The sequence below is a fragment of the Pelodiscus sinensis genome, chromosome 22, assembly GCF_049634645.1.
Source record: "Pelodiscus sinensis isolate JC-2024 chromosome 22, ASM4963464v1, whole genome shotgun sequence".
NCBI classification, from domain to species: Eukaryota; Metazoa; Chordata; order Testudines; family Trionychidae; genus Pelodiscus; species Pelodiscus sinensis.
In genome coordinates, this window is record NC_134732.1 from 19912513 (window position 1) to 20053889 (window position 141377).

Sequence of the window (141377 nt, forward strand, 5' to 3'; positions counted from 1 at the left end):
GCTGGAGGAGGGCAAAGGATTCTGGGTGCAGCTGGATTCTGGAGACAGTGGGCATGTCTAGACTATCGCTGCCGACAGAGGCATGTAAATTAGACATACCGACATCGTCAATGAAGTGGGGATTTAAATATCCCCCACTTCATTAAAATAAAAATGGCCGTAGCGCTGTGCCGGCTCAGCTGATTGTCGGCTCAACGCAACAGTCAAGATGCGGATCGGTCGACAAGGAAAGCTGTTGTCGACTGATCCTGTAAACCGGGATCGGTCGACAACGGCTTTCCTTGTTGACCGATCCGCGTCTTGACTGCCGCGCTGTGCTGACCATCAGCTGAGCCGGCCCAGAGCTACGGCCATTTTTATTTTAATGAAGCGGGGGATATTTAAATCCCCGCTTCATTGACTATGTCGGTAGGTCTAATTTACATGCCTCTGTCGGCATGTAAATTAGACATACCCAGTCTGTGGGCACTAGATGGGCTCTTGAAGACAAATTTGTCTTTCTGTAACCCATCCACCCGCTGGGTGTGGGGCACTGGCCCAGCTAGGGGCACTGAGGTCGCTTACAGAGTGTGAGCATGAGGCCAGCTGGCTTTTAGCTCCAGAGGTAGAGAGGCTCCTGCACTAAGCTCCAGAGGTCTGGGGGTTTGATTCTGCCTGTGGGCATTACACCAAATAGTCCAGTAGCACCTTAAAGACTAACGACATGTGAGCTTTCATGGGCACAATCCACTGTGTCAGATGACCGAAGAAGTGGGTTGTGCCCACAAAAGCTCACGATACCATCTACGTGTTTCTCAGGGAGGTGAAATCCCACCGAGTTCCCATAAACTAGGAAGTGATGTGATTTAAACATTTACCCAAACATTTACTCTCTGCAGCGGTGGGGTAGCCGTGTGGGTCCCAGGACATGAGAAATGCGAGGTGGGTGGGGGAATCTGTTGTTGGACCAACTTTTGATCATGAGAGAGACACGCTTCTGAGCTGACACAGAGCTCTGATTCAGGCCTGGGAAATGCACTCCGCGTGGCCCAGCTCAATATGAGGTGGACCAGACGGTTAAGCAGGAAGAGTTGATAACACATGTCGCGAGAGACCATTCGAAGTGAAGGGGGCATCAAATGTCTCAGCAGACAGGACACGGGAAGGTCCGTGGGTCCCAGATGGCTGTCAGAAGCCATACATCCAAGGTCTTTACCATCGTTTTTGGTGTCTAGCACAGATAGGGATGTCAGCTGCCACGCTTGTCTTTGGAGCAGGCTTCGAGGCGGGGGGAGGACAATGGGGTTGAAGCAGTGAGTTCTCGTTCTGTTTGCTTTTCTGACTGCCCACTGGGAAGATGGTTTCAGACGAGGCAGCGTCGGTCTCAGCTGGGCCGGAGCCCTGATCTCACGTGGTGTGGTGCCCTGCTCTGCCTCCGCCCAAGCCCCAGAGGAGCTGAGGGAGGCCCCTGAGAGGCAGCAATTCCTGGCCCTGCGTAAGGCCGTGAATTGCGTCTCCACCAGCAGGTTCCCAGCTCAGTTAATTGGGCGCAGCCTGAGCTGCTCGCTTGGCTCTGACGCCAGGAGTTAAAGGCAAAAAGGTGGAGAGCGGGGGCCAGAAGAGGCTGCCATTGAGAACAGCCAGCCAGGCGGTTCTGAAAGGGGAGCTGCCTTCATTGGGATTTCTGTCATGTGCCAACTGCAGGCTTTGCCCAGCTGAGGATGCGAGAGCAGGGGGAAGGGAAGGGGCTGCGGAAGGAGCCACTGTGGGAAGAGAAGATAGCTGTTTGGTCGCTAGTTAGCGAGATAAACTTCACTAGTGCTGCTGGAAGATTCTGGCTGTGCAGAGCAACGACCGTGGGAAGTTTTCTTTGCTTCTCCCCCATCTCTCACCTCCTCTCCCCCCCCGCCACCCCACAGCACCATCCCGCCCTCAGCTCTTCAGACAAAGCCTGGGTCCTCTCCAGAGCAAGCGCCCTGGGCCACAGCCAGCCTGGCTCTCCCGGGAGCATTACTGGCACGCATCTCTCCCAGGTCGCCTGCTCAGGAGTCAGGCTCAGACAATGAGATCCCTCCCCGGGCAGCCAGGGCAATGGATGCAGGAGACAAAGTTTTACTCACAATAACACAGATCACACATCGAACTACTGAACGCGCGTGCACACACACACACGGCCAATACCCACAGAGCTATTGCGCATGCTCACACACACATACACAGAGCCAATACTTGCAGAACTATTGTGCGTGCATACACACACACACACTCACACAGCACCAATACTTGCAGAACTATTGTGCGTGCATACACACACACACACTCACACAGCGCCAATACTTGCAGAACTATTGTGCGTGCATACACACACACACACTCACACAGCGCCAATACTTGCAGAACTATTGTGCGTGCATACACACACACACACTCACACAGCGCCAATACTTGCAGAACTATTGTGCGTGCATACACACACACACACTCACACAGCGCCCATACTTGCAGAACTATTGTGCGTGCATACACACACACACACTCACACAGCGCCAATACTTGCAGAGCTATTGTGCGGGCATACACACACGCATACACACATACACTCACACAGCGCCAATATCTGCAGAGCTATGGTGTGTGCATACACACACACACCCACACACAGAGCCAGTACCCCCAGAGCTATTGTGTGCATACACACACACACCCACACACAGAGCCAGTACCCCCAGAGCTATTGTGTGCATACACACACACACACACACACACACACACACACACACACACATAAAACCAATACCCACAGAGCTATTATGTGCGCGCGCACACACACAGAGCCAATACTTGCAGAGCTATTGTATGTGCATACACATATACACACTCACACACAGCCAATACCCGCAGAGCTATTGCCCGGGCATACACAAACGCATCGTGCCCTCCCGACCACCCGCCAGATCTGTGTGTGCACCCACATGACAGGGACACGCTACCCTCACAGCACCCACAGCCTGGAGGAAACTGAGGCCCCCGCCACGAGGTGACCCATTTGCCGCCGCTTCTCTTTCCCTGGGTCTGGGGTGGTTTTCCTTCATGCACATTCTGAATACAGTTCTGCCATTGGCGGTGCTGGGGAGAGAAGGGGGTTAATCCATTGGCTTTGCACCTCCGGAGACCTGGGCTCAAACCCTGGTTCAGGTGACGATGGGTGTTGAGTTGCCTGGCACAAGCCTCTCCCAGTCCCGGCAGCATCAAGATGCTTGGACACGGTCTGGCTTTATCCCGGCGTCTCCGAGCTCTGCGGGGTTAGCACCGCCCAGAGGCAGCCTGGGGAGTCGTGCAGGAGAGCGGAACTGCCGCCAGTCCGGGACAAGGTAACGTCCCTCAAGGCCCATCCGTGGAGCCTTCCCCCACCCAGGAAATCCCATGAGTGCAGAACCCCTCTGGCTCGCTAACTATTCCTTGCCCACGCTGTGCAGCACCCCCGCTAACACGATACATCCGCCTTCGTGGCGGCTCCTGTCCCCCCGGGCTGACTGGGCTCAGCTTCGTGCTCTGCGCAGGGCGTCCGCCGGGATCACCCCCCTGCTCGGGTGGGCCCCGGCAGCTGGGCCGCTCACTCAACTATGGCCTGGCTGGAGCCCCGTCATGGTGCTGGGGAGCCAGCCCTAGTCACTGCGGCGGCAGGGCGAGAGCGGGGTGACCTCTGCAAATCCCCCAGAGCCTCTGGCCTGTCCTCCTGGCCTCCTGCACAGCCCTTTCCCGTATTCCGGGCTGAGACGCCTCTGCTCAGCGCCCTCCTGTATTTCGAAATTAGCGCTGTGTAGAGAGTGCCAAATTTCGAAATAAGCTAATAATCGCATAGCTTATTTGGAGATATGAGATATGCACGACTGTGTAGATGTACCTTAAGGGACAGACAACAAGCATCTCAGAAAGTCCAGTCCTTTCTCCCACCTCGCAGGGTGGGCAGGGGGTGGGGGAGAGGAGAAATTAACTAGCTGTTTGCAGGTACTTCCTGCTGGGCCTGGGCCTTACCAGCCACTGGGGAGGTGTTTCCTCAGTGCAGGCCCTGAAAGCCATTCCCTTAGGCCTCAGCGACACTCTGCTATCCCGGCTAGCTGCTAGTCAAACAATTAGCTACAAGTGGAGAGACAGCTGCTGTGTTCCCTCCCTGCTCTGTGGCCACTGCTGTGCAGAGTTTATACACTGCATCACGATGGCCCTGGTCCAAAAGCCTCTAAGCACCTTATGAATGATCCTCAGTAAAGATTCTTAGTGCCATATCTCTCCAAGTGCTTCCCAAAGGAAGGCAAATATCCTGTTGGGAAAAGAGGTGATGGGACATGGCCAAGGCCACACAGCAGGTCAGTGGCAGAGTCAGGAAGTTGTTGGGTTCTCCCAACAGTCATGTCAGCAAAACCCCCCTGTTCACCAAGAGCTCTATAAAAGCAGCCTGGATGTGGTTGGCACAACCAGCCTCTGGAGAGGTGAGCAAGTGTTCACAAGCTCTGGTCTCCCTGTATTCACCAGCCCATCTTAGTAGCAGCCCACAGGTTGGGCTGACGATGCCGGTCTGACGAGGTTTGCCACATGTTAAATTCTTCCTTTGTCACTTGCAGACAGGCCCCCGTAATCACAACTCCCAGCGGAGAAGACGAGGTGGCCCTAGAGCCTTAGGCACAGTGCCTCAGTCAGCCAGGGTGTCGCTGCGGAACCGGGCGACGTTTATCCTCCATTCTGTGCTCACTAGATCGCGCCGAATCTTGGCCAATCGGGCTGTGTTTCCACTCTTCTGCGGTAGCAACACTGGCCTAGCTATGCTGGCGTGACTCCATCGTGTAACACAGCCTGCAGCAGCAGAAGTGGCTTTGCGTCAGCGGAGGAACGCCGCCTCCCCAAAGGAAGTTAGGTGGTGTCTGCAGTTAAAATAGCCGTAGCCCAGCAGTGTAGATGCTCATTACAGAAGTTTTCCCATTGCTGCAGGGTTGAACCTCTCTAGTCCAGAACTCGCTGGTCGGGAACCATCCGTGGTCCGGTATGATGTTAGTTAGCTGGATGTCCACTCTTCATGGGCGTGGCCGAGTTTCCCCGCAATCCCATAAAGTTTGTTTCCAGACCCCAGTCCTGGCTCTCCATGTTCTATGCTGTTATTTAGCTCTCATCGACTCCTACATGTTTTCTCAGAGCCCAGCAAGCAGTGGAATTGTGGGTAAAGCTGCTAGACAATATTGACTCCCGTGGTCCAGAAAATTCTCTGGTTCATAATCGGTCAGGTCCTGAGAGTGCCGGACGACAGAGGTTCACGCTGTAGTTAATCCACCTCCCTCAAGAGGCAGTAGCTCGCTGGATGGAAGAATCCTTTCATCGACGTAGCATTGTCTACACCGGAGCATATGGCGGCATAGCTCTGTCTCCGGGTTGTGGATTTTTTGAAGTAGACTCACCCTAAGCTACATTGCTGAAAGCATTCTGCTACTGACATAGCTACATCTGTGCTAGAGATAGGCCGGGGAGGAGGGTGTTTTTTTTTTTAATAGCCTGCACCATGATAGCTATTTCAACCAACTTTCAAGCAGATCCCAGACCTCGATGTGCAGAATTTTATTCTGTGTCTTCCCCTCCCCTTCTTACAGAGGACGGTCCCCAGGACCCGAAAACAGGAGTCTGAATTTTGGGACAGTTTAGACCCAGGATCTAAATGTCACGACTTGCATGATGGGCAGAATCAAATCTCGACCCTCTTGGGATCGAGGTAAGTTTGGATCTGCATCCGGCTCTCCAAAACTCTCACCTCAAATCTTAACTCCAAACACCTCTGGTCAAAACCTGTATCCGTGGCCGACTTTAACCGGCGAAGGAAGAAAATTGACTCTGATATCAGTGAAAAGGTCTTGCCAGTGACTGGGAAGTCTCTGGGGAGGAATAGTTGAAATTTGCCGTAACTAATTGAATTTCTCCGGTGCGGCAGCTCAGGGTCCACAATCCATAGGAGACCGGTTCCAAGCTTTTAGAGACTAATGAGAGTTTGACCCTATCTGTACTGAAGATTTTCCAATGCAGTCGCTTGGCTTAAAAGGCCTCCGTTTTGTTTATATAGACGATCAATCGGGAGAGTTATAATCTAGTCTCTGTGCAAGATTTGAAGCTTTTCTTTGTTCTCCAGCGGGCTGGGGGAAGGAGGGGAGGGAGAGGTCAGGATGAAACATTGATTGGGCACATTGTGGTTTTTCTCCCTGAGATGATTTTTGAAGAGACACCCCTTCCTCCTCCCCCCTCCATACACACACGCAGGAGGTCTTTCCTCTGTGTTTTGTGCCAATGCCTCTCCATTGATCACACCTCCCCGGCTACAGCCACAAGCTTTTGTAGCTGGAGTCATCCGAAGGAATCAATCCATTCGGGGGTGGGGAGCCATTTGTGGGCCGGGGGCCACTGACCCACAGGGAAATCAGTCGGGGACCGCAGGTGGAAAGCAAAACAACAACAACAACTTGTCGGATGTGGGTGTGACGTAGTGGGGGTACCTGGCTGGTTTCTATGCTGCTGGCTCTGGGGTAACCCCCACTGGCTGCTGTGGGTACCACGACCCAGCAAAACAGGATGAGTCACTATGCAAACCAGTGGCCAGACACCCCCCATGGAGAGGAACAAAGGAAGGGGGAATGCTGCCCTGGCTGGGGGGCAGGGCTGGAAGAGGGTTAGTTAGTGGCTGTCTGGGAGCATGGAGGAGACAGCCTAGGGAAAGGGGCTGGAGTTTAGGGGCCAGTCTCCCCCCATCTCAAGGGGGCCTGAGGCATCCTAGCCCAGCTCTGTGACCAGATTACATCTGTGCTGTGCTGTATCCTGGAGAGGCAATAAACTTCCTCTATTCCACCGGCTGGTGCAGTCTGTTTGTGCCATTTCGGGGTGCAGGAGACGGGGGACCCCCAACTCGCCGTCACAGTGGGCCCCCACATTCCCCTCACACACCAGAGCCTAGTGGGACCCGGGCTAATAGATGTGGGGGATGGAGGGGAAAGCCACCAGGCAGCGCTTTACTGAGCCAGCCAGGGGGAGGGGAGCGGGAGTGTGTGGAGACAATTCCCCCTTCTCCCTTCCCGGGCACAGCCTGTGGGTCAGATCCGGCTCTGGCTTGCCTGACTCCGGCCCACGGGGCTTGGAGTTCCTCCCCCCACAGTGGGATGCCAGCACTGGTGCTCCAGCCTCATGGGGGAAGGGAGGGAGGGAGCGGGAGGGGATTGTGGGGCTGAAGAGCCAATGCTGGTGGGATCCCCAAGCCTCGGGGCCTGGCCACTGGGGCACTGTCTCCTAGTTCCACCTTGCTCCCCTGAAGAACTCACCCGGGTCGGTGTGGCAGAAAGGGGCATGTCGTAGCGTAAACTTCTGGGTAGACGTATGTAGGGCCCAGCTCCCAAGTGCTTGGCACTCACCCTGGAACCATGTTTCCGAAAAAAGGAGGGAAAATCTGGTCCCTCGTAACTGAAGTCTAGGTTCATTCTGTGTAAATCCCGAGTCCCTTCACTCAAATACAGGACTTGACTCTAGATTTGGAGCAGTGCAGACATGGCCCTAAACCAGCCCTGCACCAAATTCCCATCTTGCAGGGCTCCTGCGTCCTTTCCTCCGCTAGAGTGAGGTCCTGTGGATGAAGAGTGACTAAGTTTGGGAAGGAAACATGGTTTGGATGTGAAATGCCAATGACGGCTCTGAATCTCCCCTCGCAAAACTCATCTTGGGAGTTACCCAACAAAACACCTTGGAGGATCTGGGCAGTTCTATCTAATCCACAGAAACCCGCAGGGGAACATTTTAATCTGCCTGGTCACTCAATTGGAAATTTAAAAGTAGCCAGGTGGCTCTAAAGGAATTTCACTGACCAACTACAGAGACAGTCTGCAGAACTGGAATTCAGCTACAGATTTGACACCGTTATCCTGGACTTGAACAAAGACATCAACTGGCTGGAGCGTTACAAAGCCAATTTCTCCCACCTTTCACATCTGCATTTCCATATCGAAAGGTATGGATGGGACACACCCAGACCACTCAATTAGCCTCATTAACACTGATTCCACAATTGACAGGTACTTCTGCTATTATATAGGGATGGCAGGAGACAAATCGCTTGATCATTGTCTTCGGTCCACCCTCTCTGGGGCACCTGGTGCTGGCCACTGTCAGTAGACAGGCTACTAGGCTAGATGGACCTTTGGTCTGACCCAGTACGGCCGTTCGTATGTTCTTATGTTCTCTATATATAATCTCGGTCACTGTTAGTTCCACTCCGACTCATCTGAGGAAGTGGGTTTTACCCATGAAAGCTCGTGATTCTGGGCATTTTGCTTCGTCTCGAAGGTGCTCCCGGACCACACGTTGTTTTTAAAGCTGCAGGCTAACACGGTGACCCCTCTGAGAGGCTCTCAGCCACGTTAGCCTTACCCAGGCAGGGGGTTGTTCTTGGCACTTGCCTTCGGGGCCACAGTGCTTGGAACGTGCGTGTCTCTTCCCCAAAGCGTCCTGCAGCCTTGGTGAACAGCTAGAGGGCAGCCTGGCTTAGCTTAGCAACTCTTGACTCCCGGCTGCCAGCACCCTGAGGATACACAACCCGTCAGGAGGCTGGAAGGTGCAGCTGAAACCCGGTTTGGAGACTCTGCTTCAAAAGGAAGGGCAGGAGGGCAGGCTGGGTAACTTGTGCGGCCGTGATGCAAACACAGGGCCATTTTCAAAACCTCCCAACCCTGCTCAGCAGCAGCTGCAGGATCCTTAGCGTCTTCAAACTTCCACGGAAGGATCTCGCCTGGTTCGAGCCTATCTTAAAGGAGGCAAAGCCGGTTGCGAGGAAAACACTTGTGCAGTTCCACCAGTGGGCCTGCAAGGTGGGCAAGGCACGTGCCTTGTAACTGGACAGTGCCAGGGTTAGATGGCACAGTCCTTCACAAACACCCAGGTCTATGCGCAGTGCAGCTCCTACAGGACAAGAAGCAATGGGCTGACATTGCAACAAGGGAGCTTTAGGTTGGACACGAGGAAAAACTTCCCGCCTGTCAGAGTGGTTCAACGCTGGAATAATTTGCCTAGGGAGGTTTTGGAATTGCTTAGGGGGATTGTGGAATCTGCATCACTGGAGATATTGAAGAGCAGGTTAGACAGACACCTGTCAGGGATGGTCTAGACGGTGCTTGGTCCTGCCGTGAGGGCAGGGGCTGGATTTGATGATCTCTTGAGGTCCCTTCCAGTTCTAGTGTTCTATGGTTCTACGTAGGCGTGCGCAGCACATTTCATTAGGGTGTGCACCCAGGGAATTTCATTTATTTATTTTTTTTAAAGGCAAACATGTATTGAATACTCAGTCATAAGGGACATTATTTTTAATCATCAAACAAACTAAAGAAACTAAAACTTAACTAAACGTATTTTTTTAAATTAACTAAACTTTACTTAAAAAATACAAACTTCTGTTTCACCCCAGAATCCCCTGGCATCTGCACCTTCCCTTACCCCTGCACCCTCCTGGTGCCTCCCCCTTCCCTCACTGCCCCTGCCCCCTTTGCCCTGTTTTTCCTGGATGCCCACCCCCTCACCACTGTCTGCCCCCATTCCCCTCATGCCCCTGTGCTCTCACCCATACCGTGCTCCATCTCCACCTTCCTCATGCCCACCCCTTCTTTCAAGCCTTCTCCCAGCACCTCCCCCACCTCCCTCAACCCCCAATGCCCTTACCCTCTCCTCTCCCAGCATCACCCTGTTCCCCCTCCCACTGACACCTCCCCTCCTGCCCTTTTCCTCATTGTCTCCTCTTGGCCCCCTGGCATTTGTCTCTCTCCTCCACCCTATCCCTTGGTGCCTTCCCCTTTCTTCTCCTGCCCTGCCCTGCTTCCTTCAGCACAAGCCCCTTCCTCTCCCACCTCTTCCTCCTATTTTTACCCCCTCCCTTTCTTTCCCCTCCCCTACCTTACCTTCGGCTCCTGCCTTCCAGTTTGCGGGGCTGGAGTCTGTGGTCGGGCCCCAGAAGTGCCCACAGCCCTGGCCCCAACTGTTTCCGGGGCTCCAGACCACGTGCCGGGCTGGAGCTGGGCCGCACGGTGCAATGCTGGGCTGCGCAGTTTTAAAGTCCCAGGCCGTGACATCATGCCACGCCCGGGCGTCTCCCCTCTCACCTGTTGCGTGGTGTTTGAGCATGCCACGCATGTGCTCCCTCGGCCCCACAGTGCCCTGTAGATGGCCGGCGCATGGCGCCAGGGGATTTAAAGTGTGGGGCTGCGGCGACCGGTAACAAATCCCCCTTTTCCTCCAGCAGCCGCCAGCCGGCCCTTTGAGACATTAGGGTGTGCCTGGGCACACCTGGCACACCCTGTGCACACACCTATGTGGTTCTATGGTTTGCCATTGAGACTCCCAGGCACAGCGGTAGGTAGCACAGACAGGATAGCTTTGAGCCCCTCATGCCCTGCAGAATAGCATTTGTTTTATGGCACAGCCAGATCCTGCATGGTGCAGGGGCAGGGAGCATGCAAACAAGGAGCTGGCCCAAAGAGACAAGGAACCCCATCCTGTTTTAATGTCAGTGCTAGTGGACACATGTCACTGTCTTCCTGGCTAGCAGCAGATCATTAGCATCATGCACGCTAAGCCTGAGTCTCCACCCGCCCTCCTACCATGTCCTGTTCTTTTGCAAGGAAGCATGACTCAGAGCTTTTCTACTTGGTACTTGGTAACTCAGTACAGGCAGTCCCCGGGTTACATGGATCCGACTTACATCAGATCCCTACTTACAAACGGGGTGAGGCAACCCCGCACTAGCTGCTTCCCCCCAGCAGACCAGGGAGACGTGGAGCAGCTTTTCTCAGCAGACACCTCAGCTTGAGAATAAAGGACTGAGGGAAGTGAGGTGTGGGAGAATAAAACTGAGCTCTGGAGAAATGTTTGGCTAGAGTTTCCCCTACAATATGTACCAGTTCCGACTTACATACAAATTCAACTTAAGAACAAACCTACAGTCCCTATCTTGTACGTAACCCGGGGACTGTCTGTACTGCCAATCTCAAGTGCTCAAAAGCCACAGGTCAGGTCCCCAAGCCTGGAGGTTGGCTTTAAAATCATTAGTGATTCTAATAACAATCAACAGCAGGTTCAGTTTCTTTGTCTTCTGGTTTCTGAGCCCGTGCGTTATGTCTCCAGGCTTGTCCCGTCCATCACAAGGACAAACGAGATGGAGAGGGATTAATGAAAACGGAGACTCTCGGGTCCTCTCTTGATTCCAGCAGCTGGAGAGAACAAAAAAAATCCCACAAATGCCACGAGGCTCGCACTAAATGTCACGAGGCTCACACTAAATGTCACGAGGCTCGCACTAAATGTCACAAGGCTCGCACTAAAATTTCAAGTGCTGATTGCACCGCTAACCTTACTTGTTCCCACGTGTGACCTCTGCTCACTGCTGAGCTGGAGTGAAAGGAGGCCACGCTCCATGCACGATGATAGATGGCAGGAAATGATTAGTCCATCCCAGGAAAATCTTTGAGATACCAACAAAAAATTTTAAAAATCCATCCTGAAGTGGGACAGAGAGTCAAAATTTCTCGCATGCTCGATGTCATTGTCAACCATGCCACTGATTTTGGGAGTCCCAAATTTTGGAAAGCCCAGCGTGAGCCACCTCTTATTTGGGAGTTTTAGGCAGAGGTAGTAACTCCCTCTGGGTATGCCTACATCCCATGGATTTCTACAGTTAAAGACGGCCTTCAATGCGTTCCTGAACTAGAACCAAAGTGCTCAGTGCCGTGCAGGATCGAACCCACAAGAAGAAGTCACGCCCCTGACTCAGCGGAGTCGCTCACCAGTGAAGCAAGAGGAAAATCAGGCCTTTCTCGGCACTGCAAATAGACACACTGCCCACAGCAGGGATGATTCTCCTCATCTTACATTAACAATGATCGGCTGTGTCTAGACTGTGCTTTTGCGGAAAAACTTGCCAGCTGTCTACACTGGCCGCTTGAATTTCCGCAAGAACACTGACGATCTCATGTAAGAAATCAGTGCTTCTTGCGGAAATACTATGCTGCTCCCGTTTTGCACAAAAGCTTTTGCGCAAAAGGGCCAGTGTAGACAGCTCAGATTTGTTTCGCGCAAAAAAGCCCCGATGGCTAAAATGGCGATCGGGGCTTTCTTGCGCAAAACCGCGTCTAGACTGGCCATGGATGCTTTTCTGCAAAAAGTGCTTTTGCGGAAAAGCGTCCATGCCAATCTAGATGCTCTTTTCCGCAAATGCTTTTAACGGAAAACTTTTCCGTTAAAAGCATTTGTGGAAAATCATGCCAGTCTAGACACAGCCATCTAGTATTATTATTCCCAGATCGTTGGTCCATCGAGGTGAGATGCCGTTCAAACCAATGACGCCAGGGCACGACTGTTACATGCCCAACAGAAACAAAGGAGCAGAGCGGGAAAGTGGGAGTGGTTGGATGACGGCACAAGCAGCAGGATCCGGACTGAGCTGTTTTGCTTCCCTTTGATCTGTATCACACCGCTCACTTAAATCTCCCAACCCCCCAATCAGCACGGCACATGCAGCCCATGGCACAGTGGTAATTACAGCCGCTGTCATGGGAAACAAGTTCCTTGGCTTTCCTGTAATTACAGCAGCGAGTCCGCCGTGAAAAGATCAAGACAGGGCGGGGGACGTGTTAATTATAAACCGGTGACCGCAGCCCTTGGGAGTGCAGTGGGAAGAGCCGTGCGCTCGCCACACACGTGTGTTCACCAGCACGCACGCCCACATTCCTCTGGGTGCACCACTGCGGTCGCGCCCTCTCTGAATTTAATTTCAGGCACAAAAGGGCACCAATTCTCCACGGCCACCTCGCTCCTTGGTTCCCCTCACCTGCGCTCCCCAAAGCCGTCTCAAGGATGCTGTGCACGAGTCACAGCCCAGGGTTTGAGCCAATGGTGGGCAACCTGCAGCCTCCTGGCTGCACGTGGCCTATGGGGGCTCCACCTGTGGCCTGTGAACCCCCGACTGCCTCCCCTCCCCCGCACGTCTCATGCACTGGGGCACCGCAGCCCCCCACTTCCCGCCTCTCTCCCTCCCTCCCAGAGGAGCCACGAATTGTTCCCGGAGTTCCAGAGGTGGGTGGAGCAGGGGACGGAGCGCGAACCAAGCGACTGGCGCGCTCTGAAAGCAAGGGGAGAGAGCGGGGGAGGCACAGGAAGCGCAGGGCTCAGGTGCCACAGGGCATGAGCAGCCTGTGGTGGAGGGGGACAGACAAGGGAGCCGTGAGGCCGCAGGTGGAATCCCAATGGGCCGCGGGCTGCTGAGGCCCACTGAGGTGGAGGAGAGCCCCTCGTGCGGCCTGCCCACTATTTGTGGTCGCCCATCCCTGCTCTAAGGCCTGAGCGAGGGGCAGGTTTTGTGCCCGTGGCGATGTGCCGGGTTCTGAAAAGTCTGTACCGCTTTATCTGTGCCAGTCATAGATGGGTGCAGACAAAGCCTAAGAAGCATTAGGGTCTGATCTAGGGTTGCCAGGTGTCCGGTTTTCACCTGGACAGACCTGTAATTGCATCTTCTTTCTGGTAAAAAACCCCCAGAAAATACCAGACATGTACAATTTCCGGTATTTTCTGTTTCTCTCAGAGGGAAGGCTGGCAGGGACCTTTTTCCTCTGCCACGTCCAGTGGGGAAGGGGGAAGCGGGGGAAATTTAAAGGTGCAGCGACCTTCTTGTTTTTTTTTTTTACTCAACCAATTTTTCCTCGCCATGTTCGGGATCTTTTTGTGAAGGCGACCCGAGTCTGATCTTGCAAGAGGCTGAGCACCCTTCAGCTCCCCCTTGGGCACTGAGGTATTAGGGCGACGGGAGGACCACGGAAGAAACTGCTCCACCGGTAGAGCGTCTCTGACATCCTGCCAAGCTAAGCCGTTTGGCCTCTATCATTCCTGGAGAGGTTGGAATGGCCCAGGATTTAATAACCCCCCCTCTGAACCACCCACAAGGCCGAGCTGTCCACGACGTGCGTGCGTGCGTGTGCTGCCATCGTGAAGTCGCGCCGCTGGTCCCTTCCTGCCCCTTTCATTTTGAATGGCACGAAACCGGTTGCTGCTTTTCAGCCCTCTCCTGTTGTGAGGAGTTGAAGGGAAGCAGGCGGTTGGGTTCGAGCCGTCAGCGCCGCTGCAGGGAGTCACGGGCAGACGCTCAGTGAGGCGGCGCATAACCGGGTTCTGTAAATAGAAACGACAGCAGCCCTTGATCCACTAAGTCTGAGATTTACAGCGCGGACTCCTGCGAGGCTGTTCTCTGGCAGGAAAGCCTTCACACTCCATCTGCCTGGCTCCGCGGTACGCAGGGCTCTGTAAAATGACAGACTGCATCTCTCCTGTATCTGCACCTCTCTGCAACCGTTCTCCCTGGTTTCTCCCAAGCTCGCCTCATCCCCTCTGACTGCCATGAATGTGTATGCAAGAGAAAGAGACCTTTCTTTCGTGAAATCGACTCTTTTAAAAGTGCTTGCTTCATTCCAGGGGCTGTTTTCGTGGCAGGCAGTTCATTAAAACAAAGAAAAGCTGAATAACAAAGTCTGGGTTCTGCTCCAGCCACCTGTGTGGATTGGCTTGCGCTGAAGTCAATGGCAAGTCCCTTGGTTTATATCACAGGTGGGAACCACTGGCTCGGGGGCTGGATGCAGCCTTCAGCTTGCCTGGATCCGGTCCCCAAGATTCAGCCCCGCCCCCAGCATCGGGGAGCCCGTGTTGATGCTCTATCCCCCAGGCTATCCCTACCCCCACCCCGGGGGGCTGGAGCACACAAAGTCTACTAGCTGGCCCCCCTTAGGTTCAGCTGTGCAAGGGCAACGTGGGGAGTGTCTTTCTCCTTCTCCAGCGGGGCCACAGTGAAGGGTTTTTTCCTGCTTCTCACTTGTGTGCGGCCCCTGACTGATTTTCTGTGGGTCAGTGACTGGTTTCTATCATCCTTTTTGTGCCTACTCATACATAACTGTCGCTTCTCCAATGCCTCCGCTGTGGCATTCATTTACAGGCTGTCGTTATCAGTCATGAAAGGGACAGGTTTGACTCTCAACAACAATACAAATGCTAAAAAAAATCTCTAGGAAGGGACATTTAAAAAAATCTATGATGTCTTTGAGATTTTGTTTTAAACCCCAGTCTTGCAAACTGCAAAGCCGGTCTCTAGAGCGGTACTGAAGTCAGTAGGGACTGCTCAGATGAAGCACCGTGAGTTGTTATATTTGGACGGTGGTAGCATCTAGAGACACCACATGAAGTTCAGGGCTCCACTCTACTAGGTGCTGTATATAGAATAAAAGGCCAGGTCCCCACCCCTACAAGCTTATAAGCTATTCAGGGTCACTGATATTTTGGTTTTGTTGGACATGTGCATTTTTTTACAGCAACCCAGTGGCACATTTGATATACATCTAAATAATGAAATCAGGACTTTACATATGCAAAAGGAACTGCACAATGGAGTAGGTTTTATTACAAATACATAATTGTTCTGTTAAACCTTGCTGGGGAAGAGACGCTCTCCCTGTGCTTTTAGCATTGGATAGAGTAGCAGTGTTCCCGTGGGTTTTCACTTACTTTAATTCCTGCCCAGAGCTGGCTGCATTTTGGTGCCTGTTAAGTGATCCTTGTCGCATTCACTTGTCATTCTGTAAAGTGCTTGGAGGCTTGTGTGTGCAACTATATAAATCAGTAAGTTATAATAACATTACTGCATGAGCAGTTATAATCCAGTGAGAGTTGCATAACCATCTTCTTTATGCAACAACTCAGTGTAATCCCTCCACTTCTGAACATACAGATCCATGCCTGATTTTCTAATGTGGTATCAGAAATTACTCCCTTTCTTTCACTTAGCAGCTACAGCCCTCTATTAAGTGTTTCATTTACATTGCTCGAGTAAATCCATTAGCAGCCTTCAAGGCGGGAGGCTCACAGCTGAAACAGACATCAACACTTTATTAGAGACAGTAATAGAGAGGTAGCTGTGTTAGTCTGGAAGTGGGTCTGGCCTGTGTCAGCTCATCACCTATTAAACCATCTTGTTAGTCTTTAAAGTGCTACATAGTTTTTCCTTTTGTTTTATTAGAGACAGGCAGGGGAAATAAAACTGATCACACAACAATCCCTTCTGTATTGCATGTGCTACAATCGCTTCATGAAATTTAAATTTCATTTTTTTCTAATGGTGCCCGTCGTTTTCAAACAGGGATGCATAAGATAATAGAACCCAAAGGGACTGCGAGTGACTTTCTTAATAAGTTTACAAAAGTATGCATCATAAGTCAATGCAAAAGTGCTCCAGCCCTGAACAGAACTCAACGATATCCCCAAACACATGGGCTACATCTACACTGGCATGATTTTCCGGAAATGCTTTTAACGGAAAGGTTTTCTGTTAAAAGCATTATCGGAAAAATCGCGTCTAGATTTGCAGGACGCTTTTCCGCAAAAGCATTTTTTGCAGAAAAGTGTCCGTGGCCAATCTAGACGCAGTTTTCCGCAAAAAAGCCCTGATCGCCATTTTCGCCATCGGAGCTTTTTTGCGGAAAACAGTACTGTGCTGTTTACACTGGCTCTTTCGCACAAAAGTCTTTCGGAAAAAGACTTTTGCCCAAACGGGAGCAGCATAGTATTTCCGGAAAAGCACTAATGATTTTACAGAAGATCGTCAGTGCTTTTCCGGAAATTCAAGCGGCCAGTCTAGACACAGCCATGCTGTGTGGAGCAAAGTCCTGATAAGGATCACAGAAAAACCTTCCACGGGACAGCCCACACTGAGGATATGTCTACACTACAGAGTTTTTTTCGGAAAAAAACCCCAACTTCATTTACATCCACACTGCAGTTGCGTCCTTTCTAAAGTAAATCAAAAGAACAGAGGGGTTTTCCCGACATTGTTAAATCTCTTTCTATGAGGAAGAAGCCTTTTTCTGAAAGAGCCCTTTCGGAAAAAGGCGGGTGCTGATGGGGAAGAGGGAGTTCTTTCGCAAGAAGAGGAGAGAGGAAAAAGCACAGGTGCTCTGGTGGCCACTCCGTCCATAATAATCACAGCTTAAATGCGAGATAGCACCCATTCAGTGTGGACACTCTCTTTCGAAAAAGCAGATCACTTTTTAGACGTGCTTTGGCAGTGTGGATGCGCTCTTTCAGAAGAAGTTTTTTCAGAAGATCTCTTATGGAAAAACTTTTTCTGAAAGAAGCCTGCAGTTTAGACATCGCCTACAGCTGTGGTCACCAACCAGTAGATTGCGAGCTACCGGTAAATCTCAGGGGCTCTCAGAGTAGCTCTTGAGCCCTCTCTGAACTGCGCGCCTGTGCAGTACATTTACATTAGATTTCCTCATTTGAGGAGCAGCTACTCACCGAGCAACAACACAGGTGAGTAGCTGCGAGGAAAGGTGGGAGCTGGGAGGCCGGAAGGGCTGAAACACTCCAGTCAGCTGACTGTGGCTTTCAGCTGAAAGAGGCTGCCCCGTGCTCCAGCTGATCGGCGGCTTCTCCTCTGCGCCTGCCCACGTGGAGTTTGGTGCACCCTGGCTGAGTGCCATGGCCAGCTGGCCGGGCAGCCACTTCTCTTCTCTCCAGCCCGGCTGCCCTGCGCTCAGCCCAGGGAGGCTGCGTCTAGCTCCAGCTGTGCTAGAGCAAGCTTCCCGGGCTGAGTGCAGGGCAGCCGGGCGGGAGCGAAGAGAAGTGGCTTTCCAGCCAGCTGGCCATGGTGCTCAGCCAGGGTGCACCAAGCTCCACGTGGGCAGGCGCAGAGGGGAAGACGCCCGATCAGCTGGAGTGTGGTTCAGCCTTCTCCAGGCTAAAGGCCACAGCCAGCTGGCCAGCCAGCTTCTCCTCTGCACCAGCTTGGTGCACCCTGGCTGAGTGCCATGGCCAGCTGGCCGGGCAGCCACTTCTCTTCTCTCCAGCCCGGCTGCCCTGCGCTCAGCCCAGGGAGGCTGTGTCTAGCTCCAGCTGTGCTAGAGCAAGCTTCCCGGGCTGAGTGCAGGGCAGCCGGGCGGGAGCAAAGAGAAGCGGCTTCCCAGCCAGCTGGCCATGGTGCTCAGCCAGGGTGCACCAAGCTCCACGTGGGCAGGCGCAGAGGGGAAGACGCCCGATCAGCTGGAGTGTGGTTCAGCCTCCTCCAGGCTGAAGGCCACAGCCAGCTGGCCAGCCAGCTTCTCCTCTGCACCAGCTTGGTGCACCCTGGCTGAGCACCATGGCCAGCTGGCTGGGAAGCCGCTTCTCTTTGCTCCCGCCCGGCTGCCCTGCACTCAGCCTGGGAAGCTTGCTGTTAGTGTAAGTATCCCAACACTGTCCAGCCTGGAGCCCCCTCCCTGACTCAGTGTCCCCTTCTCCACCTCCTCCTGCATCCAGATTTCCTCCCAGAGCTTGCACCTCTCACCCCTTCCCACACCCAAATCCCTCATTCCCACCCCACAGACTACACATCCTGTCTCAACACAGCAAGGGTCCAGCTAGACTGCAGGAGTTTTTCAGGATTCTGGAGATTTCCCAGAAAAACTCTTCTGCATCCAGGGTTACGTTTGTTCTTCCGCTTTTTTAGTGGAAGAGCAAACAGGCTCTTTTGGTCACCCCTATATTCCTCTTTCCACAAGGAATAAGGTGGCTTCCAAAAGAAGGGGTTTTTTTCCTGACAATTGGTCCAGTCTAGAATGTTGGAAAATGTTGGAAAAACCTCTTCCTAGAGAATTTTTTTTTAAAGCAGCAGTATAAGGATTGGGGATAGCAAGTGATGGAGAGGAGGAGAATAGAGAGGGCGGGGCTTCAAGGAAGGGGCGGGGCTTCAAGGAAGGGGTGGGGCAGTAGATCTTGGCTTGGTCTGTCATTTAAAAAGTGATCTTGGGTGTAAAAACGTTGGAGACCACTGTCCTACAGTGTCTAGATGCTAATAATGTTTCTTTGTGGCATTAGTGAGAATCGAGAGCCCAGATGTGAGATGTCCCTAGGTGATGCTCTTTTGCCCCGCTTGCATAACACTGGGGCAGGCAAGTTTAGGGACTGCAAGCCTTGAGCTATAGAAATAAGAGACAGAACAGCTGTACTTGTCTCTCTTTTAAAGTATTAAAGCAGCTTAGGTTTATCAGATCCTCTCTAAGAGGAACAGTAAAAATAGCAAAACCAGGGTCTGCCTGTGTGTAAGTGCTCACAAGGGAAGGTTTGTACCCCTGTTATAGAATACAGGGATCATAATGAAAGGACAAGAGGCTGTAAAAGGCAGATTTAACTAAAATGGTACAAATTATCCATGATCTGTCCTTTGTGACTTTTCGATCTTGATGTACAGAAGTCAAGAGGAGCTTTGCACCACCCCTACTAATATTTATTGCCAGTCTTCAGGGGAAATCCTGCGCCACTGACGTTAATCGGCTTTCCCGTTGACTGTCCTGGGGCTAGAATGTCCAAAATCGAGTGTATTGCAAACTTCTCTGAAGCCAATGGAAATGATTCCATAGATTTCATTGAACTTTGGATCAGGCCGGTAGCGCTTGCCACCATGAACTGATCCAGTGAAGTCCCGGGGCCTGATTTTGATATCACCAGTGTGTAAATCAGGAGTAAGTCCACTGAAAGCAATAGATTTAGACCAGTGTCAAGTGAAAGCGGTACGGTTCAGTGGTTCCCTCGCAAGCATCGGCGCTTCGCCTGATGTTAAACGCTTGCAAGTCTGAGCCCTTCGTGGATTACTTCATTTCTTGCTGTTTCTGCTGCACAGGGGTTTGTAAATTGCTAAATTGTAGTGTCCTGTCATCTCCAACAATGTATGAACCCCGGGAGAGAATGGTGAGAATTGAGAACATCTTTGAATCTCTGTTTTGTAGAAATTTCAGATCTCCCCGAGCAGTGTTATCAAGCTGAAAAGGAACGTAGCGGTGATGCAAAATGTCAGAGAGTGGTCAAAAATCAGAGCTGCGTTAGAATTTTAAAAACCGTAGCCCTTTGGAAAACATTTCTATGTCTCTATTGAGAGATTATGCAGTGGAATGAGTACCTGTTCAAAAAAGCAAAGTGCTTACTGTGTGTTACAGGGACATGCTCAACGTCTACCAAATTCTGATTTTGTACAAACAAGCATTTAGAAAATCTAAGTCCAGTAGACATGTTCTTAGGAATTAGGGGTAAAATAAAACTCCAAAGAAACTATAAAAGCAAGCCCATTTTCAGCCAGGTGGCTCCTTGACTACCCATGTATGAGAGCCATGACATTTTCTTACAAGGTGTCCCAAGGACACGAGGTGTCAGAAGTGCTGAGTTGACTTGTACAAAAATGCCGGATTTCCCCAGGGCTCAGCACAGGCAACTTGCATGGAGTCAGTTGCAGAAATGAAGCGTAAGCCTATATTTGTTTTACTCGCTTGATCTTATTTTTTCCTGAAGCCAGTTAGGTGCCAGTCCTGCAAACAGGCCTACACAGGCAGAGTTCTGCATCCATACAGAACCCTACTGCAACTTCATTAAGACGCTGTGCGGGTGTAGACCCTCTTGAAACTAGAAAGGCCTGGCATAGCTGTCCCAATATAGACAGTAGAAGCAGCTTATGAGGCAAAAGAGTCAGTTCTACCAATAAAATAAGCTATGCCGGCAACTTTTATAACTGTGTCAACGCTAGGGCCTATGCGAGTATAAAAGTGGGGTAAAAATTACATCTTGTCTGAGTGACGTTCCAATTGCGGCAAAAGTTTCTTGTTTAGACCACTCTGTAGGGAATTCCTTGAACCTTTTTCTCCTTTCCTGATTACATACCCCGAAATCTTGGTGGGTGTGTGTTTGACTGTGTTTACTTCTGTTCCTGCAACCCTTGCACCATAGCTACATGACAGACGTCCCCGAGACAGTTACATCAGTCCGTGTGTGAAGAGGTATGATCCTTGACTAACACACCCATCTCTAGGGTAAAATCGGGCCAGCAAACCTGAGCTAGTCACAGGACAGCTTGTGTGGCTTGGGGCGGCAGGAATACGCTTGGGGCAGCTGTTTTCAAACGTGTTTTTTTCACGACCCAGTTGAAGAAAATTGTTGTCGCGTGCGACCTAACATCATTTGACTGGAGTGGGGGCTCTGGGGTGGGGCTGAGACCTTTGGGGTGTACGAGGGGATTCTGGCTGGGGGGGGCGGTCAGCGGTGCAGCGGGGGCGGGGGCTAAGGCAGCTTCCTGCCTCCTCTGGCACCGCAGACCCTGCTGCGCCCCAGAAGCAGCCGGCAGCAGGTTCCCAGCCAATGGGAGTTGTGCTCGGGGCAGAGGCGGTGCGCAGAATCCTGTGCGCTCTCCCACCCCGCACCCAGGAGCCAGGCCTGCTGCACAGTCTGCAGCGCCACGCCAAGCAGGGAGCTCTTTAGCACCCCCACTGCTCACCTGATCCCCCTACAGCAAGGAGACCCCGCACCTGACATCCCTCCCGCTCCCCCCAGGCCTGGGTCGCAACCCGCCGTTGGAAAACCGCTGAGCTAAAGTGATAACAGCCCTGCTTTGCCTGCAAGAACTGCAGCCACATTAGGAGTGCTTTACCCGTAAAACCTACTACTAGAAAGCGCTCCCAGCCGGCATGTGGCCTTTACTCACTTGAGTAGACTCCTGCGGCCGAGCAGGGTTCACCCCGCAGCTCAGCTGGGTTTTCAGTGGCGTAACTCCCTTGCCTTCCAGGGACTTGCTCCAATCGATGCCAGCGTGAGAGCAGTCACGCCCACCAGGGTCACTCGCATGAGTAAGGGTTACTCATGCTTCGCAGGAGCGGCTCTGTAACGGGGAAGGCATCTGCACTGTGGGAAGAGCTGGTTTCTTTCCATGACACGCGTTTGGCGACGCTTGCTGACTTCTCAAGTCTTTTCACTTTGGACTGTGACGACTACCCTGTGTCACCTCGATTGAGCAATCCTCCCAGAACCGGATAAGGTCCCCTCCCTTCAGCCAATGCAGCAAATTTCTCAACACTGCAAAGCACTAGAGAATAACCCAGTGGCTGAAAATGAAAACACCAGCGTTCCTATGCCTCATCCGTCCCTACTCCCCAGTGAGCACAAACCAGAGAGAGCAAGTGGCAGGCCCAAAACAGAGTCTAAACTCAGAGAGAGTGGTGCCTACCCCCGGGGAGCAAGGAGAGAGACCCAGGACAGCACCACGCTGCACTGCAACCTGCCACAGCAGTATTTTTGTCTGGGAACAAGTATCAGAGAGGAAGCCGTGTTAGTCTGAATCTGCAAAAGTGACGAGGAGTGGCACAGAGTCATAGAACACTAGGACTGGAAGGGACCTCGAGAGGTCATCGAGTCCAGTCCCCTGCCCCCATGGCAGGACCAAATACTGTCTAGACCATCCCTGATAGACATTTATCTAACCTGCTCTTAAATATCTCCAGAGATGGGGATTCCACAACCTCCCTGGGCAATTTATTCCAGTGTTATAGACTCACAGATTTACTGGAGCATGAACATTTGTGGGTAAAGTCCCTTGACCAAGGGCGGCCTGTGACTACAGGCGGACTCAGCCGCCGCCCGGGGTGCCCGATGATGACGTCAGTCCATTGACGGCCCTGCAGGTGGGGGCGCCGATCACACGTTCCGTCTGGGGTGCCAACTGCAGCAGCCGGCCTCGGGCCGCTCCTGCCCTTGACTATATGCATCTGACAAAGTGGGTCTTTGCCCACAAAAGCTTATGCTCCAGTAAATCTGTTAAGGTGCCACAGGGCTCCTCGTCGCTTTGGCTGGGAAGCGTCTGTGGGTGCACAAGTGGCAGGAGGAGAAAAAGTACGCAGGTGGGGAGGGGGTTCGAAAGGGCGAGTGTCTAAGAGAGGGAGAAGGAGCAGGCGTGTCGGGGCTGAGAAGGAACAAACAAGCATGTCAGGTGAGCAGGGGGAAGCAGCAGTGAGGGTGCCAGGGGGGCGGCGCAGGGAACAGGCAGTGAGGGTGCCAGGGGGGCGGCGCAGGGAACAGGCAGTGAGGGTGCCAGGGGGGCGGCGCAGGGGACAGGCAGTGAGGGTGCCAGGGGGCGGCGCAGGGGACAGGCAGTGAGGGTGCCAGGGGGCGGCGCAGGGAACAGGCAGTGAGGGTACCAGGGGGCGGCGCAGGGGGACAGGCAGTGAGGGTGCCAGGGGGCGGCGCAGGGAACAGGCAGTGAGGGTGCCGGGGGGCGGTGCAGGGGGACAGGCAGTGAGGGTGCCGGGGGGCGGCGCAGGGAACAGGCAGTGAGGGTGCCAGGGGGCGGCGCAGGGGGACAGGCAGTGAGGGTGCCAGGGGGCGGCGCAGGGGGACGGGCAGTGAGGGTGCCAGGGGGCGGCGCAGGGGGACAGGCAGTGAGGGTGCCAGGGGGCGGCGCAGGGAACAGGCAGTGAGGGTGCCAGGGGGGCGGCGCAGGGACCAGGCAGTGAGGGTGCTAGGGGGGCGGCGCAGGGAACAGGCAGTGAGGGTGCCAGGGGGGCGGCGCAGGGAACAGGCAGTGAGGGTGCCAGGGGGCGGCGCAGGGGGACAGGCAGTGAGGGTGCCAGGGGGGCGGCGCAGGGAACAGGCAGTGAGGGTGCCAGGGGGGCGGCGCAGGGAACAGGCAGTGAGGGTGCCAGGGGGCGGCGCAGGGGGACAGGCAGTGAGGGTGCCAGGGGGCGGCGCAGGGGGACGGGCAGTGAGGGTGCCGGGGGGAGGTGCAGGGGACAGGCAGTGAGGGTGCCGGGGGGCGGCGCAGGGGGACAGGCAGTGAGGGTGCCAGGGGGGCGGCGCAGGGGACAGGCAGTGAGGGTGCCAGGGGGGCGGCGCAGGGAACAGGCAGTGAGGGTGCCAGGGGGGCGGCGCAGGGAACAGGCAGTGAGGGTGCCAGGGGGCGGCGCAGGGGGACAGGCAGTGAGGGTGCCAGGGGGGCGGCGCAGGGAACAGGCAGTGAGGGTGCCAGGGGGCGGCGCAGGGGGACAGGCAGTGAGGGTACCAGGGGGGCGGCGCAGGGAACAGGCAGTGAGGGTGCCAGGGGGCGGCGCAGGGGGACAGGCAGTGAGGGTGCCAGGGGGGCGGCGCAGGGGGACAGGCAGTGAGGGTGCCAGGGGGGCGGCGCAGGGAACAGGCAGTGAGGGTGCCAGGGGGCGGCGCAGGGAACAGGCAGTGAGGGTGCCAGGGGGCGGCGCAGGGAACAGGCAGTGAGGGTGCCAGGGGGGCGGCGCAGGGGACAGGCAGTGAGGGTGCCAGGGGGCGGCGCAGGGGAACAGGCAGTGAGGGTGCCAGGGGGCGGCGCAGGGGACAGGCAGTGAGGGTACCAGGAGGGCGGCGCAGGGGGACAGGCAGTGAGGGTGCCAGGGGGGCGGCGCAGGGGGACAGGCAGTGAGGGTGCCAGGGGGGCGGCGCAGGGAACAGGCAGTGAGGGTGCCAGGGGGGCGGCGAAGGGGGACAGGCAGTGAGGGTGCCAGGGGGGCGGCGCAGGGACCAGGCAGTGAGGGTGCCAGGGGGGCGGCGCAGGGGGACAGGCAGTGAGGGTGCCAGGGGGCGGCGCAGGGAACAGGCAGTGAGGGTGCCAGGGGGGCGGCGCAGGGAACAGGCAGTGAGGGTGCCAGGGGGGCGGCGCAGGGAACAGGCAGTGAGGGTGCCAGGGGGCGGCGCAGGGGGACAGGCAGTGAGGGTGCCAGGGGGCGGCGCAGGGAACAGGCAGTGAGGGTGCCAGGGGGCGGCGCAGGGAACAGGCAGTGAGGGTGCCAGGGGGGCGGCGCAGGGAACAGGCAGTGAGGGTGCCAGGGGGCGGCGCAGGGGGACAGGCAGTGAGGGTGCCAGGGGGGCGGCGCAGGGAACAGGCAGTGAGGGTGCCAGGGGGGCGGCGCAGGGAACAGGCAGTGAGGGTGCCAGGGGGCGGCGCAGGGGGACAGGCAGTGAGGGTGCCAGGGGGGCGGCGCAGGGAACAGGCAGTGAGGGTGCCAGGGGGGCGGCGCAGGGAACAGGCAGTGAGGGTGCCAGGGGGCGGCGCAGGGGGACAGGCAGTGAGGGTGCCAGGGGGGCGGCGCAGGGAACAGGCAGTGAGGGTGCCAGGGGGGCGGCGCAGGGAACAGGCAGTGAGGGTGCCAGGGGGCGGCGCAGGGGGACAGGCAGTGAGGGTGCCAGGGGGCGGCGCAGGGGGACGGGCAGTGAGGGTGCCGGGGGGAGGTGCAGGGGACAGGCAGTGAGGGTGCCGGGGGGCGGCGCAGGGGGACAGGCAGTGAGGGTGCCAGGGGGGCGGCGCAGGGGACAGGCAGTGAGGGTGCCAGGGGGGCGGCGCAGGGAACAGGCAGTGAGGGTGCCAGGGGGGCGGCGCAGGGAACAGGCAGTGAGGGTGCCAGGGGGCGGCGCAGGGGGACAGGCAGTGAGGGTGCCAGGGGGGCGGCGCAGGGAACAGGCAGTGAGGGTGCCAGGGGGCGGCGCAGGGGGACAGGCAGTGAGGGTGCCAGGGGGGCGGCGCAGGGAACAGGCAGTGAGGGTGCCAGGGGGCGGCGCAGGGGGACAGGCAGTGAGGGTGCCAGGGGGGCGGCGCAGGGGGACAGGCAGTGAGGGTGCCAGGGGGGCGGCGCAGGGAACAGGCAGTGAGGGTGCCAGGGGGCGGCGCAGGGAACAGGCAGTGAGGGTGCCAGGGGGCGGCGCAGGGAACAGGCAGTGAGGGTGCCAGGGGGGCGGCGCAGGGGACAGGCAGTGAGGGTGCCAGGGGGCGGCGCAGGGGAACAGGCAGTGAGGGTGCCAGGGGGCGGCGCAGGGGACAGGCAGTGAGGGTACCAGGAGGGCGGCGCAGGGAACAGGCAGTGAGGGTGCCAGGGGGGCGGCGCAGGGGGACAGGCAGTGAGGGTGCCAGGGGGGCGGCGCAGGGGGACAGGCAGTGAGGGTGCCAGGGGGGCGGCGAAGGGGGACAGGCAGTGAGGGTGCCAGGGGGGCGGCGCAGGGACCAGGCAGTGAGGGTGCCAGGGGGGCGGCGCAGGGGGACAGGCAGTGAGGGTGCCAGGGGGCGGCGCAGGGAACAGGCAGTGAGGGTGCCAGGGGGCGGCGCAGCGGGACAGGCAGTGAGGGTGCCAGGGGGGCGGCGCAGGGGGACAGGCAGTGAGGGTGCCAGGGGGCGGCGCAGGGGGACAGGCAGTGAGGGTGCCAGGGGGCGGCGCAGGGAACAGGCAGTGAGGGTGCCAGGGGGGCGGCGCAGGGAACAGGCAGTGAGGGTGCCAGGGGGGCGGCGCAGGGAACAGGCAGTGAGGGTGCCAGGGGGCGGCGCAGGGGGACAGGCAGTGAGGGTGCCAGGGGGCGGCGCAGGGGGACGGGCAGTGAGGGTGCCGGGGGGAGGCGCAGGGAACAGGCAGTGAGGGTGCCAGGGGGGCGGCGCAGGGAACAGGCAGTGAGGGTGCCAGGGGGCGGCGCAGGGAACAGGCAGTGAGGGTGCCGGGGGGCGGCGCAGGGAACAGGCAGTGAGGGTGCCAGGGGGCGGCGCAGGGAACAGGCAGTGAGGGTGCCAGGGGGGCGGCGCAGGGAACAGGCAGTGAGGGTGCCAGGGGGGCGGCGCAGGGAACAGGCAGTGAGGGTGCCAGGGGGCGGCGCAGGGGGACAGGCAGTGAGGGTGCCAGGGGGCGGCGCAGGGGGACAGGCAGTGAGGGTACCAGGGGGGCGGCGCAGGGAACAGGCAGTGAGGGTGCCAGGGGGGCGGCGCAGGGAACAGGCAGTGAGGGTGCCAGGGGGCGGCGCAGGGAACAGGCAGTGAGGGTGCCAGGGGGCGGCGCAGGGAACAGGCAGTGAGGGTGCCAGGGGGCGGCGCAGGGGGACAGGCAGTGAGGGTACCAGGGGGGCGGCGCAGGGAACAGGCAGTGAGGGTGCCAGGGGGCGGCGCAGGGGGACAGGCAGTGAGGGTGCCAGGGGGGCGGCGCAGGGAACAGGCAGTGAGGGTGCCAGGGGGCGGCGCAGGGGACAGGCAGTGAGGGTGCCAGGGGGGCGGCGCAGGGGACAGGCAGTGAGGGTGCCAGGGGGGCGGCGCAGGGGACAGGCAGTGAGGGTGCCAGGGGGCGGCGCAGGGGACAGGCAGTGAGGGTGCCGGGGGGAGGCGCAGGGGACAGGCAGTGAGGGTGCCGGGGGGAGGCGCAGGGGACAGGCAGTGAGGGTGCCGGGGGGCGGTGCAGGGGGACAGGCAGTGAGGGTGCCAGGGGGGCGGCGCAGGGGACAGGCAGTGAGGGTGCCAGGGGGGCGGCGCAGGGGACAGGCAGTGAGGGTGCCAGGGGGGCGGCGCAGGGAACAGGCAGTGAGGGTGCCAGGGGGCGGCGCAGGGAACAGGCAGTGAGGGTGCCAGGGGGGCGGCGCAGGGAACAGGCAGTGAGGGTGCCAGGGGGGCGGCGCAGGGAACAGGCAGTGAGGGTGCCAGGGGGCGGCGCAGGGGACAGGCAGTGAGGGTGCCAGGGGGCGGCGCAGGGGACAGGCAGTGAGGGTGCCAGGGGGCGGTGCAGGGGGACAGGGGGGCAGTGAGGGTGCCAGGGGGGCAGTGCAGGGGGACAGGCAGTGAGGGTGCCGGGGGGCGGCGCAGGGAACAGGCAGTGAGGGTGCCAGGGGGGCAGTGCAGGGGGACAGGCAGTGAGGGTGCCAGGGGGGCAGTGCAGGGGGACAGGCAGTGAGGGTGCCAGGGGGCGGCGCAGGGAACAGGCAGTGAGGGTGCCAGGGGGCGGCACAGGGGACAGGCAGTGAGGGTGCCAGGGGGGCGGCGCAGGGGGACGGGCAGTGAGGGTGCCAGGGGGGCGGCGCAGGGAACAGGCAGTGAGGGTGCCAGGGGGCGGCGCAGGGGACAGGCAGTGAGGGTGCCAGGGGGCGGCGCAGGGAACAGACAGTGAGGGTGCCAGGGGGCGGCGCAGGGAACAGGCAGTGAGGGTGCCAGGGGGCGGCGCAGGGAACAGGCAGTGAGGGTGCCAGGGGGCGGCGCAGGGGGACAGGCAGTGAGGGTGCCAGGGGGGCGGCGCAGGGAATAGGCAGTGAGGGTGCCAGGGGGCGGCGCAGGGAACAGGCAGTGAGGGTGCCAGGGGGCGGCGCAGGGGGACAGGCAGTGAGGGTGCCAGGGGGGCGGCGCAGGGAACAGGCAGTGAGGGTGCCAGGGGGCGGCGCAGGGGGACAGGCAGTGAGGGTGCCAGGGGGCGGCGCAGGGGACAGGCAGTGAGGGTGCCAGGGGGCGGCGCAGGGGACAGGCAGTGAGGGTGCCAGGGGGCGGCGCAGGGGACAGGCAGTGAGGGTGCCGGGGGGAGGCGCAGGGGACAGGCAGTGAGGGTGCCGGGGGGAGGCGCAGGGGACAGGCAGTGAGGGTGCCGGGGGGCGGTGCAGGGGGACAGGCAGTGAGGGTGCCAGGGGGGCGGCGCAGGGGACAGGCAGTGAGGGTGCCAGGGGGGCGGCGCAGGGGACAGGCAGTGAGGGTGCCAGGGGGCGGCGCAGGGGACAGGCAGTGAGGGTGCCAGGGGGGCGGCGCAGGGAACAGGCAGTGAGGGTGCCAGGGGGCGGCGCAGGGAACAGGCAGTGAGGGTGCCAGGGGGGCGGCGCAGGGAACAGGCAGTGAGGGTGCCAGGGGGGCGGCGCAGGGAACAGGCAGTGAGGGTGCCAGGGGGCGGCGCAGGGGACAGGCAGTGAGGGTGCCAGGGGGCGGTGCAGGGGGACAGGGGGGCAGTGAGGGTGCCAGGGGGGCAGTGCAGGGGGACAGGCAGTGAGGGTGCCGGGGGGCGGCGCAGGGAACAGGCAGTGAGGGTGCCAGGGGGGCAGTGCAGGGGGACAGGCAGTGAGGGTGCCAGGGGGGCAGTGCAGGGGGACAGGCAGTGAGGGTGCCAGGGGGGCAGTGCAGGGGGACAGGCAGTGAGGGTGCCAGGGGGCGGCGCAGGGAACAGGCAGTGAGGGTGCCAGGGGGCGGCACAGGGGACAGGCAGTGAGGGTGCCAGGGGGGCGGCGCAGGGGGACGGGCAGTGAGGGTGCCAGGGGGGCGGCGCAGGGAACAGGCAGTGAGGGTGCCAGGGGGCGGCGCAGGGGACAGGCAGTGAGGGTGCCAGGGGGCGGCGCAGGGAACAGACAGTGAGGGTGCCAGGGGGCGGCGCAGGGAACAGGCAGTGAGGGTGCCAGGGGGCGGCGCAGGGAACAGGCAGTGAGGGTGCCAGGGGGCGGCGCAGGGGGACAGGCAGTGAGGGTGCCAGGGGGGCGGCGCAGGGAACAGGCAGTGAGGGTGCCAGGGGGCGGCGCAGGGAACAGGCAGTGAGGGTGCCAGGGGGCGGCGCAGGGGGACAGGCAGTGAGGGTGCCAGGGGGCGGCGCAGGGGGACAGGGGGGCAGTGAGGGTGCCAGGGGGGCAGTGCAGGGGGACAGGCAGTGAGGGTGCCAGGGGGCGGCGCAGGGAACAGGCAGTGAGGGTGCCAGGGGGGCGGCGCAGGGAACAGGCAGTGAGGGTGCCAGGGGGGCGGCGCAGGGAACAGGCAGTGAGGGTGCCAGGGGGCGGCGCAGGGGACAGGCAGTGAGGGTGCCAGGGGGCGGTGCAGGGGGACAGGGGGGCAGTGAGGGTGCCAGGGGGGCAGTGCAGGGGGACAGGCAGTGAGGGTGCCGGGGGGCGGCGCAGGGAACAGGCAGTGAGGGTGCCAGGGGGGCAGTGCAGGGGGACAGGCAGTGAGGGTGCCAGGGGGGCAGTGCAGGGGGACAGGCAGTGAGGGTGCCAGGGGGCGGCGCAGGGAACAGGCAGTGAGGGTGCCAGGGGGGCAGTGCAGGGGGACAGGCAGTGAGGGTGCCAGGGGGGCAGTGCAGGGGGACAGGCAGTGAGGGTGCCAGGGGGCGGCGCAGGGGACAGGCAGTGAGGGTGCCAGGGGGCGGCGCAGGGGACAGGCAGTGAGGGTGCCAGGGGGGCAGTGAGGGTGCCAGAGGGCGGCGCAGGGGACAGGCAGTGAGGGTGCCAGGGGGCGGCGCAGGGGGACAGGCAGTGAGGGTGCCAGGGGGGCGGCGCAGGGAACAGGCAGTGAGGGTGCCAGGGGGCGGCGCAGGGAACAGGCAGTGAGGGTGCCAGGGGGCGGCGCAGGGGGACAGGCAGTGAGGGTGCCAGGGGGGCGGCGCAGGGAACAGGCAGTGAGGGTGCCAGGGGGCGGCGCAGGGAACAGGCAGTGAGGGTGCCAGGGGGCGGCGCAGGGAACAGGCAGTGAGGGTGCCAGGGGGGCGGCGCAGGGGACAGGCAGTGAGGGTGCCAGGGGGCGGTGCAGGGGGACAGGGGGGCAGTGAGGGTGCCAGGGGGGCAGTGAGGGTGCCAGGGGGCGGTGCAGGGGACAGGCAGTGAGGGTGCCAGGGGGGCAGTGAGGGTGCCAGGGGGGCAGTGAGGGTGGCAGGGGGCGGCGCAGGGGGACAGGCAGTGAGGGTGCCAGGGGGGCAGTGAGGGTGGCAGGGGGCGGTGCAGGGGACAGGCAGTGAGGGTGCCAGGGGGGCAGTGAGGGTGCCAGGGGGGCAGTGAGGGTGGCAGGGGGCGGTGCAGGGGGACAGGCAGTGAGGGTGCCAGGGGGGCAGTGAGGGTGGCAGGGGGCGGCGCAGGGGGACAGGCAGTGAGGGTGCCAGGGGGGCAGTGAGGGTGCCGGGGGGCGGCGCAGGGGACAGGCAGTGAGGGTGCCAGGGGGCGGCGCAGGGGACAGGCAGTGAGGGTGCCAGGGGGCGGCGCAGGGAACAGGCAGTGAGGGTGCCAGGGGGGCAGTGAGGGTGCCAGAGGGCGGCGCAGGGGACAGGCAGTGAGGGTGCCAGGGGGGCGGTGCAGGGGGACAGGGGGGCAGTGAGGGTGCCAGGGGGGCAGTGAGGGTGCCAGGGGGGCAGTGCAGGGGGACAGGCAGTGAGGGTGCCAGGGGGGCAGTGCAGGGGGACAGGCAGTGAGGGTGCCAGGGGGCGGCGCAGGGGACAGGCAGTGAGGGTGCCAGGGGGGCAGTGAGGGTGCCAGAGGGCGGCGCAGGGGACAGGCAGTGAGGGTGCCAGGGGGGCGGTGCAGGGGGACAGGGGGGCAGTGAGGGTGCCAGGGGGGCAGTGAGGGTGCCGGGGGGCGGCGCAGGGGACAGGCAGTGAGGGTGCCAGGGGGGCAGTGAGGGTGGCAGGGGGCGGCGCAGGGGACAGGCAGTGAGGGTGCCAGGGGGGCGGTGCAGGGGGACAGGGGGGCAGTGAGGGTGCCAGGGGGGCAGTGAGGGTGGCAGGGGGCGGCGCTGGGGACAGGCAGTGAGGGTGCCGGGGGGCGGCGCAGGGGACAGGCAGTGAGGGTGCCAGAGGGCGGCGCAGGGGGAGTGTCCGGGCCGGGGCGCACGGGAGGGAGGCAGGACGCGCCGGGTGCGCCCGACGGGAGGGCAGGAGGCTGCGGCCGGCGGCGCTGGGCGTGCCCGGCTCGGGCCCTCCCCCGGCGGAGGGCGGGGTGCGCGCACCGCCCCTTAAGGGCGGCAGAGGCCGCGCCCGGCCCGGCTGGTCTGTCGGGGCTGAGCTCGCCGCGTGTCCCGGGCCCATGGAGCCGAGCTGGCTGCTGGCGGGCGCCGCGCTGCTGCTGCTGCTCCTGCTCCCCGCGCTCAGCCCCGCCGCGCTCTTCCAGCTCAAGATCGCCGGCTACTGCGCGCTCTGCCTGGCGGCCTCGGCGCTGGCCGCCCCGCTCTGCCTGCTGCGGCACGGCGGCCGCACCGTGCGCAACATGAGGCGAGTGCCCGGCCGGGGGGGGGGAGGAAAGTCCCGAGCCCGGCTCCCCTCCACGCGCCTTGGTGCGCCCCCCCCCGACGGCTGAATTGGGGGGGCTGCGCCCCCGGGGAGGGGTGGGAGCCTGCGGCGTGTCGGGGCCCGCACGTGTGCAACGCGCCCCCCCAAAGCAGCCTTGCGCTGTGACAGCGGCTCTGCCCTGCGGCTCGACGGGGCGGTCCCGGCTCTTCTCCGCGCAGCCCTGGGAGCTCCGAGCAGCAGCTGGTCGCGGCGCTGGGCAGGATTTGGGCAGCGGGCTGGAAAGCTGGCAGTGGCGGGTCCCAAGCGGCTAGAGCCGGGAGCAAGCGGAGCTAGGCTGGTAGCGTGGCTGTCTGCCCCCAAACGCACTTCCTGAGCGGCTTGCAACCAAAACAGTGACGGCCTTTAGCTCTGGTGGCTGGCTACTGACCTGCGGTGGTTTGCCAAGGGCTGGCAGGGCTAGGAGCGAGCTAAAAATACCCTCCAGACTTTCCTAGCTTTTGGTTTCAGAGTTGGAGCCGCCTTAGTCTGTAACAGGAAAAACTTAAAACCACCCCCAATAGTCTGGTAGCCCTGGAAAGACTAACAGGACATGTAGATGGTGTCATGAGTTCTGAAGAAGTGGGCTGTGCCCATGAAAGCTCATGATACCAGCGACATGTTTTTAGATTTTCACGTGCTACCAGACTGTTGGGGGTGGTTTAAGTTTTTCCTAACTTTGTTTGCACCCGATACCAGTTACTATGCAGGGTAGGGACAGCCTGTGTGGGTATGCAGGAGGGGTCTGCATGCCCTCTCTGTTAAGATGTGATATGGCCTGAACACATACTTGGGGCTTTTTATTCCAAGAGGTAGGAGGAGATCCTGGTGAACTGTAGCTGTTGTGTTGTGAAGTGGGCGTGTGGATTTGCGTGTTTCATGCAGCTGGTTGGACAGCATGGGTTAGTGGGAAGGAGGGCTTTTAAGACAAATATTCTGTCACTCAAGCAGTTTTAATCTCAAATTGTTTTTTTTTTTTAATCCATCCCATTGCCTAAAATAAAACACCGCAGGCTTAGAGGGGAGACTTGTTTGTCTCTTTCTTGTTCAATAATGCACCTGGTTGCTGAATGCCCCACAAGAAGGTATCTGAGGGGTTGCAGTGTTAGTCTGTAACTTGTTAAAGAACAAGTTAGTCTTCAAGGTGCCACCGGACTACAAGTGTATGTATCATGAGCTTTCATGGGCAAAACACACTTTCTCAGAGGGTATGAAAGCTGGCAAACCACAGAATGTGGTTTATTCCAGTCTCTGAAGCTAGTGAGCTGTATTTAGACCTAGGTAGCCTGTGCCAGTTGGAGCCCTGACTTATTTTGCCTCTGCTGCTTAACTATCTGTCCTACCTGGCACTTAGCTTATGCTCTGCTGCTGTCCCCAGACCTGAAGCAGAGACTGTGTAGCTCTAAGGCTTGTAATTTTTTGGCCCGGTTTCTATTGGTGGAAAAGATGAAACCTCTTTCTGTATTGCCGTACTAGTGCGGGGCTTACCGGTTACACTGCTCTGATTCGAATGCCATTCAGTCCAGGCTAGGGTGAGGGTCTGTGGGAAATCGAGGCTACCCCCAGGGATGGACACACAATCCCACCACTTCCAGCAGTGCCAACGTGATGCAAAAGTCCCATCTCGACTGTGTTGGCTCAAGCACTGCTGAAAGTGGTGGTGTAGCTCAGTGGTTATCGAACAGTGGGTCACGCCCCAGTGCTGGGTGGTGGAGTGTCCAGCACTGTATCGCATTGCTGCAGGGGGATCAGGTGAGCAGTGGCAGGGCTAAGGCAGCGACCTGCCTGTCCTGGCACCGTAGACTGCCAAGCAGCTGGCAGAGGCCCGGCTCCTGAGGGGAAGAGCGCACCGGGCTCCATGGACTCTCCAATTCCCGAGCTCTCATTGGCTGGGGATCTGCTGCTGTCTGCTTCTGGGGCACAGCATGGTCTGCGGTGCTAGGAGAGGCAGGAAGCTGCCGTAGTGCCCTGCTGCACCACTGACTGGGGGCCGCTCTGCGTAAGCCCCTCCTGCCTTAGCTCTGCCCCAAAACTGGAGGCCCTTCCAGCACTCCGAAGTGCTCATCCTCAGCCCTATCCCGGAGCCCACACTCTAGTTAAGTTACGTTGGGTCCTGGGCACCAGCGATCTTCTTCAGCTGGATCCTGAAGAAAAAAAAGTTTGAAAACTGGTGGTGCATAGTGTCCAGGCAAGCTGAAGACGGCAGAATTTCCTATCCCGGTCTGGTCTGAGGTTGTTTACGATTTGCCAAATAGCCACATGTTAAGAGACGCTTAGTCGATAAGCATCTCCATAGGAGTCGACTCGAGCCGGGATTGAGCAGTCCTGGCTTGTGCCGCAGCTCCAGAGCCACCTGTACTGCAGCTTTGCATTTTAAATGGAGGAAGAGCCACTAGGCTCTTCCTACGTTTAAAATGCAGAGGCGCGGCGATCCGCATGAGCCGCCTGCTCGGTCCCGGCTCGTGCTGAGACCTGCAGCCCCTGTTCGCGGCGGACAGTCCTGTCTGCCACCCACAAGTTGGTGCCGGAGCAGCCCCTGTGTTGTGGTTCTGAGTCCTGTCAGCCCCGTCCATGGCCAGACTCCAGAGACCGTAGTAAGAACAAGTAGAAAATATTTTGGGGTCTGTCCTGATTTGGTGCCGGTCTGCTTATTGATGATCCCTGGTTTAGAGTTGTTTGAATGAATGAATGAATGAAGACCGTATGTTTCCCGGATTATTGGTTTGACTTAAAGGAGAACTGGGGTAGGGAGAAACAAGCAAGAAGGGGAGAAAATGGCTCAAGACGAGCCATTTCTCAGCAAACCCTTAAGAATTTGGAGATGATGCCGGGACAGGAAAGAGTCAGGGAAAACTACACTGGGATGCAGGTGCCTGTAGCAGTTAGGTTTGTGGAGGTGCCCATTGGAGATCTATAGGTAAGATGGATGTGCTGGTAAAATGTTACCATCTGAATGCTTTGTTCCTCCTGCAGTATCAACCGTACCTGGTTTCAAGAAGGCTGTTTTGTCACTGTAGACTCTGGGTCAGACACCATCAGAGTCCAACCAAACACAGTCCCATCTGCAGAGTAAGAATGGCTGAAAGGCCAATGGGCAGTGTTCTGTAAGCTGGGCGCTGGTGCAGCCACTTGGAGAGAGTCCAACACTGCCCAGCTGATTAGCAGAGCACCCACAGCTAGGTTTTGTTTCTACTGGTGGTGCACGTTCACGTGTTGTGGTGCGCATAAATTATTCTGCACGTGGATGGAAAAGATGAGGGAACATTGTCCAGGGTGAAAGTGGGAGAATTGTGGTGGTCCACCTTAGGAGAGGGAAAGGCATGAGGTTTAAGATGTGAGAGGTGCACTTAGAAACCAGCAAATGTTCAGAGGTGCAGCAAGTTCTGTAACAGGCTGGAGCGGGACAGTAAGCCTCTTCTACAACCAGGAAATACAGGTTGAACCTCTCTAATCCGGCACCCTTGACTGGTGCCAAGCCAGAGAATGTGCCGAATCGTGGGAGGTCAGTATTATCTAGCAGCATGACCAACCCTTCCACTGCTTAAAAGACACTTAGGGGTAAATTAGAGCTAAATATGAGCAGACAACATTAGTCACCAGTCCTGGCTCTCAAGTAAACTTTACAGGACTGTGGGAAACTTAGCCGCACCCCTGAGTAGACACCCAGCTAACTAAAATCATGCTGAACCACAGATGTTGCTGGACTAGAGAGATTCAAACTACTGTGGTGGAAATTTCCTTGCTGTTGCTAATGCCACTTAACTGTATTGGGAAGCCCAGCTGTCAAAAGGCTGCTGGTTGTTCAAGCCATCCTGGGATTCCCCCCTCCCCCCCCCCCACACACACACTGCCCCTCCCCCAGAGTGGGGTTGGCCATATCTTGAACACGGATGTTTATAGCGACAGCTGTTTCTGAAAGCCGTGTGTCCTTTGCTCTTGTCTGTCTGTTGGTGCATAGTCACAAGATTCGTCTTCTGTTCTCTGTGCACACGTGACAGTTTCATTTTTATCAGCTGCCTGAGAGCCATCTTTCCCCGTGCCTTCCAACCTCTCCCAGGCTTGTCTAATTGGCAGCTGCTGCTGTTTCGGTTCATTGTGAGGGCGTTTCCGCATTAGGGTCATATGACCCTAATTATACTCCTGCCAGCAGCCAAAGGGCTTTTCAAAGAGCATCCGGCTAGATCAGTGTTTGCTAAAAACACTCCTCTTTTTTTGGTCTGTTAACTCTAAGGTGTGTGGCTGGAGGTGCTTTCTTCTGAACCAGATGTGAAGCGCAGGGTTGCTCTCTGAGGGTCCTTGCCAAATTCGGTTAGGGGTTTTTCAGTTTTCCTTAGATGTCTGCCCACGGAACCCATCCTTACTCATGTCCCATCTTGAACTGGAGCTGCGTGCTGTTACGCAGCTGTTGTGTATCACCCTGGAGGTAGAGATGTTTTAGTGGTGGGTGGTATGAGATGCTCCTGGATCTTAGGGGTGTGTGTGTGTGGGGGGCGGGCGCCCGCCCGCGCTCCCCTTCTCCCCCCGCATTGCTGGCTCCCCATGAGCACTGGCTCTCACCTGCCCCATTCTCCCCTCCACTCCAATCATGCTGCTGCCTCTGTATCCGAGGCAGCAGCATGGAGGGAAGGGAGGCGGCTCAGCAGGAGCTGGTATGTGTGGGGAGGCAGCCGTATGGGTAAGATGGGGCAGTGTATAATGGTACACATTAACCAATGAGCCCAGGTGTATCGGTTAACCATGTACATGGTTATCTCATTTCCATACTGGATAGTAAATACAGATGATCTGAGTCCAGTGACATTCTGTTCTCACTCCAGTGCTGCAGGAATACAGTTGAGTAGCTAGAGTGACTTTTATAGGTATGTGGTATAATCTAGGGCGCAGGAACAAGCTACCCCACGTTGAGCCTGCGTATGTACAAAACGAATTGATTCAGAACAGGTATGTGGAATCCTTGTTAACCATTCGCATCCCTGATTCACAATGACTATTTCTTGGTATGTTTCAGATCTCTGTCTTTAAATGGAAGGGTGTAGCTATCAAACCAATGTCCCCGTTTTTGTTGTCGCTTTTGACAGCTGTGGCCTGTTGCAGTCAGATCAGAAGAGCCCCTCTAGTGTTCCCTTGAGCTACATCCCTGTATCTTTGAGCCTCTTTAAGCCATTCCTAATGTACATCAACTGGTATTGGTCCTACAAAACCCAAGACGTGCGCTGCATGTTATCTACTAGCACTGTACCAATCTGCTGGCTATTTGCATATACAGCTGCTGCTTACAGAAAATTATTCTGATAGGCACTAACTAGTGGTGGCTTTTTTAAACTAAAGAATATTTCTGCAAAGCATGCACAGAGTGATTGGGCAACAAAATGTCAAATGAAATTTAATGTGGGTAAGTGTAAAGTAATGCATGTTGGAGGGGAGAAAAAACCCCAACTATACGTACAGTATGATGGGGGGGCTAATTTGACTACGACAAATCAGGAAAGATCTTGGCGTTATCGTGGGTAGCTCTCTGAAAACGTCCACTCAGTGTGCAGCGGCGGTCAAAAAGGCAAACAGGATGTTAGGAATTATTAAGAAAGGGATAGAAAATAAGACACAGAATATCTTACTGCCCCTGTATAAAACTGTGGTACGCCCACATCTTGAATATTGTGTACAGATGTGGTCTCTTCACCTCAAAAAAGATATTTTGGCCTTAGAAAAGGTTCAGGAAAGGGCAACTAAAATGATTAGGGGTTTGGAACGGGTCACATATGAGGAGAGGTTAACGCAACTGGGGCTTTTCAGTTTAGAAAAGAGGAGATTAAGGGGGGCTATGATAGAGGTCTATAAAATCATGAGTGGTGTGGAGAGGGTGAATAAAGAAAAGTTATTTATTAGTTCCCATAATAGAAGAACTAGAGGACACCAAATGAAGTTAATGGGTAGCAGGTTTAACACTAATAAAAGAAAGTTCTTCTTCACACAGCGTGTAGTCAACCTGTGGAACTCCTTGCCAGAGGAGGCTGTGAAGACTAGGACTAGAACAGAGTTTCAAGAGACGCTAGATAATTTCATGGAGGTTAGGTCCATAAAAGGCTATTATCCAGGAGATAGAAATGGTGTCCCTGGCCTCTGTTTGTCAGAGGCTGGAGAAGGATGGCAGGAGACAAATCGCTTGATCATTGTCTTCGGTCCACCCTCTCTGGGGTACCTGGTGCTGGCCACTGTTGGCAGACAGGATACTGGGCTAGATGGACCTTTGGTCTGACCCAGTACGGCCGTTCTTATGTTCTTATGAATACTTCAGCTGAGGGGACAGACTTGTAGGAACCACCATGAAACTGAAAGACTCCTCAATCTGAGAACCTACAGCTGTACTGTCAAACCAGGCTGAGGGCTTGATAAAAAAAATTCTATAAAAGCAAAAATACTTCTCCTGTGCTCTTGCTGTTAATCTTGCTACTGTGACCTCTCTTTAGATCTGGAGGAAGGAAGGGAAAAAAAAATCGACTTGTACTTCATTTGACCTCCGAGGTACTGTTCTCGTGTTGTCAAAGCAACCGCTGTAGTTGAAGGGCAAGTCAAGCTACAGTTAGATGTTTAAACGTTTTCCTTGGGTCATTGACTGAGTGTGCTGAAACTTTCACTGCTTTCCCATGTGTGTTTCTTGGGATCCTGGCCGCCTGCATGGCACATCGAGTCCTTCTGTGACCTTGATAAACAGCCAAAAGGGTTCTATGGCCATGGATAAATAGCCTTGGGAAAATTTGTCACTTATGGTACAGGTTGGACCTCCCTGGTTTGGCACACAGGACCTGAGTGGTCTCGGATGAGGGATTTTTACTGGACCGGGGAGGTCACTTCTGGCCCTCTGCTGCCCCCGGCTTTCCCCAGCCAATGAGAGCTCGGGAATTGGAGAGTCCATGGAGCCCGGTGCGCTCTTCCCCTCTGCATTGTACCAGGTTCTCAGCCCCCCTTCCATAATGCACCTGAACTCTCTAATCTTAACATCCATGGTCCTGCCGGATCATAGGTGTTGCTGGACCAGAGAGTCCTGGTTTATAGAGGTGCAACATTTTGGTCTGAAGACTCCCTTCAGAAGAGGAATATTACTCAAGGTCTTTCCTGTCTCTAACATGGAAAGTGGACTACCTTGTCCTTGTTTATTGGTCTGTCTGTGTTTTAAGCTAGTCTTCCATATGCCATCACTTAAACATCTCCCCTACTTTGATCTCCTTTCCCTTGCCTACTTGTATGAGGGGCAGGGAAGTAAAACTATAGTAGATGTTAGGAGCCTGGACTTTTTCCAGTCATTGGTGTGATGGGCTCGGGCCCTATCTGGGTGGGGAGGAAGGATTTTTTTTTTTCTTCGCCCTGGTGGGTGAGGAGCTGAGAGAAGCAAGAATAAAGACTTGTGTAAAGGAGAGTGAGTGAAGGACAGAAGTAGCAAATCGGAGAAGGGGTGGGGACTGAAGACAAGATGTTACGACTGGGCAAGCAAAGTGTTGTACTTCCTTGAAATGTGTTTCCACGTGGGCAACAGTGGTCCGGTGCGTGTAAATGTATACAAATTAGCTGTCTGCTTCCAGTGAGATTAGCTGCATGGTTTTGCATGCTGCGAAGGTTGTTCACCGCACACCAAGCACGGTTCAGTGGTTACAACAGCTCCTGGGAAACGTTCCAGATAGAACGGTCTTTCCTGGATTCTTCCATTAAGACTCAGAGGGTTGTGGAACTCTCTGTGCTAAACGGCACAACCGGGGCCCCTTCAACTCTAATTGTGGGCTACACTTGTAGCATGCTGGTGCAAGCAACAGCAGCGTTAGCTGCCTAGCGAGGCCTGTGTTCTGTGCCTGGCAGGTGCTTGCTGGCTTGCTTTGCAGTCTAGGCACTTGGAATGTGTGTGCCATGTTAGCAGGGTAGTTCCTCTGAACTAGGCCCATACTCTGGCCCTCTTATGTGCATGATGGTAGCTTTCATAATTGGACAGAAGGCCGTTAAGTACCAAGTACTGTAAAATCTCGAGTACAATGCTCACCGATTGTATAATGAGCACCCTGACTTTGAAGTCTTTTCACAATGGAAAAATCTAGACGCCTATATATAATGCGCACCTATGAAACGAACCTGTAAGTAGCTCCCGGGCCGGGGAACTCCCCCTCTCCTCCTCACAAGGCGAGGAGCCGGCGGTGCTGCCAGGCTGCAGCACCCTGGTTTGCTGCCTGCCTGGTGCTCCTTCAGGCTGTGCCCGGTGGCCCCCGTGGCAGGTGCGGGCTTGGCACAGTGCGGGGCAGCTGTCCGGGGGGGGAGGGACGGGAAGGGCAGGTTTTAAACTCCGCCACTGGCTCCCTGGGTTGCACGCGCGTTTCCCGGGCGAGCCTGCAGGTGGGAGTGACGCATCCCTTCCTCTCGCTCACCTGCAGCCCGGTGCCGGCTCCTGGAAGCGGGCGAGGCTGGGCTTGGTGCTGGCGGCGCCGCCGGCTCCTCGCCTTGTCCGGCTCTCTTTGCAGAAGTGGCTTTTCCGATAAAAAGGCTGTTTGTCAGAACACCTCCCTCCCCTCGCAAGACCCCTTATTCCTCAAAAATTGAGGTTGACAGTCTTGCGAAAGTCCCCCCCCCCCCCCCCCCCCGACATGGCCTTGTCTACACAAGGCTTTTTATTGGGGGGGGAAACTTCTTCTGCAAAAAGAATCGGAAGAAGATCTGTACATGTAAGCGTGATTTGCATATCCTCTTCCGCAAAAAAAGCAATGTAGCCGTAGCCTTAGATCCCAGGGAAATCTTGGATTTTAAGAGCTGAGAAAAGTTTAAAAAAAAAAAATCAGTATTTTGCAGAGACTTGATGAGGACTTCAGTCTGCTGCTGTTTGTTGCTTTTAACCAGGGTGGATTTGATCAATTCAAATGATTAGTCAGGAAGATGCAATTTAATCCTGGTTTTCTACACAAGTGCATTCTTGTTGGTGGTTGTAACCTTGAACTATGTTCTTCACAACTCAGTGATAGATGTCGATTTCATTTTTAGAAGGCCTGTGTTTTTAAACAGTGACTGACTTTGAAAACTTTTCAGATTAATTTGACAGCTGTATCAGAAAGTGACGGATTAGGTATTTCATTTACCAAAGGTAATTGAAGCAGATAGTACACCTCCCAATGGCTTCACAAATATCTCTACTTTAACAGTTAATCATTAATATTTGGAGAACTTTCGTGCCATGCTGTATTAGGAGAACATCACCAGACAGATATTTTAAATTGCTTTATTTAACTAAAACAAGACCATATGTTAAAAGTTTGCCCTTTGGGGGGGGAGGGGGAGGGAAGTGTTTTAACAAACCAAGCATTGAAATTCAAACATTCAAATTTTTTAAAATCAAGGTTTTTTGGTTAATTGGTTTTTAACTAAAATAGTTTAAATGAGAAAATTTTTTTTTAAAACAAATTAAAGTGACTGTCAGCCAGGTCAAGGTGAGAAACAAAATATTAGCTTCAATTCATTTTTTTAAAACTTTTTGCACTTTTAGAGAGGTGAGGGATTGACTGTGTGTACACATTTGCAGAGGGACAATAGGGTTAGTTTCTCACCTCTACAACTTGTTTAAAAACATTTTTGCTTTTAACAAGCGTGTTGGCTCTGGAGACCCACATCCACAGTTCGAGAACTGCAAAATCAAGCATCTCTGATAGTATCTTCTAGACTTGAGCACGGAGTCCCATTGTGGCGATAGAAAGATTAATTTAAATAATCTATACAGAAGTCTCTGGAACTCCATAAAACCAGGTCCCTAATCCATGAATTATTGGAACTCCTTTACAAAACTCTTCTTAAACATTACGGCTACGTCTACACTGGCATGATTTTCTGGAAATGCTTAAAATGGAACAGTTTTCCATTATAAGTATTCCTCGAAAAAGCTCGTCTACATTGGCAGGATGCTTTTCCGGAAAAATACTGCCAATGTAGACACGCTTTTCCGCAAAAAAGCCCCGATCGCCGTTTTCGCGATCGGGGCTTTTTTGCGGAAAAGAAATCTGTGCTGTCTACACTGGCCTTTCTCCAGAACAGTTTTCCGGAAAAGGACTTTTGCCCAAATGGGAGCAGCATAGTTTTTCTGGAAAAGCCCTGATGATTTTACAGTAGATCGTCCGTGCTTTTCCGGAAATTCAAGGTGCCAGTGTAGACAGCTGGCAAGCGATTCTGGAAAAGCGGCTGATTTTTCGGAATAAGTGGCCAGTGTAGACACAGCCCAAATGAATTAGAATTGATGATCCCTATTCCATGATGAGCGATCTTTGAGCTTTGATGCATCTTAATTAAAACGATCTTTGCATAACTTAGTGTTTTATTTAAACTCCAATTTAAATTTTGTAATCCATCCTGCTTTTTACACTGGATCACTTTGTACTGTTCTGGAGTTTGTTCATTCAGGGCAACAGATGGCCCCCTCCCTTGGCCAGGTAGTACTGGGCCAGCCTCAAGGCAAACTACCTACTGAGAGCTGTTTGGGTGAGGGTGAGGGGGTGTGTAGGGGGGAGGCACTTCTGGCTTCAACTTGTTCTGGTTAGAACAAAGGTCAGGTTTATTTTAAAAGCTCTGCTCCACTGAGGCAGGATTGCACATGCTGAAGGCTAGGCTTGCTGGCATGGCAGCTCTGTGGCTCGAATGTGAGCCAAGTCTCCTGTCGGGGGGGGGGGAGTATTCATGTTGTGTCTTCCGTTGGGTACAGAACATTCCAATGCCGGAACTCGGTCTAGGCTGATGTTGCCATAAAAAAACGGTCCTCTCTGCTGTAAAACCTGGCCCGGAGTGTTTTTTGGGGCTGGTGTTTCGAGCACGGCTGAGCTGCCAGGGACTCCATGTGTGTTCCTGAAATAGTGCTGTGCCCTGGGGTATCTGTAAGCAGCTAGCCGCCTAATCAGCTCAGAGGAACTGACGTGAGAGCTGTGCGCACCTGCAGAAGCTCTGGCTTCAAACGCTGGGTGATCGGACCTGATGGCTTGCCGGGTTCACTTGGTTCTCTGTGCCACTGCTTGCCTGCTGCTGTAGCTAGATAGCATGGCTGAAATCAGTGTGGTTTCTTTTCAGTCCGTCAGCAAAGCTGGTAGGGGGGGGTGTGTGTGTTTGGGGAGGGGGGTATACATCACAGTTGGTAGGAGTGTGTATGTGGGGAGGGGGGTGTACACGTCAGGGTATGTAGCTTTTGGCTTTTAATCCTTAGCACCAGTCTCCTGGCTCCAATCTCTAGTCTCTTTCCCCTTGACTAGTGGATTGAGGTTTAACCGGCACTGATGCAAGCTGCCTAAATAAGTGAATGACGTACACAGCTTAGATAGCAGTGGCAGACTTTGTCTCTGCCGCTGATTCAGCTCCTGGCTCCATAATGCCAAGCCCAGTGTGAGTGGGAAGAGGTCACTATAGACCAGCAGTAGGCTCAAAGGTTGCTTGTGCCACCCACATCCGATGGTAAAATCTCCTTAAGCTGCCAACGTGTAGCCTGCCTCATGAGAACTGTATAAGCACAAGGTACATCCTGCATGCACAGTGTCATTAACTATTGACGGGCGTGTGTGCACGGCAGATAGGAACCTGCAGCTGACGCAGGCTGATGGCCCCACAACCTGCGCCCTATTTTAATTGTGATGTGCAAGGTCTACACTAGAAGTCTAGCTAGGTCTGTGGCCTAGGACCCTCCCACCTTGGAGGATTGTAGAACCCAAGTGCCAGTGTCGATGCTGAAATTAGACACCCCGCAAGCCAAGCTCTGAGATTGTCAGCAGACGAAGGCCAGATGTGGATTCTTTTAATTACAGTGTAGACCTGTGCTTGCAAATACTCCTGGCCAACCAATATGTTATCAGAGGCCTAATTAAACTCCACATTAGATTGCGAAACTAAAAGGTTATTTGTGGAGGCTTGTGCAATCCAGTCGGGTGGTCAGGAGGTTTGGGTGCCCGTGACTTGTACAGAGGGGAAGTGTCTACGTGTCAGGGATCAAGCCGAGTGTTGGAGAGAACCATGCAAACGGGGAGTGAGCGCAGCTGTTCCAGTGCAGTTTGCACAGCTATCAGAGGCCCTGCATCTGCATCTAGGATCTGACCAAGCTGCAGCAGGTTGGCTGTTTCTCCCCCTCTGGGCAGCCATGAAAATGGACACTTAGCTTCAGGAGCAAACAACTGACTTAAGAACAGCAACAGAGTCAGGGACTGGAGGAAGACAGAGCCTGGCCAATATGACTAGTCCCCCTCTTCTCCCCACCCCTCCTCTGTCCCTTGGAGTAACCAGGGAGATAAAGGAACCCATTTCCTCCTGTCCCCTGCAGGCATCTTAGTAACAGGAGACTCCTGGCTGTTGTAGTGCTGTCAGGTGTACCGAAGGAGGAAATCCCAGCCGTAATGCCCTCTTGCCCAGTTACTGTAGCTGAATGAGTCAGCCCCTGTGCGCTCTGGCTTTGCCCCGCTTGTGCATGAGCAGTCTTGAGGCACCTCTGCCAAATTGTGCAACATGGACCTTCCTCTCTCTGGCGAGAGCGAGGGAGTGGCTTGCTGTGGCATATGCCCTTGGGTAACTTGCAACCGGCTCCTCCTGCTGCTTTCTGCCCAGCAGCCTGATTTCCAAAGCAGTGACCTCTCCTCTGGTTTGGAGGCGGGGTTGCAATGTGGGTCATTCTCTTGGCTGGGATATTTCGCAGTCCTTATGCTGACTGTCACACCCCTTTGCCCGTGTGTCTGGAGGGGGACAAATGGTCTGCAACAGGAGTGGAATCCCATTGTAGAAGTTTCCCCATTCAGGAGGACAGTAAAACCTGCTAGTCCAGTAGTCTGGTCACTTACAGGACTAGCTGCACCTCTGAACACTTGCTGGTCTGAGTGCATCTCTCATGCCTCATGCCTTGGGCCTACAAAGTAGGGATGTGAAAGTTTAACCAGTGGGGGCCGGAGCAGCCCCTGCCTACTGCGTGTGGGGGAGGGCGGGGGGAGGCGTTCTTGCCTAGCTGGGCTGGAGCAGCCGCCCAACGTTCTCTTGAATCTGTTTAACTGGTTAAACAATATGTTTAACCAATTAAACAGGATTTTACATCCCTACAGCAAAGACTTAGTCGCTGTGTTAGAAAAATCTTGGGCATGCTAGGTGTGAGCGATTGCCTCTTGTTGGTTACTCTTGGTAGTAAAACGAGCTGTGCAGATACAGACTCGAATGCAGCCTGGATTGGAAATCACTGGGAGTTGCCACTTAGTGCATGGAGCACTGGTTCGTTCAGACACCCTGAGAACCAGGAAAAAAAGAAACGTACTTTATTTGTAGCTTACCGGGCAGGAGTTGTTAGCTTCTCTTTGGAGGCTTGTTGGGCTCCTGGGGGCCAGTCTACAAGGGGGTGACGGATTAAAATCGACTCAATCACTTTCTCTGTGGGAAAGTGTCCTTGGTGCAAACCACTCCTGCCGTTGACAGGAAGTAGAGCGTTTGTTCTCCCAGGTCTTGGCACAGACTGTGCCGGGTAGGCCGCAGGAGTTAGGACTGATTTGCTGTGCAGAGAACATAAGAACAGCCGCACTGGGTCAGACCAAAGGTCCATCTAGCCCAGTATCCTGTCTGCTGACAGTGGCCAGCACCAGGTACCCCAGAGAGAGTGGGCCGAAGACAATGATCAAGCGATTTGTCTCCTGCCATCCTTCTGCCATCCTTCTCCAGCCTCTGACAAACAGAGGCCAGGGACACCATTTCTCTCTCCTGGATAATAGCCTTTTACGGACCTAAACTCCATGAAATTATCTAGCTTCTCTTGAAACTCTGTTGTTGTCCTAGCCTTCACAGCCTCCTCTGGCAAGGAGTTCCACAGGTTGACTACGCGATGTGTGAAGAAGAACTTTCTTTTATTAGTTTTAAACATGCTACCCATTAATTTCATTTGGTGTCCTCTAGTTCTTCTATTATGGGAACTAATAAATAACTTTTCTTCATCCGCCCTCTCCACACCACTCATTTTATAGACCTCTATCATATCCCCCCTCAGTCTCATCTTTTCTAAACTGAAAGTCCCAGTCGTTTTAACTTCTCTTCATATGGGACCCGTTCCAAACCCCTAATCATTTTTGTTGCCCTTTTCTGAACCCTTTCCAAGGCCAAAATATCTTTTTTGAGGCGAGGAGACCACATCTGTACACAGTACACAGAGGGGCTCGCATTGCTGTTCTGGAGGTAGAGGACTAGGGTTTTCCAGCACTTTCCTTGTCGGTGTCAAACCACATCTGGTACTCCGTGGATGTGACCAGCTTGAGGAGTATGTGCTGGCCTGTCAGGAGCCTAGATGTCTTGCTAACCACCTTACAGCAATAAGATTTAGTACTGATCCGGGAGGGAAAGTTGTCCTCGCCTGTCCTTGCTGCTTTCTAAGGAAACAAGCAGCAGCAGAGTAGGACTAAATCAGACGCATCTATCCGTACTGTTAACTTCTGACACAATGAGACTCTGCAGAAAGCTTCTGCTTCTCCTACTCTCCTTTTGCAATCGGAAACAGCATTACCAGAGCGTGGTGGTTTCCACAGTTGGACTCTTTCTGGGAGGGAACTTGAACATGTAGCAAGACTGTCAATTTTTGCCTGCTTTCTGTGGAGGGAGAACCTGTCCTGACCAGCTTTACACCTGACACGCTGCCCTCTGGACCCTCCCTGAGGCGTGGGTGTTGGCTGCTTCCAGCCTCCCACTCAGCTGGCTGTAAAAAGCCTCAGTCTGTTCAGTCCAAACTGTAATTACTTGTGGCATTATCTCGAACCTAGCTGGGGTTTGACTGAGAGAGTTCTTCCTGGTCTCCTCCCAGCAGCCATGCTGTCATGAAGAAAATCCTGAGGCAGAAATGTATGGAGGGGTGTCCTGGTGGGTTAAGGACTAAGTGAGCTGGGTTCTGTTGCTGGCTTTGCCCCGGCTCCACTGGGCCTGTGTCTCATTACCCTTATTTTACCCAGACTGGGGAAAAACGCTGGCTTCCTGTAGAAAGTGTTCTGAGCTCTGTAGATGAAAAGTGCCATAGAAGAGCTAACTGGGGGTGATGGACAGGCGAGAAAACCCTAACGTGTAGCATAAACAGTGGTGCTTGGATCAACAGCCGGCGTGACGGACTCTAAACGTGGCTTGTGTCCGCGTGGCTTGCGGTAAAACTCTTCTGGTAACCGTGGCAACTCACCATGTCTGCACCCTACCAGAGGCCTAGCTTGAAACATGGGCCTGTGGGGTGGTTCCTATGGTGTGTTGGAATCTCTAACCATGTTCATAGGCTGCTTTAACCAGCCAAGCTGGGAGGAAAAGCAGCCTGCGGCTCTGTGCGGATGCCCGGGGCATGCTGGCGCCGTGACCTAAATGCATTGAGTCCAGGTGATGGGTGTGGCTGTACAGACAGTCATGCTGCCAGAAGCTGTTGTGTGGGCACAAGCGGAACAGCAACCTTTGTCCTACCTCGCTGCAGAATTGCTACTCCATGCCAGTGGGGGCAAGTCTGGGTAGAGGGGGAAGGGGCAGCCAGCAGGTGCTTCGGAAATTGCCGACCCCTTTGCTCGGGTGTGTATTAGGGCGGGAAGGCACCCATCCCATCCCATTCATGCCTGAGACTTTAGTCTTGGTGACGGGGCTGTGCCTGGCGTGTTCATGTGGCAAGGTGGGACGGTTTGGTTAGGGTGTGTTAGCATCTTCTACTCCAAGACGAGAGCCAGTCTAAAAGACCTGCCTCCCTCTCTTCCTTCCCCTGCCAGCAGTATGGGAGTATGAAGCGCATTCATATTCCTTGTTAACCTTCAGTGCTGTCACATGTTCATCTTCTGGAGAAATGGTCTGAAGCAAATAAGATGCAGCTTAATAAGGACAAAGGCAAAGTACTTCACTTGGGAAGGAACAATCCCTTTCACATGTACAGAAGAATGGGAAGTGACTGTCTAGGAAGGAGTACTGCAGAAAGGGATCTAGGGGTCGTAGTGGACCACAAGTTAAATATGAGTCAGCAGTGTCACCCTGCAAAAGAAGCAAACTTCATTCTAGGATGTATTAAGAGGAGTGTTGTGAGCAAGTCACGAGAAGTCATTCTTCCCCTCTACTCTGTGCTGATTGGGCCTCAATTGGAGTATTGTGTCCAGTTCTGGGCACTGCATTTCAGGAAAGATGTGGAGAAGGTCCAGAGAAGAACAAAAATTAACGGTCTAGAAAACATGACCTATGAGGGAAGACTGAAAGAACTGGGTTTGTTTAGTTTGGAAGAGAAGACTGGGAGGGTGTCTACATAGAAAAGATATTTTGGAATAATGGCCTTTATTCTGAAATAACTATGCGAGGATCTACACTGCAATTCTGTTTCAAAATTATTTCAAAATAACGGATGGCTTATTCTGACTTCTGTAAACCCCATTCTACGAAGAATGCCTATTTCGAAATAAGGCATGTGTAGATGCTTCACTTCCGCTGTTTTGAAATAGCCCCTCACCAAACCATTCTAAGTTATTCCTCCTGGGGAATCTAAATCGAGATAGCATGTCTACATTTGGAAAGCCTGCCTCAGACTAATTTTGAGGCTTCCTTGCAGTGTAGAAGTGCTATTTCAGAGTAACTATTCTGGAATAGTTTATTTTGAAATAACTGTGCAGTGTAGACTTAGCCGATGTGATAGTAGCTTTCAGGTACTTAAAATAGGTGTTAGGAGAAGGGAAAACCATTATTTTCCTTAATGTCTGATAGGACAAGAAGCAATGGGCTTAAATTGCAGCAAGGGAGGTTTAGGTTGGACATCTGAAAAAAACTTTCTACCTGTTTGGGTGGTTAAGCACTGAAATAAATTGCCCAGGGAGGCTGTGGAATCTGCATCACTGGAGATACCTTGGAGCAGGCTAGAGAGAACAAATGATAGTTTGACACCAGTGTCCTGTGAAGTAGGGATGTGAATGGCTAAGTGGTATGTATTACCCTTAACAAGGAAAAGTGACACTCTTTGCTCCTCAGGCCTCTTTCTCTGGCTTAATAGTTTCTTTCTCCTGCCCTAGTGCGTCTTCCATGCTGTCACGTAGACCCTTCTTGACTCAGAGGCCTGCTGGCTCCTGACTTTCTTCTCTCGTCTATGCAGAATCATTGCCAATATCGTCAAGACCTTCAAGTATATTTATGGCCTGAGGTTTGAGGTGCAAGGTCTGGAGAACTTCGAGGTGGAGGGGCCATGTGTCATCGTGTCAAACCATCAGAGCATCCTGGACATGATGGGTGAGTTGCTTGGGTGGGGAAAGTTGTGGTCTCTTGTTCAAAAGGGAACAGGTGTGTGTGGGGGGAGACACGACACCTAGTTTTGCTGTTGGGGAAGCTCTGTGCTTCTCCGTGAGTGGGAGAGTATCCAAGCTGTGTGGTGGAAGAGGCAGTAGGAGCCCTGTTTGGGTGTCACAAAGTGCATTGGCCAGTTCCATCAGCAGAAACTGCCCCACAGGTGTCCAAAGCCCCAGCAGTGTATTAAGGAAAGTGATGCACTGTATATTCGGGGGGCAAAAGGGGGGAGTGCCTATGGTCTGGCTCTCTAACCATAGCATGTGGGAAGTACTGAGCTCTGTAGCCTGGTATGTAGCAGCCTAGGTATTGCCAGGCTGGATCAGCCCCCCAGGTCTGTCTGGTTCAGTGTCCTCCATGATGGTGACGGCTGCCACCGGATGCTTTGAAGGCAGATGTAAGAACAGTTGTGGGATAATCCAGCACAGTCACAAGAGGGAATCAATAGTGTGAGTTCTAGTCTGAACTGTCCCTGACCAGCACTGTGCCCCCTCCTGGGGAGAAGAATGTGGCTCTCCTCCTCTTCTTCCCCCCACTTTCACTTCTGTCCGTGCTTTCTAGTGATCCTATGCTGGATATTTGTTACTATAGCTACCTAAGGGCACACATACGCTTCTGCAAAGATAGATGCTCTGGATGTTGAGCTTCTGGCATTTGATTTAGCAGGTCTGGTAAGGACCTGCTAAATCAAACACTCAGGGCGCCCCCTGTTGACCCCAGAACGCCTCTCGGTTATGAGGAGAAAGAGGAGTCGATGGAATTTTTCCTGTTGCCCACTCGCCGTGCGGCCCTCCCAGAAAAATCAGTGCAAGGTACATCGACTCCAGCTATGAGAACTGCGTTTATCTTGCATCAGTATTTCTCCGCCAGTGTAGACCTGAGGCTCTGAACAGATATAGCGGGGCCTCCCTGATTACTGACCGATGGTAAGCATGAGTCAAGTCTAGGCCTTTATTTCAGGGCAAGCACAGAAGAACCTTTCCATGAAACTGCAGGTTAAGGTCTGCCGGTGGCCTAGGGCCAGGTGCTCCTTTCAGAATTGACTGGCTGCCCTATCAGAGGGCTGCAAAGCAACCTTCCTCCCCCGCAAAGCTCTAAAAGGCAAGCCAGGCAATGAGGGATGTGGAGGGGCACCCACAGGCCGTGCTCCCACTTTCTCCAGGTTGGGACACTGGTCCTGGGGGGGATGGGGGGGGGGGCAGTGCGTCAGCTGGAATGCCTCTTGGCTTGCTTGGGTACGTCCCGAGGGCTTGTTCCTCTTGACAGATGTGAACATGGCAGGGGTAGTGAAAGGCTTTAAACCAGCTTGGCTAAGCAGGTGGGCAAACGGAGCCCTTTGAAGGAGGGAGGAGATGGTGGCACAGCCCCGCAACTCCACAATTGAGACTGCACTGTTAGTGTCCTTCGATATGGAGAGACACCTTAGGGTCTCGGCTGTGGAGCAGGAACCCGCTGTGCTCGGTGCTGTACAAATGCCACTTGAGTCCAGGAAGGATCAGGCGATCTGAAGATGGTGGTGGAGTCTGACTCCACCTTATAGACATGGGAGCAAGCAGGGGGTCTAACGCTGAGGTAAAGTGAGCGATGGCCAAGCTGGAATAAAACCCAGGTTCCCCCCCCTTGCTTGCAGCCCTTGGCTTTTCAGGATGGCAGCAGGTGCCTGTATTTTAAATTACCTTTCTGGGCTGCAGCCCCTATTCAGGAAGCCACGGTCATAGCATGCCCAAATATATTTGCTGCTGCTCCTCTGCTATAGAACAAAGGAGGCCTCTGAAGCAGACCTCCTAAAACAGCTGCATGTTCCCCAGGTTTCCTTCCCCCTCCTGCCCGCATGCCGTGCCCTGGTCTCATTCCATCCTCCTATGACCAACTCTCTTTGGTGTCTAATACCTGAAATACCCTCTGTGCTTTGAGCACCAGCTGTGCCGGTGAACCGCCACCCTGCCTGAACACACAGGCTGTTGCGCCCCTTAGCTCCGGACATTTGCTGTCAAGCCTGGCTCAAGTTCATCTGCTGCCGCTCTGGTTTGCAGGTGAAAGAAGGGTGTTCCAGCTTGGCTTACTGTGGGTGGGTGTCTCTCTCTCCCTCTCTCTGCTCCTGGCTTAGGGTTGATGGAAATCCTCCCCGATGACTGTGTTCAGATCGGCAAGAAGGAGCTGCTGTACACAGGGCCGGTGGGCCTGATCATGTACCTGGGCGGTGTCATCTTCATCAACAGGAAGAGCACAAGCAATGCCAAGACGGTGATGTCTGGAGTGGCTCAGACCATGCTGGATGAGAACGTGAGTATGGTACATGGCCAATAGAGACCAGCAGTGCCTAGCACGCTCACAGTTTTAGAGTAGAGTGATGCACATTATGGGACATAGATGTCCAGTGGATTAAGTAGAGGAGGATACTTGAAGAACTAATGTGGACTTCAGATGTCCATCCTGACTGTACCTACAACCCACAGCATCATCTTGGCTACGTCTAGACTGGCATGATTTTCCGCAAATGCTTTTAACGGAAAAGTTTTTCCATTAATAGCATTTGCTGAAAAGAGCGTCTAGATTGGCAGGACGCTTTTCCACAAAAGCACTTTTTGCGGAAAAGCGTCCGTGCCAATCTAGATGCAGTTTTGCGCAAGAAAGCCCCGATCGCCATTTTCGCCATCGGTGCTTTTTTGCACAAAACAATACCGCGTTGTCTACACTGGCCCTCTTGCACAAAAGCATTTGCGCAAGAGGGCTTTTGCCTGAAAAAGGAGCAGCGTAGCATTTCTGCAAGAACACTGACAATCTTACATGAGATCGTCAGTGTTCTTGCGGAAATTCAAGCGGCCAGTGTAGACAGCTGGCAAGCTTTTTCGGAAAAACTTGCCAGTCTAGACTCAGCCCTTCTGTTCCAAGCAACTCAGAACAGGTATACAGTCTAGAGAGATTGTGTTTGGTCAGATTATGTGGGTTAATTCTACAGCAGTAAATTCCATTTGTTCAGCTGATCTCCCTGTCTTGCAGGTGAAGGTTTGGGTGTACCCAGAAGGCACGAGGAACGGGAATGGGGACTTGTTACCGTTCAAGAAAGGCGCTTTCCATCTCGCGGTACAGGCGCAGGTAAAGCTTGCTGACCTCTCAGGGCTGCCGACGACCTAAACAGGCCTTCCACCAAAAGGACTGCCACTGGCCACGTGGGAATTCTTGAATGTCACTTAGCATGCTCACGTGTATGGACCAGAGTGCCCAAGACAGTAAATGGCAGAGGGGCAGCTTTCTCACCAGGCACCCTGAAATATGAATCTCCTTGGAAGACTGCTCCTGAAACTTTTTTTGAGGCTCTTGTTCCTGTCTTGTTTGTGGAGGGCTGATCCGGCCAGCAGTAAACCTTTCTCCCTGCTGCACTATGAGCAGAACACGTTTTAGCAGCTGTACCCCTTCTGGGCTGAACACGAGGCCTCTGCAGTTTTGCACACAGCAACATGGGCACGGATGTGCTCTGAGACTTGCTGGGCTCTGGGCTTTGATTTCTCCTCTCCCAAAGCAGACTCCTTCACGCTGATGGGTGGCACCAGCCTATTGGCTCCCCACTCCTCTGATCTTCAGTCTCTGGGATGATTTGTGGGTGAAAAGCTGCGCAACAGCCCAGGGAAAGCCTCCTTCCCCATCTCTCATGGGTACAGCACAAGCAGCAGCAGGGCCAACCTAGAGCAGCCCGGGAGAGATTTCTCCCCATAGCCCACTCAAAAGTCCCTCAAAGAGGGGCAGTGCAGCTTGAGAACCAGAGCACTCCATGGGGCTTCACATGCTAGTCGCAGCCCTTCCTTCTGAAATAGCTGCTGCTAAGCAGTGGAGAGCCCTGTGTCTGGCATGCTTGCGTGTTCCCAAACCCCAGTGACATACAGGAAGGAGCAGGTGATCCCACTTGGCCATTCCTGAGGTCTTGTCTGGCTGACTGCTTTAGCTAAATTAATGGAGATTTGCCTATCTCCTAGAACTGGAAGGGACCTTGAAAGGTCATAGTCCAGTCCCCTGCCTTCACAGCAGGACCAAGCACCATCCCTGATGAATTTTTGCCCCATATCCCTAAATGGCCTCCGCAAGGATTGAACTCCCAACCCTGGGTTTAGCAGGCCAATGCACAAACCACTGAGCTACCCCCTCCCTAGGCTAGCCCACTGCCATCTAGACTCAGTGAGCTGACGGAAGGCATTGTTTGCTGGTGTCTTGTAGCCCCTGTCTTCCCCATGGATGGCGGGTGAAGGCCCAGCTGGGGAAGGTGAGCACCAGACCTGCCTCTTCCACCTGAAGCCCCGCCCACCCCAGCCCAATCCTTCCCGGCCACCTGGAGAACCAGGGCTGTCATGCAGTGGCTCCAGCCCTCCCTGGTGGCTGGGGAAGCCGTGCTGCTGCACTGCAGCTGGGGCGTGTAGGCAGTTTTGGGACGGCAGTGCCCATGCCCTTCCCAAACAACGTTAGCTGTGCTGATAGTAGGGTGTTTTTTTTTTGTTTTTTTTTTTTGATTGACACTGCTGGGTGTACACGCCAGAGTTTTGCCACTTTTCAGCCTTCCCCAGGCTGCCCGCTGCGAAGCAACTTTGTGTTCTAGCAGCTAAAATCTAAGGTGTAATAAGCTCTTCCTATATAACGTTGGCACAGGGTGTGTGACTTGTATGCTCTTTGCCTGGGGGCCGCTTAATGATTTTTGGTATGTGGTCACAGGCTGGCTCCATTCCCCCACCCCGGAAGGAGTAGGAGCGGGGCTGGGGACTAGCCTCTCCCCAGAGTTGTCCGGGACCAGAAGCTTTGAATTAAAAACCCAGCAAAGGGCTCCCGGCTCTGGCCCCTGCTGGGGTAGAGCTACAACTGAGAGCCCTTTAAATCACTGTAGCAACCCCAGGCGACTGCCAGGCAACACAGTAGTGACCGGCCCGGGAGCCGCAAGCCCTTTAAATAGCAATTTAAATGGCTCCCAGCCTCTTCACTACCACGTTGCCCGTCAGTTGCCCTGGGTTGCTGCAGCTATTTAAAAGGCTCGTGGCTCTGGCCCCTGCTTGGATAATACCACGGCCATGAGCCATGGCCATTTAAATAGACTCCTGCTGCCTGAACCGCTGCCTGGAAATTCTGCGGCAGGCTATAAATAGGAAGTGGCCAGATGTAGTCTGGGGGCCAGATCAGTGTTAGCTGGGCTGGATCCGGCCCCCCGGACTGCATCTTGCCTGGGCCTGCCCTAGCCATTATAGCCAAGCTATTCTAGTGCTATAGAATGCTATTATAGCATTCTATTATGCTATTATAACCATGCTCCCAAGACTTTGGGCATTTTGCTTCAAATACATTTAGTCAAGTCCCAGACAGCTGTCTCCCGGCTTAGGAAGTCCTACCGGCTTTGAAAGCCAAAGACCGAACTCTGTGATCTCTCATATCTGTTCTGTGTTTGCGGAAGGCATGATGGTGGTGTGTAAACAAACTTTCAAGGGACCATAATGGACTAAGGATGTTAAATAACCCTTGACCATGAACTCGGTAGTTCCCGGCCATCAGGAGCAGCCCTAGACTAGCTGTTGGTAACTGGTGCCCTAGGTGAAACGTGTGACTGGTGCCTCCGCCTCCAAAGCCCTCTATGGCTGTTTTTCTTGGTGTCCATGGCGACCGCCTAGGTCGCCTGTATTGACTGGCCGCCACTGCCAGCCATGTCAGGCCTCCACAGCTGCTGTGGGGCTGGGCGGCAGGCCTGACCTTAAAATGACTAAAGGTTCATGTTTAACCAGCTAGGCATTTTAACATCCTGATCAGGGACAGTGAAGAAGAAAATCCTGAGATTGTAGCTGTTAACCTATTTCCAGTATATTTGCCTCCGCCTCCTTCCTATCTAATGGGCAGCTCAAACCCAGTATGACTTACCAAGCTAATTCCAGCGAACTACCACAAATAAGTCACCCGGTGACAAGTCAGTCACGATGGATTGGTGGTGACTGGCTCCATTGGCCAAGGATCCTCCATAACGTGCCAGATGTCCAAATTGCTACCTCCTCTCCATTGTTCTGTCAGGCTCCTCGGAAGTGACTGGAAACAGCGATTCCTGTTCTGAAATGTCGAACCAGTCCCAGCTGGCCTGCTCCTCGCGTGGGCTTAGAAGCCTTTACAGGGCATGTTAGAGCTGCTTCTCCACCAAGGGGGGCTGAAGGATTAAACGTGGCTCAGCAGGACCGTGGCTTTAGGCTTGGACTAGTCAGCAAGTGGGATACTGGGTATAGAGTGCTGGCCTGAAACCTCAGGTCTGTTCCCAGGGCTCCTCGTGATCGTAGGAAAGGCATTTGGGGCCCCACTCAAAGGGATGGGGTTGCCTAATTTCCACTGATCTCAATGGGCGTGAAGGGCCTGATACCTCACTGAACACCTGAGCCTTAATCTTGGACTCCATTTTACATACAGGCGCGGAGGGAGTAACTTTCTCCTACCCTGTGTTCTTGGCCTTGGATGGCAGGTTCATCAGGATTAAGGCTCTGCTCTGTATCTATAGAGTACCTCGTACAGTGGGGCCTCGGTGTTGGCTGGTGCCATGCTATTGTAATACAAAAATCCCTTTCTGTACTCTTTCCCCGCCTAGGTTCCAGTTATTCCTGTGGTGTATTCCTCATTCACTTCGTTCTACAATCCAGCCAAGAAGCTCTTTATATCAGGTACTGTCTAGCTTAGTCCTTTGAAACCCAGGTTGCTGCTCTGGCTGTACCTAGCGACCCCTTGTTTACGGGTGATCTGTCTCTGCTCTCCCAGCAGAAGAAAAGCCGGGCACAGGTGCTGTGACGTGTTTATCTTGTGGTGGTTGCCTGCTTACAAAGCTGTTTGTTCAGTTTCTTTGCGTCTCCCAGAGCCAGACTTTTTTTTTTTTTTCCCCCTCCAGCAGAGCTCCTCTCAAATCCCTCAGTTGAATTTTCTTGACCATCTGGGCTGTAGGTGCCCCCAAAAGGAAGCCGAGTCCCCTTCACATACACTCTTGCACTGTGCCCCCTGCCCCCCATCCGGTACTCAGGGCAGCATTTAGGCTACAAGGAGCACTTGGTGTTGGGGCAGGACTGTGTCTGTTGACTGGCTGCTCTTTAAATGTACCCTACTGTGCATCTTTGAGGTCTTCGGATGGAGACCAGAGATCTAATTCTAGCAATTTTTGGACACGTGTAGCCTTTCAGCTCCCAAAGTGTTTTTATTAAAAAAAAGAGTAGGTCAAAATCATCTCCATTTTACATATGGGGAAACTGAGGCACAGAGCAGAAAAGTGACTTGCCTGAGCTCACCCACTAGGCCACGGGCAGAGCCACGCAGTGGCTGTTCTTATGGCAGGCGTTGTGACAGTGTGTCGAACACGGGGCTTGGGAGATCTCGGTTCTGTGCGCCTGGTACTGCCACTAGCCTGCTGGGGTGATTTCAAGCAAGTCACTGTCCTGCTCTCTGCCTCAGTTTCCCCATCTGTATGATTGGGGTGATTTTGACCTTCATTTGTTAAAGCACTTTGAGGTCTTGGCTGGAAAGTGCTAGGTAAGAGCTAGGCTAGGGTGGTGGTGGTGTTCCCAGCCCAGAGCCACTCTTCAGGGGTCTCCCCACTTGTGGGGGCACAAGGAGAGATGTAAACACCCTGCTGCACTAGCGAATGGGCTGAGATGTGGTCCAGGATGCGCTCGCTGGCAGTGGATGCTGATGGGCCCAAGAGGAACAGATGAGCAAAGCAGCTTCCTGCTGGGCATGACCCAGTACTGTCACTGTCCTGTTTTGTCGTCCTCCGCAGCTGCTCCCTCTGCAGGTGCAGGCTAGGTCCCTGGTTGGCTCTTTTTGGCTGACGTGCGCTCTCCAGGGTATCCGCATGCACCTGGCCCTGTAAGACAGAGCGCCTGACGGGCTCCGGCCTCACCTTGCAGGAGTGTTTACCAAGGCAGGAGTTTCTTTATCTGCTCAGTCAGGAGCTTTTGCCATCAAAGGAGCGACTCCGCGCTCTCCCTGAAGGGCTTCCGGAGTGGGTTTGGCAGCACCTGCCGGCTGTACCCAGCCTCTGACAGTCAAGGGCACCCTGGACTCTGAAGTGGTGATTGTGACTTTCCTGGAGTGGGTGCATGGCTGCCCTCTTGGGGCCCTCTCTGCCGTTGCGTGCCACAGCCGTTCTGCAGAAAAGCCGCCGGGTATACGACCTGATGTAACAGCAGGATCTGTTAATTCTGCGCCTCCTCCCTCCCCCCCCCCCAAAAAAAATCTTGCTCTGCACAGCAAAAGCCACCCCAGAGAACTGCACCTCCAGGCAGCCATGTGGAGGGTGGCTGGTACTTTGCTTCAGAGCCCAGGCACTCCTTAGTCATGTGTCTCTTCTTCTTCTTCCCCCCCTCCCCCCAAAAGGAGTAATGAGTTTGAGGTAAACATGCAGTTCCAAGGAGTGCTGACTTCTCTGAGAGCCAAGTGGCTTGGCCTCTAGTGAAGTACCTGGGCTTGATTGTGGCTTTAGTGACTGGCCTGGGCAGATCAGGTAGGCGAAAGGGTGCGTAGCGCAAGGAGCGTATGCCTAGAAACAGAGCTTTGCCGATCACATGGAAGGCTCTTGTTTCGGACGGTGCTCTTGCTGTGTGTAAGCTCATCCCATGATCCTACCTAATACCTTCCAAGGACCGACAGATTCCAAGAGTGAGATCTTGTTCCAGTTGGCTCAGTTCATTCCTAAGGGGGAGGCCGAAGATGCAGGCTTGGGCATTGAGTGTAAAAATACACAGCCCTGAGTTTCATGTACTTGTATGTTGCATAGCGTTGACGACTTGACGTGACACATGCCCAAGGAAATCTGCTTCATGGGATGCTAATCTCTACTTGCTTGGCTATGCGAGGGGGTTGTGCTATCCCAATCCTCTGTAGATAAGGCTTGATTAGTAACAGCTATGACAATATTACCCTGCTTTCTAAAAATGCCAGGGCCTCTAATTAGAGACTCATACAGACTCTGCCACTAGCCTCGTGGGAGCGGGGAAAGGATATTCCATTGTCTGCCCTGTGTTGCGGTTTGCAGGCATTTCCTGAAGTAGGAAGTCACAGGAGTGGGTCTTGATGCCTGCTGCCAGGAGCTGCTTATACGCAGCCTTGTGTCATAGCGGGAAAAGATCTATCCTCGGGAATAGCTGCCACAGCTTACGGGATAGTTTGCTTAGACTGGGCTGTCGGCTCTGACCCGCTCTGCTAGGCTCAGGTGCACAGGTGTCGGAGGAGGGGTTTCTGACTGGTATTGAAGCCGTAGGATTGGTGGAGAATGGCCATCTAATGTGGACTCTCCACGGGAGATCGCACGAACAGGTTAGACACGCCTGTTGGGGATGGTCTGGCTAAGACTTAGCCCTGCTGCGAGGGCAGGGCTCTGGACTAGAAGACTTCTCGAGGCCCCATGAAAATGCAGAGTGACATTGCATCTCCTGTTCTTAGGTAAAATCCGGGTTGAGGTGCTCCAGCCAATTGAGACCAAGGGCCTGACAGCCGAGGACGTCGCTGACCTCACGGAGAGATGCTACTGCACCATGAGAGAGACCTTTTTCAGACTGTCCGGCACAGCCAGGGAGGTGAACGGCTCAGCCCCCACCTCTCAACAATAGTCTCCCCAAAGAGCAAGGACTGAGAGGATCGGTTCCCGTTGCCAAAATATCCAAGGGACTTCTCCCCTTCCTTTGCAGCCGGCTCGGGTGAAGCTGAACTTGCTGCTTAGGGAGCCCTTAGTTGACAAACGCCCTTTGTTGGCCCAGTTCTACTGTTGAGTGAATCGTTTGTGGGTTCTTTATCGCCCATCGGGAAGAGCGTCCACCACGCGGAGTTTGACACCTTGCCGGTGTTAGTGAAGGGTGCCTGTCTAGACGCCCAGTGCAGTGATCTCTCAGCTCTTGTGGGAGCTGCTGGGCTGGTTGGGGTTGCAGAAGACCGTGTTAAGGTCCTAGCCTCGACCCCAGTAAGCCTGTGCCAAACCACTGGATGCCAAAGACCCTATTGAGTACTACATCTCAGCCTCCAGGTAACTGAAACCCACACTCACCTTGTCCCTAGCTGCTGCCTGAAGCAGTGAGGGTCGGAGCAGGTGTCCAGGTGATGCTCTGTTAGTACATTCTCAACACTTAATGCAGGGGTCTCAGACATGGGCCAGCTGGAGCGATGGGGCAGTCACTCCAGCCGGGCGCTGGAGAGCCTTGATTGAATGCCTAAGGCAGTAGTCCCTGCCAGTAAGTCTGGCTCAAGGCTGAAATTCCGCTTCCCAGAGCTGCCCTGCACTCCGTGTTCACAGAAGCGTCTTTCTTCCCAGCCTCTCGCCTCCCGACACAATGGGCTCCTGCCAGATCCGCTTGTTTCGGTGCGTGGGCGTGTCTTTGCGCATGCAGCATCTGGGATGTGGCTCAAAGACCAGCCGCTCACTCCTCTCCGATGCTCTTCTGATGTAATGGCCAAGTCACACGACACAGCCCAGGGTGTTCTGACCAGAGTTCTGAGGCAGGTTGCACAGATACCAGGCCCTACCTGCTCTCCAGAGTGAACTCCCCCCTCCTACCTTCCCCCCTTCCCCGGTACTTTTAGCACTCTGCAGCCTAAGGCTTGCTATGGGCAGGTTTCTACGCTCACTGCCTTCAGGTTCAGGTGGGCTTTCTGGGGCTTGTTGTTTTAGACACTGCCCCTTCATGAAGTCAAGTTTCCATGTCCACTGAGTGGACAAGCTCCATGTGGGGTCATTTAGGGATGGGTGGTGGGGAAACCTGATACGGCATTAGGGTAAAACCAATCAAGACACTTAACATGATGGCTGCCGCAATGCACTTTGTGGGGACGTTATCTCAAAACCAAATCTTTTTTTTGTGTGTGTGGGGGAGGGGGGGGGGGGAAATACACTTATGCCAAGAGCGGCGCTAAATTACAAGGATGAGACACCCACAAAGATGGGGACCCATCTCTTTTCATTCCCAGTTTTGCATTACTGCCTGTACCCCTGACTTGTGCTTCACCCGATGGCCGGCTTTTAGCCTGGTGCCAGGTATGGCAGGCTGAGGACCAGGTAGATGAGGCATATCCTTGGTATTTGTTGCAACATTTTCAGTGCTCCCACATGCTGGTTAAAATACTTTAATCTGGGCTTTATACCTAGACTCGCTCTTGCTTCCTAAGGGTTTTATTGGGCTGTTTGAAACGCTGCACTTCTGAAGCATTGACCAAAAGACCATACCTGCCATGCAAATCTGTCCTGGAACGTTAGCCTTACTAGGACAGCGCGTATCCATTGTGAAGGCCGTGGTGTTGGAGATGTAAAATGGGCTACGTGGGGGTGGTGACCCTGAATCAAGGTTTCCATCCGTTTGAATTGGCCAGCTGAGAAACAGCACCTAGAGGGATTCCCACTGAATCGCTGACAGATGGATGTGAAGGGCTCCTGGTAACGGAGTTCTAGACTCTCCTCACCTAGCCGTAGAACTGTAGCACCCCTATCTCTGCTGTTACTCCAGTTGAGGTTTGTTCCCTGGGGGAGCACGTGTTGGCCATCGGAACTCCCACAGACTTGCGTAGAGGCCTTGTGGGAATGCTCCTTCAAGCTCCAAAGGCAGAATGTCTCTTCTTGTAATGTGCAGGGCGTCTTCCCCCAGCCCCCTCCTCAGCGAGTGGCAGTGGAGACGTTCCTGTCTCAATTGCTGAATGGCCTGTGTTTCCATAAAAGAACACCCACGTCTAATGCATAAAGCACTAATGCAGAACAGGGAGGACCCAGATAGAGGGTGTTGGGGGTAGGCAGCGCCACTTGGCCGGGGGTAGTGCTGGGATGACCAATGAATAGTTGAGTATCTGTCTTGTACAGTCCAGACCTCAGTTCTGAAAGCAAGCCACCCTTCTGCTTTTCCTTGCTGGTCTGATGGCTGTTCAGAATGGTGCTTTGTCTTCCCTTCTTAGGGAAGGAAAAAAATGGCTGTATAATTAAGGCCAAGTTCTTGTGGCGTTTGCCTGAGTCCTGCCCAGAGAGTCCTGTCTAGGGTGAGCAGCTGGGCTGGGAAGGTGACTGCACGGGGTGGATAATCTTTCTTCAGCCAAAGATGACTCTGTATCAGATGTATCAAGTGTAATTCTGCTATGAACACGGTGGGAAAAGGGGATGAGTGTACACAAAGGCCGTTGTCCATTCAGTTTTTTAAAACCATGTATAGTTGATCAGATGTACACTTTTATAAAGCAGTTATTTAAATAAAAAGCCTTGTGTGAGGTGGTTTTGTTTTTGTTTTTTTTTAAACCAGGTTGAGTTGATTTTATTACCTGAGCCCCAGTCTACGCCAGGGAGTTCTTTCAGACCGAGTGTCCACACTACCAAGCCAGTTTCAAAATAATGGGCTGGTCATTTCAAAATCTGCACTCTGGTGTGGTGTGTTTTTTTTTTTTTTTTTTTTTTTAAACAAGGAATATGCTAATTTTGAAACAGTGTTAGTGTGGACGGGCCCGTTTTGAAATAACTATATGTTAAAACATGGTACTCTGGGGCAGAACCCGCAGGTTACGCAAAGTTTTGCAACCCCCCCCCCCACACACACACACAGGCTAGTGTGTGTGTGTGTGTATGTGTGTTGCAGCTGTCACGGGAAGGGACCAAGCAGGCAGAGCAGAGGCGGATGAGAATTCAGGGAAGAGGTAATCAACTGTGGGGAGGGAGAGGAGATTCCCCTGCTGTAGAAATACCCAGCGACCTTTCTTCCCTCTGTTGCATCTGTCTGAATGTGGCTGGCTTTCCGTGACGTGGCTTTAAGGACACGGCTTTAAGGACACAGCTCCTTTGCTCAGCTTTGGCTGCCTGGGGCAGACAGCTCACCCCAGGGGAGTGCACAGCGCAGGCAGAAGGCAGCTGGGGAAGGTTGGAGAAGGTGTGAGGGGTAAGCCCAGTCACCTTCCCTTCCCATGCAGTGTGGGGCAGACGGCTCACCCCGGGGGAGCCAGCCTGTCTGCCCTGTCAGGCTGTGGCCGTCTACTCTGTGCTTTGGCAGTTGAGCATTTGGGAGCTCAAATGCTTCTGAGCAAAAAGCTCAGACCCTGAGGCCAGAGTTAATTACCTTCATTATCTTTAACAGTACCTGCGGTTCACCTCCTGCGGCCTATACACATGCGCTGGGTATGTAAGATGTTTTTTACTCAATCAGGAAAAACCATGGGTACTACTTGCACCTGTGTAATACTTGTGTGGGTTATATACGCTAATTTATGATAATTACTCCCCAGTGCTTCCTGGGGCTCTAAGTGGAGGTAGTGCATCTGCAATAACAGGGCCTGCCTTGGACTACTTTTAAGGCTCCTGTGTAGCGGGGAGAAATTTCAATTTTATTTTGAGTTTTCAAATTTTAGTTCTTTTGAAATTTCCTAGTGTAGACATGCTCTCAGGAGGTGCTTACTTTGAAGGGGGAGTGTGCCCAATACTGTCCAATTAGCCTTCGGTATTTACGAATCTGCCCCTAGTTACATTTTTGCCCCTGCAAGCAGGGTGAGGTAATGGGGGAAGAGCCATGTGTACCAAAGCTGTGTTCTGTCCCTTCCCTTCTCTTATAGGGATGGCTATTTGACACTTACTAGCTGGAGACAGGTGTGTGAGTACTAGAGTGCATGACTGTGAGGATCACTGCAGAAGATTCTGCTCTGATCAGCGATTTCCCACAAAATCGTTAGTCTTCCCCAGTGAAGCACTTGACCGTTTGTGTGAGGCTACCCAAGTGACATGCCCCTGTTGAGACACAGGACTGAATGACTCATGCTAGGGAAGTAAAACGTGTTACAAACATCTGCAGCGAGGGATCATCTGTGTAGTGTGTGGAGTCCTCCATGGACACAATCTATTCACATCTGAGTTGTAACTAGGGTCCAGGGCGCTCCATGGAGTTGGGGGGGGCTCTGAGGAGGCTGTACACTCACATGCTGGCAGGCTGAGTACTGCTTGGCCTACAATGCTTTCTGATCCAAGCATGGCTGGAGCCCTGAGGACAGCAGGGGCTTCCTTCTCCTGAGCCCTAAGGAACCCTGTGCTCCCTATTTAGCACCAGGAGCGACAAACAGAAAAGATCTGCTGACCTTGTATAGCTTCCTTTACCAGCCCCTCCCCTCTACTACTGTTTCCCAAGAGCAGCAGGCTGGTGTAGACGGTAGCTGGCAGCGTGCTCTCCTTCGGCTCTGGGGTTTCCATGCTGCTGGAGATGTGTGGAGGGGTGGTTATGTTTCCCAGACAGCTGTATACACCCCCCCCCTCCAGCTTCCTGCTAAGCCACACTGCCCCTTCAGGCCTACCATGGCTTTATTTCACTTGTGCCTGTCTCTCCCCTACTCCTGCCTACGCCATCTTCACCTGCTTCTTCCTACTGCGGGGTTTGGCTTTGCATTTCAATCAAGCTGCAGTAACCCACAGCTGCTAGGCTCTCCATCAACTTCAGCTGTGCCTGAGGCAGGGAAGGGGAGGCTCCCCTGAGAAGTGCTGACAGAGGGTAGAATAACATCCCTACCCCATGGGACTGCATGGGGCTTCCTCCATGGCTCAGTGTATTGGCTCGGTTCAGCCCGGCCCTGCCTGTGTTAACACTGATAACCAGCCGAGCCGCACAGCACGTAACTTTAATGCAGAAACAGCACCACCCTACAGAGTGCTTGGCTGATAGAAGGTGCATGACTTTCCTACTTGCGAACAGCTGGAGCCAGCAGGCCTAAGTCTTACGGGGTGGGCTCTGGCCGGCCCCTGTGGCAGGGAGCAGGGCCAATGAAAGCAGCTGGCTGCTCCCTGTGGCTTTTTGCACGGCACCCTTAGTTCCTATTGGCTGGAAACCTGGTCAATGAGAAATTTTGCTGGGAGTAGGGGCAGTATGCTGAACCCTCTGCCTTCCTCCCCTCCTTCCAGCACAGCCAGGCACCTGTCTGAGACTGCTGGGGGGGGAGGAGAGAGAAGGAGGGAAGAGAGGGATGGCTGCCTGAGAGTGCTGCTAACTGGGAGATGTTTGGAAATGCCTCCCACCCTCACCACTTCTTCCTGCACCCCTCTCCTAGCCAGCATCCTTCTCCTGCCTCCATACCCCCTCCTGGACCCTGCACCCCATTCCCCTGCCCTAGGTCCCAACCTCCTCCTTTGCCCCAGTCCCCTACCCTGAGCTCCCGTCTGCACCCAGCCTCTCACCCCAGATCCCAAAGCTGTGCCATAAAGTGCAGCCCTTGACCAGGTCCCAAAATGTTGGGGTGTGTCCCATCAGAAATTATTGCCCACCCCTGAGTGAAGCTGTTAGTTCTGTAGAGCCAGCTGGGATCCTTCTAGCTTGGAGAGAACCGTGCAACTGAGGTGGGAGCCCTGCAGCTTTAGCTCACACCCAGGTGACTCCATTCCTACTTTCACTAAAGTGATATTGCCCCTCCTGGTTAACTAGTCGGCGTGGCTAGTTCTCATCACAAGGCAGTGTGCCAGGTTTCATTGTGTGAATGAAGCTAATGTTTAAGAAGCAAAAGGATTCTCCCTCCCCTTATGTGCTCTCACTGTTCAACAGGAGAACATGCGCTAGCTCTGTCAAGAGGAGAATTCTAGAGACCAGACTTGAGTTGGAATCTGTTTGGGTTTCGGGCCCTTATCAAAAGGAACAGGTGGGAAAGGAGGGCTGAATTCTGCTCCTAAACTATCTCTCCATCCCCTGATCTAACAGTGAAGCAAAGCTGGGTTAGGCAAAACTCCCTCCAGGAGAGTCCTGATGTTATAGGCTCTTCCCCCTTAAGATCTCAGACTTCTACACTAAACAAGCTGCTGCACCTACAGCTCATCTCGTACGGCTGTACCACACAGTTAATTTGTTTCTGACTGAGTTAGGTGAAAGACCAGGCCAACAATTAAACACCACATGGTTTTGCTTTTAGTAAGTCTCTGGGGCGGGGCCAGCTGGACCGACGCTGGGAAGAAAGTGTTACAACCCTGAGCATCTTGTACAACTTGGCTGTGAGGGCAAAACACAAAGCTGCTTTAAAAGCCTTCTGGGAGAGGCTCAGTTTTTTGAAAAACACACTGGGCCTCTTCAGATCAAGATAAACTATGCGCCTCCATCCCAGGCTGTCCTCAAGGCCTTGTGGTATCTTCCTTCAGGCTGAATCCAGCAGTGCTGAGACAGGACATGCACGGTTATCGACGCTCTCTGGTCCCACCGGGAAGTGCTGCACCTCTTCTCATTAACGTTCGTTCTTACATGAACCTGAAACCAGACCATTCCAAAGCCAGTGTTAGTTGGGGGTCAGTCTCCATGCAGATGGACTTTATTTTTCAAATGGGAGTGATCCCAAGATCAGCCCAACTAGTACAAAAGCAACATGTAGACCAGACCCAGTCACAGTGGGGGTGTTTGGGACTTAAGTTACCCTTTTACAAACTTCTAGGCTACATCTAGACTGGCATGATTTTCCAGAAATGCTTTTAACAGAAAAGTTTTCCGTTAAAAGCATTTTCGGAAAAGAGCGTCTAGATTGGCACGGATGCTTTTCCACAAAAGCACTTTTTGCGGAAAAGCGTTCGTGGCCAATCTAGATGCGCTTTTGCGCAAAAAAGCCCCGATCGCCATTTTCGCAATCAGGGCTTTTTTGCGCAAAACAAATCTCAGCTGTCTACACCGGCCCTTTTGCGCAAAAGGGATTTTTGCCTGAACAGGAGCAGCATAGCATTTCCGCAAGAAGCACTGATTTCTTACAGTAGGAAGTCAGTGCTTTTGCAGAAATTCAAGCGGCCAGTGTAGACAGCTGGCAAGTTTTTCCGGAAAAGCGGCTGATTTTCCGAAAAAATTGGCCAGTCTAGAGACAGCCCTAGGTTTGACAGGTATCTGGTTTTTGCCCAGACAGTCCAGTTTTCACCTCCTCAGTCTGGTTAAAAAAAAAAAACCCAGAAAACACCAGACATGTAAAATGGCCGGTATTTTCTGTTTTTCTCGGATGGGAGGCCAGTGGGACATTGGGAGGCCAGTGGGGACATTCGTCCCCTGCTGCATCTGGCAGAGGAGGGGTAGCAGAATTATTTAAAGGTGCAGTGACTTTTTTTTTCCTCAACAAGTTTGGTGGGGGGGGGGGGGGGGGGGGGGAACCAGGGGACCAATTTTTTTCCCACCATGTTCAGTATTTTTATTTGAAAGTATCTGGCAACCCTACAAACTTCAGAGACACTGCTAGGTGTGAATGAGTGGAACCCTTACACACTGAGTAATTTAGCATTTGATGTTATGAGACAAGTGGGTGTAAAATCACTTGCACGCAAATGCAGCACACCAAACAAACCTAACTGGTGGGGTGGTTAAGCACTGGAATAAGTAGCTTAAGGAGGCTGTAGACTCTCCATCACTGGAGATTTTTAAGACCAGTTTAGATAAACACCTGTCAGGGATTATCAGATGCTGCTTGGTCCTGCTGTGAGGGCAGGGGACGGGACTTCTGGAGGTCCCTTCCGGTTTTAGTGTTCTAGGCTAAAATTCTCTAAATCATGAGGCCCTTAATGTTAGTTAAAACGTGTTTTTTATTCACAAAGCATTTCACCATTTAATGCTTCTAGCCTACTCCTGGTGAGGGAGGTGCAGATTTGCAGCACACAGTACAAAAAAAGGTAACTAAAAGATCACTCTTAGCTCAGTTCTCGGTTTAGCATCAGGCCCTTCGGAGCTAGGTAAGCCTCCAGCACTAATTGCTTGGCACCCACACAGCCAAATACCCCATACGTGGCACAGAGTGAAAGCAAAACTGCTTGCAAGTTGAGCCTTTACACACCCCTTTTTCAAGAGCTTAGGAAGGTACCTGGCATTCCTTTCCATCCTCCTTGTGACTAAACCCACTGCAGTGTCAGGTTTGGCACCATTGGTGCTGTGTACTTTAGGCTATGTCTACACTGCGCTGGTTTTGTGCAAGAAATATGCAAATGAGGCTAAGCGTAGAATATTGCGGAGCCTCATTTGCATAATTAATGAGCAGCCGCTTTTTGTGCAAGAGGCAAAACCCCCCTCTTGCGCAAGCGCCGTTCTTCCTGAAAAAAATGAAAAAGCCTCTTGCGCAAAAAGTGGCTGCTCATTAATTATGCAAATGAGGCTTAGTGTGACGAGTCTTAGTTCCCATTTTCCAACATGCTTATTTTAAAAGGGCAAAAATCAGTTGCAGGTATGAACATTAAGTGACCTTAGAAGGCGGCATGGAACTATTCCAGCTAATGGTCTCCTATGTACGCATCCTTATCACGAGCATAACACTGGAATGTGGAGCTGAGTGAGTTGATTTCAAGTAATGTTATGACAGAGCAACTCCTGTAACATTTTCCCCCATCATTTAAGTTTTTCTTTTTAAGCCAAAGCCTTGCCCCTTTGTAATAGGAACCATCTGAAAACTGACTTTGCTTATGTGGGTAAGAACAAGGCAACCTGTATTGGAACGAGGTATGTTGTGGGACTTTCTATGCCATTTCGAGACCGGGTAACTTATTGGGAATTGAATTGTAGTCTTGCTGCACATCAGTCCTGAGTGGACAAACCCAGCAAGGTTGATCTAAAGCGGTTAATGGAAAACAAGGCTTTCAAATGCAAAAGTTGTAAAAGGCTGGCAAATTGCACATTAAAACAAAGCACTTAAAAATTGAAATGGGAAATAAAACACTGTGTTAGCACTCATAGCAGTGCTCCACGGAGGGCTCTGTACACTGAAATTAATGCAGTTGTGTGAAAACACAAACCTCTACCAGGCTGTGCTGAAATAAACATCAACCTAATGCTTGCTGTTAATTTCACCAAGCTGCGTCAATTTCCAGGATGCACATATTAGCTGGATAACTACAGCAGACATGAACATCATGGTGGGAAATTAAGCTCCACGCCAGAGTCTTTCTCCAGCAGCTACACTTTTTCAGACGCTAAGGTTTTCATCAAATGCTTTGTTCAAAGTTGTCGTGCAATTGTGCCTTTTCTAACCAGCATTGATTAGCTGCGCTGCAGAAAAAACATGGTTTAGTTGCTCCAATGTTCCCTTTACTCTGTTTAGTTCTGTACTCACCCAATTCTGATGATATAGCCACAAACCCTAGCATCTAAGTTTGGTAATTAGCTGGACTGTTAGTATTGAGTTTCACTGAAGTTGAGGCAGTTCATGGACCCTGGCAGTGGCAAGAAAAGCAGCAGAGATAATAATATGTACCCTTTATGCAGCCCAAAAAAATGTCATCTCCATTTATTATCTTTGGATGCTTCACGAAGGTTTCAAATTCAACACCCGCACAAACAGCTTTGAAATGAAATGATGCATCTTTTATTAATTACAAGCTGCTGGTTTTGTTGTTCGTTATGTCTAGGCCACAATAAATCTACTTCTGCTCTGAGCCAATTGGTCTGCATGTGAGTGGTGTGTCTACAAAAGATGAGCTTTACAAAAGGGAAGCAATTTGGCATTTGTACCTTACACTGCTATCTGCCCATTTAATTTGAATGGCTACATCTGAGAATGGGCGAGAGCACTTTGTCTCTGTCCTTCCCCCCCTTCGCTCTTCGAGGTAGGGAGGTGGCTTTTTGAAGCGAGCTTGTATAGACAATGAACTAGAGTGAAATCCACAAAGTGCCAGTGTTCCTTCTGATCTTTTCCAGACAGGTGCGGAATAAATTGTACATGCCCCAAGGCATGTGTGAATGTGCACCACCAGTAGAAACAAAAACCTCGGGCTGTGTCTAGACTGGCAAGTTTTTCCGGAAAATCAGCAGCTTTTCCGGAAAAACTTGCCAGCTGTCTACACTGGCCACTTAAATTTCCGGAAAAGCACTGACGATCTCATGTAAAATCATCAGTGCTTTTCCGGAAAAACTATGCTGCTCCCGTTCGGGCAAAAGTCTTTTTCCAAAAGACTTTTGCCTTTAGGGCCAGTGTAGGCAGCATAGTCCTGTTTTCCGCAAAAAAGCCCCGATCGCAAAAATGGCGATCGGGGCTTTTTTGCAGAAAACCGCGTCTAGATTGGCCATGGACGCTTTTCCGCAAAAAGTGCTTTTGCGGAAAAGCATCCTGCCAATCTAGACGCGCTTTTCAACGGAAAACTTTTCCGTTAAAAGCATTTTCGGAAATTCATGCCGGTGTAGACGTAGCCTTGCTGTGGGCACTTTGGTAATCAGCTCGGTGGCAGTGGAATCTCTCCTGCATACGCGCCCAGCTTACGGAAAATATTGGTGATTGCTGATCCAACCCCTTTCTTTTAATAGTAGAGGAAGTGAAATGTAACCGAGTGGTAGAACTGGGATTAGAATTCAGGAGCAGGGTGCCTTACCAACCAGGCATCTGTGGCAGCACTGTTGCCATAGGAAAAGGCACAGGGGGTGAAGCGAACTCGCCGGTAAAAGCTCTAGCAATAACCCAAGCCAGCGGGCTTCCCCATGATGCCTTGCCCCTTACATGTCTCCAGCCGCTCCTCCAGGAAGGCAATCTGATCGCTCAGGGAGTCAATTCTATCCAGCTGCCGCAGGGAGTGAATCAGCAGGCGGATGGGGTCCGTGCTGGCGTCATCTGCTGCCGATGGCACGAAGTTATGGAACGGAGCCAACACCAGCTGGAGTTTCTTTAGAGCGAAAGGAGCCAGTTAGTATAACAGAGATGGAAACTATCAGACCACCCACCGGGACCTGCCCCTATAGCCCAGGGCAGCTGGCCAGGCTCAGCCATCTCCAGGGCTGGCAGAGCGGAATGGTAGGGGTAGAAGTTAACCAGGCTCTTGTTCCCGTGTGCGCTGCGTTCAGCAGGCCACACAGCTGGGAATGCTGATCCCAGGAGGCCAGATGCTATTTTTAATTTCGCCACCTCATCGAGCCGGGGGAAGGCAAGACGGCTGGATGTGACCAGCTGTGCGGCGAGGCGCTGGAGTCAAACGGGCCGGGGTTGATTGAAAGAGACACCGACAAAAGGCGGCAGCGCGCTCGCCTGCGTCTCCGGGGGCACGTGCGTCTCACCTGCTCCAGCGCCTCCACCCGGCTCCTCAGGGCCTGTATTTCTCCCCTCGTTTCACCGGAGACACCTGCCAGGAGCAATGGTCACAGACACCGCAGGAGTTAGTCACGGCCCGCACTGGGAACCGGCGGCGTCCGCAGCGGACTGTGGGCTGCCACCTCTGCGGTGCAAAAGACCTAAAAAGGCGGCGCAACGGGGTGCACTGAGCCCTGATGGATTCCCCAGCTCTCCTGGGACAACCTGGCCACCCTCAGGGAGGCGGGCAGCAGCCAAAGGATTAAACCAGAGGGCTGCCCGCCTGAGGGAACCAGCCGCCTAATGCTGAGCTCTGACCTGCCCGGCGAGACAAGGGCGCTACCTCACAGCTCAGACGTACCCCTCCCCCTCACACCCCATATCAGTTAGCTAGAAATCCCTACAGGGTGGTTGCAAGGCAAGGTCTCGTTCACGCAGGATTGGCCCCTCTACGCGCCCGAGTGAGTTCGTTGGACAGGGGCCTTGGGTGGGGGCAGGGACATGCACAGTCTGTGGCACCACAGACTTCCGTGGCGTGGCCCTCTGAGGGGAGGTTTTGCAGATGCACCAAGCAGGAGCCTCACCTGCTACAAACTAGCCGTAGCCCCCCTGCGGCCAATAACGCAGCTGAGGGGGTGGCCCAAAGCCAGCACCCAGCCCACGGGGACAATCCAGCAATGACTGGAGCTCGGGGTCTTTGCACGGTTGCATGAGGCATCCAGAGCCTAACCCTGCAGGCACATTACCCCACAAACTACAGCCAGACTTTCCCCCTCACTGGGGAGCAAACCCCGGGTCCAAAATGTGTGTGTGGCGGGCTGGCGAGAGGGCAGCGGCTGGGGAAATTGTTCTGGACGGGAGAGAGCAGCAGCCAAAGGCAGTCAGTAATTCTAACCATTCCTCTAATTTAGCCCTGGAGTAGCTTTCCCCAAAGGCTCTGAACTAGACACACGGCCCTCAGCCCCTGCCACTGCGCCTTCGGGCTGCTCCGGGGCCAAAGCTACTTTGCAAGTGAAAACCTACTACAGCCCTGGGGTAAAAATGAACCCACGGGGCCCTTGGCACGCTGCTCCTCCAGCAAAGCAGGAATGGCCCGACCCGTGGCGCGCCAGAGCGGGCTGCAGCCAGGGGCCGTTTGCCTCGCGGCGTCTGCAGGACGGTGGCTTGCAACGAGGCGTCCCGTTGCTAGCCACCGTCCTGCAGACGCCGCGAGGCAGTGAGGTGCTTTCACCGCATCGGCAACACCCCACCAGCTAGCCGCCGATCTGCCGAGGGAGCAGGTGTTGGTAGGCGGTGCCAGGCTGTGACGGATGCACGGGAGGCCCTACCCCCCCACGACAGCAGCACCGGGACCAGCCCCACAGCTGAGGCGAGCCGGCGCAGCTCCATCACCTCAGCAGGGGGACGAGAAAAACGGCCCCTGCCCTCGGACTAAAGCACCATCGTGGCGCTGCTGCTCTTCACGGGGCGGGGGCAGCAAAGCGTTGGCTTGAGGTGGGACAGACCTCTAACCCGGTCAGGTCTCTGCCTCCGTAGCGCCCTCCAGATCAGGCCTCGTGCCTCGACAGAACTGTTGGTCACTATGGCGATGATGCCCTCGCGGGGTCTGTGATTTTACCAGACGTCTGTGGCTACTGCTGTCGTCCTGCCCCTGGAACCTGGACCCCATGCTCCCCGGTCCTGCAGCTTGTGGTGGGGGCTATGGCTGGGGCTGTAGGCCTCTGCCTCATGGCTTTGGCTGGGCACTAAAGCCAGGGCCACACACCATCCTTGTAGCTTCCTAGGGGTGAGCTTCCTCCCTCTTCTCCACCACCCCCATGGCTGTGGCTGGGGCTTTGCAGCCGGGGCCCCGTGGATGCCCCCTTCCCCCATCCCTGTGGCTGCAGCTGCTGAATCCAGGGTTGAGGGGTTCACTCTATGGAAATGGGGCTCGGCTTATTGGTTTCCCCCCTCCCAGGACTCTGGCCGTCATTCTCCCCCTCCCTGGTTATTTTTAGTAAAGCCACAGACGGGTCACGGGGCGCCCATGAATTGTTGCTTGTCGCCCAGGACCCGGCCGTGCCGTTTCCTAAAAAGAACCGGGATGAAATCTGAGGCGGCTGGGGTGTCCCGAGTGGGGAAGGTGGCTCTGGAGATGAGAGGGGGCAGGCCGCGGGGATCACGTCCACAGCCACGTGGGCAGGTGCAGCCCTTCCGCCCGTGCTGCTCCGGTCTGTCGCCAGGGCTGGCCGCAGCGCATTATTACTCACGGTACGAGTTTGAAGTGTCACAGCGCGTACCAAAAGTAATAATGAGCCGGCACCAGCGTCGCCGCCACGCCCGTCCGCGGGGCCCGGGAGTCACACGCAGAGGAAAGACGACGTTGTGTTGACCCAGTTGTCTCGCTGCTGGCCATGGGGTCCCCGGCCTGGCCAGGAGCTGGCTTCCCATCAGCTAGGGTGGGGGTCTCATCCCATAACTGATTAAACCTCACAGCACGCCATTATCCCCGTTACAGGCAAGGCTCCTAGCCCTGGTCACACGTCAGAATTGAACCCAGGAATTCTGGTTCCCAGCCCCCTGGGCTAGCGACTCCCACAGCCTCGTAAAAGCCCCGCAGTTCAAATTCAGCCCAGCCCTACACTGACAGCTGCACCTGCATGAGCTGAGGCTGTTCGCTGTTACCTGAGTGGTTGAAGGCAGGGGAGGCAGCGACCTCTGTCCCAGGGGGTGGCTGCAGAGCGTGGCATGATTTCCCGTTGGGGCTGAGCCTTTGCCCAGACGGACAGGCGCAGCGATAGCTCCCCGGAGTGTTGACACAATGCTGGCTGCAGCCGTGACTCCGGCCGGCGCATTCATCCACATCTGAAAGCAGAGAGGTATAGTCCTGGGGGGTCTGAGCTCATGTGCCATCTGGAACCCCCCCGGGCAAAGCCCGTGGAAGAAGGTGGCAGGTAAATCTGCAGTGCTCTGTGCTCACCCCCAGCAAGACGTGGTCCCCTCACAAAGCGCATAGGTGGGCCTGCGTGAGGGTTAGGAGTGGGAGAGCTTCGACTACAGAGCCGTCTGTCATTCCTTGGGGGACGGCTTAATCCGGGCCATAGTTTGGGGAGGCCTAATGTGGTGACAGCAGGCCGGATTAGTTTGAGAGCAACTATACCCAGCTGCCCGAGAAGAGACTCTCTGCTGTCAATGCAGCCTGCTGGAGTATCTCTTTGCACAGGCACTAAACGTCATGGCCCTAATTCTCCACCGTGTGACTCCCATTTCATGCCTCTGTTGCTACACCAGGAGTAGCCCCCTGACACATCAGTCCCAGGGCTCCTCCAAAGGGCAAAACCAAAGCCCCTGGTCTGAACACTCCCAAATTCTGGCTCTACATCTAAACATCCTCTGTCAAAGCAGCACCGTCGTCTCTCCAGCCTCCCCCCTGCAGCAGCAGCCTGCCTGCTGCTGTGTTCCTAGCAAGGCAGAATGGGAGCAGTCCAATGATTTGCCTTGTTTGTGCCCCAAACAGAGCAGCTCACTCAGTTATCAGACACTTCTCAGAGCTTTGAAAGTGGGGGGGAGGGGAGGATGCACATGCCTGCAGGGCAACAGAGATCACAAAACACTGAGCACAGCCATCAGGGTAGCCATTATGGGATACTAATAAAAACCATTTCTCTTGACAAAACAAACAGCAGAGTCCATGCTGGCTCTTTGTCAGCAATAAAGGGAGGGGAAAAGACAAAAGACTCTTGCAGGAATGGACGTTTTTTGTGGCCAAAACTGGGTGTTTTTCCTGACAAAAGTCGCATTATGATGCGTATGCGCTCACAGTTTTGCCACCAAATGGCAGTTTTTGGAGACAAAACGTGCCAGTGTAGACAAGGTCTTACTCTTTCAGCCAAAGGGGCAGAGGCCTGGGACTCTGGTGGTGCCCAGTTCAGGGTCACTCCCTGCTGAGAGCCAACAGGGGAAACAGTTAGGCCTACACCCTCTTCCCAGGGCTACTGGCTAATACAGGAGATGGTTGTCAGCTACTGCAAATCACCTTCTACAAGTCAGCCTGACTTATTCCCTCCCCTGCCCCTACACTGCCGGAAACTCCAGCAAAGACACTGGGATACACAACTGGGAGACCAGCACTGTTACCTGTCTGGCAGGATTTCCCCATCCACCCTGCGGGGCAGGTGCATCTGTCTGGGGCTGAACAGCTCCCACCGTGTTGACACGGCAACCTGCAAATTGCTGTAAAACAAAAGTGCCAGGTCACGGTGTTGCTGGGGCGAATGTCTGGGCGTCCCGACACCCGCACGTGTGCCCTCCCTCACAAACGCCTCAGGTCAGGGAGACTTTACTGCACAGACAGTAAACTGCAGGCGCCCCTCAAGCGAAGCCCCAGATCTGGGCTGGAGTCTAGAATGGCTCTGAAAGCAGACGGGCCTGCTTTCCACGAACGCCGGTCTTGCATTTGTAGCTCAACCCGCTGCAGCCCTGGAAAGAAGACGCCATCCTGACAGCATAGGAAGTGGGAGTCACAAAGGGGAGGGGGCGTCAGTAGCCACGCTCGCTCAGTGAAGGGCTTGGGGGGGGGGCGTGTTATTCTATCGCAGTCTAGTTTGGTCTGGTAAGAGCTTCGCATCCAATGTGCTTGGCGTTGCTTTTGCGCGGCACATCACTTTTTCCCCCGCAAAGCAGAGCTGTCCCATTACTGCTGATTTATGCGGAAAGGGTTTCTTCATTTCCCCTCGGGTACAAGCCACGCTAAGAAAGCGATATGTAAGCCAGGCGAGCAAAGTGGCAAAGAATGGCTGTACACGCCCGGCTAATTGAAACCGATCTGTTCTCCAATGTGAGTGCTGGAAGGACACGGGACTGCTTAGTGCAAGAGGGAATTACGCTGGGTTCAGACAGACCTGATAACAAGGGAGAAACTGGGCAGGATTTTCAGGCGCATTCTGTGACCAGAGAGATGCTGAGAGCCGTTTACAGTGTGTTAACAGCCCGTCTGTGCTCTATTCCCCTCCTCACTAGCACAGCCAATCCCACCAACCACTGGTGGAGATGCGAATACTTTTCATTCAGGCTATGTGTACAGTACAGTGTTTTCCCGGAAAAACTCTGCTGCGTCCACGGAACGTGTCCGCTTTTTGGGAAAAGTTTCGGAAAAAGCGGGCATGTTCTTTTGGAAGCCCTGTATTCCTCGTTTTGGCTATGTCGACACTGTGTTCTTTTTTCGGAAAAAGATATGCAGATTGCAAATCACAATCACTTCTTTTGTGGAAGAGGCTTCTCCGACATTTGGCCCGTCTACACTGGGCCAAATGTTGGGGAAAACCCCCCCCCTTTTTTGGAACATCCCTTCTTCCTCGTAAAACAAGATTTACAGGGATGCCAAAAAAGCGCATCTGCTCTTCCGAAAAAAATTTCCTTGGACGCAGCAGAGTTTTTCTGGGATATCAGCGGTATCCCGGAAAAACTCTGCAATGTAGGCATATCCTTTATGAGGAATAAGGGCTCAGCAGAAAGTTTTCCCCACTTTTGGTCCCGGGAAAAAAAGAGGGAAAAGATCGCAACGTAGACATAGCCTAAGAGACTTCCACACAGAAAGCTCATTGCTATTGACTTGGCAAGAGCCATGAGCAGATCACATCCTTTCTGGTGCCTCAGTTCTCCCTTCGGTGACCCAGAGGTTCTAAATACCCCTCCCACGTCCTCAAGTCAGGAGCAGAATCCGCCCCTCTGGACTGTCGATCCTCTAGGCCGATGCTGTCCTTCTCGCAGCCCTGGGACCGATTCTGCTCTCGTTTACACCAGGGTAAATCAGGCAGAAATCCACCGACGTCAATGAAAAAAGACAGGTGTCAAACCGGTGTACGGGACAGCAGGACCAATGCGCCGGAGGGGAGATGCTGCAATCTCATCATGACCCCTATTCTGCTCGCGCTGCCCTCGTTTACCTTTGCTGCATCCGACCGCGTGGGCGCTTGCTCGTCTCCATCCGGGGCAGCACATATACACGGGCTGGGAAAGTCTCTGGAAGGCCTGGCGATAGGCAACCTTGTATGTGGTTCTGCAGTAAGGTTCGGGAAAGGTGTTAGGGACTGAGCCGGTACGGGGTGAAGAAAGAGCCAAACCCTGCCTCGGCCTGGCTCCAGGGAGCAGTGGATCAGCCCTGTGCCTCTTACTTCCCTTGCTGTGTCCGCTTGGCCGTGCCCACTCCAGGCTGATATCCTCCCAAGGGTAGGGGCTGTGTCCTTACCCACACCAAGAGCCAGGTAGCTCTGTCTCTCCCAACAGGGATCCGGGGAAACAGGCTTCCTCCCTCCCTGTGTGCAGGCGTGTGAGTCCCAGGGCACGATCGCGCCTTCTACACCGGGGACAAACCCTTTGCTAAGACACTGCGTCTAGGGGCCAGTCTGTGGGCTCCGCATGGGCGTCATCCAGCCCCGGCGTGGACAGGTGATTCCAGACGCCGCCTGGTGCAGCGACAGCCCCCGTCCTTCCTCACCTGTACGTACTGCAGAGCCGGTATCCCTGGCACGTCGTGAGGTAGGGCTGGTAGACGGGCTGCACGTAGGACTCCACGTACGGCACGGCTCGGTTCTGCACCGCCGCGGTGCACACTCTGCGGCTAGACACAAGGCAGCGAGTCTCACGCAAAGGGAAAGCCACGGGGATCAGCCCCCGAAGGCCAAGGTTGGAGGGCGGGGAAGGGATGTGACATGAAAACCAAGGCAGGAGGCCAAATCCAGCTCCCGTGCAAGAGGATGCCATGCCGCGGTCCTCTGTGCAACTGTGCCCTTACTCCTAGGCTTGATTTGGCCATGGGGAAATCTGATTCTCAGCCAGGGGTGATGCTCAGCTTGTGAAGGCAAAGACTTTCATGGGGGTTAAAAAAGAGGTAGATAGCCATTGATGGACCTACCCTCCATGGGGTGGGAGGAGGGGTGGGACTGGTGTCCCTAGCCTCTGTTTGTCTGGAAATGGGTGACAGGAGAGGGATCGCGTGAGGATTACTTGTTGTGTTCCCTCTTTATGGGGCACCTGGCATTGGCTACTGTCAGCAGACAGGATCCTGAGCTAGATGGACCTTTGGTCTGGCCATTCTTATGGTCCCATTCCTTCAATGAAGCTGCGTCAATTTCCACTGGCGGAGAATCTGGCCAAGAACCTCGAACAGACTCGGGTAAGCTGCAATTGCTAAGGTTCCCTTCATTCCTCTGCTCTGGTACCTTTGGGAAGAGGAGCCAATACAGGCTTCTAAAACTGAGCTCAGGTAGAGCCCAGGCATATCCGCTGTGCATCCTGCCACACGGCTGCGGGGAGTTTGCACGCCGCACATCTCTCGGAGAGGTTCTACACTCCCAGGTAGGCTCCCTTCCGCCCTCGAGCTGCAAGGCTCCCTCTGATTGGCCGACACATTGTCACCAGGAACAGTGCCACTCGTTCCAATGTCGGGAACAGAGATCTGCAGCTGGCACGGCTGCCATGCAACGTCTCGGCACAGAGACCTACGCTGGCTGCTGTACAATTACCGAGCGAAGCAGAGGAATCCAACCCCCCCAGTGAGGGAATCGTTTCCTCGGGAGCAGCAGACAACACCCCCACAGTATAGGGGACATGGCAACGCTGTAAGAAAAATCATTCGCTTTTTAGCGGGCCTTCCATTTGTTTTCATGCCATGATTGTGGCGACACTGGAAACACCTGGGTGATGACCAAAAATCAACAGCGAGGGCCAGATTCTGCTCAGCGGGATCAAACCCCTTCCACCAAAGTAGCTCTACATTTGCACCGGGGCGACTGAGATCAGGATCTGCCCTCTACCCCAACTACACCCCCCGCAAGGCAAAAGTTTCATGCAATTCACATCCAAAGAGTTCTTGGTTAAGGACGTTGGCACCGTTTTGCCTTTTGCCAGCTGGAGAGGTGCTGTTCCACTGGATGCAGTCTGGTACAGATCTTAGCCTCTGGAGCAGATGCCCATTAAGAGACCCAATTATTTGTGTCAGCTCCTCAGCCAAATTAGAAACTCGAACTAAAGTGCTGAAAATTAATACTGACATCAGATGCCTTCCGTTAACTCCGGATAACTCATTTCACCCTGCTAGATTCGTGGTATGGGAGAGGCAGTTCTGCTGACATTTTTATTAAGCTATCTCTGCTCTGGGCGCGTGGATATATCTCAGCAGCCAGTCTTTCTTCCCGGAGAGTGAGTGCGCGTGCATGTGCGGAAGACACAGAGGTTCAGCTTGAGGACTTCATTACTACAGGATGGCAAAAGATTAAGTGCTGTAGCAAGGGCTAGATCCCTCACTGCCGCAGTGTCGCCAGAAGGGCTCACTTGAGTGGACCCTGATTTCGAGTGGGCAATGATGGGAGGGGAGATTAAACCCCAGCATCCCAACCCTGCTCCTGGCCGGAGCACTGGGCACAGAGGGATCAGCCCTCGCACCAACGCCCTGCTCCCTTGCCAGAGCCAGGTCGGTCCCTGCACCTGGCCTGCATGGATAGACCTGGAAGCAAAGTGGGTGGGCTATGGCCCACCGGGGCTACACCACTGCCTCATTGTAGAATCTGTCTAGGTAGGTCAGAATTACACAAGTGGGGTCCAGACAGAAATATTTCCAGGAGGAGATGAATTAACTGGGGTGCAGAATCAAATCCAGACTTCCCAAAATGTCAACATAGCCATCAAGAGGAAGTCTTGCTTTGGAACTGGGTTGCTAGTTTGACCCATTACAGAGCTGAGGGTTCATTGTGACATAGCAGACAAATTCCAAAGAATGCCAAGATCTACGCTACCCCAGGAGGAATGTGCAAATTTTCCTCTTATGCCCTATTTAGCTTTCTGATTCCCCACGCCAAGTGGCGAAGACACTCTCTTTGTATATGCTGCATGAAACTCAGCTGATTCTCTTGAATGTATTTGGAGGACTTTCTGCTTTAGAGATGTAGCAGACAAATGCCAAAGTTTTCCTATCCTGAATTTCCCCACAGTTCAATGTGTATTTGGAGCCAGAGGTTTGGTTTAGATACTATTAATAATTATTTTATTTTTAGTAATAATAATAGTATTAATAAGTAATAATTAATAGCAATTATGTGTGATCAGATAGGAGACATCAAATCCCATGCTTCAGGACACACACAGCCACTGTGGTCAGGAAGGAACTGTTCCACCGTCTACAGCATTGCCCACTTGGCTAAGTACACTGAGGGCGCGAGAGTTTGCCCTCGCCTGATACGTCACTTATTGGCTGCTGCCAGTGGCAGGATACTGAACTTGGTGAACCAGCCATTCGTGTGTACGTGCACATTGACACGTGTCTGGGGGCGTGCAGCAAGAGTGTGCACGTGTGTGAGTAAACACGCGGATGGGTGTGGCGGTGGAGTGTGTGCCCTTATGCTCGAGGGGGGGTGTACACCCTCAGGAGTGTGCCCTAATGACACAAACCATTAGCAGCTTATGCTCTATTTAGCTTTTTGATTCCCCACACCAACCGGTGAAGACACTCTATACTGCACGGAATTCAGCTGATTCTCTTGAATTTATATGGAGGACTTTCTGCATTAGAGATGTAGCAGACAAATTCCAAAGTTTGCCAAGACCTACGCTACTACCACAGGAGGAATCTGCAAAGTTGCTTCTTGCCTGGCCCCGCACGTGAAAACTGCTTATTCCCATGCAGCAGACTAGCTGAACGTGGCCTTGAATGCCTCGAGGCTAGCCCCCGAAAAGGCCTCTCCTTGTGTGTGTGCGGCAAGCTAGACGTCTGAAGTCTGGACAAAGACGAGACTTACCCTGACCAGGCAAAACGCTCCGTGCTGGTCACGCCCAGGAGGACAAATCCCGTGAGGAGGCAGAGGATGGTCTGCATTTCCTGTTCTCTGCGGGGTTTTTCTTTTCTGCCGTGCAATATTGTGTGGCATGAAGGAGTGTCGCTCCTGGCTAGGAAGCACCAGCGTTTACTGCATGTCTCTCCTCAGTGGGGAACCCTGGAAGCAAAAGAATAACACTCTTACCATGCAGTGTCCGTACTAGGGCTACATCTAGACTGCAGGCTTCTTTCAGAAGAACCTTTTTTTGGAAGAGATCTTCAGGAAAAACGTCTTCCGAAAGAGCGCATCCACACACAAAAGCGCATTGAAAAAACGATCTGCTTTTTCAACAGATGGGGTATGTCTAGACTACATCCCTCTGTCGCCAGAGGGACATAAATTAGACATACCGAAATTGCTAATGAAGCGGGGATTTAAATATCCCGCTCTTCATTAGAATAAAAATGGCCACCACTTTTTGCTGACGCTGCACTTTGCCGGCAAAAAGCGGCAGTCTAGACGGGGACGGGTCAACAAGGAAAGCCTTTTCCGAAAGATCCTGTAAACCTCGTTGCACGAGGTATAAGGGATCGGTCAGAAAAGGCATTCATTGTTGACCGATCCCCGTCTAGACTGCCGCTTTTTGCCGGCAAAGTGCTGTGTCAGCAAAAAGCGGCAGCCATTTTTATTCTAATGAAGTACGGGATATTTAAATCCCCGCTTCATTAGCAATTTTGGTATGTCTAATTTACGTCCCTCTGGCGACATAGGGATGTAGTCTAGACATATGCATAGCGTCCACACTGAATGGACACTGTCTCCCATGTAAGTTGTGATTTCTATGGATGGAGTGGCCACCAGAGCACCTGTGTTTTTTCCTCTTCCCTCTTCTTTCGAAAGAACTCCCTCTTCCCCATCCACACACACCTTTTCCCGAAAGAGCTCTTTTGGAAAAAGTCTTCTTCCTTGTAGAAAGAGGTTTACCAATGCCGGAACCTCCCCTACCTCCCCCGCCCTCCGCCCCTCATTCTTTCTATTTACTTTTGGAAGAATGCGATTGTAGTGCGGACGTAACTCAGATTTTGTCGGAAAAACAGCCGTATTTCCGACAAAAGTCTAACGTGTAGATGTACCCTGGGCCAGTGACGGTGACGTCTCCGTGGGGTCAGGGAGCGCTTTCACTCGAAGGGACTCAGAAGTCCCCTGCGGTGTGCTAGCAAAGCCATACAGCATCTGCTCTTACAGCGACACAGTGTGAGCTAAGCCGGCGGTAAAAGAGCAGAGGCCTCTGGCCTGGGACTCAGGAGATCGGTTTCAATTCCTCTTTCAGTCACCGTCTCCCTCTGTGACCTGGGGCACATCGCGGAAGCTCTTGGTGCCCTTATCTGGCAATGGGACTAGTAAGATTGACTTTGCCTCTTTCAACCCTAAGCATTCTGGGGCAGGAACAGTAGTTCCTCATTTAACCTGTGCCCGCTTAACACGTTTTCACGATAGCACAATTTTTTTTTTAGGGAATGTTTTTTAAATTACACGAATGTCCCCGGAATAACACGATTTTCCAGCCAGCCCATTGCTGGTGGCTGCGCGGGGCTTCCCCCACCTCCCTGCAAAGCGGCGGAGGGCTTGCCACTTGCCGCACCGTTCCCCGGTGACGCCCCCTCGCCGGATGCAGTGCGGGTCCCAGCAGACCCATCACAGGGGCATAGTCCCAACCCAATCCCCCTCCCCTCTCCTCCCCTTCCCTTCCCCTGAGCCAAAAACCTCCCCTACCTGCTATAACCCAGTCCCCTTTCTCTCCCAACCTTATGTCCCGGTCCCAACAGACACCACCGCTTGAAACGCAACCCCCACCTCTTCCATTATTTTCAATGGGAAAATTGACACGTTTTCACTTAACACGATCATTTTCTGAAACATATCTAGAGTGTTAAATGAGGAATTACTGTACAGCATCTAGCTCAGCCTATTTATTACTGCGCTGGTAGTAACGTAGGAGTCACAATTATGGACTTTCAAATAAACAAACATCGCTCAGGCCAGCCACCCACTGCTCTCAATAACCCAGCCCGCACGAGTGAGTCTCCCTGTAATAACAAACCAAAATGTCCCGCCAATGCTTACCACCGACCCTACAATAACAAAGCCCCCTGCCACTCACAAGTCCCTTCTACAGGAACAACCCAGCGTGTGCAACAACCTCCCTTCCAAACCGTTGTGCGGTTACCAGCAAGGATAAGATAAGAAGACCTGCAGGGTGTTAAATGTAGAAGTGTTTTTAAAAAAAATTAAAGGTCATAGTTATTTCACAGCTGGTTCACGCTGAATACTGCTGGGTCAAATCGTCACGTGGCCTAAAAATCCACCACGCTTCAATGACGTCAGCGGCATTACACTGTTTTACACCATCTGAAGATCAGGCCTCACAAGTTTTAGGAAGATTTTCCTTTTCTAGGGATAGAATAAATGGCTTGTTGATCTGAGAGAAGATCTGTACCGCTCATGCCAGATAGGGAGGCCGATCGAAAGGTCTGTAATGTATATGGCTTCATAACAGTGCGTGATTGAAATACAAATGAAATAGTGCAAATGAAATAGTGCAAGAGGCCTCCAACACAAGGGTCCTCTCCGGTACTTAGGAAGGCGGCATGCTCTCACTGCAAAGTCAATACTAAGCAAGTTGGGAATAAAGAGGCATTGATTTGGCTAGCAGAAGGCAAATAGACGAGGCAGAGTTCTAACAGGTCAATAACACTATCTAGTTCAAACAAACTACAGTGCACTGACCTCCAGATGACAGGAGTGAAAGGGAGAAAAAAAGCCCAACTCAAATTCATGACGATTAAAGAGGGTCAAGTCTTTCCCAACCTACTCTGTGAAACAAACCAGTTCTACTGGGAGACGTGAGCTTAATAAGGAACACCCGCCTGGGAACAGGGCAATATCACAGTGAGAGCACTAACAGCTTGTAAAAGGGGAAATCGAGGCTGGAAAGAGAATGGGAACGATCCACGCTGACATCATGGCGTTTTTTTAGGAGACTTTCCAGCTCTCCGGATCTTCAACTGGTGTCGAGCGGCAAAGCTCGATGGAAGCCCGGTGTGACGCCGGATGAGCATCTGGTTCAAAGTAGCACAAGGTGCAGAAAATAATGGTTATGGGGCCTAACCTGACTCCCGGTGGATTGGCTCCTATGTACTAGGGAAGCTGTGACGGCGCATCGGGGTTCCCCCCGATCCTGCACCCCCGTGGCAGCCAGAACAGTCTCCGCCAGCTGATAGAATAGAGAGGGTTTATTGCTTCTCCAGGGTACAGCCCAGCATAGACGTGATGTGGCTACAGGAGTCAGGGCCAGGATGCCTCAGACCCCTTGAGATGGGGTGTCTAAGCCTCTAGACTCCCAACCCCCTGCTTTGTCTGTCCCGTTCATGGTTTCCCCTAGTCAAAACCTGACTCTTCCCCCAATACTCTCTGCCTTTTTTCAGTCCCTGCCCTCAACAGGTAAGCACCAGTTGGGTCACTGTCTATGTGACCTTAGGCTCCTCAGGCGCACCCCCCCCCACCCCTCTACTGTGCAGTGTTTACAGATACAGGCCAGTAGGGGTCACCCACAGCCCAAACACAGTGCCGGTGTGCCCACTACATCACAGAAGCAGCCTGAAGCAGCGGTGGAGGTCTGGCGTAGAGGGGGAAGTGAGGTCGAGAACAGAGGAGGAAGAGCTCGAAAAAACGTAACAGCGGCCCTTGATCCAAACACTCTTGCTCAAGGAGTGACATGATGAGCTCAGCAGCACCAGGTGGGCTGCACCCTTGCAGAGGACAAGTGCGATTGTAACCTACTGCTCGGGCTAAAAGCCAGCTGGCTCTCAGCTAAGGTTACAGAGCAAACTCATTCTTTCTCTCTCCGAAAGTGGTCTACGTGCCAGTGGTTTTCAAACAACGGGTCGCGACCCAGGACTGGGGGGTGGAATGTCGGGCGCCGGGTCTTGTTGCTGCAGGGGGATTGGGTGAGTGGGGGCGCTAAGGCAGGTTACTTGCCTGTCCTGGCACTGCAGACCGTGCTGCGCCCCAGAAGTGGCCGGCAGCAGGCCCGGCTCCTAGGTGTGGAGGGGGGGAGCGCACAGGGCTCTATGCACTGCCGCTGCCCCGAGCACTAGTTCCACACTCCCATTGGCTGGGAATCTGCTGCGGCTGTTTCTGGGGCGGAGCAGGGTCTGCGGTGCTAGGAGAGGCAGGAAGCTGTCTTAGCCCCCCCACTGCACCGCTGACCCATTTGAGGTCCCCGCCCTGAGTCCACAAAGCCAGAGCCCCCTCCTGCAGCCAAAGCTCTCATCCTCAGCCCCCGTCCCCAGAACCCACACTCCAGTCAAACTATGTTGGGTTGTGGCACCAACAATTTTCTTCAACTGAGTCACGAGACAAAAAGTTTGAAAATCTAAATGCCACTAGATGGGCCAGTGAACCAATCACAACATGCCATGTCATAACCCAAGTCCACTTAAGATTGGCAGTTTCCACAGACACCAATGGGATCTGGATTCGCTTCCTGGAGAACATGTGGGAAACAGCCAGGAGAAGCAGAGGGGTGGCTCGAAGCTGGTTCAAATCCCCAAGTTCCATGGACTAGAATCAGATCTATAGATCTGAAGACCAGAAGGGACTTTCTGGTCACCTGGCCCTGTCTAACCCTAAGCGAGGCGGTTAGAAGTTATTCTGCCATTCCTGCAGTGGACAAACTGACATGTTGCACTGGTACTTCATTGAGAGGCAGATTAGAATATGCAAATCCCTCGCATATTATGCAACTATTAACATAATCTTCCTGTGTCTGTAGGGCTCAAAGTTCGTCCTGGTTTCTTGCATGTGTGTCTGCATAATGATTTCACTGGGGGAGGGAGGATTTGTTGATTTGCTGCCATTATCGCTTAAGGAAATCTAGCTGCTGAGATGAAGTCTGTGTCAGCAGCGTTCGTCCCCCTTGCCTGGGTACTGGCAGCCAGTGGCTCGTTACTGGCAATGAGCACGCTGCACAGCTTTGTCCCAGCTTGTATTAACAAGCAGGTTCCATCTCACGGTACGGATGTTAAATATCGGTTAATGGAATAGTCGAGTAACCTCGTGAATTCTTATTGGTTAGTCGATTATGCTGTAGTCCCCGGGGGCGGGGCCGGCAGCCAGTGCACTCCAGTTCTACTTCCAGGGAGCCCGCTGCTGCCTCTGATACAGCGTGGGGTGCCAGGTGGGAGCAGGTCCGCGAGGATAACCCGTTTAAAAACCAGTTCCTATCACGGTCTGGCTGCCTGTCGCCCCTTCTGCTGCCACTGATAAAGAGGCAGCAGCGTGGGGCGGCAGCAGCCCCTGTCTGGGGCAGGTCTGAGCTTCCAGACCCGGCACGAGCCAGAACTGAGCCAGGCTGCCTGCCTGCCTGGCTCCTAATACACTTTAAATGCAGAGCCGCAGCAGGGGTAGGTCCCAGACCCGTCACCCCTGGACTGAGCCGGCCAGGACTGAGCCGGCCAGCCTGCTAAAAATGTACTGGCGGCAGAGGAGTGGGGGGAAAATGCGTGTAGTCTATAGCACTAACCTATAAGCTTTTGCTTATTGGTTAATTGGTTAATCAACTATACTGTTACGTCTCTATCTCATGGCAAGGAACCATGAACTTTTGCTTCTTCACACTCAACCCGCTCCTCCGCTGGCTCAGTGGGACAATTCACCAGATCCGAGGATCTGACCCAAAAAAGCGCAGCTCTGACTCCATCAGGAGATCGACGACCCAACCTCCCTCTTCCACCACCGCACTGTGTCTGATAAATCCTAAATAGCGTCTCAGGGTCATGGACAGTGTTGGCTGCCTCCCGTGCGCCCCCTTGTGGCCAGGCAGCCTTCGCAGGGCCCTATTTTCCCCCTTCTTTGGGGCACCTCAAACTTTCCACAGTCCAAAGAAACATTCCCCCCCTGGGAGCCCGCTGGACCAACTCCAGCATAGTTCAATGTCTCCCCAGGAACTAAACTTGCTGTCAACAGCGGCTTCTTTGACTTCTGCTTCCCTTCGCTGGCTCCCTCCCCTTCACAGCAGCTCTTTATAGGGAATTTCACAATCTCATTCAGGTTCGGCTCATCCTGTACTCGAGCCTGCCCTACCTCCAGCCTCCCCAGCTCATGGGGTAAGTGAGCCTGTTACTGGTGCCAAATCCTCACCAAGTTGCTTTGTTGCACCTTTTTTAGTGGGGGAGGGGGAGCCAAAAATCTTTTCCGCCCGGGGTGACAAGGCACCTGCTCAAATACTGCAGTGACCGTTCACTGCTTGTCTACAGATGATTTTGCCCTTTAACTAGGACTCTGAAAGAATCTATGTGAGAGTCCTTACATAGAGAAACGAACAGCATCAACAGCCCGCAGGAAGGGAAGGAAACTCTCTGGCTACGTCTACACTGGCCCCTTCTTCGGAAGGGGCATGCTAATTTTGAAAGTCAGAATAGGGAAATCCGCGGGGGATTTAAATATCCCCCGCGGGATTTAAATAAACATGTCCGCCGCTTTTTTTCCAGCTTGGGGAAAAGCCGGAAAAAAGCGTCTAGACTGGCCCGATCCTCCGGAATAAAGCCCTATTCCGGAGGATCTCTTATTCCTACTTCGACTTTCAAAATTAGCATGCCCCTTCCGAAGAAGGGGCCAGTGTAGACGTAGCCTCTAAGTGCACTGAGCTGTGCAAAAGACACCTTAGTGGGGGTCATCAGATCACCCAAAGCCGTCTTAGCTCCTTCTGACCTCACCTAGGCTAGTGTACGATGCAAATTCTCATTGAAACCATAATCCTCCACGCCAATGGTATTTCCTCAACGAGACTGAATTCCACGTTCTAAACCAAACCCCAACAATCGTCTCAGACCATCCACCAAGCTCCCATTGACTGAGGTAGGAGTTTCGCCAGCATGGAGACCACAAAGACTTACAGGTAGTGTTCCCTGTCAGTTAGGTGCTTGTGCAGCCATTCGGGAGAGATACAAACGCCACCCAACTGATAAGCAGAGCGCCCGCAGCTCTGCCGGAAAGAATTAATGGACACAAATCCGATATCCAAAAAGGCAATACACAGAAACCTGTTGGATTACACTTTAATCTGCCCAGACACTCACTAATGGATCTCCAAGTCGCCATGTTGCTTCTGGTCAATTCCACAAGCCAAATACACAGGGAAGGGTTGGAACGTAACTTCATTTACAAGTTTAATTCTTATGCAAATAGTATGAACAGGGACATGGGCTGGCTCACACAAGGCTGGCCAACCAACCAAACAATGGAAGTGCTAATTGTTCTTATCAGCCTCTTGTAACTATTTGAACCATCTACTCACTGTCTCTTTTTTTTCTTTCCCCCTCCTTGTTTCTCTCTCCTACTCCCCCCTGCCCCCGCCCCGCTTCCCTTATTTATTCTTCGATCTGGACTTCTAATACTCCAGTCAACTGAAGAAGTGGGTTGCACCCACGAAAGCACATGATCTGGTGCCAAATCCTCTACATGTTTTGTTAGTCTGTAACAGAAAAAACTTAAAAACAACAAATAGACTAGTAGCATCTTAAAGACTAACTTGGCTACCCCTCTGAAACCCACAGCTAGGTTTGTGTTTCTTCTGGTGGTGCATATTTGCACATGCCTTGGTGCATATAACAAAATGTATTCCATGCAGAAAATCCACCTGTGGATGGAAACGAATAGAGGGAACATGCATTATAAGCCCGGGTCCCAAAGGACAATTTGTTTTCATGTCTTTGGTTTTTAAAAACAGAACAAAACAGATTTGTTTCCCCTTTCCCTTTCCCTCCCCTTCTCCCCCCCCCTGTCAGAAAAGACGCAGTATCCTTGGTGTCTCGTATAATTATTGTTAAACATCAGATAAAGAATGGATCTTGATACAATCAGAGCTGTTCTACACATTGTGAATGCACGTATGAAGCCAGGAGCCATCAGAGCGCCAGAAGAGGCCTGATGCTTGTGTGTCAGATTGCAATTTAGCCCTGGCTTTTCTCCGTTTCTTTTCTACAATGATTGGCAGCAGTAACAATGCTGCTTCTGTGTATGTCACAGCAAAATCTTGGTATGATAAGAACAAAAAAAAAAAGCCCAACACAAGACATTTTTACGCAGCCTTCCAAGTCTCAACGGTGTCTCAAGTTGTACCATGTAAAGTATGTTGCTCTTCTGTAAGCAGCTGTAGGCTCCTGAAATGTTAGGAGGCATCAGAGCCTTGTAATGTGAGTGTCTGTAGCCAAATGTGAGTCTGGTGGTTGCATCTGACTTTTAGCCAAAAGTATACGCTAAAATTCCAACCCACAAAGCTGTTGCCTAAACTACTGCAGGAGCCAACAGAAAACATTATCACATGGTGTGTGTCAACCGTGCCACTTTCTCCAGCTCCGTAGCCGACACCCAAGCCTTAGCGAAAGTCTATTATGGAATCACTGTGCCGGGGTCTATTTTCTAAGTAGTGCCAGGGTTCAGCGCTGCAGCTCGCATCCACCTTAGCAGGAGCGAAAACATTCCTTACGGATCTATTCTGATGCTGGGGGGACTTTTGGAATCCCATTCCTGTCACCAGAGTGCCTGATCCTACCTGGGGACATCAAAGTCCACTAGACTTGAGCGAGAGACAGCAACTTCTGTAGGGACCCAGCCTCAAACTACTCACAACAATTCCTCTTCCTTAGTGCTCCACAGGCCACTGCAGCAGGGCACCACATAGCTCAGTGGTGGACAACACGCATGTGGCCTGTGAGACATTTTGTTTATGGGTTACCAGATTCGGCTGGTTTTCATCTGCACAGGGGTTTTTTTTTCCCTATTGGTATTACTAATGTGACACCCGAATAACACAAGGGCAGGTGAAGTGAGCTGTGTGTTCATTGCCCACAACATGGACTGTGAGAGCCGGGTGCTCCCTCTGCATCCACTCAAAAGCCCTGCTACAGTTCCATCAGCACCCCCTGCAAATTCTAGGCACGCAAGCGCAGTCAGCAACACTGCCCGACCCCGGGACAGCATCTTGGTTAGGACAATCTTGCCACCCACTGGGATGAAGGAGGGCCTCTCATGCAGCCCACTCACTAGCCTAGGTTGCCCATCGCTGGTGTAGCTGAAGAGTCATATTCATGAAGCAAATTACAACTAGATCCTGCAGTCAGTGGAGCTGAAGATTAGAGAGAGAGAGAGGTATATGGGGATAGATAGATAGATAGATAGATAGATAGATAGATAGATAGATAGATAGATAGATAGATGGATGTGTAGGGGATGGATAGATAGATATGTGGGGGATAGACGGGGTGTATAGGGATAGATAGATATGTGGGGGATGGAGAGGGTGTAGATAGATAGATAGATAGCGGTGTGGGGGATAAATAGATATGTGGGAGATAGGGCGTATAGGGATAGATAGATAGATAGATAGATAGATAGATAGATAGATAGATAGATAGATATGGGTGTGGGGGATAGATAGATAGATAGACAGACAGATAGATAGATAGATAGATAGATAGATAGATATGTGGGGGATAGACGGGGTGTATAGGGATAGATAGATATGTGGGGAATGGAGATGGTGTAGATAGATAGATAGATAGATAGATAGATAGATAGATAGATGTGTACGGGATGGATAGATAGATATGTGGGGGATAGACGGGGTGTATAGGGATAGATAGATATGTGGGGGAAGGAGAGGGTGTAGATAGATAGATAGATAGCGGTGTGGGGGATAAATAGATATGTGGGAGATAGGGTGTATAGGCATAGATAGATAGATAGATAGATAGATAGATAGATAGATAGATAGATAGATAGATAGATAGATAGATATGTGGGGGATAGACGGGGTGTATAGGGATAGATAGATATGTGGGGAATGGAGATGGTGTAGATAGATAGATAGATAGATAGATAGGGGTGTAGGGGATAGATAGACAGACATGTGGGGGATGGAGAGGGTGTAGATAGATAGATTGGAGCCCCAGCTTAGATGCAAACTTCTCCAAACTCAGAGCTGAGTGTCTGGTTAAGCTTGGACTCATTAAAATAGCTGGTTAATTTTAAAAAAAGACTTTCACTCCAATTCTGCCCTGGTGGCGCTCGGGGAAGATGTGTCTCCTTTCCCCACCTCGTCCCACCCCGTGCTCCCAGCAGAAGCAGCCCCCAGTACACGAGGCATCTCGCCGCCCTCGGACACTGCGGCCCCGGAGCCGCTAGAGGGGGACCTCTCCTAAGGGTCCGGGCGAGCCTGGCGCTGGGCGAGCCCAGGGTGCAGGGGCGGGGCGGGGCGCTGTCCCCAGCGGAGCCCGCCCGGGGGAAGCCGGGGCCCCGCAGCGCAGTGTCTGTCCCGGCGCGCGGGGTTCGCTCCCCCGCATCGCTGCGACCTCCCCGGGAGCCTGCTGCGCCGGGACCCGCTCCTGCCCACCGCGCCGGATCGACCAAGAACCCGGTGCCCCCCCGTTGCCTTTTTGCAAGGAGCCTCCCGGCCCGTTTAGACCCACCAGCCAGAGGAATCCGAATTGCAAAGGGAGCCGACTCCGTCCTGCCCCCCGAGCGCGCTTCGCCAGCCCGGGGCTGCCGCCTACTCACGGTGCCTGCCGGCCGGCGGAGGGAGGGAGGCGACTGGGCAGCGAGAGCCCGCCCCGAGCCCGCCGGCTGCCCCGAGCCGCGCACACGCAGCGCCCCTGCCCCTGGCTTTTGCCTCCTGCCTGGCCCCTTTGCACTTCCTCCCCCCTCCGCCCCCGCCGCGTCCCTTAACCCAATGGGAGGGAGCCGAGCCCGGCACCGCGGCAGTGAAACCCACCGAGTAGCGCAGGGGGGGGGGGTCCTGCTGCCCCCCACCGGGCTCCGCTTGCAGCCTCCCCCACCCCCTTTGCACCTGCGCCTGAGAGTCCCATCCCCGGGGTAAGGCACCAGGGCAGCCCCCGCAGGGGTCCCCGGTGTCCGGATCGTGTCGGGGGTGACTGGTTGCACAGCCCTGCAACAGGCAACTAAAGAGGAGCAGCGTGGAAGGGGTGTGTGTGTGTGGGGGGGTGTTCGGTGGGTGCCCCCCTGCGGGGTACCCTCAACAGCGCTGTAAAATCGCCCCCTTCCTAGGAAAGCAAAGAGCGGCCCGATCCAGCCAGCGCACCCATCGGATGCCCAGAGACACCCCCTTTCAAGAAAGATGTGGAGAAATTGGAAAGGGTACAGAGAAGAGCGACAAGAATGATTAAAGGTCTAGAGAACATGACCGATGAAGCCAGGCTTCATGAACTGGGCTTGTTTAGTTTGGAAAAAAGAAGATTAAGGGGGGACATGATAGCGGTTTTCAAATATCTAAAAGGGTGTCACAAGGAGGAAGGAGAAAATTTGTTCCTCTTGGTTTCTGAGGACAGGACAAGGAGTAATGGGCTTAAAGTGCAGCAGGGGAGGTTTAGATTGGACATTAGGAAAAAATTCCTAACTGTCAGGGTGGTCAAATATTGGAATAAATTGCCAAGGGAGGTGGTGGAATCTCCCTCTCTGGAGATATTTAAGAACAGGTTAGATAGACATCTGTCAGGGATGGTGTAGACGGAGCTTGATCCTGCCTTGAGGGCGGGGGGCTGGACTTGATGACCTCTCGAGGTCCCTTCCAGTCCTATTATTCTATGATTCTATGATTAGCTCCGGGGAGCTTTCTGCGGTGCCTCAGTTCCCCCGCCCCGCCTAGGCAGCGCATGGTGGGATCATCCAAACCCCGCCGCTCACATGCCTGCCGTGCTCACTAGGGGGCGCCACGCGAGCCCCCCTCAACCCCCACTGCAATTTGAAAGTTGTGGGGGTCCCCCACCCCGCCCCTTCTGCGTCTTTGCTTGGTTAAATTGCTGTCCCCCCCCCCCAACTCCACCCAGATGCCGGGTGGAGACAGCTGCTCCCACAGAGAGAAGAAAGATGAAATTCGTTCCATGATGCTGTGAGGGGGCTGCTTTAACATGTGCCCAGTCAAATGCAAATGGAAACCATCTGAACCTTACCCGCTCATATGTTGTTCACATTTGTTTTAAATGCCCCTTAGAACAGTGTGTCCCTGTCTCCCCCACATACACACACACTTCATGGAAATAGCAGGGGCGGGGGAGTTTTTGTTTGTTTTGATTTGTGTTGGGGGGGTTAATTCCAACTCTTATATCCTAGGGTTCCCAATCGTTTCATGATTAAAGGGTTGCGGTATTTTCAATCTAATTTGTAAGCTCTCTTCCAGGATGTGTGGAACTCAGTTCAGCATAAACTGAGACTCAACGCGCCAGGGGTTCGCTCAGAAGCAAATCGCTTTCTCTGTGCAAAACTTTTAGACAACTTTTTCTAGCGGCGTCCGAGCGGCATAAAACTGGCAGTGAAGGCCTGGCATTATTTAGCTGAGTGTCTGGGGCGCTCACAATGAGTGAAAGGGGCTTTGAATTCTTGTCCCTGAGACAGTGAGATATCCTTCAGAACTCTCCAAATTACCAAGAGAAATTATATATCTACAGGACACCAGCGCTGGCCCAGCTGCAGTGTTGCAACTATATCCCTGTAGCGCCAAAGTGTAGCTGCTTTCTATATCAAGGGAGCAGTTTTCCATCTCCAGGGCTAATTCACCTCTTGGAGAGGTAGTAACTAAATCCACACAGAATAGTAATAGAAATGTAGCCGTGTTAGTCTGGTGTAGCTGAAGTAAAATGCAGGACAATGTAGCACTTTAAAGACTAACAAGATGGTTTATTAGACGATGAGCTTTCGTGGGCCAGACCCACTTCCTCAGATCAAATTTGTTAGTCTTGTTAGTCTTTAAAGTGCTACATAGTCCTGCATTTTAAATCCACACAAGCTTTCTTCCTTCAGCGTAGTCACATCTACCCAGGGTCAACTCTGTTACAACAGCCCTGAGCAACATCTACAATTTTAAATGTAGCTCTGGCCCAACAAATTCCACGACAGGCCAAGAACCAGGCATCCCAACTGAAGGGCAGAAGGCCCAGTTCTAGCGAAGGCAGCGGTGCTCCGCAGTTCACAGGATCGGCCCCCTTGCACACTGCATGACACAGACGGAAAAAGATAACAGCCCAAACGTGTCCCTGATGCCTCTCCAGTCCCTCTACCGCAGTTTCTTTACGAGGCAGGCATCCCGCCAAAGGGTCCAGCTGCCAACAGCTTTCCTCGGCTTGCACGTTATTTTGTTGGACATCTTGGTCAAAGAACCTCGTTCAGTCCCTTAATGCAAAACTGGGATGAGCTTTGTCCTGGGCACGTCTCTGCTGCAGGGCAAGAGTCGAATGAAGCGATGCAACTTCAGCGACGTCAGTTGCACAGCTGAAGTCGAAAGAGCTTAATGCGGCTTTTGACTCTGTCTCCACAGCAAGAAGTTGAAGGAAGAGCGAAGGCTCTGCCTTCCATTGCCCTTCCACCTCGTGAAACAAGGGGGACAGCAGTCGAAGGAAAGAGTCCGCCAGCTTGAAATCATTTTGGAGATGCGCCCTTTGTTATTTCGAAATCACGCTGCAGGGTAGACGTGCCCTATCTTCCCTCCCGAGGAATTGGAGCGCAGTAGTGTTACTGTTCCCAAAACACCCTTAAAGCCCTCGCCTGCTGCCAGGCCACGCACAGAACTGCCCCCAAAGCCAGCCAGAGGCTGGTGTGCAAAGGCAAGTCAGGAGATGGGCCACATAGGGATAGCTGTTACCAGGGTTTAGGGGACCCAACGCAGTACTATTAAACTGGAGTCCTTATGCCCAACTGCAGCCGGGGTGGGTGGGGGGACACGTTTGTAGGCATGTGATTTTATATGCGCCGTGGGGCGGACTCTCCCGTGGATTCATTGTGCCAAGTGAGTGTAAAACACGCTGAGCCAGATTCTCAGCTGGTGCCCTAACTCCATCAGCGGAGGAACTCGCCCTGCCTTTGTGATTGATAGCGTGCGATCCCCCCTCGGCTCTGGTGCAATTGACAAGGAGCAGGGGTGTGGAGAAGGAGAGGTAGGGTAGGTGATGGGATGGAATAAGTGGGAGGAGACCAGATCCCCACAGAGGATAACCCAGCCGGTGTCTGGCTGAAAAGGCAGCTCCTTTTTGTGAAGCATCTTGCATTAAGTAAGCACACGACAGGACTTGTTTTATTCCTCTGTCTGGATCCATCTCTCCCTTTGGTTATTACTTACACTCATTTAATCTCATAAACTCAGAGCTCCTCCCAAGAGCCGCACAGGGACAGTCATAATCTTAATGCACAGTCTTTTACAGTAGCCCTAGTGCCTGGGGGAAATGAACAGTGCCGGCTTTTGAACTCTGCTTCCAAATGCATTTCTAACTATTAGCCAAGTGAAAAGCTCAGCCATACAGATGTTAGGTCTCATATCGCTGCCGTGCCACTTACCTGATCTGTCGAAATCCGTCATTTGTCAAGAACGGGGGACGCTTCCTTTAAATGGCACCATGATTTCTTACTGTTGGAACAAATAAAACCACGGTTATGCACTCCCATTCTCCTGATGCAGGGTTTCCTGGAGTCAGATCTTCATCATTCGGGGCTTATTCTTGGATTCCTTGTGCAGCCAGACTATCTGGGTGGGGTAGCAGAAGTCCAGGATCAGGCCCAGTTTTTACACACCTTTGTAGCAAATATTTAGCATGACACCACACTACAGGTAGGGGTTGGTGGGGAATGGCGGGAAAGAAGGGATGGGAACTATTGCAGGACTGCGTCTGTGCTTTGAGAGAGTACTTTTTTCCTTAGACAACACAAGTCCTGGGGGACAAATTTTCATTTGCGGGGTTTGCGTGCAGATACCGTGCGCTTGATGCGCCTCTCATTTACACTCGTCTAAACTGGGAGTGACCCCACTAAAGTCAGTGGAGTGGAGGAAAGTCGGGGCCAGTATGATCTTGGATTATGCCAAAGTGTTGTTGTAAAATAGGCACGAAAATAAACGTGTTGATTCCAAAGATCTCCAAGGCGGGACCCCTAACTCAGGACTGGTTCTCAGCCCCCACACAATATGGTCGGCTGGATGCGATATTCCTTCCAAAGTAAGGCACGTGGCTGAGATTTTCAGAGGAGCCCAAGGAATCTCACTGACTTCTCACGAGCGGCGAACATCCGTCTTCCTTAAACGCTTGGAAATCCCTCCGTAGCCATCCCCAAGCAGTGTGTTGTACCCTATAGCCCTCAAGGCTCGTCTGCATGGGGAAACAGCCCGGAATAGCTCTGCACTAGCTCTCCATGCGGATGCTCTGTCCCCACACTGCACTGGGGCAAGGCTGCATTATGACTTTCGTGGGCCCCTTCCTCCATAAAAAAAATATTAAACGTTATTTTCGATCTAACTTTCAATATTTCACCATTTTATTTTTTTTCTGTTTTAGGCAAAATTTAATAGAATTTCATGGGCCCTAAACGTTTCATTTTTTTCTGATGTGAGAAAAAAAATGAAAACGTTTTCTTCGACTCTAAAAGTTCATTTTTTTCTTCTGATTTGAAAAGAAATTAAAACATTTATGTGGGCCCCTAAAAGTATCATGGGCCCTAGGCACTGTGCCTAATGGATAAGTTGGCCCTGCACTGGGGTAGTTTAGCTTAATCCACTTTGAAAGCACTCCCAGTGGCGTGAGAACACAGGACATCCTAGTTTATTTCAGAGTTGCTCCCCTATGCAGCATGCCGTGCCCAGCACTTGTCCTGGAGCAAGGTGAGACCATATTCAGTGCTTGCCCCTCACCCTGTAGCACATTCAGACAGCTGTTGTACATCTACCACCAAATACAGCAGCGCCCTTCCACGGACAAACGTCTCAGTTCTCTAGAAATCCTATTGTGTGTAAAGCTCTCGCCACCCTGCACAATGAATCCTCATTTCATCCCTTGGAGGTAGGGCAGTGGTAGGGTCTGCTAACAGCGGTAGAGAGGTTATGTGACTCACCAAAGGCCTCAGAAAGAGTTCAGTGTCAGAGACTTCAGGAATGGCTGGCGCCCTGGTCTGTGCTCCGCCCACTACACCATACCACTCTTTGCCAAACTGCATGTGTGTTTAAGGCAAACCTTTGACTGAAAAATGGGGGGTCCAGATCCTGTAGGAGTCCAAACACCCTCAACCTCAAGCCAGCGAGAGGGCAATTCTCAGCTTTGCAGGGTCATTCCTTAGCTATGTAACAGAAGCGAAAACTCATACTCAGGTACCAACACGTGAAATAGGGTGTATTAATTCACACCTCACTGCGTTCATGGCACCCAGCTTTTAGCCTCACATCTAATGACGACACACTAGGTAGGAATAAATGCACCATAATTCAAGGTCTCTGTTATCGGACTGCTTCATAAGTTCTTAAGTGCAGTGCAGCCCTTTATAATTTTGCAGTGAAGTTAGTGGCTAAAATGTTTGCATTTTGACTCCTTTTTCTGGGTCCTATCTTAATTCAGGCAAGCTCCAATTGACACCAGTGCATCTGCGTAAGGACTGAGGATGAACTAATAAGCTGATATTCTGGATGATTGACCCACAATGCACCCCCTCCGACATTACAAGTGGGCTCCTGCTACATGGAAGAGTGCTTGTCTCAAGAGCAAGAAACTTTCAGGCATAATCACTTCCTATTTTTAACAAAGTTGAAATCTCTCTGCCAGCGCAGATCAGCAGAGCTGCTTCGCTTCCCGCCCCTCCACCCCCCACTAAAATGTAAATTATTACACACTCCAAATGCTTTCCCGGATCAGTTCTAAATTAAAAGCCATGTTAAGTGTTAAGGGTAACATTTCTCCCTCACACCCTCATCCGCGTGTCACCCAGAGAGCAGGTTCTTATAGCCTGTGCTGCAGGCATTCTAGGCACACAGCTTTGCTGAAGTGAGTGGGTATTTGTAAAGCAGACATGAAATCCTAGGTCCTACTGGAGGCTCAATGAAGGCTAATGTGTGATCCTGGATTCCTTGCACACCCAGTTCCCATGACATCCGAGTTTTGGGTGTGTAGCAAATGTAGGGCCCAGAGGAAGGAGTACAGGGACTTGTGGCTTTGAATGAAAATGATGCCCTGTAAATATATGAATGACTAACAGGGGAAACACAATAACACTCAGCACTAAGGCCCCGATTCAGGAAAACGATCCTTATTCAGGAAGGCGTGTACACAAGCACATGGGAGCGGCCAGACTGGAGTCACACCAATGGTCTGTATAGCCCAGTATCCTGTCTGCCAACAGCAGCCAATGCCAGGTGCTCCAGACAGAGGAGCCAAAGTGATGCGCTTTTGCACAAGAGCGCGTCCACACTGCATGGACGCTTTTGCGCAAGAAAGCTCTGATGGCCATTCACAGAATGACCATCAGAGCACCTGTGCTTTTTCAGATAGGCTCTTTTTGCGCAAGAAACCCCTGCGGAGCATCCACACCTGCCTTTTTGTGCAAGAGCTGTAGCCCAAAAAAGAGTGATTCTTTGTGGGGAGAGAAATAACTCTACCGGCAAAAGCCCTCTGTCCTGTCGATTTACTGTATTTTTTTGCACAAAAATGCACTTGAGGTGTGGACACTCCACCGGTTTTTGTGCAAAAATGGCTGTTTTTGCCCAAAAACCTTGTAGTGTAGACATGGCCAGTGAGAGAGAGTGTATATGGAAAGAAAGAAAGAAAGAAAGAAAGAAAGAAAGAAAGAAAGAAAGAAAGAAAGAAAGAAAGAAGACCGAATGTATGGAGATAGAGAGAGAGAGAGAGAAAGCAAATTCTTAAAACCTACTTGCAATAATGTTTCTATAAAATCAGGATTAAGCCAGTAATCATTCCATACAATACCTCTCCTAGACTTTAGTGCTTCTTTTTTAAGATACCAAACGGTTCCTTTTTTAAGGGAACGCTTTTCCAATTGGAATTCCCGAAAAACTTTTAAAGGAGTCTTTTAAGTTAAGGACATAGAGGAGCCAACGAAGGTGGCTCAGGAAAAGAGAAAGCCCACAACTCTGTTCCCTGCTGTACACCAGATTTTGATCTCATTGACATGGCGTAAATCCACAGAAGCTCCACTGAAGTCAAGGCAACTTAAAGCAAGTAAAATTGAGATAAGAACTTGGCCCATGCCTTTAGCCTGTCAGCTCACCTACTGCCCGGCGCGGTGGGTACCTCTGGTCCAAAGTCTACAGTCACTACTCAGGCATAACTCACAGGAGGTAAATGTTTTGCCAGGCTATGACAAACACTGAATGAGGACCTTAGGACGGGCCTCTTATAATTAAATACTACAGCAATAACTCACAGCAGTTTAACTTTCTCTAACATAAAGCAAATGCATGAACAACAGTAACATCTTTTATTATTTAGCCAGGTTTATTTTTGATTGTTATGTATACTTGCATATTATTTGTATAACACTTATTATATGCTGATAGTTGCTGTATAAAAATCAGACCTAGGGACTTACAAAACATGGCTCTCTCTATTGCACCTGGATCAATCAAAAGTTACTCCATTAACTTCAATGGAATTACACCAGTGCAAAGTTGGCATAAATCAGGAAAGCTGGCATATATTGTGTTTTTCTGTAGATTCATGTAGTAAAATGACTCCCTAAGGAACATATTGTCCTCAGTCCACAGCAGGAATTGATCTGCATTGCCTGCATGGATCAAATTTGTCCTCAAATCATGCCTATGCCAATGAATAATTGCTTCAAGGAGAAACCATTTTAAAACAGAATCAAAGGATCATAAAACCACAATGATCTAAGTGGCCATTTCTGGTTCAAGAGCGATTGGATGAAAGTATGCGCTACATGGACCAAAGTAAAGCTTTTCTAGCTTATCTGCTTTGCAAGATGCAGATCAGCTAGGAATACAAAAAGTCACATTACGGGAGGGAGGGGGTTGCAATGGGAGAGGAGGACAGAGAAAGTTGAATATGGGAATATTTTAAATGATCCAGTTTGGTTTTTCTGACAGTCTCTTTTTTTTTGTTCTTTAAACACTAAATCTGCCCCCTGATGCTCTAAAATGACTTACTGTCACCCATGTATATTGACTGCGACTTAGATTTATTTTGCTGCAGTTGGTAAATCTACTGCCTGTCCACAGAATCCAGATCACAAAGACATTTGCCAAGGTGAGCAAGCTTCTGAGATTCAATTCCTGGAGGTATTTAAACACACGGGAACTCAAGTGGCATGTGGGTGAAGAAAAACTCCCTTCCCTCTGCAAGGAGTCCAGGATCACACCTGATGATCCAGAAATCCCAGGCTAAGCTATAATTGCATTGGGCAGAGGACAACGAGCTGTGGGATAGCCCAACAGAGCTGAATCTTACATATTACAGAGGGGTGCAAATTCAGGCCTCAGAATTAGTCTGTGGATCACAGGGAATAATGTTTAAAAAGCCAAATACACACTGCGGGTACCGTGTTTTCTTACCCCACCGCTAATTTCGCTGTGATCCACAATAGAGCCGGATTTAGGGCCGGAGTCTGAGCCCAGCCATTCTATCTGTGTCGCTGGCTTGTGCCATCAGCATCCCACTGCCTGATGAGGACAGTGTCTGAAGCCTGCCCATCAGCTTATCCCCTACAAGTCCCCGCTGCTGCTGTTCTGTGCTTGGGGCATTAACCTGATTGCCATTGCTGCCCCCCAAAGAGAAATGCATGTGCAAAACCCGGTTTTCATAGAGAAAAAAAAAGGCCCAATGCAAGAGCGGTCCCTAATTCTGCAGATCCCCTCGCCCCACAGTTTGGATATCAGAGTAGCTGGGACCCAAAGTACCCTCCAAACTAAGGACAAATATCGTCCCACCCAAAGTACCCTGCAAACTAAGGACAAATATCGTCCCACCCAAAGTACCCTGCAAACTAAGGACAAATATCGTCCCCAAACCACAGACTGCTCCACCTGCCACTCACCCACATTGTGTTCTGCCACGGACTGAGGGCAGTACATGGCTGACTACAGACTGCAGGTATATAGGACATCACCCAGCACTGAAATGCAGCCCCCTCTGGAGTGAAATGAGGCAGCTCGCTAGCCACACACAGAACTGCCGGAGTGCTCCAGGCAGAAAGTAGGCACGTCAGCTGTAACTTCAGATAGGCTTTGAGGGCTTGCTTGCCAGAATCAGCTCATTGGCAGCAAATAGACGCACAAAAGCTACCCGGGGTGTGGTGTCTTGGTTGGAGATTTCTGGGCTATTCCCAGCCCCCGATCATCCAGTGCTGCATGTTGCCTAATGACTTTTTTAGTATCGGTAATTGAAAACAAGTGGCTCTGATCAGTAATCAGCATGAGAGCTTTTGAATCACTATCACATGGGGGATGAGGGGCAGAAAGAGTGGTGCATATTTGCACTGTGTAGCTACAGAACAACATGCATGTATCATATGCAAGCGTGACAGGGTGGGGAGAAAGAAAGAAAGAAAGAAAGAAAGAAAGAAAGAAAGAAAGAAAGAAAGAAATGTAAATCTCTTGCCACCGTGTATGGGCTCCCACTGCCTTAAAACCCAGGGCTTGCACCACACCAGTGCAGTACCTACATGAAAAGTCTTCTATTTGGCCTCTGCCACTCTTCTTTTCCAGACCAGCAGCTCAAGAGGCCGTGAAGCGAAATGGCAAATTAGCACAAAGGGTTGGCGTCTGCCCTCAGAAACACTGAAGTGAAAGGAATTCCTCTGGTTTACCTCAGTGTCACGGAAGGCAGAGTAAGCCCTACCTCAGGACGCGGTGCTCTTCTCGAAAGAAGCCCATCGCTGCTTTAAAAACCAAGCGCTACTGCCTATCCTCTTTCCCCTTTGCTGCAGGAAGGATTCGCTACGGTTATTTATTGAGCCAAACCCTGAGGTTCTTAGTTACTTTCTCTGTTTCCGTTCTCTCTGATGTGCAAAGCCTTCCATGGAAGCCACAGGAGAGAGACCTCAGGGACGGGCCTGAGGGGACGGGGCTAAATAGGCCCTCGCTGGCATCTCTTTTCACCCACAAGTGCGGGCTTTCCTACCCATCCCTAGCACCCGGCAGTTCTTGGGCACTGTGCCCACAACCGGCATACGGTACCTGCTCCGTCCGCTCCTCTTCTCTGCGGCCCGCTGCAGCAGCCATGGGGAACGGGGCCACCTTCTCCCACTCCAGACAACTCTCCACAACCCAGCTGCCACCTCCTCTGCTGCCGTTTGCCGCTGCTGCATGGCCCAGGCCTCTCCTCCCCAGCTGGCTGCATCTGCTCCTCTCCTGTGCCTCCTCCCTGGCGTGGCTGGTCACTGGGGCTGCAGGCAGGCAGGAGGTCCCTTTAGAGGTGGAAGGGCGGCTTTTTATGCTTTTCTTCCTGTATAAATCAGGATTGGAATGGACAATCCCAGACAGGACTTCCTGTGTGTGTTGCTGGCTGATAACGAGCTCAACGAGCAGAACAAACACAGGGGACGGCTCACAGTGGGCCGAGAGAGGGAGAGGACCCAGGGATGAAGCGTCCCCCTCAGGGCTCCCCACCCTCCGCTCCCAGGGACCCAACAGCGTCCTCGGGGGTCCCCTGAGGAGACGCACCCACACCCCCCGGCCGACAGGCCTGAGGGAGGGCAAGGCCTAGGCATGAGCCCTCGTGGGCTGCCCCAGTCACAGCTAGAGTGGAGGCCAAGAGCGTCTCCAGGCCACCCCCAAGCAGTGTGGTGCTGGGACCCGCAGACTGACGGACACAGACAGCCCCAAGTGGCTGCAGAGAGCCCCCCTCTCTTGGGCTGCCCGAGCTGCACTGAGGGCCAGCCCCAAAGCGGGGAGGGAGTGTTCAGAGACACTGGCACGTCTCAGCTTTTAGCAGTGGGCCCGGCCGCTCCTCTGGCTCAGGGCTAAAGCCAGTTCGTTAGCCCTGCCGCCTGAAAACACGGTCCCCCTGCTACACAGCTCTGAGAGAGGCGTTGCGGGACAGTGAGGCGGCCATTTCTATGGTACGGACTTCCCTTCCTCCATCCCGGAGCACATCCTGAGGCCTTCCTTGGACATTCTGGCTGTGCTCCGTCAGGCCAAGACGGAGCGGGACTTTTTGCTAGAAGTGTTAAACCCCTCCAGGAACACAGCAGCCTGGTTGCTCCCCTCCTCCCCCACTGAATCTGCTTATATGCTGGAGGTACTTAAACACACAGGCCCTCACATGGCGTAGGGGTGAAGAAAACCCACCCCACCCCCAGCACCTGGTGAGCCATAAAACCCTGGCCAAGCTGTCACTGCAGTGGGCAGAAGACAATAAGCCTTTCCTATCTGCTTCATGGGTTGGAACGCATCCCAGGGCAGCAGTGACTGGAAGCCAGTTGCAACTGCTGGCCGTCTGGCCTCCTACAAAAAGCGAGTCTCGGTCAAGTTCCCAAGGGGGAGGTGTGCGTGGCCCCAGCTGGTGGCTTGCTGGAAGCCAAAGACCGAATTCTCCTCTCGCATTGTCTCTCCGGGTTCAGTTCCAAGCACACTGGCGGGAGAAGCTTGCGCGGGAATTTTTTTTTTATTATTCTCGCCATACCCCTTGCGAGATAAAGAAGTGTTCCTCCCATTTTACAGAGGGGGAGCTGAGCAGCAGGGCTGAATAAGTGACTTGTCTCCAATCAGGTAGTCCACAGTCAAGCTGGGAGCTGAACGTAACAGACTTTCCTTTCTCCCTCAGTATTTCATCTAGAGTGCGCCATCTGGTACTTAGCACCTGCACTAAATGCACTGGAAAACAGAAGAGAAAAATATCGGGATGCATAAGATTACAGCGCATCGGAAGACAGGAATGTTGTCAAAATGTCTCCAAGCCAACCCACCCCTTTTTGCACCCAAATTTTATGAGGATTTCAAAATGTAAAGTTCACCCAGCCAGCATGGGTCAAAGATTGGAAGAGAGTGGAGCTAGAAAGTCAAACTTTTCCCCCTTTTTGAAAATGTGGAAATTCACAGTTTTGATTGAGAAAAGAAAATCACATTTTGAAAAACGTGCTATGCCTTGTAAAATATTCAAAGCCATTGCTATGTTTACCTAATCCTCTGGAAAGGAAATAATCTGAAAACACAGCCCACGTCTTTACGGCTGTGCTGCCTCAGTTTCTCTATGCTGCTGAGGGAGAGCTTTTTTCGGTATGCCTGGGTGTGTTTCTCCCCAGATTCAGATAAAAACATTTAATGCCCGGACATCCTCTTTCAGCACAGCATTTACTCATGTGAACAGGCTCCTTGGCATCAAAGCTACGCCATTCCTGTTATGTGCATACTTAACTGTTCGAAGGTCTTGAGACAGCAAATCACTTTAGCGTGTGTTTAATTTTAAGCCTACATGTGATCGCTTCCCTGTTCAGCAAAACACTTAAGGCAGATGCATGATCCGTGAAAAGCAATACAGAAATGTACCTCACCAGATCAAGGTGGACAGTGTTATCCCAGATCAGAGACCCTGCAACACCGGCACATTCAGATACAGAGATGACCTGACGCTAAACTGTGGGTTCAGCTGTGAGTGATCTCATGTCCCCAGTTCCCCCGGCTGCCAGACTCAGCCCCCCTGAGTTTATGAAAGTTATCAGCTCCTGTGGCTTGGTCTAACCCCTCCTTTTCCATATCTGTTGTCTATTCATAGCAGTAGGTCACAATCCATTGTTGAGAGCATATCAGCTACCTCCCAGCAACGGAGGATTCTTTCTGACCTCTTCGTTCAAACCAGCGGGAGTGAAAAATATGCGGTGTGGAAAACATTTCCTGTTTACTGACATGTACCGTCCATGTTAGCTGGCGAGGCGGGAAATGGTCACCAGAGGCCACAGCACTGCATATGTTGAAATTCAAAATAAAGACAACTTCATCTCCCAGAGATTCGTTATCCTCCGGCGGGGGTCAGGACTTTGGAAAACATGAAACTCTCTGTGTGTGTGTGTGTGTTCACATCAAAGTGCTGTCTTGATTTGTAGCTAGTACTGCAATGTGTGTATGTGTGTGTGTGTATCGTGTGCGTGTGTTCACATCAAAGTGCTGTCTTGCTTTGTAGACAGTACTTCAATGTGTGTGTGTGTATTATGTGTGTGTTCACATCAAAGTGCTGTCTTGACTTGTAGCTAGTACTGCGATGTGTGTATGTGTGTGTGTATCATGTGCGTGTGTTCACATCAAAGTGCTGTCTTGCTTTGTAGACAGTACTTCAATGTGTGTGTATCGTGTGTGTTCATATCAAAGTGCTGTCTTGCTTTGTAGGCAGTACTTCAATGTATGTGTAAAGTGTGTGTTCACATCAAAGTGCTGTCTCGATTTGTAGATAGTAGTTCAACGTGTGTATGTGCGTGTGTGTATCGTGTGTGTGTTCACATCAAAGTGCTGTCTCGATTTGTAGATAGTAGTTCAACGTGTGTATGTGCGTGTGTGTATCGTGTGTGTGTTCACATCAAAGTGCTGTCTCGATTTGTAGATAGTAGTTCAACGTGTGTATGTGCGTGTGTGTATCGTGTGTGTGTTCACATCAAAGTGCTGTCTCGATTTGTAGATAGTAGTTCAACGTGTGTATGTGCGTGTGTGTATTGTGTGTGTGTTCACATCAAAGTGCTGTCTCGATTTGTAGATAGTAGTTCAACGTGTGTATGTGCGTGTGTGTATCGTGTGTGTGTTCACATCAAAGTGCTGTCTCGATTTGTAGATAGTACGCAATCTCTCTCTCTCACTGTGTACACATTCAAAGCACTGTATTGACTTGTGGCTACTCAGCCCTGCAACCCGCCCGCGTGTGCAGTGCTGTGCGGAGTTGTGAGCGGCGGCTGCCGGTGAGGTGCTCCTTGGTGTGGATGGCGGCACATCACACTCTCCATGCACAAAGAGCACAGTGCGAGCGCACGACTGCCGTGGGAGAGAGGGCAGAGGGGCTCAGGCTGGGAAATAACGAATGCTGAAGAAAACGAAAAAGACAGACGAGCTGGGCTTCCGAGCCTGGGGCGGAGGACAACGAGCAAAAGTGCCATGGGCCAGACTGTGCCATTTCATCTGCCTTGATCCGGCGGTACGGTGCTTAAGGAGACACACTTAAGGGTCGTTGAGCTTGCTCTTTCCAGCCATACCCCCTTCGGGACAATTTGCTCCCTGGGGTACATGCCATCCTCCTTACACCCGGCATCTAAGGGTCTCCTTGTGGTCCCCATACACAGTCCACTAGACATTGGCTTGGAGACCAAATTGATCAGCTCTGCCAATGGGCACTACAGGAAAACACTTAAGCTACATCGACTCTGCAGGCTTCTTGCACAAGAGCACATCCACACCTCAACGCGCATCGCAGAAATGATGTGCTGTTGCACAAAAGAGTGTCCACACGGCATCGATGCTCTGGCGCAAGAAAACTCCGATGGCCAGTCACAGAATGGCTATCAGAACATGTGATGGGGCGCCTGGCTCCGAGCGTGCGGAGTCCCCGGCTCCCTGGCTCCCCGCACTCCCTGGCCGCCCGGGGGCGTGCTGGGCAGCAACTGGGCAGCCGAGAGCCCGACAGAGGAGACAGGAGGCGTGGGGAACTGGAGACCCCAAGTCGTCCATGCGGCCCTGCAGCATTCCTGTCTGGGCTGTTTGGGAGGGGCCTGGCACCGAGCCGAGACCGGCAGGGGAGAGACTCCCAGAGGAATGGGGTGGGGCCGGGGCTGGCGGGTGGTTTAAACGGCACCCCGCTGTGGAGGATGGGGGAGTTCGGAGCCCGACGAGTGCAGGCAAACAGGGCTGACGGGACCGGAGAGGCAGATGCGGGCGGGAGGAAGAGACCCAGGACGGGGATCAGCGACGGAGTCGCTTCCTATCCCGTGGGTTGGTGAGTTACGGGCAATTCCCACCAACCAGGCAGCCTCTTCAGCCTGCTGCCTTTAGGGTGCTGGGTCGGGACCTGGAGAGGGGGCGGGCCCTAGTCCCCCTCCTACCTTGCAGCCGATTGGGCCGTAACGGCCTGCCCGGCCAGAACAAGACCTTTTTAGGTCCGAGAACCACACAACTGATGAGCTGGGACCAAAAAGCACAAGTAGTGGGAGGTGATACAGGGTGAGCAACCCTGATGATAACAGGGCTGTAAGCCTGAGGGGGAGCCAGCCCTCTCACAGAGCACCTGTGCGTTTTCCCTCTGGAGTGTCCACACTTGCCTTTTTGCACAATCACTGTAACACAAAAGGGAGTTACGCCTCATAGAAGGAGGTTTACCTATGGCGGCAAAAGCCCTCTGTTCTACCGTTTTACCACTCATTTACTTGCGCAAAAGCGCATTTGAGGCATGGAAGCTCCACAGCAGTGCAGACCTAGCCTAAGAGGGAGAGAGAGAGAGGCCAGGACATGTCTTTTCGGATGACCTTGATCCCAAAGCTGTGTTCTGTCTTAGTGCTCTTCCAGCGCTGATCCTTTGTCTCTCATGGCAATCAAAGCAGTGGAAGAACCGCTAGGTCATCTGTGCCATTACTGTCCCACTGCGGGAGATCTATTTGCTCAGAAATGTTTATTCTCCCAAAAGCTCATCTCTTTTTCCCAAGATGCGAAATGTGGCCTGCTTTGAATAGGAGTTGGGGGGGAAGGGGATTATCGGCATGATTTCAGCGAGTCCACAGTATGAGGAGCTTGCCGTGATAGTTGGAGGGCTGGCATTTTAATTAGGGCTGTCAATTGACCCGCGTTAATGCCTGCAATTAGCGCAGGACAGGATTAACGTGTTAATGCGTTAATCACAGGCGTTAATACTGTGCTGCCCCTTTGAAGTGCCATTCCGGCACTTCAAAGGGGCAGCGCAAGTGGAGCCAGGCTCCTAGTGCACTGCCCCTTTTAAACGCCACTGCAGCGCTTCAAAGGGGCAGCACTGCATGGAGCCCGGGGTCAGCTGGGGACTCCAGCTGATCCTGGGCTCCTGCAGTACTGCCCCTTTGAAACGCCGCCGCAGCATTTCAAAGGGGCAGCACACGCGATTAGTCGCGATTACTTTTTTTAATCGGTTGACAACCCTCATTTTAATCAACACCTTGCGTGGGTTCCTGGGAGAGTATCGTGCTCCAACAAGGTGCAGAATTTTCATTCAGGACTGTCCTGGAATATTGAAGGAAGCCAGGAGCAAACAAAAGCAGACGGCAAAAGCACCATCACTTTCCGTGGGGCTGATCCAGCTCCCGTCATACCGCTTCTCCTTGCTCATCTCACCTTTGGTGGAGGCACCTATGGGGTCACAACCTCCGTGGGTGTAAATCAGCATCTCTTAGTTAGTTTCAATGGCGCTCATGCTGACTTACCTCCCTGATTCTTTAGCATTGCACTGTGCTAGGATTGCAGGGCCCCTATCAAATGTTGCCAGTGAATCAAAAGGCAGCGAGGGAGCGGTGTAAACCCTTTGCAGGCTTTTATGGCAACACAATGACTTTGGGAGTATTAATTCAATGTTTCTCAACCTTTTTTTATAAAGTATCCCTTTAAAAAAAAAAGTACCCCCAGTACCTCCAGTTTTCAGAAACAAACATTTTTGTTTCTACCATTGCAACACATTTGTTTAAACAACTTCGTCGTAGCCAGGCGGGCAATGAAATTTTGAGGTGTAAAAAGTGCAAAAATAATAGAACGCTGTAAAACTTAAAACAAAACCCCAGACTTCTCTCCAGTATCCCGAAGGGTACTCGAGCCACTGGTTGAGAAACACTGTAATAGCTAGTGACTGCTTGGTCTCCTGCATGCTAATCCCAGTGACTTCTTAACTTTTGTGATCTTGGGGATAGTTATTTAACGTCTCATGCGTTTGTCAGGGGGCAATAAAATCTTCAGTTCTATCCCAAGGGTTGTTGTGATGCTTAATCAAGTCAGGTCTATAAAGCTTCTTTTTAGATTTTAGCTTCTTTTCACCAAATGAAATTAATGGGGAGCAGGTTTAAAACGAATAAAAGAAAGTTCTTCTTCACACAGCGTGTAGTCAACCTGTGGAACTCCTTGCCAGAGGAGGCTGTGAAGGCTAGGACTATAATAGAGTTTAAAGAGAAGCTAGATAATTTCATGGAGGTTAGGTCCATAAAAGGCTATTAGCCAGGGGATAAAATGGTGTCCTTGGCCTCTGTTTGTCAGAGGCTGGAGAGGGATGGCAGGAGACAAATCGCTTGATCATTGTCTTTGGTCCACCCTCTCTGGGGCACCTGGTGCTGGCCACTGTCGGCAGACAGGATACTGGGCTAGATGGACCTTTGGTCTGACCCAGTACGGCCGTTCTTATGTTCTTATTAATGCATGAAATGTTCTACGCAAAGGGGATTCCTTTGATTCCAGGTGACACGGAATACCACTGGCTCTCTTGCTCTTCTTCAGAAAGAAATCAGATGCTTACCTGAGCTGGAAAAGGTGGCTGGAAACATCGTTTTCAACCTGAAACTCTTTGGGGACCAGGGATTTACAACAAAGCCTTTTAGCACTGGGCCTTTATTGCACCTGGTTAGCTACTCTCAACCTTTCATGCCTCACTGATTTGCTAGACGCGGGGGTGCACCTGTCAGCTGCATAGCAGGTGTTCGTCACGGGGGAGGCTAGAAAACACTGCAGTACAGGCTGGTTGCCAATATGCCCATGTTGCTCCCCTTGAATTCATAGCCACACAAGCACATCCCAGAATATGGGCCCAACGCATCACATGGAGCATCATCCCTAAAGTACTTCCTGTTTCTTACCGGGCCTACTTGCCCTGCATTGCATTGCAGCTGTTCTCTTCTTTCTCCTTGATTCATTCTAATAGTGGACAGAGCCAGGTGCCCTGGTGAGTTAAGACTCAAGCCACCTTTGGGACTAGCACAATGAATGGGCAGCCGCTTTAAAACAAATAAAAGGACGTTCTTCTTCACACAGCACATTGTTAACCTGTGGAACTCCTTGCCTGAGGAGGTTGTGAAGGCTAGGACGATAACAGGTTTTAAAAGAGAACTAGATAAATTCATGGAGGTTAAGTCCATAAATGGCTATTAGCCAGGATGGGTAAGGAATGGTGTCCCTACCCTCTGTGGGACACCTGGAATTGGCCACTGTTGGCAGACAGGTTACTTGGCTGGATGGACCTTTGGTCTGACCCAGTATGGCCGTTCTTATGTTCTTATGTTAACTCTCAATAACTGCCCATAGAATTAGTATGGGGAGCCCAACTGGCCCACAGACATTCCCCCCCACCATGGCATTGGAACGAACAAGGGAGAGACTCCTCCCGCAGCTAATCCATCCCAGATTTTACAATAAACCTAGCACATGCTAGGCCTGAATTTCGGGAGGTTAGGCAGCGCTGTGGGACTGAACCTCGTGGTGCAGACACAGTTAATAGAGCTCCGAGGTTTTGTTCCTCCTTCTTCTTTATTTATACACGGGGCACCTGGTGGTCCACAGTACAACTGGTCGAAAAAATGGGGAGGGGGGAGGAGAATCTGTCAAAACATTTGGATCAAAATGAAAAAAACTAGCCACCGCTTTCTCATCAGATCTTTCAGGGATTGCATAGAAAATCTGAAACCCACAAATCCAAACAAAAGCAACCAACACCTGGTTTGCAGAGCTTTGAAATAAAAAAAAGTGCAATTGGCCTCAGACATTTTCCGCAGAGATTTGTTTGGAAGAAACAGCCATTTTTTTCTCAAGAAACAACAAAATAACCTCAAACAAAATGGAAAAACAAATAAACAGCAATATTTCAATGCAAAATTTCATCCAGGCCTGCCCAGCATGTCTCACCAGGGAATAACACAATGCACTTGGATACTAAGGGGACGGTGAATGGCGGGCGTATACATTCTTCAGATCGATAGATTAGACGGATTAATTGGAAACATGGCTAAGAGCTTCAGAATGACTAATGAGATAGGTTGTCTGAGTCTGTGGGGGAGACACATTTGGACTATTTGGTTGAATGCCCTTGGCATTTGTGGGGTGGTTTTTTTAATGCTCCGATTTTCAAGAGCTGGTCTCAACTACACCTTTTAAAACACAAACATTTTGTCAAACTCTGTTCACGCCAAGTCTCTCCCAGCTTATTTCAACCTGCCTGAGGCTTGTGATCGATTCATATTTCACGGGAAGGGCTTCCCAGTTGTCTGAAGACATGAATTAGAAAGGGTTCCAAAGTCCCAAAACCAAAGGCCATGGCTAGAAACATCAGTCTACCCCTCCTCATTTTGAAACTTCAGGGTTCTAAGATAAAAAATGATTCCAGTCCCATCACTAGACCCCCAAAACAGAATTCAAGGTTAGCACGTTGTTGGGGCAGAAGCCATCTCTTGTCTACATGGGTACAGCACCCAGCACAATGGGGCCTGACCCCTTACTGGGCCCTCTAGAATCTAGATGCTAGTGTAATCCACACACCATCTGGGCATGGTGCAATGCCCCATGTAGTGGCACTTAGACAACTTCCAGAGAGAAAGTGTTTGCTCCACAGCCTTAGCTGAGAGCCAGGTAGCCTTTAGCTCAAGCTGTAGACCCAAACTGCACTACAGCCCACAGACAAATGGACCGTGGGCTGCTATGTGTTGAATAGCCCTGCTGTAGTGGCTCCTCCACTAAGCTCCAAAGGTCCTGGGTTTGACTCTACGTGTCTGTGTAATGCTAGCAGAATATAAAGAAAGAAATGATTCATTAACAGCCTGATCTGACAGCAGCGTGAGACTTCCCATTTGGATCAGGCCTTTTCATTACTGCTTCTCCTAATTTAACTTCATCAGCCAATCATTAGTGATTCACAGATTATTTAACCATTAAACTCCTGGGGCCCAGTCTCACATTGGAAGCAATAAGGCTACGTCTATACTGCAGGCTTTTTGCACAAGAACAGCTGTTCTTGCGCAAAAACTTGCAGAGCGTCTACACTGCATGCGTGTTCTTGAGCAAGTAAATTTACAGTACAGCGTCGGAAAACAGGGCTTCTTCCGGAAGAGTTATTCCTCTCCCCGCAAGGAATAAGCCCTCTTGTGCAAGAGCTTTTCCACAAGAAGGCAGTGTGGACAGGCAATATGAATTTCTTGTGCAAGAAACCCCTATGGCTAAAATGGCCACCAGAGCTTTCTTGTGCAAGAGAGCATCCGCACTGCCATGGATGCTCTTGTGCAAAAGCACATGGCAGTGTGGACGCGCTCTTGTGGAAGACCTTTTGCACCAGAACTCTTGCACAAAACGGTTCTTGCGCAAGAAGCCTGCAGTGTAGATGTAGCCTAAGAGTTTTGACCGACTACAGCCAGAGGTGGGGACCCTTTTTTGGGCCAGTGGCCGCTGACCCATAGAAAAATCAGTCGGGGGCCATACACACGTAAGAAGAAAAAAAAAACAAATCCTCACTGATGTGACCCCCGACCGAGGAGAAAGACACCCCCACATTCTCCTTGCACATCAGACCCAGGCTAGTAGATTGTGTGTGCTCCAGCCCTGTGGAGGGATGGCAAGGGGACTGGAGCACCCGTGCGGGCCCTTGTGGGGGACCCTGAGCCTCAGACGCTGGATCCAGGCAAGCCAGGAGCCGCATCTGGCCCCCAGGCCTTACCCCACCTCTGATCTAATCCCACCAATGCTGGCGTGAGCAGCCCTTCCTAAGGCCAACGGTCCCTCTGGCTTTAGTGGCATGATTTGGTCAGTGGAGGACTATGGAGGGTGGAGGGGGTGACAGTCCATAGAGTTAGGCTGTAAGGCCCCCTATTTGGGAAAGTGTCTCTGTGGTGGGAACACTTGAAAGCACACGCTGATCGTTAAATACGTGCTCAGAGCCGGATTAAGCGGGGGACTAGCCGGGCAGCTGCCCGGGGCACCAACCTATAGGGGGCGCCTGATTGAAATGGTAAGGGGCACTGTGCACCTGGGGGCGCGGCCGCACATGTGCCCCTCGCCCGGGGGTGTGGCACCCCTTACCATGTCAATCAGGTGCCATGTGCCCGGGGGCGGGGCTGTGCATGTGCTGCGTGCCCGGGGGCGGGGCCACGTATACACCACACGCCCGCTGCCCGGAGCGCAAGTATGGCTCAGTCCAGCACTGATGGACTAGAGTACATGTGGAAGGGCGGTTTGGAATCAGGACCCAGGTGAGAACACATGGGCCAGAGGATCCTGTGAGGTTATGGGAGTGCCCCTGGCAGTCTGCTCAGCATGGAGGCGCTGTTTGGCTCACATGCCCCATGCACTAGCTGTGGGAAGTGCTTGACTGCATTCTCCCTGCTGATCCACAATGGAAACTGCCCAGACCAAACTATTCCTTCTGTCACTATTTCATTCAGTTCATGGTGGCTGTTGCCAAATCAGACCCTAGGTGGTACTATCCTTTCCTCTTGCTTTGGGATGTTTCTGATTGCCGATGAGAGTTCCAGGAAAACCAGATAACAATGGGAGGGAACTTGGATACTAAAAAGCCTTCCAAATGAATGTCTCTCTCGCAGAGAAATCTGGCTCTAACACCACAGAGGAGGAAAAAGGGGCAGAGCATGTTATCAGATAAACCGTGGCTGAGACCTTTAATGTTACCTTAGAGATTCAGAGTCTTTTCCCCATTCATTTTAGCTGGCAGTATGTGCCCAACTCCCTTTGGCAGCATTGAAATGATCATCTTTTCTCTTTGCAATGGCACACATTCTCCGAAATTTCGGGAAGAGGGAGAGAAATGTCATGGATGTAACAAATGAAGCAGCGTTGATGGCAGACTTTTAATTAACAAACATGGTAAACGTTTCCTGACTGCTTTCCTGAACTTCTCTTTTGTGCGGGATAATGGTTCATGTTTGTCTTGCCAGAAAGAGTTTTCCCTTAGCTCCAAGATATCGTGCTTGTTCTAGTGCACAACATGTTTGCGCAAGTCAGTGTCTCTGTGAAGCCACAGAAAAAGCAAAGAAATGGAGGTGGGGAAGGATCAGATGGAGGGGGTTGGATGTTTCTCTTTGCACAGCGAGGGTATGTCTACACTGCCACCCTAGTTTGAACTAGGGTGGCAGTGTAGACATACCCCTAGATACTAATGGGCTGGGTTCGGAAGCAGCACTACCAAGGTAAATAACTTTATTTAAGGGTTCAGCAAATTGCAGGATTGGGCCTGGATGCCTAATCTGGTTCTCATCTTTAACTGAAGTCCATGATGAAAATAATTTCCAAAAAAATCTGATGAGGTTCAACAAGGACAAGTGCAGAGTCCTGCACTTGGGACGGAAGAATCCCAAACATGGTTACAGGCTGGGGACTGACTGGCAAAGCAGCAGTTCAGCAGAAAAAGACTTGGGGATGACAGTGGATGAGAAGCTGGATGCAAGTCAACAGGGTGCCCTTGTAGCCAAGAAGGCTAATGGCATATTGAGGTACATTCAGAGGAACTTTGCCAGCAGATGTTGGGAAGTGATTATTCCCCTTTATTTGGCACTGGTGAGGCCACATCTGGAGGATTGCATCCAGTTCTGTCCCCCTTCCCCCATTATAGAAAGGATGTAGACACATTGGAGGGAGTCCAGCGAAGGGCAACAGAAATGATTATGGGGCTGGAGCACATGACCTATGAGGAGAGGCTGAGGGATTTGGCCTTAGTTAGTCTGCAGAAGAGAAGAGTGAGGGGGGATCTGATAGCAGCCTTCAACTACCTGAAGGGGGTTCCTAAGAGGATGGAGAGAGGCTGCTCTCGGTGACAGATGGTAGAGCAAGGAGCAATGGTCTCAAGTTGCGGTGGGGGAGGTCTAGGTTGGAGATTAGGAAAAACTATTTCCCTAGGAGGGTGGTGAAGTACTCGGATGGGTTCCCTAGGAGGTGGTGGAATCTGCATCCCTAGAGGTTTTTCAGTCCCGGTCCTTTGGGCAGGGCATTAGACTTGATGACTCCTGAGGTCTCTTCCAACCCTGTGATTTTATGATTTTATGACTGAACATGAACCTGAGTATTTGGTCCCAAATGATGTACACGTGCCAATTTACAGTACATTGGTTTGAAGACAGGGTAACGTGTGTATGATCCATCGATTTCTTGAATGTAAAATGATTAGATCCCTGGATTTACAAGCATCTGATGCAAAACTCAGAGACATCAAAGTCTCATTGTCTGAAGCAGGGGCCTTTTACATTATAAAAACATACATAAATCCAGCCGGGAATTTCACTCGGTTAATATCTGCTATCTTTCATTTCCATGAGAAGGCTCTGTATAAACAGTTAATCATGACTTCCATGATCACCCTGCTTATGTTTTTGGAAGCAAATAGACCTGAACGTTTGTGTCTTTCACTTTTTTCATTTCCCCTTAGGTTTATATCAGGACCCAAGATATGTCAATGTACGTCAACAGATCGTTACCGAATGGCTGATATTTGCTGCCTGCTGTTTTGCATTATATGCCTCCTAATTATTTTTTTTCCTACCAACCACTTGCCTACAAAGCGTAATGCCGAAAAGCAGGACTCTTTCGGCAAAAAAATAATATATACATGTGGAATGTTCTCTAGTAAATGACACTTAGGGTGTGTCTTGACTACAGGGTTTGTTTTTTTTTAAAAAGTGGCCTTTTTTTAAAAAAAACATCCCCTGCGTCTAGACTGCCGCTGCGTTCTTTCGAAATTAAATTGAAAGAACGCCTTGGTTTTTTCGACCGCGGTAAACCTCATTTTACGAGGAAGAACGCCTTTTTTTTCGAAAAAGCACTTTCTTGAATGCAAACAGGTCTTTTTCGAAATAGAGCATACAGACTGCCTGGGTGCTCTCTTTCGAGAAAGCAGCTCTCTTTTTCGAAATAAGTGGTTGCCGTCTAGACGCTCTCTTTCGAAAGAGGCTTGTAGTCTACATGTAGCCTCAGTGAGTAAATGAATATAAATAAATCAATCCCAGACACTTCCTACACTGTGTGGATGCTGCAAAGAAACATTCTCTCACAACCCCAGTCCATTTCCAACCTTAGGATACGTTTAGACGACAGGCTTTATTGATAGAAGTTTTGTCGACAGATACTGTCGACAAAGCTTCTGTCGACAGAGAGCTTCTAGACTCCATCCAGCTCTGTCGACAAAGCAAGCCACTTTGTCGACATGAGAGTGTAGACGCAAAGGACAGTGTAGATGCAATGACGCCTTCTGTCAACAGAGCTCTGTCGCCAAAAGGCGTTATTCCTCATAGAATGAGGCTTATAGCCGTCGACAAAACTGCTGAGTTCTGCCGACGTTATGTCGACAGAACTCAGCAGCAGTGTAGATGCAGGTATAGTTTTGTCGACAAAAGTCCACTTTTGTCGACAAAACCCTGTAATCTAGACATATCCTTAATGACTGGTGTATGAAATTTTTTAGGAGTAAATCAAGTCTATACTTAAAAATCAGTATTTTGCCAATGAATAATATATCTTATTGCAGACGCTCACTCTCTCTCTTGCTCTCTCTCTCTCTCAAACACACACATGTGCACGCACATAGGAAAAGCACGAGCTGAATTTTTGCTGGACCAATTACCATTATCCTCAGATTATTAGGCCTCAGTTAGAGTACTGTGTCCAGTTCTGGGCACCACATTTCAAGAAAGATGTGGAGAAATTGGAGAGGGTCCAGAGAAGAGCAACAATGATGAAAGGTCTAGAAAACATGAGCTATAAGGGAAGACTGAAAGGGGACATGATAGCAGCTTTCAAGTACCTAAAAGGGTGTTAAGGAGAAAAATTCTTCTCCTGGATCTCTGCTGGTAGGACAAGAAGCAATGGGCTTAAATTACAGCAGAGGAGGTTTAGGTTGGACATTAGGAAAAACTTCCCAACTGTCAGGGTGGTGGAACACTGGGATAAATTGCCTACGGAGATTGTAGAATCTCTATTACTGGAGATATCTAAGAGCGGGTTAGACAGACATCTATCAGGGATGATCTAGGTGGTGCTTGGTGCTGCCATGAGGACAGGGGACTGGACTTGATGACCTCTCGAGGGCCCTTCCAGTTCTAGTGTTCTATAACTTTATGATTCTAAAGGCCTTTGGTTTTTTTGCCCGTTACTTCTGATACAGGAACTCTGATTAATCAGGTGTATGAAAGTTTTCTTCTGCCGTTGACTTCAGCGACCTAAAGTACCCTCTGAGATCGGGCCTCTCTGTAGTACCAAGAAGGCTGTCCTCCAAAAAAAGTTGAGTCAGTGAAAAAAGGCACAGAGAATGAAATTCATCCCTCTCCAGCATAAAGCCTATGCCCCATTTAAGTTCCACGCTGGGCCTGTACAGCTCAACAGCTGAGCAAGTGAGACTTGAATGACACTTAGGGTTGAAGTAGGATGTGAGGGCCACATTTGTGTTGGCTCCCTGCACAGAGGTGGTTTTGACCCCGTATGAACAGGCCTTATAACGAGAAAGCAATTTTTCCTCTTGTCTCCTCGGAACAGAGTCATTTTTTTATGAATGGCACAAGACAGGATGAGAGTCTTGGAAGCTGTTTCTCTGTGACACGCCCTTCCATCTCAGCCTCATAGCTTGCATATCCCTGAGCATCCCGATTTCACGTGTCTTAATAAAGACAGATAAAGAGTGTAAAGAAAAGACAAATTCAGACGCGTAGAAGAAAGGAATAAACCCCACAGCTAGCTAGAGGCTTGACAGTCATGAGTGAGGTATTCCTAATAAGGTCAAGGGGGGAAGCTTTGCAGGATAAGTCCTGTTATTGATTAATAGAATAATATTGAGCAATAAAGAGTGTTCCTTATAAAAAATCATGTTGTGATGACAACTATACTCTAAGGGCTTGTCTACACTGCCTCTGGACTGTGCTGTAACTTTCTTGATAGGGGCTGTGAAAAAACCCACCCTCGCTCACCAAGAACAGCAAGTTACAGAGCTGTAAAGCACCAGTGTAAACAGGCTCCCAGGGTCTGGAGCCGTGCTCCCAGCATGGTTAGCTATACCCTTAGTGGAGATGATTTACCGCGAGAGCTAGGAGAGTGCTCTCTTACTGCTGCTACCTTGACCACACTCCTATGTAGGGCTTTAAACTTAAAAGTGTGGACAAAACCTAAGGATCTAACTCTGATCTCGATTGCACTGGTGTTAATCCAGATTAACTTTCCTTCTGGAGCAGTCCTATAGAATGTAACAGATACTAAACAAACAGGGTTCGATAGAAATGAACTAGGGATTTATAGATATTACTCAAACACCGAGGCTGCGTCTAGACTGGCAAGATTTTGCGCAAAAGAGGCCGCTTTTGCACAAAATCTTGCCGCCTGTCTACACTGGCCGCTAGTATTTGCGCAAGAACGCTGACTTTGTACTGTACAAAATCAGTGGTTCTTGCGTAATTACTTTGATGCTCCCGCTCAGGGATAAGCCCTCTTGTGCAAGTATTCTTAATTTCTTGCCACCTTAATTTCTTGTGCAAGAGAGTGTTTATACTGGGCACAGATGCTTTTGCACAAAAGCAAATCTTTTGAGCAAAGGCACATGCCAATATAGACACTCTCTTGCGCAAATACTTTTAACAGAAAAACTTTTCCGTTAAAAGTATTTGCCCAAAATCATGCTAGTCTAGACGCTAGTCCTATAGAATTGATTGGAGCATGATATTTTTCTATAGAATTGTTGAAGCAACCTATATCATGGAATCAAGCATTATATCCCCATCAGAAAAGTTCCCTCCATTCCTTTAGGCTATGTCTAGACTGCAGGCTTCTTTCGAAAGAGAAATCCGCTTTTTCGAAAGAGAGCACCCAGCGAGTCTGGATGCTCTCTTTCGAAGACGGCCTCTTTACATTGAAGAACGCCTTCTTTCGAAAGAGGAACTTTCGAAAGAAGGCGTTCTTCCTCGTGAAACGAGGTTTACCGCCATCGAAAGAAAAGCCGTGTTCTTTCAAAATAATTTCGAAAGAACGCGGCTTGAGTCTGGACGCAGGGGAAGTTTTTTCGGGAAAAGGCTACTTTTCCCGAAAAAACCCCTGAGTCTGGACACGGCCTTAAAGATGCTTTTCTCCGCCAAAGAGGCTCTCTGTCTTTGCTTCTGACCTCATTGGATTTACCCCAATGTAGCAGAGAAGCAGAATTCTGTCCCAAAAGCCACACCGGGGATGCAGAAGTCAAAATTTAAGAAATAAGAACAACCAAAAAGAAGGGTTTTGATTTTTTTTTCTTTGAGATTTGACATGAATCAACATGGTCTTAGCCATTTATTTTGTTGAAGCACTTATCTCAGCCAAAGGAAGAGGAAATTCTCAAGAATGCATGTTTGTTAAAAATATTAACTAGATGCAGTGATTATTTTTGGTAGCTAAAACTTCCTGGGCTGACAGTTTTCTGAGGGCACTGGGCTTTACCGAATAGTTCCGAGCAAGTTTCGTAAATATCCATTATGCTCCGCTCACTACACCGTTTACAATGCAATTGAAAAAAGGGTGGATGTGTGTTTCTCTTTCTTTTGTTTTGTAAGTCACTGGTAAAATGCACAGTGTTACACCGACTTCGCATTTGGTTATTTTCTCGTATCCTCAAAGAAAGGACGCTGGTTCACACAGTCAGAAATCTCTGTTTCCTCTCTGACAGGAAACAGGAAGTGAATGCAAAGGAGAGATTTGGAGCTTGCTCCTAAGAACAATTAAACTCTCATCCAGAGAGGAAAGGGATCTGCGTCAAGAGGAATTAACCTTTTTTCTTTTTTGGAAGGGAAGAGAGAATGACCTTTCGTTTAAAAGCCTGAAAGAATACAAAACCTAGGCATTTCGAGCTGCCTGCACAAATATAGCCATAAACGCCTTTTCCTGATGAAAAGATCCCAGCAGCCCCAGTGACATTGTTAAAGTGGTTCACACTGGTGGAGTGGTGGGTTCTCATTGAAAATGCACCGAGTTGCTATTGCAGGTGAAGGGTGTTGCTCAGACCTGCCGACTGTTCCTGTTTAAGAGAGACAGTCCCTGTGTGGTTGGTTTTCTAAGCAAAATATTTACCGTTTTTTACTGCGTTTCTCCCAAAAGGTTTCCCAGCCCAAAGCACATCAATGGACTTTAGAGGACAGTCCTTATCTTCCTTCCCAAATAGCCCTATTTATAGTGCTCCCGCCTAGGCAGGTAGGACTTCAGTACAGCCTGTGACTGCGACCAGAATGAACAATGAAACAGCCAATGCTGCTCCCTTTAAAGTCACTGACAAAACTTTCAAGGGATTTTCTCAGTGCAGGATCGTGCCCTTCTGCCTTGGTCCGCCCTCCTCGCCAATGCAATTCGTGAGAGCGTTTCCCCCGATTTCGCAGGGTGCTAAAGTGAGTTCTTTGTTCGCAAATGGGGTCCATTTTTCAAAGAGGTCTCTCCATGGTGGATGGAAGTTCTTCATTTCATGCCTAATCCTGCCTGAGATTTGAGCACCGTCTGGCACCCATCGGAATACACCACCAAAACCAGACGGGGGCTTTAGCAGAGCTGCGTACTTCCAGCCCCACGGTCGAGGGCAGGCCGCCGGGGGAATGACAAAACCGACACGGGCAAACCGTCTTCATTCCACACAACCGGCCTAGGGAAAATGCTCGGTATGCTTTGGCCCAGAACAATCTCAAGCTCAGACCTATTCACACAGAGCAGCCAAGAAGATAGGAGCATTCCCCCCCGGAGGTGCTGGAGATGGATTGGCCCCGTACCTTGGATAGAACAGATTCCATCCCCAGCATAGCAATAAATGGACCCTTGAAATCAAGAGAAAATGAGGCTGCCTGAAAACGACATGGCGACGAGCGGCGGAAGCCGAGCTGAAAAACTTGGGGAGCAGCTGGAGAACCCCTGAAAGACCTGCCGGGACAGACAGACATGGAGGACTTTTGTTATGGCCTTACACTCCAGAAACATCCTGGCTACTAATTAACTAACGCAGGCAAAATTCCTGGTGGAGATGAAGCTTCTGGAGCTCTGAGTGGGTACGAATGGAGAACCTGATGCTGTGGGAGCAAGCACCCTGAACACCCGCTAAAGTCAAGGTCTAAACAGAACTAATCACAAGGCAATCGCATGTTGCGCCTCTCTCAGGTGCCGTTCACCTTGGCAGACTCCAAGTACTGCATAGCTATCCATCAGGCCTTGCAGTGGTGCCTGTGAGGTAGGGATGGTTAAACTCGCTGTATTTGAGGGATGGCGAAGACAAGGCCAAATGAGGCCAGAAGAAGTGGAGACTAGAACCCAAGTGTCCAGACTCCTGGCTCACCTGCTGTAATCATTGGGTGCATTTGGATTCTCAATGGCAGGGAGGCCAACTGGGCAAGGTGGGTGGGGCGCCCAGAAAGGGAGGGGGTCACAGCCAGAAGGGGAGGGGCTAGGGCAGCCAGCTCTCTGTGCCATCCTGGGGGAATGTCTATGCTACAGAGGGGTTTTTTGGAAAAACGGCAGGTTTTCCGAAAAAACTTCACTTACGTCCACACTGCAATCGCATTCTTTTGGAAAAAAAATCGAAAGAACTGAGGGGTTTTTCCGACATTGGTAAACCTCTTTCTTTGAGGAAGAAGCCTTTTTCCGAAAGAGCTCTTTCAGAAAAAGGCGTGTGTGGATGGGGAAGAGGGAGTTCTTTCCCAAGAAGAGGAAAGAGGAAAAAGCACAGGTACCCGGGTGGCCACTCCATCCATAGTAATCACAGCTTACGTGCGAGAGCGTGTCCATACTGAATGGACACTATCTATCCAAAAAGCGGATGGCTTTTTTGATGCGCTTTCGCAGTGTGGACTCTCTCTTTGGCTATGTCTACACTGCAGGTTATTTTCAGGAACAGGTTCTCAAATTGCAAACTGCAATTGGCGTACCTTTTTCCGATTCCTTTTTTGGAAGAGGCTTTTTTGACATTTGGCCTGTCTACACAGGGCCAAACGTGGGGAAAACCTCCTCTTTTGGAAGAGCACACTCGCTTTTTCAGAAACTGATCCAAAAAAGCAGACGCGTTCTCTGGATGTGGCAGAGATTTTCTGGGATACCAGAGGTATCCCGGAAAAACTCTGTAGTGTAGACATAGCCTTTTCAGAAGATCTCTTCCAGAAAAGCTTCTTCTGAAAGTAGACATAGCCAGAGTCGGCTACACTGTGTTCCCCCGGCCTCCCAGCCAGCCCTCAGAGCTGTGCGGAGCACATCACATGGGACTCCAGCAGCAATTTAAAGGGGCCTGAGGCCCCGGCTGCTTTTTTTTCTGCAGCGGTGGCACCGGGAGCCCTGTGCCCTTTTAAATCACCAGGCCCCACCCTGATAGGCAGGCCTTCTCATCTGGCATAACTCAGCAGCACTCTCCTGGCTGGAGCAGAGCTAGTGACCCAGTTTGTGCCAGCCGAGGCTCTGCCGGTAATTTATAGGGGATGGCTGACTGAGGGCCTTTGGGATGGTGCTGGAATTATTCTTCCCACATATTGAAGTGAGCTAGCTCCAGGCAGGTTTCCTCTCCTCCAAGCAAAATATTTGCTCAGCTCATGAAATCACAGCTGGGCAATGTCAGCCGTGACGGTTGGTGAAGTGTCAGCGGAAGGAGCCGAAACAAATTAGACAAAAGGGTCCAAATTCCTCCCCAGGGGAACGTTGGTGAAATCAATGCAGGAACACCAGGAAATTGACTATGGCCCAATTAATACATCAGTGATTTCTGTGCTCCCTTCCTACCTCCCTCAGGCAGGTAGACCCATGGATCTCTGTGCACGTAGGAGTCTGCATCTCCTTAGCACCCAGCCCCACAGCAAACTAACTCTCAGAATACGGCCCTACACCTCTGGGCTACATCTACACTGGCACCCTTTTCCGGAAATGCTTAAAACGGAAGTTTTCTGTTATAAGTATTTCCGGAAAAAGAGCGTCTACATTGGCAGGATGCTTTTCCGGAAAAGCGTCCGTGGCCAATGTAGACGCGCTTTTCCGGAAAAAAAGCCCCGATCGTCATTTTCGCAATCGGGGCTTTTTTCCAGAAAAGACTACTGAGCTGTCTACACTGGCCCTTTTCCGGAACAGTTTTCCGGAAAAAGGACTTTTGCCCGAGAGGGAGCAGCATAGTTTTTCCGGAAAAACACTGACAATTTTACAGTAGATCGTCAGTGCTTCTCCGGAAATTCAAGGGCCAGTGTAGACAGCTCGCAGCTTATTCCGGAAAAGCGGCTGATTTTCCGGAATAAGTGGCCCAGTGTAGACACAGCCCTGCTGATTGACCCGGTCTGATCGGCACTGTCCAGCAAGTGACAGATAGTCCAGTTCTGTAGACAAATGCTGAACTCCATGAAGTCACAGGTTTTGGATCATGGTCCTTGTCCGTCCCAGGAGCTGCTCTAGTCTAGCTGCCAGCAACGGGCACCCTCGGCGAACTGTGCAATCGGCGCCCCCACCTCCAAACCCCTCAATGAGATTGAGCCACCATGTGGCGCCCCATTTAACTTGGCGCCCTAGGCGACCTCCTAGTTTTCCTCTATGGACGGGCCGCCCCTGGTCCCTCCACGTAGGCCAGGACATTGCAACCCCTCTGAGATCGCTCCATTGGCTGGGGGAGCTAAGGCTGGCGGAGTCCAGATTCGAACGCGGTGGAAGCAGGTCCACATGGTGCTCAGCAAAGGGGTCTTGGCCATGACAGGGCAACTGGGTTGAGCCCAGCTAGCCACTCGTAGGCACGCACTGCTCTGTTCCTGCAAACTGTCCCTCCCACACCTGCCTGGAGAAACTGCCTGAGCTGTGGACTCGAGTGAATGTCCCACCTAGATCTGATTTCTCCTAAGTAACCGCTGAAATCTGCCCACGGGCTGGGAGAGAGGACGCCGTCCGGCTCTTAAAGTCAGGATTGCTACTTCGGGGCACGTGTCATCGGTGCTCAAATCCTGCTTTTGAAAAGTACATGATACAAACTGGGGTGAGGGACCATCTTTTCTTCCACTGGCGTGGTGAAAGAGACAAGCTTCCGAGTGTCCCCAGCGCTCGGTGTAACGAAGCCCAGAGCTAAGGGTAAGCTTGAAAGTTGGTCTCTCCCACCAACAGAAGTTGATCCAATCAAAGTTGGGTCACCAAGTGAAGCTAATGGGCAGCAGGTTTAAAACAAACAAAAGGAAGTTTTTCTTCACACAGCACATAGACAATCTGTGGAACTCCTTGCCTGAGGAGGTTGTGAAGGATAGGACTATAAGAGGGTTTAAAAGAGAACTAGATCAATTCATGGAGGTTAAGTCCATAAATGGCTGTTAGCCAGGATGAGTAAGGAATGGTGTCCCCAGCCTCTGTTTGTCAGATGGTGGAGATGGATGGCAGAAAAGAGATCACTTGATCATTACCTGTTCAATTCACTCCCTTTGGGACACCTGGTGCTGGCTGCTGTCGGCAGACAGGATACTGGGCTGAATGGAACTTTGGTCTGATCCAGTACTTCCGTTCTTATGTTCTTAAAGATGTCACCTTCCCGGGTTCCTTGTAAGCTGAGCATTTAGGGAGCCACTCAGGAGAGATTTAAATGCCGCCTAGCTGATTAGCAGAGCAGCCGACCACAGCCAGCAGCTCGTGTTTCTCCTGGTGGTGCGCATCCATATAGACCTCAGTGCGTATAACAAAATTTATTCTGCACATGGATGGGAAAAATTAGAGGGAACATTGCATCCTCCCCCACTTTGTCTCGCTAATACCCTGGCACTGGCATGAGCTGTAACAACACTGCATAGAACAAAAAAAAGGACCATCTGGTCTCTAATTAATCAGCTCCTGATGCTAAAACTGCCATCCCTGGCCATAGCCTGGCAAGCATTCATGTGCCTTGTCCTAAAGACTAGGATTCCAGTTGCATGCAACGCAGTCTCCTCTCCATCCACCCCGCACTCAGAAACACAGAGCCAATGATCATAGAGGATTTGGTGCAAGTGGGGGAGGTCTAGGTTGGATATTAGGAAAATCTATTACCCTAAGAGGGTGGGGAAGTGCTGGGATAGGTTCCCTAGGGAGGTGGTAGAATCTCCATCCTTAGAGGTTAAGTCCCAGCTTGACAAAGCCCAGGTTGGGATGATGGAGTTGGGGTTGGCCCTGCTTTGGGCAGGGGGCTGGACTCAATGACTCCTGAGGTCTCTTCCAGCCCTAGAGTTCTGTGGTTCTAAAGATTCATTATTTATGAGTGGCATGAGCCTCCTCATGATGGCGCAGCATCTGAACCTTGTGCTGGACAAAAGTGCATCCGGGAATAGCGTCTGTCGTTACAAGCCACTGTACATCAGGACCTGGTGTCGCTCTCAACAGCTGCTCGAACTGTCTTCTGCAGTTTCACTGCCAGTGTTAACCTCTGGGCCAGTGTTTCTTAAGCTTTTTAAGACCAAGGAACACCAAATAATCATTTTTTTTTTAATGGGGAACACCAAGGATTTTTTGTTGAGCAAAAAAAAGGTCGGGGGAGAAAGTTATTGACCAAAAAAAAAAAAAAAAAGGTTGCCTGCATCTTTAAGGGCAGCCATTTTGAATCCTGTTGTTCTCTGCAGCACACCTCCGACTGCCACGGAAGTGTTTAAGAAACACTTCTCTAGGCTTTTATATCTTTTGGAAATCTCACCCACGGTCTGCAGATTCCCAGGGGTTCACAGATCCCAGGTTGAGAGCCGCACTTCTATGGTGACAACCACAACAGGGATTTACATCTTTTACCTTATTAGGCTATTCATTCCACCTAACGAATGTAGCCAATCAACCAATGGCAACACAACAGAATGCATTAGAGTTCAAGGGTGACATATCATTTCCCTTAGGACAGGGGTGGGCAAATCAGGTCTGGTCTGCCAGGGTCCCCACCCCGCCGTATTGACCGGCACCTCCAGAGGTGTGGGGGCCGCAGGTCGCCGTTCCTGGCCAATGGGGGGCTTCAATCACCCGTACCTATGGAAGTGCAGGTAAATATAGCGGCAACCCCTGGTGAACTGCCACCTTTTTACCACCCATCCCACTTTAGGACAATGGCAAAACTCCCATTGACTCCTGTGGGGCCAGGATTTCTCCTCTGATGTATTAAGCTGTCTCTGGTCAGGAAGGATAATAATGAGTTTCAGTGTCAGGTCCACCAGTTGATATAAAACTCCCAGTAAGTCACGGGACCTGCAGAGTTTCTACAGTCACCAGCAAGCAGATTTGAGCCTGGGATCTCTGTAGCTTAGTGTAGGTGCTGCTAATGCGTGAGCTACAAAGCCATAGAGTGTTTAGCATAGGCTGATGAACTCCCTTGTTCTTAGCTCTCGCTGTACGAGGTCTAAGTGCCACTACATAGGGCAATGACACACACTAAAGCTGTGTCTATACTGCAGCCTTCTTCCGCAAAAGCCTATGCAAATGAAGCGCAGAGTAGAATATTGCCACGCTTCGTTTGCATAATTAATTAGCATCTGTTTTTGCACAAGAGAGGGTTTTTGCGCAAAAAGGAGCTGTGCAGATGGCTCCTTTTTGCGTAAAAACCTCTTGCGCAAAAACGGATGCTAATTAATGATGCAAATGAAGTGTGGCGATATTCTACTCCGTGCTTCATTTGCATAGGCTTTTGTGGAAGAAGGGTGCAGTAAAGACGTAGCCTAGGTGTGTAGGTTACACTTCCATTTGCAAGCATGTCTCCTGGTGACAGATTCACAATACACTTGGCTTGTGATAAAAGAACGTGCCAATGACCTATCAGGAAAGCAGCCTGTGGCATGAAGGGTGAGAAAAAAAAGGGAAAGCTGGTGAGACAGAGCAAGTTGTTGGACCCCGCTGAGAAAGAAGCAATTGGCTTCCACTTCAGCGGAGAAAACACGCGCCTGAAAAATCACGGCAGCCTTCCGGGGTGAATTTCTGTCTTGGGGTTCTCTTTCATCATCTGAGAGAGCTTTACACAATGGCTACGTCTACACTGGCATGATTTTCCGAAAATGCTTATAACGGAAAAGTTTATAGCGCGTCTAGATTGGCAGGATGCTTTTCCGGAAAAGCACTTTTTGCAGAAAAGCGTCCGTGCCAATGTAGACGCGCTTTTCCGCAAAAAAGCCCCGATCGTCATTTTCGCAATCGGGGCTTTTTTGCGGAAATCTGGGCTGTCTACACTGGCCCTTTTCCGGAACCGTTTTCCAGAAAAGGACTTTTGCCCGAACGGGAGCAGCATAGTTTTTCCAGAAAAGCACTGATGATTTTACATTAGATCGTCAGTGCTTTTCCAGAAATTCAAGGGGCCAGTGTAGACAGCTGGCAAGTTATTCCGGAAAAGCGGCTGATTTTCCGGAATAAGTGGCCAGTGTAGACACAGCCAATGTGTAGAGCTAATTAGAGGAGCATGGATTTATTTCCCACTTAATGTAGCACAGTGGTTTCCAACCTTTGGTTCCGGCTCTTGGAGGTCCATAGACCATGTCTAAGGGGTCAGTGAAAGGTTGCAGTTGTTATCACAGAAGAGTGGTTCTCAACCCACGATCCGTGAACCCCTGGGAATCTGCAGACTACATCTAAGATTTCCTCAGGAGTCTGCTCCTCCAGTCAAAAATACCTATTTCCTAGGAGAGGCCAAACTTCCTACTCCTAAAGGGCTTTAATATGCTTGGCAGGCCCTTCGGTGAATTCAGGGAGGCCGTACTGTGCACAGGGAGCTGGCAGAAGAAGGCATTGAGGTGACCACATGTGATGCTAACAAGCCGCTGGACAAGGCAGGGGCTATTAGCAAAGCCTGACAAGCACTGATATCAAGATGGTCCGGAGAGTTTATAGTCCGGCTTTCCCTAAAATCAATGGGCCCTCGCCAGGAAAAGGACCGGGTGAAAACTGGGAAAGACCCTGACCTATGTCCATGCTTGCTCTGAGAGGAGAGCACACAGGTCTGCAGACATGCTAGAAGCAGCTACGGCTTTCCATGCATTCCACGGCCAGTCGGAGGATGTTCTGGCTTCCTCTCACTCCCGCTATAGGATTGTGGAACCTGAGCCAGCCAAAGAGATTCCTGGAAGGCTGAGGCCACAGGCAGAAAGCAAAAAATAACCCTTTAGCCACTTGATTGATAAAATGCGACGTGCAGGAATGAAGCAGATGCTTGCGACCAGCTGCCCTCTCCCGGGCAGACGTGCCCAAGGGGTTGGGTCGCTAAGCCAGAGAGGACGCCCCAGCTCAGTAAAGGCACCGTGAGTTAACATCTGTACCGGTGGGATGATGGAAGAGAAATCAGCTCGGGCCAGAAAGTTGTCACATGACCAGGGTCTCCTGCTTCAAAAACAAACATTTCTATCTCAACACATTTATTTTCCAGACACGCATCAAGTTTTCGCTCCGGCTTTCAGCAAGGTAGAGGCAGGAGACTATCATCTCCTGAGAAAGAACAGTACCTCAAACCCAGCACTACTGCTTCCCTAGCCCCACACGCCCCGTGCTTAAAGGCTCTGCAGCCCCAAGGCCTGTCCGCTAACAGATTAAATTTAAAAAACAACAAATAGTCTGCTAGCACTTCATAGACTAACAAAACATGTAGATGGAATCATGAGCTTTTTGTGGGCACAGTCCACTTCTTCAGATGGACTGTGCCCACGAAAACTCATGATTCCATCTACATGTTTTGTTAGTCTGTACAGGATAAACTTAAAAAACAACAAATAGTCTGGTAGCACTTTAAAAGACTAACTTGGCTACCCCTCTGAAGTGCTCTAACAGATTGTGTGTCTTGGATTCAGAGTCATTGGGGATACACGAAATGTGTTTTGTCTCGCTGCTTTGCTTTGGTTGCGTTTGTCTCGTCTCAGACGTAACACAGTTCGCAACACACCCTAGAGCTCATTCAGTGGCAAAAGTATTTTAGCAAGGACACGTTCCCCGGTACCGTTTTGAGAGCCAGCTCGATTCAAATTCCGATTCGCTTGTCCCCTTTGTGGTGGCTGCAGGTTATTTTGAGCACCTGGCGCAAGAAGAATTACCATGCACAGAGCTGAGCAGACCTCTGTACCCAAGTGGCTTTGTCCGGGGCAGAACAAAACTGCTGGCTTTGTGCTCGGGCGGGGGGGGGGGAGGCCTTTGTTTCCCAAGTGGCATTGTTCACAGCTTGCCAGGGAATATGGTAGAGGAACCACATGCTCATCGGGAGCTATTTTCAAAAAGAAACGCCGGGAACGAATTTGCGACAGATAAGCAAAAGAATGTTTGCAGACTCTGGGAAGCCCTTGTGCAAAAGGGTAAAGACAAAGAACGTGAAAGCTCTTTATTTGTGACACATTTTCCAGGATGGGCCGCCAAACAGGACTTCCTGCTTCAGTTCTCCTTCCTCTCCTTAATTAGCATTGTGTTCGGGACCATTACTGTCGGCTCAGCATTTCCATTGCAAAGTCCTGTTTTCAAGACAGTTTAGGAACTTGGCCCTCGAAAATTTGTCGTCAACATAACTCTGCTCCATCGAGGGTTGTCTCTCTCTTTTTCTCTTTTCCACGGAAAACCAGAAGCACTTTATGTTGCCGTTGACACGAGCAGTATGCAAACCAGATACCGGTTCAATAAGGAGGGGGAAGGTTTGTTTTGTCCTATATGGATAACCAAACAAGAGTCTGAAACCATAGAGTCACGCTCCTCTTAACTCTGGAAAAGTTTAGATTCCATTCCAAACCATACATCCGGGGCTCATCTCAACTTGGAAATGTTTTATTTCTAATCAGAAATGTTCTGGACTTTTAAATCTGTAAAGTTGATTTAAAATTTGGAGAGCTACCTTTTTCAAAAGTGACTGGTGATTCCGGAGGCCTCCGTTTTCAGGTGATCTCTGTGAAATACCTTAAATGATGATTTTTAAGCTCAGCTCTGTCTGGAAATCAGGCCCATTTTCAATAAGTCTCAATTTGGGGCCTGTAAAATTGAGATACTCAAAATCTCTAGAAGTGGATTGTACCCACAAAAGCTAATGATACCATCTACGTGGTTTGTTAGTCTTTAAGGTGCTGCTAGACTATTCATTGTTTTTTAAGTTTTTCAAAATCTCTAGTCATTTTTGAAAATTTAAGCCACAGTATTTTAGTATAAAAGCTGCATTTTCAACTGCATTCTTCACACCGGAAATTAAGATCAATCCAGATTCTCTGATATTCCTCATAAAGGTGGACTCCAGATTTCTCAGTGGAAAAGCAGAAGGCTGGCTTGTTGATTGTTACATAGTTTCATGTGTGTTCTTGCTCTTTACCTTCTCTCACTGCTCCGGGTTTAGAGCAGTTCAGTAGTTTTCTAAGCAAGTTTTAAGGGCTTCTGACTTTTTTGCTCTCACTCACATATGCAGGAAAACCGACTGCAAATAATTTGTTGTAAAAATGCTGCTTACAAAAACAAACTAAATGATATTGTGGAATGCAAGGGGGTTGTAAAACTAAGTAAAGGGTCCAGAAATCCCACACAGACCGGGTGAGAACTACATGATACCAATAGCCATGCTGGCAAATGGTTTGGCTATCAAGTGACTTGTGAAATGGACTGTTGATCATACTCAACAGAAGCTTAACAAATGTGGGAAAGGTGGTTTGCTGCAAAGCATAATCTGAGTGTTGAAAATCTTTCTTTAAGAAACCCAACTCAGATCAAGTTTAGTTGGTGGAATTGAAATACCAAATGAAACCACCTCTTGTTAGGTCTGTCCTTTGACGGTAGGTCCTGCCTGTAGACAGAAAGGTAAATTCTAGCAGCCTGCATAGCAAATGGGAATTTTTCAGTTCTAATCCCCTGGCTAACACAGTCCATGCTGTGCTACTACACGGTACCTCTCGGTGGTGAAAGTAAAGTACTTAGCTCGTAGAAGTGTAGAGATAATTGGTTAACGAGCAAATTGCATCCAACGACATTGATTAAAGCACTGAGTAGGTTTAACGTCGAGGAAGCATTTTTATAATGTAGAAAGGATCAGATGGATCAGATCTTTGTGTTTCTTCCTGGCCTACCACAAGAGAGAAACTAGTTCCCCTTTCTAGATAGGGTCGCTCTAGAAGGTGCGGATGTAGTGGCTGGTAGTGTCAGTGCAGCATTTCAACCGAGGCTAGCCAGAGGCCCTAGCTGAAGACAGAGTCCAGCTGGACGTCCTTTCAGCGCTGGTCCATCTCATTGCGAGAACGATGATACAAATGTAGGAGGACTCCCTCCCAGCAGAGCTATCCCCAAGCAACGGGGCAACCAACTTCCTACAGCATGCCTCAGCCGTGAGCCGTGCAAACTGGGAATGCCGGTGAACTAGGACTTAGCTCCCCCTGTGCGGCAAATTCAAGCGCCAATCATTTGGGGGGACTGCTGTGTCGAACCAGGTGTACCTGGCGTGGTCCTTTCTCCGGTGCATATGGAGCCTACAATACACAGTGTGTGTGTCCAGAAAACTGCGTCAGTAGCCAGAGGCTCTTCATTAAGAAAAAATGATTTGAGACATCCCAGTGCAGCCTGGACAATTTCTGCCAGACTTTAGCTGCCATCCCCCCCAGTTCCACCCCCGCGCCACATGACAGCACCTTTCCTTAAACAATGGCCTTTATTTACATAGACCTCTTGCCTGTTTCCAGAGCCTTTAGCTCCAGAGTGCTACTATTTTGAGAGTGGCTCTGGAGGGCTGTGTCCCTAACGAAGACCACCGGGCCCTGAATCCTGCTGTAAGAGTGATTAACGGCAGGAGAGTTTTCTTCTCCAGGGGGCTTTTCCACAAACGCCCTGGAGCCTTCTACCCCGGTGCAAATGTAGCAGGGACAGTGCGTGAGGCTTGAAGTAAAATGAAGTGACGGAATTCCCCCGCCTCAGTAAATCCACTGTCTTACTTGTTCCTCACCCACCCGGACACCTGCAGTTTGGGTCTTGGGAAGGGAAAGCTTCCTACTTATTATCATTGCTAGAGTATGAGCTGTGGCCAAGTCGAGAAAGGCGGCTCCATTCACCAGCTGCTACGATTTTCCGAAGTAGATTTTGCTATCCTGTTTCCATGACATTTTATTTTAATGGGACTTGGATAAAACCCCCAGAGGAAGCTTTGAAAATGCAGTGCTCATGGAAGGAGATTTACAGCACAAGTCCAGCCTGGCCAATGGCAACATCAGTTTCTCTAAAAATGTTCCGTGTGTGGCCACTCAGGATAAATTCCAACCCGCCCAGTTGATTAGCAGAGCCCCCCCACCCCCGTTTAGGTTCTTTGTTTCTATTGGTGGTGCACATCTGCACATGGCTCGGTGCAAATAAAATTATTCCACACATGGATTGGAAAATGTGCACATGGACGGGAAAGATTAGAGGGAACATTGTTCCCCCATGTCACACCATGCCAGTGCACTACCGGCCTAAACCCATAGAGCAAAAGGGGTTTTCTGCCTCAGTACCCAGTCAGTCCTAGGCTTCTGTTGTAACAGGGAGCCACGAGAGGCTCTGCTGTGGATGACTACCCACGGGGAACTGGTGTAGGACGATGATGTTCATTTCATAGATGGCACTAAAGAGCCATCGAGGGGAGGGGGTGACTTGCACGAGCTACTGACCTGGGCTGTCCTGAAGCCAGTGACCGAGAAGCAAAGGGCTCTGGGTCCTGGTGAGCACTCTCACTATGTTCTACACCAGCGGTTTGCAACCTTCCTCAGGACCCAGCTGAAGAAAATTGTCGAGGCCCACGACCCAACGTAATGTGAATAGGGTGTGGGCCCCGGGGTGGGGTGGAGGATGAGAGGTGTAGGAGGGGGCTCTGGCTTGGGGCCGGGGGTCAGGACAGGGGCAGGAGGGGGCGGATCTCAAGCAGCTCCCGGTTAGCGGTGCAGCGGGGGAGGGGGCCAAGGCAGCTTCCTGCCTCTCCTGGCCCCGCAGACCCTGCTGCACCCCAGAAGCAGCCAGCAGCAGGTTCTAGCCAATAGGAGTGCGGAGCTAATGCTGGGGGCAGGGGCAGTGCATGGAGCCCTGTGTGCTGTTCCACCCCCATCTAGGAACTGGATCTCCGCCGGCCGCTTCTGGGGCACAGCGCAGTCTGCGGCGCCAGGACAGTCAGGGAGCTGCCTTAGCGCCCCCACGGCTCACCTGATCCCCCTGCAGCAACGAGACCCAGGGCCTGCCACTCCCCGACCCACACACCATGCAGTTTGCCAGCCCACGCGCCTCCCACGGGATGAGAGAGCTTCCAACGACGCCCCATTATGAATGCACTTGCACCATGTAGACACACATCTCCACTTTGGGCTATGGCTCCATCCCCCCTCAGCCGCTCTCCAGGTGGTGCCGCCACCATGAGCAGCAGGCCTATGGGGTCGACTCCCCCGCTCGCCAGCATGGTAAACCACACTCCTAATGCTCAGTCAAGGCCGGAAGAGCCCGGGCGGAGATGAGTGTTTCTTGCTTCCCTGGAGTGAAACAGAAAAGAGCCGTCAGTCAACAGTCCCACAAGTGCAGGGGTAAGATAACTGTAGATCACTTCCGCCTTTTGTCCCTGGCTTTTGTCAGGCCTTCCTGCCGAGCGGTGTTCCGCCTCTGAAGGAATGTTCTTTCCCCCCGGCAAGCTGTTCATTAGACGCCGCACAGCCACATGGTCCGCTGCTGGGGGAGAGCGTGCGCGGTCCCACGCCTGCGTGTCGGCAGGGCCTTTGCGATCCCTTCTTGAGGGCATTGTCGGGCTCCCGGACTCCCTGCCCAGGGCTCCAGGGCGTAGTAAATCCCCACAGATTCACCCAACTCAGATTGGTGCGGTGTGATTTCACGGGAAAGGGCCAGAAATGAACGCATTGGGGGAGTCCAGCAGAGGGCAACCAAAACGATGAAGGGGCCGGAGCACATGACTTATGAGCTGAGCGATTTGGGCTTATTTAGTCCCCAGAAGGGAAGCGTGAGGGGGGATTTGATAGCAGCCTTCAACTGGAGGATTAGGCCAAAAGAAGTTCAACAAGGATTCCTGCTTGGGATGGAAGAATCCCAAGCATTGTTACAGGCTGGGGACTGACTGGCTAAACAGCAGTTCTGCAGAAAAGGACCTGGGGATTACCATGGATGAGAAGTGGAGATGAGTCAACAGGGTGTCATTGTAGCCAAGAAGGCTAATGGCATATTGGGGTGCATTAAGGGGAGCATTGCCAGCAGATCTAGGGAAATAATCAGCGAATCATGAGGATGGAAGAGACCTCAGGGGGTCAGTAAGTCCAACCCCCTGCCCAAGGCAGGACCAACCCCAATTAAATTATCCCAGCCAGGGCTTTGTTAAGTCAGGACTTAAAAACCTCTAGGGATGGAGATTCCACCACCTCCCTAGGGAACCCATCCCAGTGCTTCACCATCCTCCTAGGGAAATAGTTTTTCCTAATACCCAACAAGACCTCCCCTACTGCAACTTGAGACCTTTGCTCCTCATTCTGCCATCTGCCACCACTGAGAACAGCCTCTCTCCATCCTCTTTGGAACCCTCCTTCAGGAAGTTGAAGGCTGCTCTCAAATCCCCCCTCATTCTTCTCTTCTGTAGACTAAATAAACCCAAATCCCTCAGCCTCAGCTCATAAGTCATGTGCTCCAGACCCCTAATCATTTTGGTTGCCTTCTGCTGGACTCTCTCCAATGCATCCACATCCCTTCTATAATGGAGGGCCCAGAACTAGACACAATACTCCAGGGCTGTGTCTAGACTGGCCAGTTTTTCCGGAAAATCAGCCGCTTTTCCGGAAAAACTTGCCAGCTGTCTACACTGGCCGCTTGAATTTCCACAAAAGCACTGACTTCCTACTGTAAGAAATCAGTGCTTCTTGAGGAAATACTATTCTGCTCTCATTCAGGCAAAAGTCCCTTTTGCGCAAAAGGGCCAGTGTAGACAGCTGTGATTTGTTTTGCTCAAAAAAGCCCCGATCGCGAAAATGGCGATCGGGGCTTTTTTGCGGAAAAGCGCATCTAGATTGGCGCGGACGATTTCTGCAAAAAGTGCTTAGAAAGCCTAATTCGAACTACCTACTCCGTGCCACATGTAGCCGCAGGCACGGAGTCCGCACTAACAGGGATTTAAAAATGGTGGCGCCCGGCAAGATGAAAATGAAGTCCGGGATATTTAAATCCCAGGCTTCATTTGCAACTTCAATTGACTACATTAACCACCCTAGTTCGAACTAGGGCGGTAGTGTAGACATACCCTCTGTTCCAAAAATGCTTTTAACGGAAAACTTTTCCGTTAAAAGCATTTCCGGAAAATCATGCCAGTCTAGACGCAGCCCAGATATGGCCTCACCAGTGCCGAATAAAGGGGAATAATCACTTCCCTAGATCTGCTGGCAATGCTCCTCCTAATGCAACCTAATATGCCATTGCTTTCTTGCCTACAAGGACACCCTGTTGACTCATATCCACTTCTCATTCATGGTAATCCCCAGGTCCTTTTCTGCAGAATTGCTGCTTAGCCAGTCGGTCCTCAGCCTGTGCTTGGGATTCTTCTGTCCTAAGTTCAGGAATCCTTGTTGAACCTCATCCGATTTCTTTTGGCCCAATCCTCCAATTTGTCTAGGTCACTCTGGGCCCCCTCCCTAACTTCCAATGTATCTACTTCTCCCCATAGCTTAGTGTCCTCCACGAACTTGCTGAGGCTGCAATCCATCCCCTCATCCAGGTCATTAATAAAGATGTTGAACAAAACCGGCCTCAGAACCAACCTTTAGGGCAATCCTCTTGATACCACTCACCAGCCAGACATCGAGCCATTCATCACTACGCATTGAACCTGACAATCTAGCCAGCCTTTCTATCCACCTTACAGACCATTTATCCAATCCATACTTCTTTAACTTTGCTGGCATGAATACTGTAGGAGACACTGATACCTGGGTCTGATTTCCATTGTTGGGTTCAGAGTGCTGGTGTTGGAGGCCTGTAACACACGGATCAGCCAAGATGCTCTAGTGGTCCTTTCTGGCCTGAAACTCTATGATTCTTTATGACCTGTGAGGTAGTAACTGTGTTTCCCTATGCCACTGTTCTGTGCCAGGCCCAATGGGCTCTAAGGCTATGTCTACACTACAGGGTTTGTCTGGGATACTGAAAACTCTGCCGTGTCCGGGGAATGCATCTGCTCTTCCGCTTTTTTTTGCAGAAGAGCAGACACGCTTTTTTGTCTGGCCCATGAAAGCTCATCATCTAATAAACCATCTTGTTAGTCTTTAAAGTGCTACATAGTCCTGTATTTTGTTTGTTCTATCTTCCTCCTCCCACGAAAAAGAAGGGCTTTTCCGAAAGAGGAGGCTTTTCCAAAATTTGGCCCAGGGTAGGCGGGCCAAATTTCGGAAAAGCCTCTTCCAAAAAAAGATAGGGAAAAGGTACGCAAATTGCAGAGCACAATTTGTGTACCTTTTTCCAATAGCTCAGTGTCATCTAGACATAGCCTGAGCCAAGTAGGCACCTCCAAGCCCCGCCCATAGCAAATAATAACTGTAAACAGCCCCGAGTTTTGGGTTTGTTCAGAATCAAAACCGGATTTGTGACCCATACTTTACACCCGGCCCCTATAAGACTGTAGCCAAAGATCCCAGAATTAGGAAGCATCTCAGGGCAGATTAAGAGGCCACTGCAGTATTTCATTTCCTCAGGAGAGCTGCAGAGCCAATACCAGCCCTCAAAGTGGCACAGGGAAATTAAGAATCAGAGCTATGATTAGGGGGGTTCCTGTCATCTTTCAGGATACACCTGGTACCTTGCAGAATTGGGAAGTGGCAGCGTCAATATTTCCAAAGAAAAATCCAGATTATTAGTCTTGTATCTTTCTCTCCTCAGGACAAAAAATCTAGATAGTTTAGACTGATATTTCCAGCCTGGGGATCCTTCGTTACCAAGTATTGTGCCCTCTGTTCTTATCTAATTTCCAGTGAGAAATTACTACCGAGAGACACATAAGAACATAAGAACATAAGAACAGCCGTACTGGGTCAGACCAAGGGTCCTTCTAGTCCAGTATCCTGTCTACTGACAGTGGCCAGCACCAGGTGCCCCAGAGAGGGTGGACCGAAGACAATGATCAAGCGATTTATCTCCTGCCATCCCTCTCCAGCCTCTGGCAAACAGAGGCCAAGGACACCATTTTATCCCCTGGCTAATAGCCTTTTATGGACCTAACCTCCATGAAATTATCTAGCTTCTCTTTAAACTCTATTATAGTCCTAGTGTTCACAGCCTCCTCTGGCAAGGAGTTCCACAGGTTGACTACACGCTGTGTGAAGAAGAACTTTCTTGTATTCGTTTTAAACCTGCTACCCATTAATTTCATTTGGTGACCTCTAGTTCTTCTATTTAGGGAACTAATAAATAACTTTTCTTTATCGGCCCTCTCCACACCACTCATGATTTTATAGACCTCTATCGTATCCCCCCTCAGTCTTTGGATGATGTTTAATGGCTGCCATGCACCTTGGATAGGTGTGTGCCTTTGTCATCCCTATACATTCTTCCCACGACTTTCTGTTATGGTAACAGGCCCTACCACGCTCCCTTCCTGCTGGGCCACGTTTCTCAACGCCAGGGACATTCGAGGTACTGGATCTCACTTGTCACATGACCTCTTTCCACCATTTCAAACGTTTATCATAAAGAGGGGGACCGTGCCGCTCGCAGACAGAGCCTCGCATACACAGCCGCCAGCCCCCACGCCGGAACATGGCTGCGTGAGTTGCTGTGGCTCAGGATGGGTCAGCTTTCCCGTTATAAAAGCCTTCCTCACAGCTGAGCCATAAACATTTGCTCCTGGCGGCAGATCTGCTACATGAGAGAGCAGAGCCGGAGAGCAGATTTTGTTTGAAACGATCTGACTCTGGATGTTTCCTTTTAATCCTCCCCTCGGTTAAAAATGGCTTAATTCCAAAACTAATCATACAAGTAAATCCCCGGCGGCTCCATTTGTCAGCCCAATGGAAACCCAGGGCCCAAAATTGTGTTTTGACTCATGTCATCCCAATTGTGTTTTGATTCAGCTGCACCTCATGTTTCTTTGGGGACTTGGCCGATGACGTCACAGGTTGTCAGTGCTAACCGGAAATGTGGGGATTGTCTGGTTGTTTTTCAAGTCCAAAACAAAGCCCCGGACTCCCAGCTTGACAGTCGGGGGCCATCCCTGCATTCAGCGCCATTTGTAACGGCATTTTGGAGCAGACCGTCAGAGGGCGATCACTGCTCAGGCCCGGCCCTAGAGGTGCGTGATACAAACAGTGAAAACACCATATGGTTGGTGATCCCTCTCCACAGTCTCTGAGACTGCCTTTCCTTGCACATTTTGTTCCCAGGTAGGAAATGCCCGCTGACATCCGGAAAGAGAGGAGGAAACACATTTCTGCAGGGCAGGGGTGAGACTGGTCCTAGAAGAGGTCCTTTGCTCTACTCCCTGCATACACACACACTGCAATTCACACATTTCCACTGCACTGAAAGTAGGTCTCATGGCCTGACACATTATGGTTTCCATTTGATATATGGGCTAGCGCCAGATGGATCTGGATTTCCATAGAATTCAGGGCTGCTCATGTAATGCCGACAGGCAGAATCAAACCTGGAACCGCTGGAGCTGAGGCCAGGTCTACACTCATAGGGAATGTGGAATGAAGATACGCAACTCCAGCTACGTACCTTGTGTCGTGTTTCCCCGCTGTCCCCGCAGCGGGAGGCCGACGGGAGCAAGCAGCTCCTGTTGGCTTCCCTTACTCCTCCCACAAGCAGCAGTACCAGCCTGGCGTGGGCACTCTCTGAGTTCAATTTAGCGAGTCTTAACTAGACTCGCTAAATTGAACTCTGCAAGATGGATCGCTGCCACGGCAATTTTCCGTTTAGCGTATGCATGGCCTTAGTGCACGATGAGCCTCTCCGACATGAGCCAAAAGCCAGCTGGCTCTCAGCTAAGGCTGAAGAGCAGGCTCATTATTCCCTCTCTAAGTGGTCTCAGTGCCACTAGATAGGACAGCACCACATCCAGTAGGTGTGTGGGTTAGATTTTGGAGTCAGGCCACCTCCAGCTTCAGGAGCACCACCCAGCATTGGCCATGCGAGTTAGTGGACCCCTCAGGCCCCAGTGCGAAATTCAAGCAGAGGCCCACACCCATGAATTCAACCCTGTCTGTAAAGCAGAGGGAGTGGGTTTGGCCAGTTGAGCGGACGCAGTCTAAGATCCAATCGTGAAGAACCAGGAGCCGGGTGGGTTACAGAGACGTCTCACAGCGCTGAGGCTCGGCTTCTCAGACCATGGACGTCAGCGAGAGCCTTTCCATTGACTCAAGAGCTTAGGCGGGCTCCCTCCGGGAAGTAGCCCGGACTTCCCCTCCCCTTTGTTGCAGGGAGAGGGCCAAGTTCAGGGTGAGGTAGAAGAAAGATGTAACCCCCCTCATGGTTGGGCCCGTGAGGGTAATTACAGGGAGGGGAATGTGGAGGGGGGGTGGCAAACAGGGAAGTTGCCTGGCGGGGGGGGGGGGGGGGTGAGTCAAAAGGGCCTGGTGCTCCCAGCTGTGGCCGCTGCTACTGCAGCAGCTGTGGTGGCCGGAGACGTGGCCTTTTAAACCACCACCGCAGCCCTGGGTGGCACACTCCAGGCCCTGCCACTTCTGGAAGCCCTGAGCTAGGCTCCTCTGCCTTATCTAGGGGCCTGGCAGTTCGGTTGACCCCCTGATCCATGGCAATAAAAGCCCTGCAGCATAGCCGCAGCTGGCCTGGGCCAGCCAGTTTGGGCTGGTGGGATTCAGGCTGCCGGGCTACAAATTGCAGCATAGACACTCAGGCTGAGGCTGGAACCTGGCCTCTCTCAGACCCCGTGACCAGTGTTCCCTGTAAGCTGGGCGCTTGTGCGGCTGCTCAGGAGAGATTCCAATGCGCCCCGCTGATTAGCAGAGCGCCCGCAGGTGGTGTGTTTCTCCTGGTGGTGCACATGCCTCAGCGCAAATAAATTATTCCGCACATGGATGGAAAAGATTAAAGGGAACACCGCTCGCCACAGGGAGGATCTCAGAGCCCAGACTCCAGCCTATGCCAAATGCCTATGCTACCATGTTTTACCCTGCAGCCCAACCCCCGTGCGTCGGAGTCAATTGAGACTCGGTGCTCCGTTTTCTATCACAGTGTAGACACACCTGGAATGTCCCGGGTATGCCATTTTATGCACCACTTCTGAGCCTGGCCCAAGGGCTTGACTCTTCTGTAAGCAGCTCGTATTGTTGGTTTTCTTTCCCCTGTGTGTGTTAAACAGCTCCCGTGAGGTGAGGAGTGACTCCTCCGCCAGACCCTGACAGCCAGGCTGCCGCGGGGAGGGGGAGAGGGCCGGCCAGAAAGGAAAAGGATATCACGCTTCTCGGAGCTGCAGCCGTTTGGAGGCTACCCAGGGCCGGGGGTCAGAATGTTATCCAATCTCTCGGAGCAGACATTTCCGGACACACAGTTATTCTGCTTCATTAATAAATCACTGATTCCTTGGAGAGGAAAGAGGAACCTGTCGGTGTGGAGAGCCCGTGTGTGTCACAACCAGCTCCACACAGAGGGACGAAGCCCTTTGTGCGTCTGCCCAGAAAGGTGTTTGCCGTTGTTTGGGACACATCCTCGCGCCGGCAGCTCCGACGGGCTCGTCACGTGGCCGATCCTAACTCGCAGCCCGGGGCCACTCGGAACCAGTGAGAAGCTGCAGGCGAGTGCCCTTCTCCAGCGATACGTGGCGCACTTCCTCACGGCAGTGTCCTACCGATCTGTGTGCCGCCTTGCCAGCAGGCAGGTGTGGCCCAGCAGGTTCCCAGCCCTCCGCCTTCCTGCTCCAAAGGAGGAAAACCAGGAGCACTGGTTACAGACAGACTATCCCAGCTGCTCTCCCTCCTCACGACTGCATCCACATTTCCGTTCAGAAGCTTCCGCCTCAGGACGGGTCTAGTTGGGCCTTTAAGGAGTCACCACAGCAGGAGACCTGGCATGGCAGAGGCCGTGGACAGAAAACTTGTTTTGTTTCCAGCCAAGGCCCTCACAACCTGCTTTCACAGGATGGGATCCTCAGGAAGACGCGGCCTGATGGTGGATGAAGGGCTGGAGTGCAGGGTGCTCTCAGGGAAAGACGTTAGCCCCAGAAAGGGACCCTTAAAGTAATAAAGAAATTGCAAAAGTAGCTGATACCCACAAGGGCCGGGATAAACCCTGCGGCATTCAATGCGTTACAGAGTCCCCCAGCATTCTGGGAATCTGGAAAACTTGCTTGCTTTGGAAACCATTTTTCCCTATAACTTACACCCCCTCACAGACCCTCCTCTCCTCCCCCCCGGACAATTAATTAACGACAGCCAACACCAGAATGTTCTCCTCACTCAAGTGTAACCTATGCATAGACGGGACCAGGCTCGCCGATGCGAGTGGGGGGGAAGAGGGCAATTGCCCTGGGGCCTGGCAATTCAAAATGGCCGCCGCCGCTGCTACTGTGGCAATGGTGGCCGCCGGAGCCCCCGATCCTTTAAACCGCCTTTAAGCGCTAAGGGCTGGCTGCCCTCGCTCTCCCCTTCTTCCTGTGACCCACCCCATCCTGGAGCTCAGAGCTGCCCCCTCCCCTTGCCCAGGGGGTGGCAAGGTTGTTGGCCTCCGTGGATGGGACAGACGAGCCCCTGACCGGGCCTGACAAGATGGCTGCTCTATATGCAGGATGTAGCACTGAGGGGAAGAAGTCCATGTGCCCTCCCCTGGATTCTAGTATGATTCCCATCAGATGAACGCACTAAGTGTGGCCCTAATGCCATGGTGAAGCGGGAGTGGGGATGTGAAGTTGGCTTTAAGTCTCAATCTTGGGCCCATCCAACATATGCTGGTCCATTCACAAGACCGCTCTGTATTCGACAGATACGTAAAGCTCTGCAAATCCGCCAATATCCGCTTCATAGCCACGGGTATCCCCATCCGAGGATGTGGATGCAGATATACGCAGCTCATTTTTGCGCATACAGACCCAAATTTTGTGTCTGGAACTCTGCAAATTTGGGGATATACTCTTTATAGCATGGGTTCCCAAACTGGGGGGCGTGCCCCGCTGTGGGGGTGTGAAGAAATTTCAGGGGGGGTGCGAGGTGACCCAACCCCCCCCCCCCCATTTAGTTTTGCTGTCCCCGTCAGTTCCTTTTTTTTCTCAACAAGTTTTGCTGCTATTTTGGGGGGGGAGTGGCGTGAGGGTTCCTCACAAATCAAAAAAGGGGCGTGATGCCAAAACATTTGGGAACTACTGCTTTATATCCTCAGGTATCTGCATCTGCCGATGGGGCTGCAGATAACCATAGATCATTTTTGTGGCGGCAGATACCAATTTTATATCCACACAGGGCTCTGCAGATATGCTTGTGAGGATGAGTGAAACACAACAGAAGCTTCTCTAAATAGCTACAAAAAACTGGTCCTCCCAGGTCTGCGCTGCCACATAGGCTATGTCTAGACTGAAGAGTATTTCCGGGATACCAGAAATATCCCGGAAAAACTCTGCCGTGTGCAGGGAACGCATCCACTCTTTCGGAACAGTTTCCAAAAAAGCAGGCGTGTTCTTTCGGCATCCCTGTATTCCTCATTTTATGAGGAATAAGGGATGTTCTGAAAGAGGAAGTTTTTCTGACATTTGGCCCCGTGAAGGAGGGCCAAATGTCAGAAAAGCCTCTTCTGAAAAAACAAGCAGAAAAAGATACGTAAATTGCGGTTTTTCTGAAAAAAAAAACCCAACAACAACCGGCAGTGTAGACATAGCTTTACTGTGATTACAGCAAGATTAAACATATGATGTTTGATGGAGAATAATTTACAGAAGCCATACTGAGCTGGCCAGTTTTAGCACATGTAACAAATACAGTTTTCCTAAACTCCATATGGAGTTTTATAGATGAATGTCCCTGTTTTTTTGCACATTCACCCCAAGGAAATCTCACACAATCTTTCAGCCCGTCATGGTGTGGGTTTGTGAATACCAGTTGATTCAAGATGCAAGCTGAA

At 52.0% G+C, this 141377-nt stretch overlaps 2 protein-coding genes across 5 annotated transcripts; one reads left to right on the top strand and one right to left on the bottom strand.

The window, feature by feature from the left end:
* Window positions 1-31340: 31340 nt before the first annotated feature.
* Window positions 31341-61157, top strand: AGPAT2 (1-acylglycerol-3-phosphate O-acyltransferase 2). Its single transcript, XM_075905348.1, has 6 exons — window positions 31341-31604; window positions 48742-48875; window positions 51037-51212; window positions 51930-52025; window positions 55519-55591; window positions 58356-61157. Exons 1-6 carry the CDS (start codon window positions 31420-31422, stop codon window positions 58520-58522), a joined length of 831 nt encoding a protein of 276 aa, XP_075761463.1. The 5' UTR covers window positions 31341-31419; the 3' UTR covers window positions 58523-61157.
* EGFL7 (EGF like domain multiple 7) lies at window positions 59773-100942 on the bottom strand. Of its 4 annotated transcripts, XM_006120759.4 has the most exons (10): window positions 100701-100942; window positions 94073-94142; window positions 79655-79849; window positions 76360-76482; window positions 75809-75921; window positions 74001-74096; window positions 72549-72728; window positions 69872-69936; window positions 69321-69483; window positions 59773-65128 (listed from the first exon to the last, which is right to left on the bottom strand). In XM_006120759.4, exons 3-10 carry the CDS (start codon window positions 79729-79731, stop codon window positions 65106-65108), a joined length of 840 nt encoding a protein of 279 aa, XP_006120821.2. In that variant the 5' UTR covers window positions 79732-79849; window positions 94073-94142; window positions 100701-100942; the 3' UTR covers window positions 59773-65105. The 4 variants fall into 4 exon arrangements, with proteins under 4 accessions (XP_006120821.2, XP_075761461.1, XP_075761462.1 ...); XM_075905346.1 differs by lacking the exon at window positions 94073-94142; XM_075905347.1 differs by lacking the exons at window positions 94073-94142; window positions 100701-100942 and adding an exon at window positions 90290-90428.
* Window positions 100943-141377: the final 40435 nt, after the last annotated feature.

Excerpts from the sequence above, each read along its gene's own strand:
- AGPAT2 (XM_075905348.1), top strand. The coding sequence starts at position 31,420 with ATGGAGCCGAGCTGGCTGCTGGCGGGCGCCGCGCTGCTGCTGCTGCTC. Across the intron at positions 48,876-51,036 it reads GAGCATCCTGGACATGATGG|GGTTGATGGAAATCCTCCCC; the intron begins GTGAGTTGCTTG and ends CTCCTGGCTTAG. Across the intron at positions 51,213-51,929 it reads AGACCATGCTGGATGAGAAC|GTGAAGGTTTGGGTGTACCC; the intron begins GTGAGTATGGTA and ends CCTGTCTTGCAG.
- EGFL7 (XM_075905346.1), bottom strand. The coding sequence starts at position 79,731 with ATGCAGACCATCCTCTGCCTCCTCACGGGATTTGTCCTCCTGGGCGTG. Across the intron at positions 75,922-76,359 it reads CGGCTCTGCAGTACGTACAG|AACCACATACAAGGTTGCCT; the intron begins GTGAGGAAGGAC and ends ACCTTACTGCAG. Across the intron at positions 69,484-69,871 it reads GGGTGGAGGCGCTGGAGCAG|AAACTCCAGCTGGTGTTGGC; the intron begins GTGAGACGCACG and ends TTCGCTCTAAAG.